This window comes from Nicotiana tomentosiformis, chromosome 6 (genome assembly GCF_000390325.3).
Source record: "Nicotiana tomentosiformis chromosome 6, ASM39032v3, whole genome shotgun sequence".
NCBI lineage: Eukaryota > Viridiplantae > Streptophyta > Magnoliopsida > Solanales > Solanaceae > Nicotiana > Nicotiana tomentosiformis.
In genome coordinates, this window is record NC_090817.1 from 130,222,163 (window position 1) to 130,349,211 (window position 127,049).

Sequence of the window (127,049 nt, forward strand, 5' to 3'; positions counted from 1 at the left end):
TAAACTTAACCGGTATGACTCCCTATTAATACTATAGTACAAATTTAATTTCACAAAGGGAGAATTTAAACTCATAAATTTTTCACCACAAGGACCTCGTCCTTATATAACTTCCACCGCCGCTTGTAGCCCAGTTTAAATATTTCACATCATATAAAAATGCGAGGATCTCGTTCTCAACTCTGAATCACAAGTATTTTGCACATTGTGCCAACTGAGATTTTTAATTTTTTTTCCAATCCCTTTCTTTCTTCTTTTTAATAAATTCCGTAAACAGTTTTCACAACACATAATGAACCCCCATACCAATAGGGCATATAATTCATAAAATTGAAATCAATTATTTTGAAATCACATCAAAACCCACTATAAAGAGTAATAGAAAGTCACTTTTGGACTTATAGTCCTCAAAAATGATAAACACGAGCTAGCATCATCGAATCTCCTAACAAGGATAAACATATAAGTGGGTCACAAAATTACGAAGCTCACCCATAAGCGGAGCATAATAGGAGGACTCGCCTCAATATTCAGAACCGAATCAAATTAAGGAAAAATATCCTTTTATAACAAATCAAGATCATACATGTAACGACACCATCTGGTGTAGTGGCCTCAGCGACACCATATCAAATATATCAATGGGCTGGGCCTCCCCCTCTAAGGCGGCTTCTACCCACCTGTCCTCCATCTCTAACTGACTGTGCATGTGGGGTAGTAATTGGAATAGAGCCTGCAGCCTGCATATTCTGATGAAATCCGCCTTTCCCAAGTCTAGGACAATATCTCATGATGTGCCTAATATCACCACACTGATAACAACCCCTCTACGGGTTCAGCTGCTCATAGTTGTAACGACCCGACCGGTCGTTTTGAGAATTTAAGTCTTGTCCGGCAGCATAAGGTCCTGAGTAGCTTCATATTATGTGTATTGAATTGCGTGCGTGGTTGAATTCAGTTACCGGATGATTCAGAGTGATTTGGGATACTTAGTCCCTAAAACAAAAGCTTAATTCTTAGGATTTTGACCGTAGTCGGAACTATATAAAGATGACTCAGGAATGGAGTTCTATCAATTCCATTAGGCTTGGAATGGCGAAAGTCAAATTTTTGGAGATTTGGACCGGAAGTGGACTTTTTGATATCGAGGTCGGAATGCAATTCCGAGAGTTGGAACAGCTCCGTTATGTTATTTGGGACTTTCCTGCAAAATTTGACGTCATTCCGGGTTGATTTGATAGGTTTCGGCACGAGTTTTAGAAGTTGAAAGATTTGAAATTTATAAGTTCGATTTATGGTGCGATTCGTGGTTTCGATGTTGTTTGATGTGACTTTAAGGCTCGACTAAGTTCGTATGGTGTATTAGGATTAGTTGGTATGTTTGGTTGAGGTCCCGGGGACTTCGGGTGAGTTTCGGGTGCTTAACAGATTAAAAGTTTGATTTGTGTTACTGCTAAGTCTTCAGGCTTCTGGTATTTTTGCACCTGCAAAGAAGATACCGCAGGTGAGATAGCGCACGTGCAGAGAGGAAAGCACATAAGCGGAAAAATAGAGGAGTGCCAGGGGTTGCAGGTGCGAGGAAAATTCCGCATTTGCGATGCCCGCAGATGCGAAGATTGAGGAGCAGGTGCGAGAAGAGCTGGACTCGACAATCTCCGCAAGTGCGGAGAAATTGTGCGCATCAGTGGCTCCGCAGAAGCAGATTTTTTGGCGCGCAGAAGCGAGAGAAAGTGCAGGTGGGGTTGGACATATGCACATGCGATCGCGCAGATGCGGCTAATTATGCGCAGGTGCGGTCACGCCTGGGCAGAAAAGAGAAATCCGAGGGTTTGGTTTCATTCTTCGTTTTTGGACTTCAGAGCTCGAAATTTGGCAATTTTTCAAGGGATTTTCAGAGGAACTTCGGGATAATGATTCCTAACTCGTTTTTGGTTGTATTGCATTAATCTATAATTGTTTTCTCCATTTAGTTTCGGATTTTTGGGGTTGAAATTGGGAAAAATTGGAAGAACTTCTTTGATAAAGATTTCGAGTTTTGAAAGGGAATTTGTGGTCGGATTTGAGTAATTCTTATATGGTTGGACTCGTGAGTGAATGGGTGTTCATATTTTGTGATTTTTACACGATTCCGAGACGTTGGCCCGGGTCGACTTTTTAGGGAGAATTTCGGAATTTTTATTAAATATTGATTTCATTGATTAGATAAGTCTATTATTGTTGTATTCATGTTATGCAATTGTGTTTGGCTAGATTTGGGCCATTCGGAGTCGGATAATTGAGGAAAGGGCATTCTTACGGAGTGTTTGAGCTTGGTTCGAGGTAAGTATCTTGCCTAACCTTATGTGGGGGATTTTCCCCTTAGGATTTGAGTCTTCTATGTTGATTGTAGCCCGTGTGCACGAGGTGACCAGGACTTATTTGTGGAAAGTTGGTCTTTTAGGATTCTTAGGTCCTTATATTCACTGAGTATGAAGTTGTTCTTTATATGATTAAGTTCCTATTTACTAGTTTCGCCTCTACATACTTTAATTAAAATTAATTGCTTTCAGGATTCACTCTTATTGCCTATTTGACTTTTGTTTGACTTAACTGAAGATTTTACCTCCTCTATTATCATGCTATCTTTTCATAACTGCTTATCTTTATTTGAAATTATTATTGTATCATCTTATAATTCGTTCAGTCTTAATTGAGGTTATGATTATCTTTCCGCTGCTTATCCTTAATTTAATTGTTGAAAATCCTTAGTAATTTCTCAACCTTAAAAGAAGTTTTAGATATCCTATATCTTAGTCGACTTGTTTTATTTGGAATTATTTGACTCGTGTTAGTTTCCCTGTTGTTGAAATGTATATTGTGGGATCGTTGATACACATTAGTTTCCCTTTGTTGAGTTGTTCTCTTTACGCCTAGCATTATTTATTGTGGTTATTCTTTGTGATTTGGTCCCACATTTTCCTGTGATTTTTAAAGTTCTTGAGTTGATTTACTTATCGTACTTTGTATTATTGCCATTGTTGTTGTTGTATTTGTAGTGGTGATGCACGAGGTTTCTGCCATGCGGTTGTTATTATTGTGATGCACGAGGTTTCTGTCGTGCGGTTATTGTTATGGGGTTGCACGAGGTTTCTGCCGTGCTATTATTACTATTGATATTTGCACATGCGGCATGACAAGGCGGGATATATATATGTGTGGGTTGCGCATGTGGCGAGACAAGGTGGGAACATTATTATGCAACGTGTGGCGAGACAAGGCGGGCATTTATGTTACTATTGCACACGTGGCGAGACAAGGTGGGCTGTGTCAGGGATTGATTTGTGATGATTTATGACCTGGGGGCATTCTTGTTGTTGATATTTGTGTAGTAGTATACGTACCTGTGTGAGCTTTATCTTGTGAAAGATGTGAGAAAATATTCTGCGTGTTGTCCGTTCTTCTTCTTCCTTATGCTTATTTGCTGGTATGGACTATGTTAGGACACTTGCACAAGCATACATGTAGTTAAGCACTCTTATCGAATAAGAGGTGTTCTTGATATTGTTGAGCATAGATGCTCACCCTTGTTTACTTGCCTTCTATGTGAGAATGCCTCTATTGGCACATGAGTCGTCGGTGTGGTTATGAGGTGTTATGAGGGCACATGATGCCAAGTGTTACGGTTCAGGTATTGAGACCCGTGAGTTGTAAATTGCCCGAGGTTCGGTACCTCATGGAGTTATTGACTAAAACCTGATGTAAAAGCGGTTGTAATTACTGAGTTATTACTTTTCCTTGTTGTATTCGTGATTCCGGATTTAGGTTGTGTTCCATTCACTTTGTCTGCGTCATTTTCATGATATTCCGCTGATACTTATTGTTTTCTTGCTTTAATGCTAGTACTATATTGTGAGCCATATTGCATAGTCTTTATGTAGACATCATACTTCTGTTATTCATGTACTTATATCTTTTTAGTTTATTAGACTAGGGGGTGTCTTGACTATTTCTCGTCACTACTCCACCGAGGTTAGTCTTGATACTTACTGGGCACCGCTGGGGTGTGCTCATGCTACTCTTCTGCACATTTTTGTGCAGATCCATGTACTTGTTCGTTAGCTAGCTCTGTGGACTGTTGCTGTGGAGACTCAAGTTAAACCATCTGCTGCGTTCGCAGACTTCAGAGTCACCTTCACCCTTTTCATTTTGCATAGTTTATTCTTATTTCTGGATAGTTGTATTTAGAAGTTTTTTAGCAAACACTCTGTAGAGCTGATGACTTGTACTACCGCTTTTGGGAATTTTAAGAGATTCTATTTAAATAATGTTGTTGTTTTAATTATTGTTAGGCTTACCTAGTCCCTAAGACTAGGTGCCATCACGATATCCAACGGAGGGAAAATTGGGTCGTGACAAGTTGGTATCAGAGCTCTAGGTTCATAGGTGCTACAAGTCATAAGCGAGTTCAGTAGAGTCTTGCGGATCGGTACAGAAACGTCTGTACTTATCTTCGAGGGGCTACGGAACTATTAGGAAAATTTCACTTCTTTCATTTCTATCGTGTGAGCTTATTGATCTCAGAGTTTGAACTTTTATCATTCCATTCTCTCACAGATGGTGAGGACACGAGCTGTAGTTATCGATGACGCTGCTCCCGGAGCAGGTATCGCTAGGGGCAGAGGCAGAGGTTGACGAGGACTACGTGCCGCAGCTAGAGCACCTACCAGAGCAGCAGTTGAGGAGCCGCCAGTAGTTCCAGTTAGGGAGCAGGTACCGGAGGCGCCTGTTGTTACCCCCGGACTTCAGGAGACCTTAGCACAGTTCTTGAGCATGATTGGTACATTGGCTCAAGCGGGGTTGATTTCGGTTGCACCAGCTATTTCACAGACCGGGGGAGGAACGAGTTCATGTTGGTCAGGTTCCAGGTGTCATGGCAACACACCCTGTAGTCCCAGTTCAGTATGTGGTCAGGGCAGCAGCATCTGAGAAAGAGCAGCTTAGACTTGCAAGGTTCAAGGAATATGACCCTCCTACATTTAGTGGTTTGGCTTCAGAGAGTGCACAGGGTTTTCTGGAGGAGTGTCACCGCGTTCTCTGTACTATGGGTATTGTGGAGACGAGCGGGATTGCTTTTACTACGTTCCAGCTTAGGGGAACGGCTTACCAGTGGTGGCAGGCATATGAGTTGGGTAGCCCAACCGAGTTAGCTTCACTTACATGGGTTCAGTTTTCAGAGATATTCCTAAGAGAGTTTGTACCTCAGTCCCTTCGAGATGCATGGCGCGCGGAGTTTGAGAAGTTGCGCCAGGGCACTATGTCAGTGTCAAAGTATGCCGTGAGATTCAGTGATTTGGCCAAGCATGCACCTGCTTTGATCGCCACAGTTAGAGAGTGTGTCCGTAGATTCATTGAGGGACTTAGACATGATATTCGGTTCAGCTTGGCTCGGGATTAGAGTCAGATGTTTCGTTTCAGCAGGTGGTAGGGATCGCTCGCCGAATAGAGGGCATGTGGGACCAGGAGAGAGGAGATGGGGGAGGCCCCGCAAGAGGGTACGTGCGAGATCAGGAAAGAGGGGACAGGGAGGTGAGGAGGCCTCGTAGACCGGAGAGATCGACTGGTCCTTATTTTGGAGGCAGGGTACGACATAGTAGAGGTTTTGTGGGTCAGTCAGTTCAGTTTGCAATTCAAGCTTCGCACAGAGCTTCACGTGCTTCTGGGTGTCAGAGTACCCGTACCGCACAGTTCCCACAGCCACATCAGCAGAGAGGTTTCTTCGAGTGTGGAGATACCAGCCATAGGGTGAGAGATTGTCCCAGACTCCGGACAGGCATGTCACAACGGAGTATTCAGGCGAGTAGAGGGCGCCCAAGAGGGGAAGGCCCGGCCCGTTGATGTGTTTCATATAGTAGGCTTGAGGTCATTGCTCCAGATGATGTCATACAGGTATGCTTTTGATTTGTTACAAAGAAACACTATTCGTATTTAATTAGGTTCTGCTTATCGGTGCGAGTTTCCCTATTTGTTGTTCCACCTATGTGTGAGTTCATGACTCAGTATTATGTATATGTGTTTGCCCTGTTGGGAGACTCTATGAGCGGTAGCCCGTGTCAATCGTTTGTTTCTATTCATTATTTAAAGTTACGAGACTATAAGTGAATTCACGTTGTCCATTATGGTAGGTTTGATGTGATTCCTGAGTAAATTTGGTTATAATTTGTGATTTGATACTCTACCGGGGTGAGAATTTAGCAAGTGTTGAGATTTTTATTGGCAGAATTGAGTTAGTAGAAGATTTCCATTAGTATGATGTGTATTCGACTTGTGATTCAAAGTTGAGGGCGAGACCCTCGCGATTTCCATGTGATTTGATATGTTTGAGCCGGGCTGCGTGCCGCGGTGGAGGGTGATACCAGGATGAGATCCTTATGATTTGTTCATGTACTTTGATTTTTCCTTTTGAATTGATTCGTAGTAGGGTATTGTTATAAAGTTGTGCCTGTCAGGCTTGTTTGATATTTATCTTATGTGTTTCCCTTTACATACTTAGTCCATTTCGTTATGTGCTTCATGAATTTTGGCTTGCGGGGTGTGTGCCCGATGGTGTTAGTTGTGATTTGTTGAATTAGGTGTATAGTTATGAGGTCTTCATGTTTCTTGCATCATTATCAGCGTTGTGGAGGTTTGAAATGGGTTGCTCACAGATATGGGTCTAATTGCCGGTGCTGGTTTTGATTTTGGGTAGCTATTGTGATCAGAAATGTTATTATGGGCCTATGTGTGGCGTTTTATTGTGTGTTCGTACCTTGTGGGTGTAGGCATGAGTTGTTACAGCTGGTTGAGACTGATATCGATTATGGATATAGAATCGAGTCTTTTGAACACAAATGGAAGGTGAGAATTTTGACTCAAAGGCTTATCGGTGTTGATAGAAAGGATATATTATAGTTGAGATGGTGTCGTTAGGCTTATGTGGATTGGGGTGACGTGGGGTCACCCACGGGTGCATGTTGAATATGTGCTTTCAGTGATTTCAATACTTCGAGGCGATGCTTAGCACGTTAGAGGACGAATGTTTGTTTAAGAGGGGAAGGATGTAACGACCCGGTCGGTCGTTTTGAGAATTTAAGTCTCGTCCAGCGGCATTAGGCCCTGAGCAGCTTCATATTATGTGTATTGACTTGCGTGCATGGTTGAATTTAGTTACCGGATGATTCAGAGTGATTTGGGACACTTAGTCCCTAAAACGGAAGCTTAAGTCTTAGGATTTTGACCGTAGTCGGAACTATGTGAAGACAACTCCGGAATGGAGTTCCGTCAATTTCATTAGCTTCGCTGGGTGATTTTGGACTTAGGAGCGTGTCCGGACTGTAAATCCGAGGCCGGTAGCTGATTTAGGCTTCGAATGGCGAAAGTCAAATTTTTGGAGATTTGGACCGGAAGTGGACTTTTTGATATCGGTGTCAGAATGCGATTCCGAGAGTTGGAACAACTCAGTTATGTTATTTGGGACTTGCCTGCAAAATTTGACGTCATTCCGGGTTTATTTGATAGGTTTCAGCACGAGTTTTAGAAGTTGAACGATTTGAAATTTATAAGTTCGATTCATGGTGTGATTCGTGGTTTCGACGTTGTTTGATGAGACTTTAAGGCACGACTAAGTTCGTATGGTGTATTAGGATTGGTTGGTATGTTTGGTTGAGGTCCCGGGGGCCTCGGGTGAGTTTCGGGTGCTTAACGGATTAAAAGTTTGATTTGTGTTACTGTTAAGTCTTCAGGCTTCTGGTATTTTCGCACCTGCGAAGAAGAGACCGCAGGTGCGATAGCACAAGTGCGGAGAGGCAAGCGCAGAAGAGGAAAACTGGAGGAGTGCCAGGGGTCGCAGGTGCGAGGAAAATTCCGCATCTGCGATGCCCGCAGATACGAAGATTGAGGCGCAGGTGCGAGAAGAGCTGGACTCGACAGTCTCCGCAGGTGCGGAGAAATTGTGAGCATCAGCGGCTCCGCAGAAGCGGATTTTTGGCGCGCAGAAGCGAGAGGAAGTGCAGGTGCGGTTGGACATGTGCACCTGCGGTCGCGCAGATGTGGCTAATTATGCGCAGGTGCGGTCACGCTTGGGCAGAAAAGAGAAATCCGAGGGTTTGGTTTCATTCTTCGTTTTTGGACTTGAGAGCTCGGAATTTTGCGATTTTTCAAGGGATTTTAAGAGGAAGCTTCGGGGTAATGATTCCTAACTCGTTTTTGGTTGTATTGCATTAATCTATAGTTTTTTTCTCCATTTAGTTTCGGGTTTTGGGGGTTGAAAAAGGGAAAAATTGGAAGAACTTCTTCGATAAAGATTTTGAGTTTTGAAAGGGAATTTGTGGTCGGATTTGAGTAATTCTTATATGGTTGAACTCGTGAGTGAATGGGTGTTCATATTTTGTGATTTTTACCCGATTTCAAGATGTGGGCCCGTGTCAACCTTTTAGGGCGAATTTCGAAATTTTTATTAAACATTGATTTCATTGATTAGATAAGTCTATTATTGTTGTATTCATGTTATGCAATTGTGTTTGGCTAGATTTGGGCCATTCGGAGCCGGATAGTTGAGGAAAGGGAATTCTTACGGAATGTTTGAGCTTGGTTCGAGGTAAGTATCTTGCCTAACCTTGTGTGGGGGATTTTCCCCTTAGGATTTGAGTCTTCTATGTTGATTGTAGCCCGTGTGCACGAGGTGACGAGTGCGCGCACGGACTTATTTGTGGAAAGTTGGCCTTTTAGGATTCTTAGGTCCTTATATTCACTGAGTATGAAGTTGTTCTTTATATAATTAAGTTCCTATTTACTAGTTTCGCCTCTACATACTTTAATTAAAATTAATTGCTTTCAGGATTCACTCTTATTGCCTATTTGACTTTTGTTTGACTTAACTGAAGATTTTACCTCCTCCATTGTCATGCTATCTTTTCATAACTGCTTATCTTTATTTAAAATTATTATTATATCATCTTATAATTCGTTCAGTCTTAATTGAGGTTATGATTATCTTTCCGCTGCTTATCCTTAATTTAATTGTTGAAAATCCTTAGTAATTTCTCAACCTTAAAAGATGTTTTAGATATCCTATATCTTAGTCGACTTATTTTATTTGGAATTATTTGACTCGTGTTAGTTTCCATGTTGTTGAAATGTATATTGTGGGATCGTTGATACACATTAGTTTCCCTTTGTTGAGTTGTTCTCTTTACGCCTAACATTATTTATTGTGGTTATTCTTTGTGATTTGGTCCCACATTTTTCTGTGATTTTTAAAGTTCTTGAGTTGATTTACTTGTCGTACTTTGTATTATTTTCATTGTTGTTGTTGTATTTGATGTGGTGATGCACGAGGTTTCTGCCGTGCGGTTGTTATTATTGTGATGCACGAGGTTTCTGTCCTGCGGTTGTTGTTATGGGGTTGCACGAGGTTTCTGCCGTGCTATTGTTACTATTGATATTTGCACATGCGGCGTGACAAGGTGGGATATATATATGTGTGGGTTGCGCATGTGGCGAGACAAGGTGGGAACATTATTATGCACGTGTGGCGAGACAAGGCGGGCATTTATGTTACTATTGCACACGTGGCGAGACAAGGTGGGCTGTGTCAGGGATTGATTTGTGATGATTTATGGCCTGGGGGCATTCTTGTTGTTAATATTTGTGTAGTGGCATGCGTACCTGTGTGAGCTTTATCTTGTGAAAGCTGTGAGAAAATATTCTACGTGTTGTCCGTTCTTCTTCTTCCTTATGCTTATTTGCTGGTATGGACTATGTTAGGACACTTGCACAAGCATACACGTAGTTAAGCACTCTTATCGGATAAGAGGTGTTCTTGATATTGTTGAGCATAGATGCTCACCCTTGTTTACTTGCCTTCTATGTGAGAATGCCTCTATTGGCACGTGAGTCATCATTGTGGTTATGAGGTGTTATGAGGGCACATGATGCCAAGTGTTAGGGTTCAGGTATTGAGACCCGTGAGTTGTAAATTGCCCGAGGTTCGGTACCTCGTGGAGTTGTTGACTAAAACCTGATTTAAAAGCGGTTGTCATTACTGAGTTATTACTTGTCCTTGTTGTATTCGTGATTCCGGATTTAGGTTGTGTTCCATTCACTTTGTCTGCGTCATTTTCATGATATTCCGCTGATACTTATTGTTTTCTTGCTTTAATGCTAGTACTGTATTGTGAGCCATATTGCATAGTCTTTATGTAGACATCATACTTCTGTTATTCATGTACTTATATCTGTTCAGTTTATTAGACCAGTAGGTGTCTTGACTGTTTCTCGTCACTACTCCACCGAGGTTAGTCTAGATACTTACTGGGCACCGCTGTGGTGTGCTCATGCTACTCTTCTGTACATTTTTGTGCAGATCCAGGTACTTGTTCGTTAGCTAGCTGTGTGGACTGTTGCTGTGAAGACTCAAGGTAAACCTGCTGCTGCGTTCGTAGGCTTCAGAGTCACCTTCACCCTTTTCGTTTTGCACTATTTATTCTTATTTCTGGACTATTGTATTTAGAAGTTTTCTAGCAAACACTCTGTAGAGCTGATGACTTGTACTACCGGTTTTAAGAATTTTAAGAGATTTTATTTAAATAATGTTGTTGTTTTAATTATTGTTAGGCTTACCTAGTCCCTAAGACTAGGTGCCATCACGATACCCAACGGAGGGAAAATTGTGTCGTGACAATACTGAGTTTGTGCCGAATAACTAGAGTAAGTTGGTTCATTAAAAGAACTTACTGGAGCACCCCGAATATTCTGAAATTGTTTTCATGACCCCGCTGATACTGAAATGTAGAATTAATAAGGACGCGGGAATACTGTAAGTCCTAACATCATCCCATACAAATCTCAACTCTTAATCATATAAAAGTTTTGGATAACCTTTCAATTCCACATATATACATCTCATGCCAAAATTGATATAACACATGACCCCACAATCTGATTGTTGATAGTGGACTCCCCTCACTTGGCGTGGAGCCATAGGACACAGTCAGATGATGCACAATACTAACCTTTACCGCTCGTACATCACAAGTCATAAGACACATTAGGCCATTTATTAGGCGCGTGTCATCCTCGTGACAAACAAAATTTGTTTCCTCGAGTGCCTTAACTACTAGTATGTACCTTTCACTAAATGGAAATCCCATACGAACTACATAGTCTCTAATACCACCAAATATCTTCAGATCTACATCCACCTCGTGACCCTACCACGATTGTGATGATTAGGCAATTAATTAAACCTTCTTAAGATCATACTTATCAACCAGATGTCAGAACCTGCTACACCCCCATGTGCACAACTGAATGATCTTTCAATACTTCCGCATCCTCGATCTGGACGACACGTTGTAGCAATGGTTGAGCAACTCTGGCTCCCTTATAACCCCTCTGTAGTATCACAAACCATTGACGCATAGTTGATACCGACTGCGCAATTTTATACACGAGTGGATGCAAAAGAACATAAGATATATGCTTCAAGCTGAATAAATACCGCACGATAAGACATGAAAGAAGTGAAAAAATTTCCTACTAGCTTTGTAGCCTCTCGAAGATAAGTACAGACGTCTCTGTACCGATCCGCAAGACTCTACTAAACTCGTTCGTGACTCGTAGAACCTAACAACCTAGGGCTCTGATACCAACGTGTCATGACTCACGTGATGGCACTTAGTCTCTAAGACTAGGTAAGCCAATTATAATTACATTTCGAGCCATTTTTTTGAATATAAATTAATACAAGTGTCGAAACCAAAAGCAGAAACAAATATAACAACATCCCAAGACTGGTAATACTGAGTCACGGACTGTAACCGAATATATCAAATGATCTTAGTGATCGAATATACAATACTGTTTGATTAAAAATTAACAGTACAATAAAATGAAAAGACTCCAAGGGACTACGACGACCAAGTAGCTCTACCTTGAATCCTTGCGATCACATTTTAACTCTGTCCGAGTCCGATATCTTCAATACCTGGCTCTGCACAAAAATATGCAAAAGTGTAGTATGAGTACACCACAGTCGGTACCCAGTAAGTATCAAGACTAACCTCAGTGGAGTAGTGACGAGGTACAGTCAAGACACTCACTAGTCAAATAACCTGTACAATATAGCAATATACAATAGTACTGGAAAATAACTAGCAGTGATAGCAACAAAAATCAACCAGTGATATAAACAACAAGGTAACAAAAACACCATAATTATTACTCAAACGAATAAGGAACACAAGTACAACCAATTAAACAAGTCCTTCAAATATAAATCTTTCACATATAATTCTTTCGAATAAATACCTTCTGAATATAGTTCTTTCAAATAAATATCTTTTGAATATAAAATTCTTTCGAATATTCTTCTTTCAAATAAATATCTTTCGAATATAATTCTTTCGAAAAAATACCTTTCGAATATATTTCTTTCAAATAAATATCTTTTGAATATAAAATTCTTTCGAATATACTTCTTTCAAATAAATATCTTTAGAATATAATTCTTTCAAATAAATATCACTTTGTGACACCTCATTTCATATTTTGTAACATGGGTCTCAGTCCACTTTCATATTTCCATGGCACCCCGTGCCCATATTTCAATCAAATCCGCACGAAAAACTCATGTGCCAATAATAAAAATCATCAAATTTTCCCCGGCACCTCGTGCCCGCATTTCATATTACATATGCACGGACAGTTCACGTGCCAATAACATAATCATTATATTTTCCTGGCACCTCGTGCTCACATTTCATATCACATCTGCACGGACAGTTCACGTGCCAATAACAAAATTATTATATTTTCCTGGCACCTCGTACCCACATTTCATATCACATCTGCACGGACAGTTCACGTGCCAATAATATAATCCGCTCGGCAATAGCCACAGGCTCACAATTTCAACATAGATCAGACTATTATCAAGTTTACCGAAACAACAAGACAAGTTGCACAAGGTGTAAAAATAAATACAAGAAAAATCACAACATCACATGAAAATTACTAACGTAATAACTCCACACCATTACATAAAACTTACCAACACAATAACCCTGCATCATCACATATCATCAATGATAATAGCCACCCTTATCTGTCCTATAACCACCCTTATCACTCCTATAATAGCCTCCCTTATCCCTCCGCCCTGACAATATCAATATCCACCCTTATCGCTCTTATAGCCACCCTTATCGTTCCTATAATAGCCTCCCTTATCACTCCACCCAGATAATACCAATAGCCACCCTTATCGCTCTTATAGCCACCCTTATTGTGATGACCAAAAATATTATCTTTAAATTTAATAAGTAATTCTATGTTCTAAGACTTTGAAAAACACCATTTATTATTCCTCGACGTGCGTGCACAGTCCGTAAAATTTTTCGAAAAGTTCTCATTTGAAAAATGAATTAAAATGTGAAATAGAGCTTTAAAACTCAAGTGAGTTGACTTTGGTCAACATTTTTAGCAAACGGAGCCGGATCAGTATTTTGACAGCTTCGATATCTACGTATCATGATTTGGAATGTGGACGTATGCCCGGAATTTAATTTGGAGGTCCCTAACTCAAGTTATGACCATTTAACAGAACTAGTAATTTAAAGGCTAAAGATTTTCAAGTTTGACCACGGGGTTGACTTTTTGATATCGGAGCTGAAATTCGATTCTGGAAATTTGAAAAGTTCTATTATGGCATTTATACCTTATGTGCCAAATTTGAAGTCATTCCGGATTCATTTAATATGTTTTGGCACGAGATTTGCAAATTGAAAGTTTAAAACTCAAAGTTTGAATAGGGGAGTGAATTGTAATTTCAGCATTGTTGGCATGATACGAGACCCCGAGTAAGTCCGTATTATGTTATTGGACTTGTTGGTATATTCGTACCGGGTCCCGAGTACCCCGAGAGTGATACGGATTGAAATCGGATCAAGAACTGGACTTAAGAAAAATTTATATTTTTCCTTCTGCTGTAATCGCACCTGCGGATTTTTCTCGGAGGTGCAAGCTCGCAGAAGCGAGCCTTCGATCGCAGATGCGCCCGGGCATGGCTGGGCAAAAGTCCGCAGGTGCGGAAACCTGCACGCACCCGCGCGTCCGCAGAAGCGGAGCAAATGATCGGAGAAGCGAAGGCAACGCAGGTGCGCATTTTTCCTCCGCAGGTGCGAGGCCTCGCCTGGCAGCCCCATTTCGCAGATGCAAGATTTTTCTCACAGATGCGAGCTCACATGTGCGAGCCCATGCACCGCAGGTGCGGAAATACTTGGGCAGTGTATATATCGAAGAGTCCGACATTTTTACTCATTTTGGTCATTTTGAGCTCGGTTAAGGCGAAGTTTTGTGCGAGTTTTACGGAAATAATTTGGGTAAGTGTTCCTTATAATATATTGATTATATTTCATGATGCCATACTCGTTTATATCATGAATCTGTGAATTTATGCAAGAAAAATCAGATTTTTCTAAAATCTTCCAAAAACTAAAAATTTAGATTTGAAGGTCCATTTGATATCGGAATTGGATAATTTTTGTATGGTTGAACTCGTATCGGAACGGGTGTTCGGATTTGGCAAGTTTTTTCGGAATTTGAGACGTGGGTCCCACTATCAATTATTTAAATAAATTTCAGATTTTTTGTCCGGAAAATTTGTAAATTCATATGGAATTAATTTTTATGATTAGTATTGAATATATCGAATTATTTGTGAATAGATTTGATACTTTCGGAGACAAATTTAAAAGGAAAAGCTGTGGTTGAATAATTGATTGGAATTTGCAAAGCGAGGTAAGTGTCGTGGTTAACCTTGACTTGAGGGAATAGAAACCTTAAATTATTTGTTATGTGAATTGCATGTGAACGACGTATAAGCGAGGTGACGAGTGTCTATACGTCGTCAAATTAATTATTTGCCTGCTTACTTGAAAAATCATAAATTATTTTAAATCATAAATTAATTATTATAATAATTGTTTCTATCATATTCTTTATCAAATATTAATTCTTGAATTCCTGCATTAATTGTTACATGCTATTTGAATTATGTGTTTTAATTATTATTTGACATTTAGCATATTAAATATTAAACTGCCTATTTTCTCCCTGATTTCTATAATCATTTGCTATTTGTCATTGTTTGTTTCATAATTAAATCATAATTGTTGTATGCTTGTTGTCTTATAATTTTATATTAATTGTTGCATTTATTGGGGAAATGTCTTCTATAAGAATTGATTGAAATGGATATATTGGAGGATCGGGTTGCACGCCGCAACAGACTTATTAAAAAGTCTATATTGGAGGATCGGGTTGCACGCCGCAATAGACTTATTAAAAGTCAATACTGGAGGATCGGGTTGCACGCCGCAACAGACTTATTAAAAAGTTCATATTGGAGGATCGGGTTGCACGCCGCAACAGACTTATTAAAAGTCAATATTGGAGGATCGGGTTGCACGCCGCAACAGACTTATTAAAAAGTCCATATTTGAGGATCGAATTGCACGCCGCAATAGATTTATTGAAAAGTCAATATTGGGGGATCGGATTGCACGCCGCAACAGACATATTTAAAAGTCTATATATATACTTGATTGAAATAAATATATGACAAACTTGATTAAAATGAAAATATTGGGAGAGCGGGTTGTGCGCTGCAACAGAATTGAATGTGAATATATTGTGAGAGCGGGTTGCACGCTGCAACAGAATTGGTTGAAATAATAATGGATTATGACTGCTGAGTTGGCTTCAATTATTATAAATGAGTTACCTGATTTATTTCTATTATTTGTTATTGTTATTAATATTGCGTACAAGTTAATGTAAGTGAACCGCCTTAGCCTCGTCACTAATTCGTCGAGGTTAGGCTCAGCATTTACCAGTACATGGGTTCGGTTGTACTGATACTATACTCTGGACTTCTTGTGCAGATTTTGGAGTTGGTCCCAGCGGCGTACCATAGACTTGCTCGGATTTCAGCTACCAGAGGAGGCTTGAGATATAACTGCATGGCGTCCGCAGTTCTGAAGTCCCCGTCTATTTTACTTTAGCTATGTGTTTATTTCCAGAAAGATTTATTTTATTCATATTTTTATTTGTATTTATTCTAGAAGCTCGTGCACTTGTGACACTAATTCTGGGATGGTATTTAAACACCGTTGTTTTTATGGATTATTTTACTATATTTCAAACTTTGCTTCCGATTTTGTTTCATTGATTATTAATAATTTAAAAATGGTTTAAAAATTTGTTAATATTATTCTAACGCTGTCTTGCCTAGCAAGTGAAATGTTAGGCGCCATCACGGTCCGCAGGAGGGAATTTTGGGTAGTGACAGTTGGTATCAGTTTTTGATGATCCTCACTTACTTGTCCTTGAGGACACGATGCGGCACGGTGATGCCAAACAGGTTGTTGTAGGGGAAGATGGGGTTCTGCGAATACAGGGTCGTATTTGTGTGCCTAATGTGGATGGGCTTCGTGAATTAATTCTTGAAGAAACACACAGTTCCAGGTAATCTATTCATCCAGGTACGACCAAAATGTATCAAGATTTGTGGCAACATTATTGGTGGAGGAGAATGAAAAAAGATATAGTTCCATATGTAGCTCAGTGTCTGAATTGTCAGCAAGTTAAGTACGAGCATCAGAGACCTGGTGGTTTGTTTCAGAAGCTAGATATTCCTGAGTGGAAGTGGGAGCGTATCACTATGGATTTTGTTGTTGGGCTCCCACGGACTCAGAGAAAGTTTGACGCAGTTTGGGTCATTGTGGACAGGTTGACCAAGTCAGTGCATTTCATTCCAGTGGCAGTTACCTATTCTTCAGAGACGTTAGCTGAAATTTACATTCGTGAGATTGTCCGCCTTCATGGTGTGCCGTGTCTATTATTTCAGATCAAGTTACGCAGTTTACCTCATATTTCTGGAGAGTTGTACAGTGTGAGTTAGGCACGCGGGTGGAGTTGACTATAGCATTCAATCCACAGACAGACGGACAGTCAGAGAGCACTATTATGATATAGGAAGATATGCTCCACGCTTGTGTTATAGACTTTGGAGGTTCTTGGGATCATTTCTTGCCACTTGCGGAGTTTGCTTATAATAATAGCTACCAGTCGAGCATTCAGATGGCTCCATATGAGGCATTATACGGAAGGCGATGCCGATCGCCAGTCGGTTGGTTTAAACCGGGAGAGGCTCGGTTGTTGGGTACCGATTTGGTACAGGATGCCTTGGATAAGGTCAAGATTATTCAGGATCGACTCCGCACAGCTCAGTCTAGGCAAAACAGTTATGCCGATCGTAAAGTTTGTGATATTGCATTCATGGTTGGAGAAAGAATATTGCTCTGGGTTTCACCTATGAAAGATGTAATGAGGTTCGGAAAGAAGGGCAAGTTGAGTCCTAGGTATATCGGACCCTTTGAAATTCTTGAAAGGGTGGGTGAAGTAGCCTACAGGCTTGCATTACCTCCTAGTTTATTAGCGGTTCATCCGGTGTTCCATGTGTCTATGTTCGGAAAATATCATGGTTATTCGTCTCATGTGTTAGATTTCAGCTCAGTCCAATTGGACAAAGATTTAACTTACGAGGAGGAGCCGGTGGCTATTCTAGCCCGGCAAGTCCGACAGTTGAGGTCTAAGAGTTATCCTTCAGTTCGGGTGAAATGGAGAGGTCAACCGGTAGAGGCATCTACCTGGGAGTCCGAGTCGAATATGCAGAGTAAATATCCACACCTTTTCTCCAGCTCATGTACTTTTTCTAACTCCGTTTGAGGACGAACATTTGTTTTAGAGGTGGAGAATGTGATGACCCAAAATGTCATCTTTAAATTTAATTAGTAATTCTATGTTCTAAGACTTTGAAAAACACCATTTATTATTTCTCGAATTGCGTGCGCAGTCCATAATATTTTTCGGAAAGTTCTCTTGTGAAATATGAATTAAAATGTGAAATAGAGCTTTAAAACTCGAGTTGACTTTAGTCAACATTTTTAGCAAACAAATCCGGATCAGTGTTTTGACAATTCCGGTAGCTTCGTATCATAATTTGGGACTTGGGCGTATGCTCGAAATTTAATTTGGAGGTCCCTAGCTCAAGTTATGACCATTTAAAGGAACTAGCAATTTAAAGGCTAAAGATTTTCAAGTTTGACCACGGGGTTGACTTTTTGTTATCGGAGCCGGAATCTGATTCTGGAAATTTGAACAGCTCAGTTATGTCATTTATGACTTATGTGCCAAATTTGAAGTCATTCCGGATTCATTTAATATGTTTTGGCACGAGATTTGCAAATTGAAAGTTTAAAACTCAAAGTTTGGGTCGGGGTGTGAATTGTAATTTCAGCATTGTTTGGCATGATACGAGACCCCGAGTAAGTCCGTATTATGTTATTGGACTTGTGTGTATATTCGTATGGGGTCCCGAGTACCTCGAGAGTGATACGGATTGAAATCGGATCAAGAACTGGACTTAAGCAAAATCTGTATTTTTCCTTCTGCTGTAATCACACTAGCGGATTTTTCTCGCAGATGCGCCCGGGTGTGGCTGGGCAAAAGTTCGCAGGTGCGGAAACGTGCACGCACCCACGCGTCCGCAGAAGCGGACCAAATGATCGCAGAAGCGAAGGCAGCGCAAGTGCGCATTTTTACTCCGCAGGTGCGAGGCCTCGCGTGGCAGCCCCATTTCGCAGATGCGAACTCGCATGTGCGAGCCCAGGCACCGCAGGTGCGGAAATGCCTGGGCAGTGTATATATCGAAGAGTCCGACATTTTTACTCATTTTGGTGATTTTGAGCTCGGTTAAGGCGAATGTTTGGGAGATTTTCACGAGAAACATTGGGGTGAGTATTCCTTATCCTATATTGATTATATTTCATGATTTCATACTCATTTATATCATGAATCCGTGAATTTATGGAAGAAAAATCAGATTTTTCTAAAATCTTCCAAAAACGAGAAATTTAGATTTGAAGGTCCATTTGATATCGGAATTGGACAATTTCTATATGGTTGAACTCGTATCGGAACGGGTGTTCGGATTTCGCAAGTTTTTCTGTAATTTGAGACGTGGGTCCCACTGTCGAATATTTAAATAAATTTCGGATTTTTTGTCCAGAAAAATTATAAATTCATATAGAATTAATTCCTATGATTAGTATTGAATATATCGAATTGTTTGTGAATAGATTTGAAGCTTTTGGAGATAAATTTAAAAGAAAAAGTTGTGGTTGAATAATTGATTGGAATTTGCAAAGCGAGGTAAGTGTCGTGGTTAACCTTGACTTGAGGGAATAGAACCCTTAAATTATTTGTTATGTGAATTGCATGTGAACGACGTATAGGCGAGGGGACGAGTGTCTATACGTCGTCAAATTAATTATTTGTCTGCTTACTTGAAAAATTATAAATTATTTTAAATTATAAATTAATTATTATAATAATTATTTCTCACCTATTCTTTGTCAAATATTAATTCTTGAATTCATGCATTAATTGTTACATGCTATTTGAATTATGTGTTTTAATTGTTATTTGACATTTAGTATATTAAATATTAAACTGCCTATTTTCTCCTTGATTTCTATAATCATTTGCTATTTGTCATTGTTTGTTTCATAATTAAATAATAATTGCTGTATGCTTGTTGTCTTATAATTTTATATTAATTGTTGCATTTATTGGGAAAATTTCTTCTATAAGAATTGATTGAAATGGATATATTGGAGGATTGGATTGCACGCCGCAACAGACTTATTAAAAGTCAATATTGGAAGATCGGGTTGCACGCCGCAACAGACTTACTAAAAAGTCTATATTGGAGGATCGGGTTGCAAGCCGCAACAGACTTATTAAAAGTCAATATTGGAGGATCGGGTTGCACGCCTTAACTGACTTATTAAAAAGTCCATATTGGAGGATCGGGTTGCACGCCGCAACAGACTTATTAAAAGTCAATATTGGAGGATCGGGTTGCACACCGCAACAAACTTATTAAAAAGTCCATATTGGAGGATCGGGTTGCACGCCGCAACAGACTTATTAAAAAGTCCATATTTGAGGATCGAATTGCACACCGCAATAGATTTATTGAAAAGCCAATATTGGGGGATCGGATTGCACGCCGCAACAGACTTATTTAAAAGTCTATATATATACTTGATTGAAATAAATATATGACAGACTTGATTAAAAGAAAAATATTGGGAGAGCGGGTTGCACGCTGCAACAGAATTGGTTGAAATAATAATGGATTATGACTGCTGAGTTGGCTTCAATTATTATAAATGAGTTACTTGATTTATTTCTATTATTTGTTGTTGTTATTAATATTGCGTACAGGTTAATGTAAGTGAACCGCCTTAGCCTCGTCACTACTTCGTCGAGGTTAGGCTCAGCACTTACCAGTACATGGGGTCGGTTGTACTGATACTACACTCTGCACTTCTTGTGCAGATTTTGGAGTTGGTCCTAGCGGCGTACCATAGACTTGCTCGGATTTCAGCTACCAGAGGAGGCTTGAGGTATAACTGCATGGCGTCCGCAGTTCTGAAGTCCCCGTCTATTTTACTTTAGCTGTGTGTTTATTTCTAGACAGCTTTATTTTATTCAGACCTTTATTTGTATTTATTCTAGATGCTTGTGCACTTGTGAGACCAATTTTGGGATGGTATTTAGACACTGTTGTTTTTGTGGATTATTTCACTATGTTTCAAACTTTGCTTCCGCTTTTGTTTCATTGATTATTAATAATTTAAAAATGGTTTAAAAATTTGTTAATATTATTCTAACGTTGGCTTGCCTAGCAAGTGAAATGTTAGGCGCCATCACGGTCCGAAGGAGGAAATTTCGGGTCGTGACAATTATCGCTCCTATAATAGCCTCCCTTATCACTCTGCCCAGATAATATCCCAACACACACACAACAACAGTGAAATGTCATCCTTATGCCCGTATAATGTTAATAATGAAGTGCCACCCATATACGCCGCTTAACAGTAACCCCAATCACATAACAATTCACACAGGATATTATAACAACAGCACAACATCATCAACTCGTACTTACAAATTTCCCGTAGGCCACAACATTTCCAAAGGTACAACAAAGACAATTAATTTCACAAAAGGTAGTCCACATCTCCACACAATGTATATAAAATCTCAAAAATAACAACAAGGATGAAAAAATAACTCAAGCATAGGTCAACACCTTCCTTAATCCAAATTTTAGATAAATATATAAACGCCTCAATTTAAACATATTTAATTAATTATTTGCAGATGAAAAATCTATAATGTGATTATTTCCAAGAAATGTCAAATTAACAAATACACCGAATTCTCATAAACATCCAAGTGGCAATCACACCAAATTTTCATATAAAATATAAACTCGACAAACAAGGAATGAGGCATGACAAATCAAGAATTTACTAAGTTCCAACAATTCTTTTCCAATTTAATACATAAGGGCGTCCACGAATTTTAACCGATATTTGCACATATAAATCAAGTACGTACTCGTCACCTTGCGTACATGATTTTCAATTATACAATTTTCACATAAGACTCGATACCTAAGGGGTAATTTCCCCACTCAAGGTTAGGCAAGATACTTACCTCGACGAAAATAAGTCAATGCTTTAAATGATCTTCGCGAGTGAAGCCACCTTCAGACAGTTCAAATCTGAAATTCGCCCTTTAATAATACTACGATGGTCCACCACACTAAACAAATTTCGATCTATAATAATGCAACACAATTGCACCAATATTAGTAAACGAATTTCCAGATTTTAAGTCATTTAGGCATTTTATCAAACACCTAGAGTACATAGCATTTTACTACCTCTAGTAATGGTGTTTTCTTCAACCAACAATCCCTCATTCCCACCAATAAGATATAATGCAACATCCTTTGTCCAATAACTACCTTCTTATCATCGTTATAATCATCAATGAACTCACATCCACTCAATTGTTACTAATTAATTCATTACAAAATCTTTATAACATCCAATAATCTAGTTGAAGTATTTATGGCTTCCAAGCACCATCCAATAAGTGCAAATACTTATTTCTTGCTCATATATTCACTAACAATCCATGATTATAGGTTTAAGAGTGAAAGATTATCTCTTGAAGACCAAATCTTGAAAGTCAACTTTTGGGGTGTTCTTAAGATTTTAAAGAAATCCTACAGAATCCAATACAAAACCTTGTTGTAACTAGTGATTGAGAAGTGAAATCATCATAAAAACACACTTAAAAACTCACCTTAGATGTGTATTGGAAGCCTTGGCCGGATGGGTGATGGAGAGAAAGCCCTAGTCTTGAAGAAATGACTTAGCCCCTCTCTCTACCCGTCCTTGGAATTATTTAATGGGCTCCTGGGCAAGTGGCCACGCATCTGGCGCACCTAAGGCAGAAACTCTCAAATATGCACGGCCGCGCATCTGGGCGCGCATATGACACAGGTCCAGTAAAATGGCCATAACTTTCTGTATACATATCCAAATGACAAACGATTTGATGCGTTGGAAACTAAACTCAAAGGGCTTTAATTTGATAGGTTATACAGCACATAAATCTTCTTATATTGAGATGTATGCTGGTTTGAAGTTAGGTCTTGTGCGAACTCACTTGAAACTTTATCCCATCATATAATTTTTAACTTGACTTAGCCTTAGGGCTCTTCTTAGACCATAAACCATTCTTAATGCACCTCATACATATATTATCATGATTAATTGATATCATTTAAATTATCAGTCTTGTTCATACCCGAATTAATATAATTAGCACCCGTTAATCTTCTTAATGGTCTTAAAGCACTTCGAAATTTTTTGGGGAGTTACAAATATAAGGCAAAATATTCTTGAGTTAATAAGATATTGAATTGATATCATGAGTTAGAATGTCTAACCATTTTGTTTACAGAATGCAATAATCTAAAGTTTAAACAACTTGTACAAAATCTATAAATTAGTCATTAAACTGATAATCATATATGAAAAATTGTAAACAAAAAACATAAAACTAACAACTCTTCAATTTTTATTGTCTGTCAAGAATACATGAACCATAATTATTACTTAACTTCCAAAACATACTAAATATTAAAAGGTTTACCTCAAATACAAACAATTTTTGCCTCCAGAGACGTTGTTACTGCCGTATCCAAATCCACGAAATTTTAAGAGCTTCTTCCAACGATCAATTTTAAGATACCTACAATAATTAAAACGAAAATAAAAGTTGTTAACGAAATAGAGCTACATACAATAATTTAAAAGAAAATCAAGTTGTTATAAAAGAAGGATCCTAAATCTAAAGTGAATCCTAAACCTAAACAAAGAATAGACATAACTAAGTAAATATCTATTAGTATAATAATTCTAAACTAAAAGTGAAACATAAACCTAAATAAATAAAAGCCGTATGCTACAAAAAAGGAAATAAACGGCAATTTTTAGTTTTATTCCATAGGGAAAATTTATTAGAGTTTATAATTACAATTTTATCCCAAATAGAATACATTTACAAAGGGTAAAAAAGGCGAATGATATTTTTTTAAGGGCCTTCATGCTTTTAATATAGTAGAGATAGACATAGATTAGATATCGATAGATAATACTGTAGACAATAAATTTACGTCAAGAAAATAAAATCAAGACCGAAAAATATTGCAACAATCGTAGTATTTGATTTCGAGTATTTGAGTGTTACAATCTCTATGATTCCTCTGATTCCACTTTTCCAATATAAATTCAAGAGCCTTTGAGCTTGACCTTGAACCAATATTTGTTTCCACGGATGATGATCTTGGATTCAACTAGCACGAACTTTGATTTGAACTCGTACTCCTTAAATCTTGATTTGTTCTTCGTTTTTAGCTTAAACTTGGTTTGTTCTTCGTTCTTGAGCTTGAACTTGATTTGTTCTTGAACTTGGTTTGTTCTTCGTTCTTGAGCTTGAACTTGATTTGTTGTTCGTCCTTGAGCTTGAACTTGATTGTTGAACTTGAACTTGATTGCTTGAAGCTTGAAACTTGTGGAGGAATTTGCAACGTTTGATCCACAAGCTCTTTCTTTCTTCTTGTTATAACTTCTGGTGTCTTTTCTGGGTTATGACCACCCCTATTTATAGTTGTGGGAGGAAAAAGTTATGGTAAGAATAAACTTTTTCCGACCAATTAGATTGAAGCGTGACAAAGCCACATTTGATTGGCCAAAATATGTCGCTTGCACGTGTGGCACAATTTCATTGGCCATTTAATTTGATTTGGCATACTTTGTCATTTTGACATGTGGCATGATCCTATTGGACCTTTCGTTCGACTTGGCGTGCCACGTCATTTGACACGTGGTACTAAACTGGGCCTCTAGGAAGATGACTTATTGGCCTAACGAACTGGGCTCATTATTTGTATCTCAACTAAATGGGCTAGCCCAGTCAATATTTATTGGACATAAATAATTAATCCAATTATATTAGTCCATAATATTTATTTGGACTAATATACTAAATATAGTCCACGCTATTTTATCGATTTAAATTCGATAAAATTTAAATGCTTACAAATACATATTTTATATACTTTTTGATTGGCGAATACCATTAATTTTAATCGACCGGTGAATTTTGTATTTTGCAAAAAAAAAAAAATTAATGATTAAGAAAGAATTTGGTGATACATATATGGAGGCACGACTATTGGGGTTTAGACTACTACGTACAAACAAATATTTGCATATTCATGTCATATATAAGATAATTACTGTCACACCTCCTTTTTACGGGGGAAAGGGCCAAAGGATTGGTTTCAATTAAAGTGAAATTATTTGAAAATGAATTATTTTATTTTATTTATAGAGTCTCCACTTGGAATAATTATTTACGGCGTCCTAAGTCGCCATTTATTTTAAATTTCAAATCAAGGAAAATTTGACTATGTATCAGTTTGCGAAACACAGAAGACCTGGGTAAGAAATTCTGTTAACCCGGAAAAAGGTGTGAGGCACTTCCGAATTTCGTAATTTTAGCACGGTCACTTTACAATTACACCTGGCTTATTTGTCAGATTATTACATGTTTTAGACCTATTGTGCGTTTTTACCCTTTTACCGCTTTTAACAAATATTTTGGCCATTTTATGTATTTATGGAATTATTTTGAAACGAATCACGTGTGTGTGTATTCGTTTTGTTTGGTATGTCAAAATTATGTCACGCGCACATGTACACAATTAATAACACTTTATTATTATTAAGATTGTTTCGTCCAAAGTTGCGCGAACGCATACCTTGATTTTAATTTTGAAAATTATAATTATGTCACGCGAATGTATATATAATTATGATGATTTGATTAAGAGCGAGCCTAAAAGCATACTAATGATATGTGAGTTATTCTGTAATGACCCAACCGGTCATTTTGAAATCGGAACACTTGGTTCCTTAAGTTGGCCTTAAAATGCTAAGTTTGACTTCGGTCAACATTTTGAAAAAACAACCCCAAAATAGAATTTTGACGATTCCAACAGCTCCGTATGGTGATTTTGGACTTAGGAGCGTGTTCGAAATTTTATTTGGAAGTCCGTAGTTAAATTAGGCTTGAAATGGCTAAAATAGAAATTTAAGTTTGGAAGTTTGACCCGAGAGTTGACTTTTTGATATCGGAGTCGGAATCCAGTTCTCAAAATTTGTATAGCTCCGTTATATCATTTATGACTTGTGTGCAAAATTTGAGGTCAATCGGACTTGATTTGATAGGTTTCGACATCGAATGTAGAAGTTGGAAATCTTAAGTTTCATTAAGCTTGAATTGGAGCATGATTCGTGATTTTAGCGTTGTTTTATGTGATTTGAGGTTTCAAATAAGTTCGTATGATGTTTTAGGACTTGCTGGTATATTGGGTTGAGGTCCCGAGGGTCTCGGGTGAGTTTCAGATGGTTAACGAATCAAAAGTTGGACTTAAAACAGCTGCTACAATTTTTCTTTTCTGCTGGAAATTCGGGACTGAAATCGAAGTCATGGTCGAGCCCAAGATCGAGACCATGATCGAGAGTCATGATCGAAGGCCCATGATTGAGGGTCATGATCGAAGGCCCATGATCGAGGGTCATGATCGAAGGTCCATGCTCGAGGGTCATGATCGAAGGCAGGGCTCGAGGGTCACGATCGAATGCCCAGGCTCGAGGGTGTCACGACCCAATTTTTTCCTCCGTTTGGTATCGTGATGGCACCTAGTCTTAGGAACTAGGTAAGCCTAACATTAATTGAAACAACATTATTTAATTAACATCTAACAAAATAAATAGAAATCTCTTACAATTCCCAAAACCGGTAATACAAGTCATGAGCTCTACAGAGTGTTTGCTAGAAAACTTCTAAATGCAACTGTCCAGAAATAAGAATAAACAGTGCAAAACAAAAACTTGAAGGTGACTCTGAAACCTGTGAACGCAGCAGCAGGTTTACCTTAAGTCTCCGCAGCGACAGTCCACACAGCTAGCTAACGAACAAATACCTGGGTCTGCACAAAAACAGAAATTGTGCAGAAGAGTAGTATGAGCATACCACATCGGTGCCCAGTAAGTATCAAGACTAACCTCGGTGAAGTAGTGACGAGGACTAGTCAAGACACCCACTGGTCTAATAAACTAAACAAGCATAAGTAAAGGGATGACAGAACATGACATCTATCTAAGGACCCCGCGATATGGCTAACGACATAGCAACTGCAATAAGGAAGGAAAAAAACAGGAAGTAACAGCGGAACACCAGAATAAGATACAGAAGAATGAACGAAAACACAACCCAAATTCAAAAAAAAATCACAATACAGTAAAGGCAAGTAGTAACTCAGCAGCTGCAATAGTTTTCACATCAAGTCTCAGTCAACAACCCCAATAAATTAGTCAAATCCTTTAAGTGTAAACTTTCACCCGTAAGTTTTTAAATTGAGGTCTTTAGAATATCATTTCCAATAAGAAATTATTTTTTAAATATACTTCCTTTCAAATAAATATCTTCAAACATAGTTCCTTGAAGATAAATACTTTTCAAGTAATATTCCTTCGAGTATAAGTCACCCTGTGACACCTAAGCATGGAAGATTAGCAGCTCCGAACACAGATATAACCACAGGGAAAATCTACCGGGATACTGTCCCGTAGTTCCGAATTAATTATGCAGTATGGGGGGGGGGGATCTCCCGGAATACGTCCGTAGTCCCAAAATAAATATGCAGTGCTGGGAAATCTCCCGGAATACGTTTGTAGTCCCAAAGTAAATATGCAAGATAGGGGGATCTCCCGAAATACGTCTGTATTCCCAATTTAAATATGCAGTGCTGGGGGATCTCCCAGAATACGTCCGTAGTCCCAAAATAAATATGCAGTGCTGGGGGATCTCTGGAATACGTCCATAGTCCCAATTTAAATATGCAGCGCAAACAACAGAGATAACAACTATAACACGACAGAAACCTCGTACATCACCACAATGAGTACAGAAGCAACAATGACAGAAATGCAAAGTACGATGAGCAAATCAACTCAAGAATTTAAATCACAAGAACGGTAGAACTCATTCACAAGGAATAACCACAGTAAAGAATGCTAGGCACAAGGAGAACAGCTTAACAAGGGAAAACAAAACAAAAATGTAGCAACGATTCCACATTATTCAAGTCAACAATAAGAAGCCAACACGAGTCAAATAGTTGTAAATAATGGCAAGTCAACTAAGATATAGGTTATCTAAACTCCTTTTGAGGTTGAGCAATTACGAGGAATATTCAACAATTCAAGTAAGGATAAGCAGTGGAAGATAATCATAACTCCAATTAAGACTAAACAATTATAGGATGAGAAAATAATGATTTCAATTAAAGATAAGCAGTTATGAAAGATATAGCACGGCGATAGAAGAGGTAAAATATTTGGTTAAGTCGAATAAGGGTCAAATAGACAATAAGAGTGAATCCTAAAGCAATTATCTATAATCAAAGCATGTAGAGGTGAAACTAGCGAATAAGAATTCAAACATATCAAAAACAACATCATACACGGTTAATATAAGGACATAAGAACCCTAAAAGGCCAACTTTCCACAAATAAATCCGAGCACGCACTCGTCACCTCGCGTACACAGACTACAATTAACATAGATGACTCAAATCCTAAGGGGTAGTTCCCCCACACAAGGTTAGAAAAAATACTTACCTCGGGTCAAGCTCAATCAATCTATAAGAATGCCTTTTCCATGAATATTCGGCTCTGAATGGCCCAAATCTATCCACAAGAAATTACATATCATAATTACAGCAATAATAGACTCATCTAATTAACGAAATCAACATTTTAACGAAAATTCCGAAATTAACTCAAAATCGCTTGTGGGGCCCACTTCTCGAAATCGGGTCAAAGTCATAAAATACGAAAGCTCATTCACTCACGAGTCTAACCATATCAAATTTACTAAAATCCGACACCAAAATCTCGATCAAAACCCCAAAATTTAGCCTAAGAACTTTTCTCACTTTTTCACCCCAAATCCGAATTTAAACGATAAATTCGAGCATAGATTAGTGGAATATAACCATAAGGGAGTTAAGAATCATTACCCAAAAACTTCCTCCAAAAATCTCTCCAAATTCCGCCTTCTACCGAGCTCTCAATCAAATTTGTGAAGTGAACTTCAAACCCTCGAATCTGCCCCTTTTCTGCCCAGTTATTCCGCATCTGCAGACCTTGGGTCGCACCTGCGATGCCGCACCGGCAGAATTTCCTTCGCAGGTGCAGAAACGACTTAAGAGGGTTGGGTCTGCTTCTGCGCAAAAAGGGATGCACCTTCAAGTGCGCGCCTGCGGACTATTGTCCGCTTCTACTATCTCCTTTGTGCCTGCGTGTCCTTTAGCGCATCTGCGGGCATCGCAGATGCGGCATTTCCCTTCGCACCTGCGACCCCTGACCACACATCCTAGATCCGCTTCTGCGCTTGCCTCTCCGCACGTGCGATCATGCACTTGCAGTCTCTCTACCGCATGTGCGAAAATGACAGATGCCTGAAGACTTCAGCAGCAACACAAATCCAACTTTTGATCCGTACCAAAACATACCAACCAATCCTAAAATATCATACAAACTTAGTCGAGCCCTCAAATCACATCAACTAACGCTAAAATCACGTATCACCTTCCAATTCAAACTTAAAGGACTTGAAACTTCAAATTCCTACAAACGATGCCGAAACCTATCAAACCACGTTCGAATGACCTCAAATTTTGCACACAGGTCACAAATGAGACTACAAACCTACAGCCACTTTCGAAAATCCATTCCGGGCTCGATATCAAAATTTTCACTATCGGTAGAAATCGCCGAAAATCTACTTTCGCCAATTCAAGCCGAAATCTACTACAGACCTCCAAAACACATTCCGGACGCGCTCGTAAGTTCAAAATCACTCAACGGAGCTAACGGAGTCGACAGAATTCTATTTCGGATCTGTCTTCCTATAGTTCCAACTACGGTCCAAATTCTAAGACTTAAGCTCTCATTTAGGGACTAAGTGTCCCAAATCACTTCGAATCACCCGATAATTGAATTCAACTACGCATGCAAGTCAAGGCATATAATACGATGCTTCTCGGGTCCTTATGCCACCGGACGGGATTTAAATTCTCAAAACGACCGGTCGGGTCGTTATAGAGGGTCACGATTGAAGGCCCAGGCTCGAGGGCCATGATCGAAGCCACGATCTAGGCCGAGGATCGAGGCCATGATCGAGGCAGGACCGAGGGCTGCCTGGGCAGAACTATAAAGGAGGGCACTTCGTCCCATTCTCCATTTTTGACAAATTGGAGCTTGAGCAGAGGCGATTTTTGATAGATATTCAAGAAAAGACATTAGGGTAAGTGATTCTAACTCGGATTTGGTCAATATACACGAATATATCATTGTTTTCACCATTTAATTAGTGTTTTGAGATTGAATTTTTGAAAAATTTTAGAAATCTCATAGAAACAAATTTTTGCGATTTCGGTGTCGATTCGGAGTCGGATTTGAGTGAAATTGGTATGGTTGGACTCGTAATTGAATGGGTTGTCAGATTTCGTAACTTTCACCGAATTCCTAAATGTGGGCCCCACGGATGAATGTTTAATTAATTTTGAATTTTTTTTAAAATGTAGTATTTTCTAATGAAATTGATTCTTTTTGGTAATTGTATCGAATTATTGTCTAATCTTGTGAGGGGAAAATTACTCCATAGGTGATTAAATTAATAATTGTTGCTAATTGTGGGGCTTACGTACGCACGAGGTGACGAGAGTCCGTACGTAGCTACTATTTATGCTAAGTCCGGTTAGTTTAGGACTCAAAGCATAAATTTTGTGTGTAAATTGTACTCTTTATTTAATTAAATTATTTGAAATATATTGTGAATTGTTAGGGAAAGATAGTAAAAGAAGGGAATCTCATATATACTTAATTTTCTGTTTAAATTAATTAATTGTTAAAAGGAATTGTTCATCCTCTCGAATTAATCTTATAATAAATACACTCTCATTCCGGAGGTACATAAGAAAATGTCCTCCTTTCTTGTGGAGCGGACCAAACGCCTCGGCAGTATAGATGCATCTATGGATCGCGTTGCACGTCCCTCGGCAGTGTACACGACACTCTGAAACGGGTCGTACGACCTCGACAGAAATCGTGCCTAATAATAATAATAATTACACGATACCTTGATGTTGTAATGGCAGCTTTTGAATTTAATTAATAGATTAGAATTTGTTGCATTTGAAGAAATTTAATTATTTCTGTTGGTTAAATGAGAATTTTCATAAATTATATGAATCATGTTGATTTAAATATTCTATTTTTATTTCAATTATTATTATTGACCCCTTAGTGAGTTTCAAAGTCGACCTCTCGTCTCTACCTCTTCGAGATTAGGTTTGATACTTACTGGGTACGCGTTGCTTACGTACTCATCCTACACTTGCTGCACTTTTTGTGCAGGATCTAAGACAGGCACTTTTGGAGGACCTATTATCGCACACCCACGTTATCTAGAGGCATAGTGGTGAGCTGTCTTTCTGTCACGACCCAAAATTTATTAAGGCCGTGATGGCACCGGTCACCGCTGCCAGGCAAGCCAACCATAATCAATTAACTTAATTGCCCATTTTACTATTTTGAAATCAAAATTTCCTCAATTAAATAATAAAAATAGAACTCATAGAGTAAGTGATAAATAATTTAGCAACTAAATTACTAAACAACCCATAATTTCTCCCAAAATCTGGTGTCACAAGTGCATGAGCTTTTACTAGGGAGTTAAAATAAAATACAGCATCTTTCCGGAATACAAATTAGACAGGAAAAATATAATAACTCTGAAGGAGACTCTGTAAGCTACGGATCGTAATACAGAATACAGCTCACCTAAGTCCCCACATTTTAATCACACATCTGTGCCCACAAGGCCGCTAAACATATATGTACCTGCACAATAAAATGTGCGGTAAGTGCAACATGAGTACATAAACATCGTGTACCCAGTAAGTATCAAGCCTAATCTCGAAGAGGTAGAGACGAGATGGTCGACTTTGACACTTATTAAGGGTCAATAATAATAATAATCAATAAAATAGAAATAAAAATATTTAATTCAACATGATTCACAGGATTAACGATAATTTTATTTAACCAACAGAAACAATCAAATTCCTTAAAATGCAACAATTATCAATCTATTAATTAAATTCACAAGCTGCAATTAAAATAGCAAAGTATCGTATAATTATTATTATTAGGCACGATTTCTCCCGAGGTCATGCGGCCCGATCTAGAGTGTCGTGTACACTGCTGAGTGACGTGCAGCACGATCCATAGATGCATCTATCCTGCCGAGGCGTTCGGCCCGCTCCACAAGAAAGGAGTACATTTTCTTATGTACCTCCGGAAGAAGAGTATATTTATTATAAGATCCATTCGAGAGGATGAACAATTTCTTTTAACAATTAATTAATTTAAACAGAAAATTTAGCATATAAGATTTCCCTCTTTTACTCTCTTTCCCTAACAATTCACAATATATTTCAAATAATTTAATTAAATAAAGGATACAATTTACACACATAATTCATGCTTTGAGTCCTAAACTACCCGGACTTTAGCATAGATAGTAGCTACGTACGGACTCTCGTTACCCCGTGCGTACGTAACCCCCACAATTAGCAACAATTATTATTTTAATCACCTATGGGGTAATTTCCCCCTCACAAGATTAGACAAGAGACTTACTTTGTCTCAAAGCCCATTTCCGATCACGATGTCGTGTAAAAACTTCAATTCGATGCAGAAAAATCCGAAACTATCCAAAAGTTATATAAAATAATTAATACATGTTCAATAATTCGAATTTATGCTATTAAATAAATTACCCTAACCAAAAACGGTAAATATTCCTAAAATTCACCCCGGGCCCACGTGCCCGGATTTCGAAAATTTTTGGGTGAAAACGTTACCCATAATCTCAAGAACTCAATTATATAATTTCTATCCAATTCCATAGCCATTTTCGGGGTTAAAATCCAAAAATACCAATTTCTAGATTTTTCTTCAAAATCCCAAATTTCTACAAATTTTCATGTCCAAATCCATGTATAAACCTTGTATTTGACTCACAACTAGTAGAAATCACTTACCATATGATTGACGAAGGAAATTGTGCTCAAATATCGTCCCCAAAATCGGCTCCCATGAAGAAATGGGGTGGAAATGAGTCCAACCCCCGTCTTTAACAGATCACTACTCAGACCCGTTCTTTTTCGCATTCGCGAAGGCCAAATGTTCCTGCCCCAGCATTTCCCCTTCGCGTTCGCATGACCAGTGTCACGTTCGCGAAGGCCTGTCCATGCAAGGCATCGCGTTCGCGTTCAAGCCATCGTATTCGTGTAGGCCAAATGGCCTTAGGCCCGTCTCCTCCTTTCTTCTACGCGTTCGCGTAGTTTCCTCAGTCAATCCCTATGCGTTCGCGAACTACACCTTGCGTTCGCGAAGGCCAAAACCCAGCGGCCTCAAAACTCCTATTCGCGTTCGTGAAGCACAAGATAGCAGCCACCATTTTCCCATCTTCGCGAATGCGGGACTCCCTTCGCGTTCGGGAAGAACAAAACTAGAACCAGCAAACCAGCAACAGCTTTTCATCCAAATTCGATCCAAAACCACCGCGAAACACACCCGAGGCCCCCGGGATCCCGTCCAATTATACCAACCTGTCCCAAAACACGACACGAACTTGCTCGAGGCCTCAAATTGCATCAAACAACATCGAAACCATGAATTGCGCATCGATTCAAGCCTAATAAACTTTTGAACTTCTAACTCCCACATACAATGTCGAAACCTATCAAATCAAGTCCAATTGACCTCAAATTTTGCACACAAGTCATATTTGACATTATGTACCTACTCCAACTTCCGGAATCGAAATTCGACCCCGATATCAAAAAGTCCACTCCCGGTCAAACTTCTCAAAAATCATCCAAATTTCCAACTTTTGCCAATTGATGCCGGAATGACCTACAGACCTCCAAATCCACTTCCGGACATGCTCCCAATATCAGTGTCACCATACGGAGATATTCTTAGACTCGGAATCCCAAACGGACATCGATAACATTGAAATACACCTCAACCCAAATTTATGAAATTCTTCCAAATTGCTAACTTCCACAATAGGTGCCGAAATACTCCCGGGTTATCCAAAACCCGATACGGACATACGCCCAAGTCCGAAATCATCATACGAACCTGTTGGAACCTTCAAATCCCGATTCCGAGATCTTTGCTCAAAAATCCAACTTTAGTCAATTCCTCCAACTTAAAGCTTCCGAAATGAGAATTTTCTTTCCAAATAAATTTTGAACCTCCGAAATTTCAATTCTGACCACACGTACAAGTCGTAATACCTGAAGTGAAGCTACTCATGGCCTCTAACTGCTGAACGACGCACTAGGGCTCAAAACGACCGGTCGGGTCGTTACATTCTTTCCCACTTAAACATACGTTCATCCTCGAACGTGCTAAGAACTGCTCTGGAGTTGTCCGAAATCATTGTTTAATACCTCGTGCACCTACTCGTGCTACCAAAACTCAGTTGAGCACATTAGCTTGATCAATTATGAAGATATTCTCTTTTATTTAGGCAAATAAGACTTAGAGCCAAATTCCAACATCTGAAATCCTCTACCAGGACTGCTTCCATCATACGAACACCGTTTCAATTACTGCACAATGTACCAATACATGATTGTATACTCTCACTGAATTCACACCATGCACCGCATCATTCACATGACCATAATAACATCCCCTGACAACAATAGCCGAAATCCCATGAATCTGATGCTCACAGCATACCTCATGACATATATATAAGTCTTGTTCCAATTCTCGAAATACTGCCACGACAAAAGAGATGCGTAGAAACTCATAAACACTTGCTGAGTTAACAAATCATGGAGTTTCTCCTCCTGACAAGGACCATTACCTCATTCTGAACTGAACAACGATATTTATTCTTTAATATACTTTATATAAATCTGATTGTACTTATTTCCGATCCAATAGTCTCGTCTCACCCAGTATAAGCTACACAGGGAATAAGCCATCTCAAACCCTGACCAAGATCTCGTATGATGCCAACAATGCGCCAACATGCCACAAACTCGAATGTGATACATAAGGAAAAGTGAACTCTGGAAAGAACTACTCAACCCGCGTAACTAATTTAACAACTGAAAAGATGTCATGAATCTCTCTCAGAAAATGCGAACAAAATACACACGAATAGATATAGGGAAATGTGCCCAACATCATGCTATTTCGGCGTGCAACCCAATTCACATATAATACCCGTGGTGACGTGCCACCCGATCCAATCATGTTACCCGTGGCGGCGTGTCACCCGATCAACACACAATAATCTAAGGAAAACACACCTTGAATCGTAACGCTTATACTTACGAATGCCTAAATATCAACCATAAGCATGCCAAGTGCATAATGTAAATCCTGGGGAGACGGATAGCGTCATACGCTATAAAACTAAAGCACATCTAAGGTGAGATATATGATCTGCATCTCGAGAGCCATCCTGTTCACATAATACCACCAATGTGCGGGACCTCAACATATTGTACAAATAATTAGGTCGTCTCACAGCCCACATGGCACAATAAAGTATCATCTGAAATAGCTGGCGACGAAATTAACATCCTGCGCCCGAATATTCTTCCATAAGGAATGCTATGCTGAATGAACACACCCAGGCTGGTGTAGAGTACACATCCACATTTGGACCCATCAACGAACCTCAAACCGTTTCTGATCATACCACGCTTTGGTAAATAATCTCTCAAGGATCCACAATGACCCTTTTCCTATGACACGCAAGAACAACCATCGAATTCGAAACAAACTTTCACCATTCTCAATCAACTGAATAAAGCGCCCTTCAGGCATAATTTCTCAAATTAGTGATAGTACTACAATCTCCATACTTGGTCTCTATCTCTGATCAACTAAGTGACTACAGGTCATACTTTACCATCTTCCCGTGGAATATGCTCCCACAACCTTCCGCACTAGACCACAAGTCTGCACTTCCATACCACCGGACATACAAATGTAGAAAAGTGAATCAAGGATCTGCATATCAATACACAAAGCCTCTTACACATGACACCGATCTCATATGACGCTGAAGACAATGCTAGCTTGCTTCAAACCTCTAAATCCTTTTCTGCTCGTCTGAGCTTGTGACATTCTTGTCAAAACCGAACCTCAACCTCGATCCTCAACTTCCAATTCCATACCTCTCACCGCACTTAGCATGCCAATGCGTGAGGGTACAAGAATTCCGTCACCACTCTTGAACCATTAATAGACCAAACATTTCATCATATATCACCTTTTGCTTAACTCAATTCAGGAGAACCATTGCAACACGCTACTGAATTCCCATAACCGCAGGAAATAAACTCCTCCAGTAGTGGTATAAACCACCATAACTCTTCTGGGATCCATCTACCCAACAAGGCCATTTGAATCAACTACCTCCCAAATCAATCAGTTATTGGTGGTTGTCAAGCCTACACGCATAACCACAAATCACATGTTATAACTTCACACACCGGATGAACCGATCATTGCCACAATCACACTGGTTTAACCATTGCAACCGACCCTACTTCTTTAAATTTACCCTTGACATGCCTTAGAAATAACGTTAGCTCCATTCACAACATATCGAACTCAATCCGCACTCATCCTGAGTGACCCGAATCGAGAGACTATATCATCTCAATACCCATGAATCACCTCATACCTTTCTCTAGCGCACGATAGTCTCTCCGACTGGTATACATATTATGCAAGAACCTCCCGCAAATCCTAAGACATTTCTTCCTTTCCTCCAACACCGCACCATTTACCAGATAATAACATAGAACACTCTAAGTCCCGTTCGTAATCTACTACAGAACTCGATCCTTAACCATACCACGGAATCGAAATATTCAAGTGTCGGACTTAAATTCTTGAACTCACTAAACCGTTGCTAAGAGTCATCCACTGTGACCTAGTCTCGAATATAACCAAACTCCATTGCCCCGTTAGTACATGAATACCCTCACAAAGAAACACCCGGCTAGATCACTTTCCCTATACATCACCTTCACATGAAGCATAAATTCTGAGTATTAGCAAAGCCTGAACATGAATCGATAAAACCAATTACAGTACACATTCCTCAAATCCCTTGCTCAAATTGCCATTGATGTCCTTTTTCCTTAGTTGAAATGACCCACCAATAAATCGATAACCAGAAACCTCACAAATAGACAACCATACAATCCAATTATAGACTGTGGGGCTCTCCCACTTAGCTTGAAGCTACAATTACATAATTTTGAAACCCACCAAGACTTCTTACCCCCCATTGACACAATCTCGCATAATCAACCCACCAAATTCCTCGAAATCCTTATGATACATATTTCATGAACATTCTGAATCACTACCCACATTCACATACTTGACCTCTTAGTGGATAGTCAGTAAAATTCTTCGTAGAAGCTCCATCAACACTATGCAACTGCTAATCTGCTCACAAGAGATATCCCACCTGTGGAAATTCCATGTTGACGTCCTCCAACAACGTTGCACCGAATACTATTACCACGAAACCAACAACCCATCCTGAGCCCATGCTCGTTCACCAGCTGTACAAGTCAGTTCACTCCCCGTTGACATCAACTAAAGGTGCAACGATACATCCCAATCCAAAGTCATGTTGCATCCCACTACATATTAAGCAACTCCCTCCTGTCACGCTCAATCTTCCTTGATATAGCAGCCAATATTACAACATAAGTCCGTAGACCTAGTCACTGTCCATCATGAACCCCAATTCACTCCAAACTTTCCTCAATACGTGTAATTATCCTACCACATAACCCATATGCTACCTTGCCACTCTCTCACTTTGGTCAAACCCTCTCCTTAAAGAAACTACTCGATGTCTGTTTCTCACACTTGGCCTTCTAGAATTTTAACCATTGCAAGACACTTCCCACATGTCCTTCCTCACCCTTCGTTACCCAAATATTGTATCAAATCGAAATCCATCTCTGTGATACCTGAACTAACAAATTTCTACCAGCCTTAATCCTCCTGGAAAATCATCTTCCTTGAGAAATGACATTAGAAATACCAATTAAATCCTGAAGTGTTACACACCGCTATTTTCAACAATTGTTTCCCCGATGCCAATTCCTAACACCCCGCCGTGAAGGCAAGTTAAAGAGAACCGTAACACTGAAGAACCTTAATGCATTTAACAAGGCGATGACACCACATCACTATTGAAAACTCTACCATGCTCAAAAATATCAAACCTCATTACTCCATCAACCCCAAACCTGAACATTCATAGTACGATTATCTTTCCTTTGCTGGGATTAAACGTCGAACATTTACATCATGTACTGAGAATAACCTTCTTTGAGGTCGTTCACTGCGTCGGTACATAAACGAGCAACCCGCCATTACATCAATTCTGCGAGATAATAACTCATGAACATCGTAGCAACTTGTGCATAGCCTCAAAAACCATCCGAAATATAGCTACTGAGCTGAAATGACATAACATAGTTCTACAAGGCGACGACAATAGCCCAGTCAATTATGCAGGGAGAAACATCCTGCACCACATCTATAGTACCATTACAATTCCTCGATTCTCGATTTATAACAAGCGATTCACGTCGCATAAGATCGAGTAGGAAAGAAACAAAGGCATAAGCCTCAAAGGAATTGAATCGCACGATGAGGAATCAAGAAGGAAAATGATCCTAACAGCCCTGTAACCTCTCGAAGATAAGTACAGACGTCTCTGTACCGATCCGCAAGACTCTAGTAGACTTGCTCATATCTCGTGAGACCTAAGTGAACCTAGTGCTCTGATACCATGTTGTCACGACCCAAAATCCATTAGGGCCTTGATGGCGCCGTATATCGCTGTCAGGCAAGCCAACCATAATCAATTAACTTAATTGCCCATTTTAGTATTTTTTGAAATCAAAATTTTCTCAATTAAATAATAAAGATAGAACTCATAGAGTAAGTGATAAATAATTTAGCAACTAAATTACTAAACAACCCATAATTTTTTCCAAAACCCGGTGTCATAAGTGCATGAGCATTTACTAGGGAGTTAAAATAAAATATAACATCTTTCCGGAATACAAATTAGACAGAAAAAATATAATAACTCTGAAGGAGACTTTGTAGGCTGCGGATCATAATACAGAATGCAGCTCACCTAAGTCCCCACATTTTAATCACACCTCTGCGCCCACAAGGCCGCTAAACATATATGTACCTGCACAATAAAATGTGCAGCATGAGTACGTAAACAACGTATACCCAGTAAGTATCAAGCCTAATCTCGAAGAGGTAGAGACGGGATGGTCGACTTTGACACTCACTAAGGGTCAATAATAATAATCAATAAAAAAAATAGAAATATTTAATTCAACATGATTCACAGGATTAACGATAATTTTATTTAACCAACAAAAAAAATTCAAATTTCTTCAAATGCAATAATTCTCAATCTATTAATTAAATTCACAAGTTGCAATTAAAATAGCAAAGTATCGTGTAATTATTATTATTAGGTACGATTTCTGCCGAGGTCGTACGGCCCGATCTAGAGTGTCGTGTACGCTGCCGAGGGACGTGCAGCACGATCCATAGATGCATCTATCCTGCCGAGGCGTTCGGCCCGCTCCACAAGAAAGGAGGACATTTTCTTACGTACCTCCGGAAGGAGAGTATATTTATTACATGATCAATTCGAGAGGATGAATAATTTCTTTTAAAAATTAATTAATTTAAACAGAAAATTTAGCATATAAGATTTTCATCTTTTACAATCTTTCCCTAGCAATTCACAATATATTTTAAATAATTTAATTAAATAAAGGATACAATTTACACACATAATTCATGCTTTGAGTCCTAAACTACTCGGACTTTAGCATAGATAGTAGCTACGTACGGACTCTCGTCACCTCGTGCGTACATAGCCCCCACAATTAGCGACAATTATTATTTTAATCACCTATGGGTAATTTTTCCCTCACAAGATTAGACAAGAGACTTACCTTGTCTCAAAGTCCACTTCGGATCACGATGTCGTGTAAAAATTTCAATTCGATACCGAAAAAAATCCGAAACTATTCAAAAATTATATAAAATAATTAATACATGTTCAATAATTCGAATTTAGGCTATTAAATAAATTACCCTAAACAAAAACAGTAAAAATTCCTAAAATTCACCTCAGGCCCACGTGCCCGAATTTCGGAAATTTTTGGGTGAAAACGTTACCCATAATCTCAAGAACTCAATTATTTAATTTCTATCCAATTTCATAGCAATTTTCGGGGTTAAAATCTAAAAATACCAATTTTTAGGTTTTTCTTCAAAATCTCAAATTTCTACAAATTTTCATGTCTAAATCCATGTATAAACCTTGCATTTGACTCACAACTAGTAGAAATCACTTACCTTGTGATCGACGATGGAAATAGTGCTCAAATATCGTCCCCAAAATCGGCTCCCATGAAGAAATGGGGTGGAAATGAGTCCAACCCCCGTCTTTAACAGAACAGTGCTCAGACCCGTTCTTTTTCGCGTTCGCGAAGGCCAAATATTCCTGCCCCAGCATTTCCCCTTCGCGTTCGCGTGACCAGTGTCGCATTCACGAAGGCATGTCCATGCAAGGCATCGCGTTCGCGTTCAAGACATCGCGTTCGTGTAGGCCAAATGGCCTTAGGCCCGTCTCCTCCTTTCTTCTACGCGTTCGCGATTGACACTTCGCGTTCGCGTAGTTTCCTCAGTCAATCCCTCCTCGTTCGCGAACTATACCTCGCATTCGCGAAAGCCAAAACCCAGCGGCCTCAAAACTCCTCTTCGTGTTTGTGACCCACTGATCGCGTTCGCGAAGCACAAGATAGCAGCCACCATTTTCCCTTCTTCGCGAACGCGGGACTCCCTTCGCGTTCGCGAAGAACAAAACCAGAACCAGCAAACCAACAATAGTTTTTCATCCAAATTCGATCCGAAACCATCCCGAAACATACCCGAGGCCCCCGGGACCCCGTCCAATTATACCAACTTGTCCCAAAACACGACACGAATTTGCTCGAGCTCTCAAATCGCATCAAACAACATCGAAACCATAAATTGCGCATCGATTCAAGCCTAATAAATTATTGAACTTCTAACTCTCATATCCGATGCCGAAACTTCTCAAATAAAGTCTGATTGACCTCAAATTTTGCACACAAGTCATAATTGACATTACGGACCTACTCCAACTTCTAGAATCGGAATCCGACCCCGATATCAAAAAGTTCACTCCCGGTCAAACTTCTCAAAAATAATCCAAATTTTCAACTTTCACCAATTGACGCCGAAATGACCTACGGATCTCCAAATCCACTTCCGGATGCGCTCCCAATACCAGTATCAACATATGGAGCTATTCCCTGACTCAGAATCTCAAACAAATAACGATAACATTGAAATACACCTCAACCCAAATGTATGAAATTCTTCCAAATTGTTAACTTCCACAATAGGTGCCGAAACACTTCCGGGTCCTCCAAAATCCGATACGGACATACGCCTAAGTCCAAAATTATCATACCAACCTGTTGGAACCTTCAAATCCCGATTCCGAGATCGTTTGCTCAAAAATCCAACCTTAGTCAATTCTTCCAACTTAAAGCTTCTGAAATGAGAATTTTCTTTCCAGATAAATTCTGAACCTCCGAAATTTCAATTCTGACCACGCGTACAAGTCGTAATACCTGAAATGAAGCTACTCATAGCTTCTAACTACTGAACGACGCACTAGGGCTCAAAACGACCGGTCGGGTCGTTACACTTTCTGAGTCGTTCTGCAGCTACCAGTGCCTCTTCTTGTATTTGCACTCTGTCTATTTTATTTTAGACAGTATTTGGAGTTTTGTATAACTTACTAGATGCCCATACACTTGTGACACTAGGTCTTGGCATACATATTGGTAGAATTTAGATTTGTATTATTTTCCTTGGATTTAAATTAATCAGTACCTTTTCTACTTTCATTAATATTGCTAGGAAAAAGAATAAATTATCTAGAAAATTATTAAAGAATGATTGATATATACTTAATTTATTAGTTTGGCTTGCCTAGCTGTAGTGTTGGGCGCCATCACGACCTTTAGGTGAAATTGGGTTGTGGCATATTCTTTGCTACGTTTGAGATAATTGTGAAGGCCATAATTTATGGATACCATTTTGGGGGAAATAATGTAATCTAGTTATTAGGCTAATGGGCCAGCGACTTTCTTATATTTAGTGACGACTTTAGTTGCTGCAAGTAAAGCCGTAACTATATATTATTTGTGACGACTCCTTGGGATTGCCACAGAAAATGCACATGTGTGGCGACTTTATTTGCCCTAGGAAGTAAGGAAAAGTTCGCAAAAAGATTGTTAGGTCTCTAGTGATGAAGACGTTTAGTGGCGCCTTATAGTCGCCACTAAAAACTATAATGCTTCCAATGGCAACTCTTAATCGCCACAATTTCTTGGGTTTAGTGACGACCATAGTCGCCACAAATTGTATTTGTCTTTTTTTTTTAAAAAAAATAGCTGCAATAATATTACTACTAATATTGCACAAAGGTAATACGGCAACTCATTAATATTAGAAGAGACAACACTAAAGACATTTATCAAACAAAATAACCTAGGAAATGTTTAACAAAAATTCATAACATGTAGTAATTGTGCATACACATGAAAACAACAACAAAAAATAAAGCAAAATAAGATGTCTTCAAGTTCTGGCTTCGCTAGCATCATTTTCTCTTGAAGTCTAAAGACTCTTCATACAATCCCAAGCCGTGAACTCAGAATCCCGAGCCTCGAAAATATCTCTGCAGTCACCATGATAATGTTTGGAAGCACAGTGCATAATTACTTTACCAAAAGTTTCTATGAAGGAAAAAAAAGTTCAATTCAAGTTAGATATATGCCAAATGAAAATCCCAAGGTCGTTCAAGTCAGGTATATTACTATCTAAAATCCACATACCTGAAAAAATCAAATTGAATAGCTTGTCATTATAAATATCTATCACAAAAAACTAAATGCCTTTTCTGCCAATTTCCTTTCATAATGACCACAGTAAAGCTCCTTCATGAATAAATTGTCAACAATGAAGCTAATAAAAACAATTAATTGCCAATGAAATAAATTTTATTAGAAACACAACAGAAGAAAATTTATCTTTTACATTAAAATTATTATAGCATTTTTCTGTAAGTGTTAATAAAGCAACTACATTTTGCAGTGCATAGCTATATGTTCAAGCCTTCAAGGACTATAGGACTCCTAGTACCACATTCTCCTAAAACAACCTAGCTAATAAAGAATGTTTTCGATAATATGAATGAATTGATAAAAAAAATTCATAACGCCTAGGTAACTGAAGATTGGTTAGGAGTAGATCCATACCTTTTATTCTTCCTTACTCTTCATTTTAAGTTTCAATTTAGATTTTACAAGCATTAGGAACAATTTTCCTTTGAGATTCAACAAGAGACTTCAAATATGTAGGCTTAATAAGTTTGTCAAACTATCTGGACAAGACCAAATTTATTAAGTATGATTGTTGTGGCATGTAGGGGTCCGACTAATCAAGACACTTCAAATATGTGGAAATTAGCCAACTACTGTTTGAAAGCCACACTTTCTAACAAAGTATTACAAAAATATATATGTGCACTCAAGCATAACAATTATCTTCAAAAATAGGTCAAATTAGAAAAATAAGAATACGCTCAATAACATAAATAGAAAACTAAGAAATGAAACAAACCTCTTGAGTTCCATAATAATGGAGGTGTTATATGTTCTAAAATGGTTCATACTTGTCAAGCAGCCAATAATATCTCGCAACAAAGTTCGGTTATCTTCTCCATGCGCATAGTAACATGAATTTGTTCTTCATTACCAACCTATACTAAGAAACATAATGAAATTCATCTTCAAGAAATAATTGCAAACTTCACCTCAAGATCTTGAAAACTACGGATAGCATTAACTAGAAGAGAACACATCCTTCTTATGAGTAGAAAAGAGAAAAGAAAGAAAAACAAGGCAGAGAGAAGAAAATCGAAACAACAAATGTATATCCATGCTTAAGAATCAGCATAACAGCATAATTATCCATTAATCACACAACATCGTTGAAGGGATAAATATATGAATTCACCTTATGAAACCACAAAACCAATATAGCGCAATTATCAGTGTTATTATCTCAAGGTTCAAAGACAAAGCTTATTCTTTACACTTTCTTCTCCAAAGAGAAAAGGAAAAGAGAAAGATTTCATGAATCCGATTAGACTGGGTAAATAACAACCAAAATCTGACCTACTGACAGTGAAAATATCACTAGCAATGGAAAGAAATCCAATCAGAGACCAAAAGAAAAAAGGGAATAAGAAACCCAAACGCTCCTAATCTCCATTCCAGATGCTAAAAACTATGTAATAGAGTTCATTCTTTCTATGCATTTTACTTTCTCTGAACGGAGAAGATTTGGGGTGAAGAGGAAAATTATACAAAAGTATGGCAAGTTTATCTAGGTTAAGCAGAAAACTATCCGAGTGCAGGGGAAAGAAGAACATTCTGGAGTATAATATACCACCCATAATAGAGAACATGGAGGCACAATTTTGACTCAATTACTTGAATTTAAACACTTCTATGCTTGCCAAAACATTAAAAAAAAAAAGACATTTAAAGACCTTAAACCACAAGAATAGTTTAAGAAAATGGACTGTGACTAAGTAGAGAAATCAACAAGGATACCCAGGGTTCATCCATACTATATACAGTTCTAACTAATCAACTAAGCATGTGCACTTGAATTTAACAAAAAATGAAGCATTTGACCTTAATGAAAATTATAATAAATTATCAAAACAAACAAAAACAAGCTAAGGCTATCACAGTAATCTGAACAAATCCCAAAATAAAGAAAGAACATCTGAAGACTTCATGGAAAATTCAAGACTATTTCAAACCACAAAACGGACACTTACAGAGCAATTTTTCTTAACAAGAAAAGCAATGGGAACTAAAATAGAAAGTGAAAATACCCAAAAAAGAAAAACCACTGCAACTTACGAATCTCAGAGGAAAGGAGAGGAAACAACACAAGGCCGCTTTGCGATGCTCAGACACCAAATTGATTTTTCTTAAGCCAAATCGTTTGCTTCCATTTCTTATTTCACCGGTTCGCGTCCCACAATGAGAATTTCAGGAGAAAGGAGTTGCTTGCTTTCGTTTCTACTTTCACATGGGCAAGTTTCACGGCTCAATTTGGGTTTCGAGGGAAAGAGGAGAATGGATTTGGTAAAAAAGCAAAAGGAAGACTACGAAGGGTGTTTAATTTTTATTTAGTTTTCAATTTTAAAGTAAAGAACTAAGAGGCGATTTGGTCGCTGCAACATAATTTTAGCGACAACTTCAAAAAACGTTGCCACTGATGTGGTCCAAGCGGGAAATAAATTTTTTTGGTTTAAGCAGTAAAGGAAAAAGTTGTGCTTATTTGTAGCGTCGTCATTATAGTCGCAAATAAAATATTACTTTCTGCGGCGACTAAAAGGGTCGCCCCTGAAACTACCACTTTTGTAGCAATTAAGCTAGTCGACAAAAGACTTGATTTCTGATTTGTGCTTTCAATATTTATATACGTAATTCTAGTGAACTGCACATATGAAAAATTTAGAAATCGAATAAGGATAGCAACATTAAAAGCAAAAGAATCTCGACACATCACCAAGACTTTATTAACTCATCCTTGTTCAACAAAACAAGATCTGAAAGACTCGAACTTCTGCTCACGTTCCAATTTAAGAACTACAGCAGTAATCCACAAGCCAAACTAGCAAGATAAGCAAGTGACAAAAATCAATATCACAATGAACAACCTTCACAAGTTTCATGCTTCAAACGATATATTCACATATATAGCAATCAAAATTTAAACGAGTAGAAGGATGAACCTCAAGGGAGAAAATTTTCTTTCATGTTAATAGTGAATCTTCAACATCGGATTATGTAGGAAATTTTGGGTCCACCCATAAGGCGTTCTTTAAGGCCCAACAGGGTTATTAGTAAACTCTGGTATTCCCTATATAAGTACACATAAAGTGTACAACTAAAAATATAGAATACACAGTATTTTCCTACGCCTAGTCGTCTCCTAAAATCAGATTAGGGTTTAGACTGCGATATAGGGGTTGATTCGTCACAACGTGACAATCACCATCGACCAGTGATTCCAGCCGCGGTTCGTTTCAGGCTTTCGCTTCCGCTGTAAGTTATTTTTCCTACGTGTATGTGGCCCAATAGGTTTAAGGCTCATAATTAATATTTAATTAATGATCCAATCTCATCTGTCTGATCGATTACTTGATGGATGTACCGGATTAAGTGAGAATCTCTATAAATTGGTCCTCTCCCTACCCATTAAAGTTACCGTATTTTTTTATTCTCTCTTCCATCACTAAAGACGGCGGTAACGAAAGCTAGGGCAATGGGAGAGAAACTAATTTGAATTAACGCTTCCGCTTCACAATGATGGCTTACGATTCAGGTATATTTTCTGTACGATTTTGTGTAAGATTATCATGTTCAAGATCCTGGTATACAATTAAGTTTATGCTCACATGTGGTATCCGAGCCTGGATTGATTGAACGTATAATCTTCACTAATGAAAACGAAAGGAATCATTCTTTATCCGTGAATATCCTAAAAGGAATGGGAGAAAATTCTTTTTCTCATATTCTCGTTGTATGTTCTGAGAATTAAGAATGCTTTTGAATGTGTCAATAGCTTTAAGTAATAAGAATAGTATAACCTTGTACATTCAATTACTAATCATGAATCACGTTCTTTTGTCTGCAAATTATAAGGATTGGTATTGTTAGTATGAAAAAAGTTTTATGCAACTTTGGGCTTCAAAATCTGAAAGGTCCTATATTATTGTTAATAATAAAATAAGGATGAATGGAGAAGCCTTAGCCTTGAAGGCGGCGCCGATGATAATTCTAGCATATTTAAAGGAATTAGGTTATGAAATATCTTCCACAAAATTATTATTTATTAAAAAAAATTGATTACTTTATTATGTATATGTTGTGGAGATATTTAATTTAGGTTCTCATCTCTTATAATATTTTGGATTATTAAGTCGGTGAAGTCATTTATTATTTATTTTTATGTATGTGATTAATGTTTATATAGTTTGTTAGTCACCAAAGTGATCAAACTAGACCGTTTAAAGTATTCACATGCATAAAATCTTATGATCTCTATTTTGTGTGTGCACTTATGTTATATAGTTTGTTAGTCACCAAAGTGGCCAAACTAGTTTGTTTATGAAAATATGCATACATAAAATTATAGTTTATCCATGAAATTAATAAGATGCCTATAATTAAAAATTAGTGGATAAATTAATTTTCACTATTGCTAGAACTTAAGGATTTACCCAAAGGTGAATCAATTATTCTATGAATAGTGAATATGATGAGGTAAAATTAATATTCTTTAGTCAAATATATATTATTTGTCCAAAGATGGCATATATATTTGGTTAAAAATATTAAATTACCTATTAAAGACTAAATGGCATTTAAATTATGATAGTGTGTCGTAGTATTCACCCAAAAGAGAATTGCGTTATGCTTTAACTATTTTGTTGAATCCATATTGATTTGTGAGCATGTATTATCTATTTTGCAGCTATTCCTTTTCATTCGCATGCTTCGTCTGTTACTGTGTTCAACGGATTGAACTTTTCTGAATAGAGTGAACAAGTCCAGTTCCACTTAGGTGTGATGGATCTTGACTTGGCTTTGCTGAATGATAAGCCCGCTGCCATTACTGATTCGAGCAGTACGGATAAGAAGTCTTTCCATAAAGCATGGAAACGCTCTAACAGGCTAAGTCTTATATTTATGCGAATGAATATTGCCAACAATATTAAGAGTACTATTCCACAAACAGAAAGTGCCAGGGAATACCTGAAGTTTGTGGAAGAATATTTTCGTTCTGCAGATAAGTCTCTCGCTGGTACACTAATGGCTGAACTCACGACTATGAAGTTTGATGGGTCGCGTAGTATGCAAAACCATATCATCGAGATGACTAACATTGCAGCAAGACTTCAGACCTTGGAGATGAAAGTGGATGATCCTTCTTGGTTCAGTTTATTCTGAACTCGTTGCCTCCTGAGTATGGACCATTTCAAATTAACTATAACACTATTAAGAATAAGTGGAATGTTAGTAAATTATCCAGTATACTTACTCAGGAGGAGTCAAAACTTAAGAAACAAGGGAGTCATTCAATTAACCTCATGGGTCAAGGAACTGGTAAAGGACTTAAAGTGAAGCCCAACAAGTTCAAGAAGAAGAAAGAACCTGCTAAATCTCCACAGAATGCTAAGAAGGAACATAAGACAGATACGTGTCGTTTCTGTAATAAGGAAGGACACTATCAGAAAGATTGCCTGAAACGTAAAGCTTGATTCGAAAAGAAAGGTACAATTAGTGCTTTTGTATGTTTCGAATCAAATTTAATAGAAGTTTCTAATAATACTTGGTGGCTTGATTCTGGTGCAACTGCTCATGTATCTACTACGTTGCAGGGATTCCTTACAATCCAAACTACAAATCCAAATAAGGATTTCTTGTTCATGGAAAATCATATGAAGGCTCCAATTGAAGGCATAGGGACTTATCGTTTGATCATGGAGACTGGACATCACCTTGATCTATTACAGACTCTTTATGTACCTTCAGTTTCTAGGAATTTGATTTCTCTTTCAAGACTTGATGTTTCTGGATTTGATTTAAAGTTTGGAAATGGATGTTTTAATTTATATAAGAATGTTATTTTTTATGGTTCTGATTTTCTTAGTGATGGTTTATATAAATTGAAACTCGATATTGGTTTTTCTGAATCCCTTCTTAATGTTCAACATAATGTTGGAATTAAACGTAGTTCACTAGATGAAAGTTCTGCTTACTTGTGGCATAGACGTTTGGGTCATATATACAAAGAAAGGTTAGAAAGATTAGTAAAGAATGAGATTCTTCCGAATCTAAATTTTACTGCTCTTACTATATGTTTGGATTGCATTAAGGGAAAGCAAACCAAGCATAGTAAGAAAGGCGCCACAAGAAGCACCCAGCTTCTTGAAATTATACACACCGATATTTGTGGACCCTTTGATGTTCCATCTTTTGGTGGAGAGAAATATTTTATCACTTTTATCGATGATTTTTCACGTTATAGATACATCTATTTGCTGAAAGAAAAATCTCAAGCAACAGATGCTCTCAAGGTGTTTGTTAATAGGGTTGAAAGGCAAATAGATAAAAAGGTGAAAATTATTAGGTCAGATAGAGGTGGTGAATATTATGAAAAATATAATGAATCGGGACAATGTCCAGTCCATTTGCAAAGTTCCTCGAGGAACATGGCATATGTGCACAGTATACTATGCCAGGAATACCTCAACAAAATGGTGTTACAGAAAGGCGTAATCGAACACTTATGGATATGGTTAGGAGCATGATGAGTAATTCCTCATTACCCAAATCATTGTGGATGTATGCTCTTAAAATCGTTATATATTTATTAAACATGTTTCCTAGTAAGGCAGTTCCAAAGACCCATTTTGAACTGTAGATAGGAAGGAAACCTAGTTTAAGGCACCTTCATGTTTGGGGTTGCCCAGCGGAAGCTAGAGTTTATAATTCACAAGAAAAGAAATTAGATTCTCGAACATTAAGTGGTTACTTTATTGGTTACCCAGAGAAATCTAAAGGGTATGTGTTTTACTGTCCAAATCATAGTTCGAGAATTGTTGAAACCGGTAATACAAGATTCATTAAGAATGGTGAATTTAGTGGGAGTGTTGAAAAGCGAAGTGTGAAAATAAAAGAGGTGAGGGTCAATATTCTATTACCCGTGAATGTGCCTACTTCCACACAAATACCAAATATTGTTCCAGTTGTTGAAGAACACTTTGACAACACTGAGCAACATTTGGATGAAACACTTCATGAAGAAACTGACTCACAAATATTTGACACAAATGAACCACAAGAAATGCCGTTAAGAAAATCTCAAAGAGTTAGAAAATCGGCTATTTTGGATGATTACGTGGTTTATTTGCAAGAGTCAGATTTTGACATTGGTCTTAATAAGGATCCGGTTTCATTTTCACAAGCCATTGAAAGTAATGCCAGACTTGTTGAATTGCGAGAAAGTTCTAAAAGAATAGGGTGTAGATGGGTCTTTAAGACCAAACGTGATTCAAATGGCAATATTGAACGATACAAAGCCAGACTTGTTGCCAAGGGTTATACTCAAAAAGGAGGCATTGATTATAAAGAAACCCTTTCACCGGTCTCAAAGAAAGACTCCTTAAGAATTATTATAGCGTTGGTGGCTCATTATGATTTAAAGTTACACCAAATGGATGTGAAAACTACCTTTCTTAATGGAGACCTCGAGGAGGAAGTTTATATGGACCAACCAGAGGGTTTTGAAATTAAAAAAAAAGGTTAAATAGTGTGTAAACTAAAGAAGTCAATATATGGACTTAAACAAGCCTTACGACAATGGTATATAAAGTTTAATGATACCATAATATCTTTTGGATTTGTGGAAAATACCGTTGATCGGTGTATATACCAAAAGATCAGTGGGAGCAAGTTTATATTTCTAGTCCTATATGTTGATGATATTCTACTTGCTACTAATGATTTAGGCATATTACGTGAGACTAAAGATTTTCTCTCTAAGAATTATGAAAAAAAAGATATGGGTTAGGCATCCTATGTGATAGGAATAGAAATATTCCGTGATAGATCACAAGGATTATTGGTATTGTCTCAGAAAGGCTATATCGAAAGAATTCTAGAGAGATTTAACATGAACAATTGTTCAGCTGGGACAAATTTAGTCGCATGTAATGCCCTAAGAATGATGTAGAACGAAAGGAAATGGAATCAATTCCTTACTCTTCAATTATTGGTAGTCTGATGTATGCTCAGACTTGCACAAGACCGGATATTAGTTTTGCGGTCGGAATGCTAGGAAGATATCAGAGTAACCCAGGAATTGATCACTGGAAAGCTGCAAAGAAATTTTTGAGATACTTGAAAGGAACGAAGGATTACATGCTCATGTATAGGAGATCCAAGCATTTGGAAGTTGTTGGATACTCGAATTCAGATTTCGCTGGATGTATTGACACTAGAAAATCCATGTTTGGCTATTTATTCCAATTAGCTGAAGGAGCAATATTGTGGAAGAGTGCCAAACAGTCTGTCATTGCTACATCCACAATGGAAGCAGAATTTGTGGCATGTTTTGAAGCCACAATTCATGCATTATGGCTGCGAAACTTTATTTCAGGACTTGGGGTTGTCGACACCATTACCAAGCCGCTGAAAATTTACTGTGATAATTTTGCAGCACTATTCTTCTCCAAGAATGATAAGTACTCCAAAGGTGCCAAGCATATGGAATTAAAGTACTTTACCGTCAAGGAGGAAGTTCAAAAACAAAGATTGTCACTTGAGCATATTAGAATTGATCTCATGATTGCAGATCCATTAACGAAAGGTTTATAGCCAAAGACATTTAAAGAACATGTACATAGAATGGGTCTTGGCTGTATTTAGGATTGATGTATTTATGATGTTTTGACACTCTGAGCTCATTTATGTATTTCTGATATATATTAATGATTTCCTGTTTCTCATAATGGTGTACACATTATTATTTTAAGATGTTACAGGATAAGTCTCAATGAGACATTATTGTGGAACATAATATTTTATAGCTTATGAACCCGATACGATAAATTACTAATGTTGTAGTATATGGAAGGGAGTATGTAGACAAATGATATATAACCGCCATAACTCACATTTAGTAGTTTATCGTATTATGGTATTTATGATGGACGTTATTGTAATGACCCGACTTGTCATTTTAAAAATTAATGTCTCGTTCAGTGACTTAAGATCTCGAGCAGTTTCGCAATATGTATTATGACCCACGGGTGTGGTCGAGTTTGATTTACTGAAGATTCAAAATTAAATTAAAAGAACAATCCTTATTTAGAAACATAAATGGAAAGAGTTGACTTTTGAGTAAACGACCTCGGATTCAAATTCTGATGGTTCCAATAGCTCTGTATGGTATTTTGGACATAGGAGCATGTCCGAAAAATTATTTAAAAGTCCGTAGTGAAATTTGTTTTCAAATGGCGAAAATAGAATTTTTGGGAAGTTTGTCCGGGGAGTTGACTTTTTGATATCGGGGTCAGAATCCAGTTCTGAAAATTTGTATAGGTCTGTTATGTCATTTATGACTTGTGTGCAAAATTTGAATTCAATCGGACGTGATTTGATAGATTTCGGCATTAAAACACTTTTCATTTATGGCAATTGCGAAAACACTGTTCATTTATGGCAATTGCGAATCATTTATGGTAATTGCGAAAACACTGTTCATTCGTAATTGCGAACCATTTCTTCATTTTCGATTGGGATTATTGGAGCTCGGTTTTTGGGCGATTTTGAATATTTCTTCATGACTTCGACTAGGGTAAGTGTTCTATAATCCAAAAATGAAAATTTAAGATTTGGAGGTCGAGTTGTTATTGGAATTCGATAAAATTGATATGGTTGAACTCGTATCGGAATGGGTGTTCGGATTTTATGAAAATTATGTTGGGTTCCGAGAGGCGGGCCCCGCGTTGGCTTTTTGGAATAAATTTTTAAGTCGACGTATTATTATCCGGAATTGCATGAATTTTAATAAAGTTATACAATTAATTTGGATAGATTTGAGCGGTCCGGAGGTCAATTCAAGCAAGAAGGCGATTTTGGAATATCGGCATAACTTCAAAAAGGTAAGTGTCTTGCTTAACCTCGAGTGGGGAAATTACCCCTTAGGCATTGAGTCTTATGTGCCATTTGTGAAATGTGAAAAGCCGTGTATGCGAGGTGACGAGTACGTACTCGGGCTTATATGTGCAAAATATATTGGGTTAAAGTCTTAGGCATATTGTGTAGTAAATTGGATATTGGTCGGCATTTATTTAATCATTTGTTTGCCATTCTTCAATTCGCATTTATTGAATTTATTTTTGTATGACAATTTGAGGTGATTATTACTTGTATAATTATGTGGATTCCGTGAATTTGATGATTTGATATTTCTTCGGATTTAATTTCATTATGGATTTTTCCTCTGCAAATAATAAATTAAATGAGCTTAAGAAGAGGTGTTTATATAATTATTGAGAATTTGGATTAATTAAGGCATTGCCCTGTGCTGAGTAATTTCTATCTCTGTTGATTATTTTTGAGGTCATATACACATTGTGTGAAGCCTTCGGCTATTTGTTGTGAAAATAATTGAATTGTTATATCTTTGGAATTGGTGGTGGCCATTGGGCAAATTGTGTTATGAATTGATTTTTGTTATGTTGTCGTGATAATATTCTGTGTAAATTGTTGAGTTATTATTTTGAGGATATAAGGGTGGCATTTCACTGTTGATATTATATGGGTATAAGGGTGGCATTTCACTATTGTTATGTGTGTCGGGATATTGTTTGGGCAGAGCGATAAGGGTGGATATAGGAGAGATAAGGTTGGCTATAAGAGCGATATGGGTGGCTATAGGAGCGATAAGGGTGGCTATAGGAGCGATAGGGGTGGCTATTGATATTGTCAGGGCGGAGGGATAAGGGAGGCTATTATAGGAGTGATAAGGGTAGCTATAGGAGAGATAAGGGTGGCTATTGTGACGGATGATATGTGATGATGTGAATTGGTTGCATTGGTGATTTTCATGTGATGTTGTGATTTTTCTTGTGTTTATTTTTATACCTTGTGCAATTTATCTTGTTGTTGGTAAATTGATAATAGTCTGATTTATGTTGAAATTGGGAGCCAGTGGCTATTGCCAGACGGATTATAAAATAAAATGTGGGCACGAGGTGCCGTGAGTAAATAATGATGATACTGGCACCTGAATTGTCCGTGCAGTTATGATATGAAATGAGGGCACGAGGTGCCGGAAAAAAATATGATGGTTTATTTATTGGCACTTGAACTATCCGTGCAGTTGTAATATAAAAAGTGGGCACAAGGTGCCAGGGTAATATGATGTGGATATATGAAAGAGGACTGAGACCCGTGTTTATGAAAAATATGAAAATGGACTGAGACCCGTAGTTGTATGACTATGAAATAAAGTGTCACATGGTGACTTTTTAATTGAAAGAATTATATTCAAAATATTTCTTTAGAAGGATTTTTACTCAAAAAGATTTATTTGAAAGAATTATATGTGAAAGATATTTAATTGAAGGACTTGATTTAATTGGGTGTACTTATATTTATTAATCGTTGAACGATATTAATGGTGTTTTTGTTGCCCTGCTATGCATTTCACTGGTTGATTTGTGTTGTCCTTATTGTTATTTATTTTTTATTATTTGTATATCATATTGCATAGGTTTTTAGACTAGTGAATATCTTGATTGTACCTCGTCTCTACTCCACTGAGATTAGTCTTGATACTTACTGGGTACCGACCGTGGTGTACTCATACTACACTTCTGCACATTTTTATGTAGAGCCAAGTATTGGAGATATCGGACTTGGACAGAGCTAAAGCGGGGTCGTATGGATTCAAGGTAGAGCTGCTTGGTCGTCACAGTTCCTTTGAGTCTTTCCATTTTATTGTACTGCTATTTATTATTCAAATAGTATTGAGTATTCGATCCTTGTGATCATTTCATGTATTCAGTTAGAGTTCATGACTCAGTACTACCAGTCTTGGGAGGTTGTTATATTCATATTTGTTCCGCTGTTAGTTTTTATTTTTTTTAAAATGGCTTTGAAATGTAATGGAAATCGGCGTCTGTGACGGGAATGTGGGTCGTGACAAGTTGGTATCAAAGCTCTAGGTTCATAGGTTCTACGAGTCATGAATGAGTTTAGTAGAGTCTTGCAGATCGGTACGGAGACGTCTGTACTTATCTTCGAGAGGCTACAGAGCTAGTAGAAAAAAATTTCACTTCTTTCATTCCTTATCGTGCGACATTTATTCAGTTTGAAGCATATATCTTATGTTCTTTTTCATCCACTCGTATATGAAATTGCGCACTCGGTATCAACTATGCGCCAACGGTTCGTGATACTACATATGGGTTATAAGGAAGCCAGGGTTGCTCAACCATTATTACAATGTGTTGTCCAGATCGAGGATGCGAAATTATTGAGAGATCATTCAGTTGTGCACATTGGGGTGCAGCAGGTTCTGACATCTGGTTGATAAGTATGATATTAAGAAGGTTTAATTAATTGCCTAATCATCACAATTGTGGTAGGGTCATGAGGTGGATGTAGATCTGAAATAGTTTGTGGTATTAGAGACTATGTAGTTCATATGGAATTTCCATTTAGCGAAGGGTACATACGCAACCAACCTACTGGAGGAAGTGAGTTTAACTATCACGAGGATGACATGTGCCAAATAAATGGCTTGAGGTGTCTTATGACCGGTGTCCTACGAGTGATGAAGGTTATTATTATGGATCATCAGAATGTGTCCTATGGCTTCGCGCCAAGTGAGGGAGTCCACTATCAACGATCAGATTGCGGGGTCATATGTTATATGAGTTTTGGCCTGAGATGTATTTATGTGGTATTGAAAGGTTCTCCGCAACTTGTATATGATTAAGAGCTGAGATTTGTATGGGATAATGCTGGGACTTGCAATATTCCCGCGTCCTTAATAATTCTACATTTCAGTATCAACGGGGTCATGGAAACAATTTCAGAATACTCGGGGTGTTCCAGGAAGTTCTTTAATGTACCACCAGCACGGGGTCCCTATAATGGTTATTCCAGTTATCCGGCACAGACTCAGTATGAGAATCCGAACCCGCAGAGGGGTTGTTATGAGTGTGGTGATACTAGACACATCAAGAGAAATTATCCCAGACTTGGGAGGGGTGAATTTCATCAGAACACTCAGGCTACAAGCTTTATTCCAGGTAATACTCCACGTGCATAGCCGTTTAGGGGTGGAGGATAGGCAGGTAGAGGGAGCCTAAGAGGTGGAGGCCCAGCCCGTTGATATGATTGCTATAGTGTGGATGAGGCCACTACACTAGATGGTGTCATTACAGGTACGATCCTGATTTGTTATAAAAGAATATCTTTCCTTAATTTGATTCGGTTTTGAAAATTAAGGCGGGTCCTCCTATTATGCTCCGCTTATGGGTGAGCTTCGTAATTTTGTGACCCACTTATATGTTTATCCCTATTGGGAGATTTGAAGATGTGAGCCCGTGTCTGTCATTTTTATTTTTGTGCACCATTGAGGGCTATAAGTCCAAAAGTAATTTTTATTATTCATTACAGTGGGTTTAATGTGTTTCGGAATAATTGATTCCAATTTTATGAATTATATGCCCTACTGGTATGAGGGTTCATTATGTGTTATGAAAAATTATTTACGGAATTTATTGAAAAGAAGAAAGAAAGGAAATTGAAATTTCAGTTGGCACAATGTGCAAAATACTTTTTTTTTATGATCTGAAATATTTAAACTGGGCTACAAGTCGCGGTGGAAGTGATATAAGGACGAGGTCCTTGTGGTGAAAATTTTATGATTTTAAATTCTCCCTTTTTGAAATTAAATTGTACTATAGTATTAATATGGAGACATGCCTATTAGGCTTATTTGACAATTCTTGTATATTTTATGTGCATATTTAGCCATATTCGTGCTATAAACACTGAGTCTTAGCCTATAAGGTGGGTGCCCAGGTGGCGTTAAATGTGACTCGTTGAGTCGGGTAAAAGGTTATGAGGTCTTCATGCCTCACATTTTGCTGTCAATATTGTGAAAATTCGAAACGAGTTTTGGTTAATATGAGGTTAGTTGACGATGTTATAATCGATTATGAACAACTATTAAGACCAGAGATGTGGTGATAGGCATACATATGATGTGCTCCATGTCTTGATATCATTATGATAATGCAGTACTTGTAATGATGAGATTAGTGTTATTGATGTATACATTGTGGTGCCTTGTTAGGTTGTGGATGTGTTATTAGGAGTTGTTTTGGTGTTATTCTGGCAGGTGGATAGGCCCATTTACGGGGAAGACTCTACTGAAATTTCTGAAAAATTTCGGAGTTAGAAAAATTTGGGAGATTGATATGTGCGAAAGAAGAGAAAAGTTATGTTATGTGTTTGAAGGCGGACGCTACTTCTCATTCAAGGGCGAATGATCCTAAGCGGGGGAGAATGTAACACCCCGGAAAAAAAAACATTCGAAGTACTTCAATACTATCAAGAAAGTTGATGTGTGCGTAGGCAAAAGTTGTTATATCCAGTTGAGACTAATATCGTACGTTGTTATAAAAATCGGGCCTTTTAGAAAATGTTTGGAGTGTAAGAAATTGGTCTTAAAGTTTACAAATATGGATAAAAGAAATAATCTCAATTGAGACGTTGTTGTCGGAGTTATCTCAAATGCGGTAACGTGGGATCAACCGTGAGTATATGTTTAAAAGTAAAATCATCAATTTGGTAACCTTAGAATAATTCTTAGCACGTTCGAGGACGAACATTTGTTTAGGAGGTGGAGAATGTAACGACTCGACTTGTCATTTTAAGAACTAATGCCCCGTTCAGTGACTTAAGGTCTCGAGCAGCTTCGCAATATGTATTATGACCCACGGGTGTGGTCGAGTTTGATTTACTGAAGATTAGGAATTAAATTAAAAGAACAATCCTTATTTAGAAGCATAAATAGAAAGAGTTGACCGGAGAGTTGACTTTTGAGTAAACGACCTCGGATTCAAATTCTGATGGTTCCAATAGCTCTGTATGATGATTTTGGACGTAGGAGCGTGTCCGGAAAATTATTTGGAAGTCCGTAGTGAATTTTGCTTCAAATGGCGAAAATAGAATTTTTGGGAAGTTTGACCGGGGAGTTAACTTTTTAATATCGGGGTCATAATCCAGTTCTGAAAATTTGTATAGGTCTGTTATGTCATTTATGACCTGTGTGCAAAATTTGAGGTCAATCGGACGTGATTTGATAGGTTTCGGCATTAAATGTAGAAGTTGGAATTTCTTAGTTTCATTAAGCATGAATTGGCGTATGATTCGTGGTTCTAGCATTGTTCGATGTAATTTGAAGTTTCGACTAAGTTCGTATGATGTTTTAGGACTTGTTGGTTTGATTTAATGGGTCCCGAGGGGCTTAGGTGTATTTTTGGATCATTGGTTGAGAGACTAGTAAAGTTAAGAAATTTGGGAGTTTAACCATGGTCAATATCGGGTCAATACGACCTCCTTTCAGTATTTTGAGTGCGCAAGCAGGCCCGTAGTATGTTTTATGATTGAAATTCATATATGGTTTGTGTCCAAGAGGTTCCGGATGAGTTTTAGGGTGGTTTCGGACCATTTCGGAGAAGTTTGAGTTTGTTGGTTTCTAGTGGGCACTGTTTATTCGCAATTGCGAACCAGTTATGGCAATTGCAAAAACACTATTCATTTATGGCAATTGCAAACCATTTATGGCAATTGCGAAAATACTGTTCATTTATGGAAATTGCGAACCATTTATTGCAATTGCGAAAACACTGTTCATTTATGGCAATTGCGAACCATTTATGGCAATTGCGAAAACACTGTTCATTTATGGCAATTGCGAAAACACTGTTCATTTATGGCAATTGCAAAAACACTGTTCATTCGCAATTGCGAACCATTTATCGCAATTGTGAAAACACTGTTCATTCGCAAATGCGAAGATTTTGTCCGCAAATGCGAACCTGGGCAGAAACTTAAGAATTGAAAACCTGTCATTTCTTCATTTTTGATTGGGATTATTGGAACTCGGGTTTTGGGCGATTTTGAATATTTCTTCACGACTTCGACTGGGGTAAGTGTTCTATATCCTAAAGTGATTATATTTCATGAATCTATGATTATAATTATCGTTTAACTCGGATTTAAATGGAGAAAATCAAGATTTTTGTAAAATCTTCCAAAAATAAAAATTTAAGATTTGTAGGTCGAGTTGTTATTGGAATTTGGGTATAAGGGTGGCATTTCACTGTTGTTGTGTGTGTTGGGATATTATTTGGGAAGAGCAATAAGGGTGGCTATAGGAGCGGCTATAAGAGCGATAAGGGTGGCTATTGATATTATTAGGGCGGAGGGATAAGGGAGGCTATTATAGGAGTGATAAGGGTGGCTATATGAGAGATAATGGTGGCTATTGTGATGGATGATATGTGATGATGTGGAGTGGTTGCATTGGTAATTTTCATGTGATGGTGTGATTTTTCTTGTGTTTATTTTTATACCTTATGCAATTTATCTTGTTGTTGGTAAATTGATAATAGTCTGATTTATGTTGAAATTGGGAGCCAGTGGCTATTGTCAGACAGATTATAAAATGAAATGTGGGCACGAGGTACCGTGAGTAAATAATGATGATACTGGCACATGAATTGTCCGTGCAATTATGATATGAAATGAGGGCACGAGGTGCCGAAAAAAAATATGATGGTTTATTTATTGGCATGTGAACTATCCGTGCAGTAGTAATATAAAAAGTGGGCACGAGGTGCCAGGATAATATGATGATTTAATTATGGGCACGAAGTGCCGTGGAGATATAAAAGAGGGCTGAGACCCGTAGTTGTATGACTATGAAATGAAGTCTCACATGGTGACTTTTTAATTGAAAAAATTAAATTCAAAATATTTATTTGGAAGGATTTTTACTCAAAAAGATTTATTTGAAAGAATTATATGTGAAAGATATTTAATTAAAGGACTTGATTTAATTGGGTGTACTTATATTTATTAATCGTTGAACGATATTAATGGTGTTTTTGTTGTCCTGCTATACATTTCACTGGTTAATTTGTGATGTCCTTATTGTTATTTGTTTCCTATTATTTGTATATCATATTGCAGAGGTTTTTAGACTAGTGAGTGTCTTGACTGTACCTCGTCTCTACTCCACTGAGGTTAGTCTTGATACTTACTGGGTACCGACCGTGGTGTACTCATACTACACTTCTGCACATTTTTGTGCAGAGCCAGGTATTGGAGATATCGGATTTGGACAGAGTTAAAGCGGGATCGTAAGGATTCAAGGTAGAGCTGCTTGGTCGTCGCAGTTCCTTGGAGTCTTTCCATTTTATTGTACTGTTATTTATTATTCAAACGGTATTGGGTATTCGATCCTTGAGATCATTTCATGTATTCAGCTAGAGTTCGTGACTCAGTACTACCAGTCTTGGGAGATTGTTATATTCATATTTGTTCCGCTGTTAGTTTCTATTTTAACAAAAAATGGCTTCGAAATGTAATGGAAATCGGCTTACCTAGTCTCTACTTCGAAATGTAATGGAAATCGGCTTACCTAGTCTTAGAGACTAGGTGCCATCACGACGTTTGTGGCGGGATTTTGGTTGTGACAGTTATAGAAGGGATTTGTTTATGCGCAACTAATGTTTATATTATTAAATATTAATATTATGTGATTATTGGGCCAAGTGGGAGAATGTAAGTTATTTTTCCTACGTGTATGTGGTCCAATAGGTTTAAGGCCCATAATTAATATTTAATTAATGATCAAATCTCATCCGTCCGATCGGTTACTTGCTGGACGTATCGGATTAAGTGAGAACCTCTATAAATTGGTCCTCTACCCACCCATTAGGGTTATCGTATTTTTTTTATTCTTTCTTTCATCACTAAAGACGGCGGTAACGAAAGTTATGGCAAGGTGCGAGAAACCAATTTGAATTAACGCTTCCGCTTCACGATGATGGTTTACGATTCAGGTATATTTTCTGTACAATTTTGTGTAAGATTATCATGTTCAAGATCCTGGTATGCAATTAAGTTTATGCTCACATCCGCTTCACGAAGAACAAGTAAGTTCTTGTTTTACGATTTACACGATATCTAATGTGTTTAGATTAACACGTTCCAACAGATTACAATGAAAAATGCATGTAAGCTTGAAAGCGAGCAGCAGGACATTGACTGGAGCTCTACCACACGACCACGCTAACTCGACCGCGAAACTACACCTACGACCTCGACGGAACTCGAACTCGAATATGCTGTTGTTACGGGTCAGTTTTGTGGTGTTGTGCGAAGCTGATTTTGGGGGTGTTTTTGCTGGATTTTCATTGCTTTTTAGCTTCTGTTTTTGTAACGACCCGGCCGGTCGTTTTGAGAATTACAACCTCGTTTCCCCAATTAATGCTCATATTATACTTTACAGTTGTTGTGTGAATTGCCGGGGTAATTGGTTCGGGTCCGGTGAGGTTTTGGAATGAATTAGAGCACTTAGTTCCAAGGTTTAAAGCTTAAATTAAAATAGTGACCGGATGTCAGACTTATGTGCAAATTACCCCTAAATGGAGTTTCGATGATTCCAATAGCTCTGTATGGTAATTTTGGACTTAGGAACATGTCCGGAAAAAATTATTTGGAGGTTCGTAGTGGAATTTAGTTTGAATTGCCGAAAGTTAAATTTTTGGGAAGTTTGACCGGGGGTTTGACTTTCTGATATCGAGGTCAGAATCATATGTTGGAAATTGAAATAGCTTTATTATGTCATTTATGACTTGTACGCAAAATTTGAGTTCATTCCAGATTTATTTGCTATGTTTCGGCATCGAACCTAGAATGTTTGATGCCGATTCTTCAAGAATATGTGGTATCACATTATGCAAATGAGCTCCAAATTCAGTTTTGATTGAAGCATTAGATCCGTATTGAAATTATCGAGCCATAGCAAAAAGAATCATTGAACTCGGACATCGTATGAGAGAGTTATGCCTATTTCCGTGTAAGGAACAATTTTCCGTCACCGCGAGCGCCCAGGGTAGCGTGGGGCGCTAGCCCTGGCACTGAGAATTTTGGGATACTAGGAACTGCGCCACAGGCAGCGTCCCACGCTACTCGTGGTGCCCAAAACAGCTGAGGGTCTATAAAACGGGGTTCTTGCTATTTTTACTCATTTTTAAGTTTATGGAGCTCGGTTTAGGAAATATTTGGGCGATTTTTACGGATAAACATTGGGGTAAGTGTTCCTTATCCTATATTGATTATATTTCATGATTCCATATTGATTTACATCATGAATCCGTGAATTTATGAAAGAAAAATTAGATTTTTATAAAATCATCCAAAAATGTAAAATGAAGATTTGAAGGTCAATACGATGTCGGAATTTGATAATTTTCATATGGTTGGACTCGTATCGGAACGGGTATTCAGATTTTATGCGTTTCATTAGATTCTGAGACGTCGGCCCCACGATTGATCTTTTGAAATAATTTTAGATTTTTATTATGAAATTTAGCATTTTCATATGGAATTTAATCCTATACCTCTTGTTGATTGTATCGAATTATTTTGACTAAGATTCGAGGCGTTCGGAGAACGAATCACGAGAAAAAGGTTTATTGGAATAAAGAATTTTCTCGGATTGAGGTAAGTAACTCTTCTAATCTTGGAGTTGAGGGTATAAACCCTGAATTATATATGTTATGTGTTTGGTATTGAGGTGACGCACATGCTAGGTGACGAGCGTGTGGGCGTGCACCATGTGAACTGTGATTTCGTTATTCCTATGGTACTGTGTAGTTACCTGAACTTACCTGAAATCATGGAAATCTCTACGTACTAGAGCTATTGAGATGAGAATCATGTTAAAATCATGTTGAGGCTATATGCCAGTATTATTGAGACCCACAGAGGTCATATTGTTGTTGAATTTGTTTAAATTGAAATTTCAAAACTCAGTCATGTGCATTCATTTCATATCATCTCTCAGTCTCTGTTGCTATTTATTGATTCATCATATCATCATTTTGGGCTGATTTTCATGACATTGTGAGCTCGAGGGACTGGAGAGATTGATGACTGAGTGAGGCCGAGAGCCTGATTGTGAGGATAATTATGGGATCGGGTTGCATGCCGCAGCAAGCCATATTGGCTTTATATACTTTATTATTATGTGGATCGGGACTGCCCGCCTGCAGCAGGCCTTATAGGCTTTGTTATAGCACGTGAGTTGTCCGTGCGGATCCAGATATTATTATAGTACGTGAGTTATCCGTGCAACACGTGAGCTGTCCGTGCGGATCCAGATATTATTATAGCACGTGAGTTGTCCGTGCGGATCCGGATATTATTATAGCACGTGAGTTGTCCGTGCAGCACGTGAGTTGTCCGTGCAGATTATAGCGCTTGGGCTGAAGGAGCCCTTCCGGAGTCTGTACACACCCCCAGTGAGCGCAAGTATCTACTGAGTGCGAGTGTTGAGTGACTGGGAGGCATGAGAGATGGTGAGGTATGCTCGAAGGGCTGTTTACGAGCGATTATAAGGTAAGCCCGAGGGGCTGTATACGAGTGATTGTTAGGTCTGCCCGAGGGGCTATTTATGATTTTATCACTAAGTTTCTTCACATTGGCATGCACACATGACATGCAGGCATAGAGATGTAATTTTTTTATGCTGTACAAGATCACATTATTCATGGTTTCTCACACATGTCGACAGATGGGCATAGTGATGCATTTGTTTTACACTGGTTATCTGGAAAGGAAATGAAACATCTTACTTATTTTGGAAAAGATTTTTGGAAAAATTATTGTTTTCAAACTTATTCATATTTTTGACAACTTCGGTATATAATTTGGGTTTTCACTGATGTACTTGAAAAGAAGAAGTATTTTTAGAAATCGTGATTTAGCTGAGCATTTTATCTCTGAGTTACTTCTGGTATTAATTGTTTTACGTGGTTATGGATTATTGTGGACTACTGGTTTTGGACCCGACCTTGGTAGAAGCTCGTCACTACTTTCAACCTAAGTCTAGGTTTGTTACTTACTCAGTACATGGGGTCGGTTGTACTAATACTACACTTCTGCACATTGCGTGCAGATATTAGATGTTGTTGTTGCCATGCTCGATGGTTGCGGATTTGAAGATGCACATGCGTTCCTGTTGTAGCTGCCTCTTGTTCATGGTAGCCTTAGATTTATAAAAGCTCTATTTATGTACTATTCAAACAGACTATGTATTTATTTCATTTTCGCTTTGTAAACTCTATTCTTAGAAGCTCATGATTTGTACTACCAGTCCTTGGGGAGCTAATAGAGTTAGTTAAATATTATTTGGATCAGATATTTGTAAATTGGCTTACCTAACGGGTTGGGTTAGGTGCCATCACAGCTAGATGGATTTTGGGTCGTGACAAGTTGGTATCAGAGCTTTAGGTTCATAGGTTTTACAATTCATGAGCAAGTGTCTAGTAGAGTCTTGTGGATCAGTATGATGACGTCCATACTTATCTTCGAGAGGCTACAAGGCATTTAGGATAATTTCCCATCTTTCTTTGCTTATCGTGCGAAATTGATTCGGCTTGAGACATAACTCTTTGAATTCCTTCCACGCATTCATGTGCGCGTGTGAGCGCTCAATATCAGCTGTGCATCACGGGCTTGTTATTCCATGAACGAGGTTCGAAATGTGTATTCTGTATTTTGCTGATGGGCAAGTCTAGAGGACTTGAGGCCAGGATTAGATCGCAGCTTAGGCTCGGTAGTTTCAGTTGTGTGAACTTGTACAATGGGACTCATATGTCCGGTAGTGTCCCTATGAGTGGAATTTGTGGCTCGATGAATGGCTGGATAACCATATGATAAGTATGATGTAACTGCAGGATATGTTAAGACGGTGTGAATGTGGCGAGAAGTGTTTCCTTGAAGTGTAAAGGAAGGCCATTGGGTGCTTGACTTTCGTTTTGATATGACGTACAGTCTCGAGTGTGAATGTTTTGAAAGATCATTCACGTTGTTAAATTTTTGGGAAAAATTAAATTCTCATGTCTAGTTAATGAGTTTGGACTCAGAAAGATTAAGTGATTGCGTAGTAATTGTTGATGCGAAAGGGTATAACAAGATGCCAATTTGAGACTAAGCATGTAGGTTATCTCCTGCGGAGTAATCTACGTTAGTGTGTTCCTTATAATGTTGTGTGGGGAGTTTCTTTTGTAACAGCGGGGTATATGTGTTGAGATTCAATTTTGGATTGGTTGAGAAAGTTGACTTGACCGTCACGAGGATGAAGGTGAGCTTAGTAGATAATTTAAGGTATTTTATGATTTGCGTTACCTGACCTTGTGAAGATTTTTTGTTGAAATGACTGCGGGAGTATGACAATAGTAGAGTATGGGTATGATGGGTTATTAGGTGTTTTTTATATGGCTTTGAGCCAAGTGGGGGAATTTGCTATCTGCGATTTGATTGCACGATTATATGTTGTATTGGTTTTGGTCTGAGGTATAATTGTGAATCAGATATGACTTGCAGAGGTTCAGATCGAGGATGACTCGAGTAAATGAATTCTTGGATACGGGTTATATTGTACTTTATGAGTATGTGAAAATCATGGGATGAGTGAGTTGTTATTTGCGAAGTATTTAATACGCACGGGGTATGAATTTGATCGGTGGAATTAAAGTAGAGTTACTTCTTTGAGTGTTGTTGTGCTAATGGGGCACGTGTCTTTTGGTCCATTTGGGCGGAGCAATTTAGATTTGATCAAAGTGGGTGACTCTCGAGAAAGTTCTAATGGATTCAAGATTAATACGTAGCAACTGAGAATTTTTGGCGGATTTGTATATGGATAAAATCTGAAATTTTTGTTTGATGGTGCCTGGACTTGTGGGAATTCTGTATGACTATGGATTATATACTTTTGTATAAGAAGGGTAAGAAGAAAAATTTTAAATTCACATAAGGTATTTTTAGAGTGAGTGTTACAGTTGTGGCAAGTATGGAGGTGCTTAAGAAGAATACATTGACTTATGGGTCTTAGGGCGGTGTAGTTTTATGTTAGGGTGTCTTATAGTGAGTTGTGGTTAAAGATCGTGGTGTTTTAGCAAGAAGAAGTATCAATCCGAAGACAAATTCGGAAGGGGCTCAGAGAAATAGGACAATTGGTAGTAGACTGGACCAGTATGGTAATGGTAGGATCGGTTCTTTTTTTGGGTAATTACGATGTGGTAAGACTTTACAAATATTTTAGTAGCAATACTCTTGGTTTGGTGACCTGCGTGTCTTGGTTGAGTTGGAGAGATTCGGTCTTGATGGCTTGGTTGTGTAAATAGATTCCAAAGTATTCTTGATGGTTTCTATCGGTGTAGAGAACGTGTTATGTATTGTGATTTCCTCCTGGAAAGAAGCAAGAGAAAGGTTTCTAACTAAAAGGGTATGTAAATTATTGGTGACTCAAAGTTGATAATGGGATTCTTGTGCTTGTCACATGATGGCATAATAGATGTGGTGTGTTATGCGGGATTAGGATTTACATGTACAAGGTGACAGTTCAGTCTTGAAGAGAAGGTAACGAATGTTGGACAACATGGGCGGTTCCAAATAACTAGATGAACACTATTACTACTTGGTGTTGTATGAGAAGGGGGCGAATTTCAGAAGGCACATTGTATTTTGACTTACGAATGTATAATTAGTATTGCGGTACTCACATGATTGATAGACTGCTGATATTCAAATTTTTGCTATGTGGCACGAAAGAATTTTGGGAGTATTTCTTGTGGAATGATCGTGCATAAAAGATGTGTTAGTCATTCGAAGGCTAGAATTGAGATCAGTGATGATAATTCACGTGTCCTATAAATTTGAAATTTGGGAGTTTCAGGAGCATATTGTTCATGGTTGCGGACCGTGAAGTCATGGCCGAAGCAAGTCAGATGATAGGATGTATTATGAATCAGTCGCATTGAATTTTCGGAGGGCTATTTTCCTAATTGTGGGTGACCAGAATTGATTTGGAGGTCCATTGGTAGGCCCAATTAAGACGTGTATTCTACACTAAGCCAGAATGGTTGTCTCCATACTGCTATTGTTGAGGGATGTGTTATTCGGTTGATGTTGAACTTATTTGTGTTCTGAAATGATCGGTGAGTTATTCCTTATGCTACGAGGAGTTATGATTCATTGGTTATGTGCACACATGGTGCGGTTCTATTGGGGGCCTTATGGCAGAATTTGAATGCGATGAGCATTTGGGTATTGCATGATTGATTGCGTAATGGTATATTTGGGAGGATGATATCGAAAGTCGACTTAAAAAGTGATTATGGTTCTGGTTGGGGGCGAGAGAGCTCCATGACTTGTTGATCTGATAAGGGTTATGAGATTCCACGTGTTTCTTTTATTATTGGCAGTGTATGAAGGTTTCGGAATGATGTTCTATTGAATGCGGGATTTAATACTAGTACTTGGTTGGTTTTGGAGTAGTTACTGTGATCAGGAATGGTACTACGAGCATGCGAGTTGTCTAATATGTTAGGTAATTATATCTGTGGTTATATTTATGGCTCGATGCAGCTTGTTCAGACTCATACGGTGTGTAAATGTAAGATTCGTGTCTTGAAAAGAAATCCTGAAGGTTGGGAATTGAATTCCAAGGTTTATGGGCTAAAGTTAAATCAATAATTTCAGTTGTATTGTGTTATCAATCCTATATGGAATAGGGTGACGTGTGTTCACCCCGGGTATGTGTGTGGTAAGATGGAATAGTGAATTGATGGGTTGGAAAAAACTCTTGGCATGTTCGAGGACGAACATATGTTTAAGTGGGGGAGAATGTAATGATCCGGCCGGTCGTTTTGAGAATTACAACCTTGTTTTCCCATTTACTGCTCAAATTGTACTTTACAGTTGTGTGAATTGCCGGGGTAATTGGTCCAGGTCCGGTGAGGTTTTGGAATGAATTGGAGCACTTAGTTCCAAGGTTTAAAGCTTAAGTTAAAATAGTGATCGGATGTCGACTTATGTGCAAACGACCCCTGAATGGAGTTTCGATGATTCCAATAGCTCCGTATGGTGATTTTAGACTTAGGAGCATGTCCAGAAAAAATTATTTGGAGGTTCGTAGTGGAATTTAGTTTCAATTGCCGAAAGTTAAATTTTTGGGAAGTTTGACCGGGGGTTTGACTTTCTGGTATCGAGGTCGGAATCATATTTTGAAAATTGGAATAGTTTTGTTATGTCATTTATGAATTGTACGCAAAATTTGAGTTCATTCCGAATTTATTTGCTATGTTTCGGCATCGAACCTAGAATGTTAGATGTCGATTCTTCAAGAATACGTGGTATCACATTACTCAAATGAGCTCCAAATTCAGTTTTGATTGAAGCATTAGATCCGTATTGAATTACCGAGCCATAGCAAAAAGAATCGTTGAATTCGGATATCGTATGAGAGAGTTATGCCTATTTCAGTATCGGGAACGATTTTCCGTCGCCGCGAGCGCCCAAGGTAGCGTGGGGCGCTAGCCCTGGCGCTGGAAATTTTGGGATACTGGAAACTGCACCACAGACAGCGCCCCATGCTACCTGTGGCACCCGAAATAGCTGAGGGTCTATAAAACGGGGTTCTTGCCATTTTTACTCATTTTTAAATTTATGGAGCTTGGTTTAGGCGATGTTTGGGCGATTTTTATGGATAAACATTGGGGTAAGTGTTCCTTATCCTATATTGATTATATTTCATGATTCCATATTCATTTACATCATGAATCCGTGAATTTATGGAAGAAAAATCAGATTTTTATAAAATCTTTCAAAAATATAAAATGAAGATTTGAAGGTCAATCCGATGTCGGAATTTGATAATTTTGTATGATTGGACTCGTATCGGAACGGGTGTTCAGATTTTGTGCGTTTTGTCGAATTCCGAGACATCGGCCCCATGATTGATCTTTTGAATTAATTTCGAATTTTTATTGTGAAATTTAGCATTTTCATATGAAATTTAATCCTATACCTCTTGTTGATTGTATCGAATTATTTTGACTAAGATTCGAGGCGTTCGGAGACCGAATCATGAGAAAAAGATTTATTGGAATAAAGAATTTGCTCGGATTGAGGTAAGTAACTCTTCTAATCTTGGAGCTCAGGGTATAAACCCTGAATTATACATGTTATGTGTTTGGTGTTGAGGTGACGCACATGCTAGGTGACGGGCGTGTAGGCGTGCACCGTGTGAACATTGATTCCGTTATTTCTGTGGTACTGTGTAGTTACCTGAACTTACCTGAAATCATGGAAATCTCTACGTACTAGAGCTATTGAGATGAGAATCATGTTAAAATCATGTTGAGGCTATATGCCAGTATTATTGTGACCCACGGAGGTCATATTGTTGTTGAATTTGTTTAAATTGAAATTTCAAAACTCAGTCATGTGCATTCATTTCATATCATCTCTCAACCTCTGCTGCTATTTATTGATTCATCATATCATCATTTTGGGCTGATTTTCATGACATTGTGAGCTCGATGGACTGGAGAGATTGATGACTGAGTGAGGCCGAGGGCCTGATTGTGAGGATAATTATGGGATCGGGTTGCATGCCGCAGCAGGCCATATTGGCTTTATATACTTTATTATTATGTGGATCGGGACTGCCCGCCTGCAGCAGGCCTTATAGGCTTTGTTATAGCACGTGAGTTATCTGTGCGGATTCAGATATTATTATAGTACGTGAGTTATCCGTGCAACACGTGAGTTGTCTGTGCGGATCCAGATATTATTATAGCACATGAGTTGTCCGTGCGGATCCAGATATTATTATAGCACGTGAGTTGTCTGTGCAGCACGTGAGTTGTCCGTGCAGATTATAGCGCTTGGGCTGAAGGAGCCCTCCGGAGTCTGTACACACCCCCAGTGAGCGCAGGTACCTACTGAGTGCGAGTGCCGAGTATTGAGTGACTGGGAGGCATGAGAGATGGTGAGGTATGCCCGAGGGGCTGTTTACGAGTGATTGTGAGGTAAGTCCGAGGGGCTGTATACGAGTGATTGTGAGGTCTGCCCGAGGGGATGTTTATGATTTTATCACTGAGTTGTATCGTATTGGCATGCACACATGACATGCAGGCATAAAGATATATTTTTCTTATGTTGTACAGCATCACATCATTCATGATTTCTCACACATGTCGACAGATGGGCATAGTGATGCATTTGTTTTACACTGGTTATCTGGAAAGGAAATAAAATATCTTACTTATTTTGGAAAAGATTTTTGGAAAAATTATTAATTTTTGGCAGCTTCGGTATACAATTTGGGTTTTCCTTGATGTACTTGAAAGGAAGAACTATTTTTAGAAATCGTGATTTAGCTGAGCATTTTATCTCTGGGTTACTTCTGGCATTATTTGTTTTTTGTGGTTATGGATTATTGTGGACTATTGGTTTTGGACCCGACCTTGGTAGAAGCTCGTCACTACTTTCAATCTAAGGCTAGGTTTGTTACTTACTCAGTACATGGGGTCGGTTGTACTGATACTACACTTCTGCACATTGCAAGCAGATATTGGCTGTTGTTGTTGCCGTGCTCGATGGTTGCGGGATTTGAAGATGTACATATTTTCCTGTTGTAGCTGCCTCTTGTTCATGGTAGCATTAGATTTATAAAAACTCCATTTATGTACTATTCAAACAGACTATGTATTTATTTTATTTTCGCTTTGTAAACTCTATTCTTAGAAGCTCGTGATTTAAACTACCAGTCCTTGGGGAGTTAATAGAGTTAGTTAAATATTATTTGGATCAGATATTTGTAAATTGACTTACCTAACGGGTTAGGTTAGGTGTCATCACGGCTAGATAGATTTTTGGTCATGACAGTTTTGGACTGATGTTCGCTGGAGTTTTGGTGTGGAAATAGGGCTGGTTTATGGACTGTTTTGGGATGATTTTCGTGGTTCTTTCATGGCTTAAAAAATGGTGAGAAGCTGATGTCTTTTTTAGGAGGAATGAGCAGCTGCGTTTTTGTTACCAGAGGATAAAGCTGATGCGCAGCTTTTGGGTCCTATTGCTCGGATTTTCTTCTTTTTCCTTTTCGTTCTTTCTCCTCCTCTTGTGTGTGAAGTGTGTTAATTATATATACTCTCTCCGTTTCAATTTATGTTAACCTATTTTCTTTTTAGTTCGTGTCAAAAAGAATGACCAATTTTCCTATTTGAAAATAATTTACCTTTATGCAATGATTTATAACCACACAAAATATATGTGCTTCATTTTACACCACAAGTTTAAAAGTTTTCTCTCTTTTCTTAAACTCCGTGCTCAGTCAAATGAGTTCACATTAATTGAAAGGGAGGGAGTAGATGTGTGTGTATAATTGATGTGAGGAAGTAGTGAGATGAGTGGGAAAGTGGAGAAAGGGACGTGAGGGAATTGGAAAAAGTTGGGGGAACGTGGGTGTTCAACTTTGTTAAGGTAAAGATTTAGATAAATTTTAATAACAAACTTTTATTATTTTTGACGCAAGCTGACTTTAATTTATTTTTTTTTTTGTATTAAATTATGAAGATAAGAAGATTAAACAATATTTTTTACAATATAGAAAAACTAAATATTTACATGTACTTTAAATAATAATAAGAAAAAATACCATAACTTACTTATTAAAATTCTAATTAAAAGAAACCAAAAATTTATTTTATTTTTTGTAAATTTTCTTTTTCTCTTTACAAATAGAAATAAAATTTGTACTATAAGTATGTGAATATTTTTTGTAGTTTTTTTTAAAATTAAATTCTTTTTAAAATTAAATATTTTAAATAAAACCTATTAAGAGTAAGATAAAATTTTAAAATATTAAAATTAAACCTAAAAGAAATATTTTTACACTAAAATAATATAGAACTTGGATATGGTCAAAAATTAGTTATTAACAATTACAAGAAATTAATTCATTATATTAGTCGATATTTTTGTAGTATCAGTATATATAACTTAATTGAGAGTTTAATCAATAACGAGAAATGGCAGACTCGCCGATGGATAGATAATGAATCATTAGAGATCTTGCTCCAGTCATGCTTGGTGGTTGCCTGCATTTATAAATCATTTTCCTTACAAGATCGATCTGTATTGCAAACTACTGCTTCATTTATTTCTTTACATTTCTCTTCCTTCATAGAATATTTATAGAATATCATTTTCTTTACAAGTCTGAAAAATCATTTCTTAATTTTTCTATCCAAAGTAACAGAAAAGAGAAACAGTAGGAACTTTATTTTACGTTACCTTGGAATAGCCTCTACTTTCTCATGATAAGGTAAGGGTGTGTACACTTTATCCTCCTTAAACTTCATTTGTGAGAAATCACTTATTGTTGTTGGTGGTGGATTAATCAATATGTTTAAACTTAAAACTCAAAAATTAACATGCTTCGTGTCATTTGCTGTGAAGGTTGAAGAATTAATATTTAATGATACTAACTAAACAACGACTATATTATAAAGTTAAAATTTATTACAATAAAGAGTTCATAGTTAGCTTTAGGCAAAATACATAACTTATCCCTCAACTATAGATCAAATTTATGTTATACTTTTTACGGACTAAAATTACCTTGCACATCCAATCTTTACAGAGTGTGCAAGACACACCACCTTTTTTTTCTTATCAATTTTTTCAAAACATATGCAGTGTCACGCAGCAATAAAGTCATGACACATGTTATTATTTTTATTAAAAAATAAACCACATAAAATTACAATTACACCCATAACCTTCTTTTTCATTTCATCCTTTCTCTTCTCTACAAATTACCCCCTTTCATATCATCTCGTCGAACATCCCATAATAAGGGTGGCTAAGTGGGCCGATCCGGGACCGCGGGCTAAATGGGTCGGGACCGATAAGATCGCTAGAGGTGAGCTTGGGCCGGTCTCGTGGGCCGGTTCTTGCTTAGGAACCGTTAGGACCTGGCCCTTTAAGGGACCGGGACCTTGCCGGGCCAAACGAATAGTTGTTTTAAAAAAAACTAGCTGTTTGGCTATTTAAAAAAAGAGTTGTTGGGCTTTAAAAATAGTCATTGGCTAGTTTTAACCCCAAACTTTTTATAATTATACTTTTTCCCTATTTTCAACTATAAATACCCCCCTCATTCTTTCATTTTCTTACACAATCAATATCAATCTATCACAATCTCTCTCTAATTTTCTTGTATACTTGCTACTATTGCTTACTTTATTTCAAAAAATAGTCAAAAAATATTGAGGTTGTTACAATTTGTAAAAAAAATTGTAAAGTTGGTGAATGAAGTCTTCAACGATAATCAATTTTCAACAAGTTGTTCGTCAATTCGATAAACTCGTTCCAACTCTTAAGTCTTAATATTATAGTTTTATTTGTTTTATTTATTTGCTATTACTTGATTAATTAAGATGCCTTCCTTAAGAAAATTTTTTCGCAAAAATAAGAATAAGGAAAAATTCAAGACTGGCGAATCTAGTAGTATTGTTGTTCCTCCTCCCCTGTCCCGGCTCCCCGAACCAAACTCCATATCCATCCAACACCTGCTATTCTTGATATCGATAATAGTTTATTACAATTTACCGAGACTGAATTTTGCCATAATATTGCATCCGGTGAACATTTAGACCATGAATTAATGAATGCTCTCTATTCTAATAATTATAATACTATTGTTGTGCTCATTCCATAGGGGGAGGAAGACTAAGAAAGATATTGCCATATTTTTTATTGCTATAATAAAATTATAAGGCATTGCTTTGAATATCTTTTTACAATATTTTTGTCTTTAAATTTGAATTTAAAAATTAGGTCACAATTCTATAATAAATTTACAAGGCATTGCCTTAGATATTTTTTTATTTAATTTTTGTTAAAAAAATTACAACTTAGTCATTGGGCCCACTTAGCACACGGGCCCGACCCGTTTAGCCCGGGACCATGAGTTCGTGGGCCCGGTCCTGGGCTGGTTCCTACAAAAAGACCGTTTAGCCTAGGACCTCTAAGCCCGTTTATTTAAGGATCGGAATCGGCCCGGGACCACGACCCACGAGACCGGCCCACTTGCCATCCCTACCCATAACCATGAAATTAAATATCTTCACTGCCACCCTTCTCCATATTTATCTATCTTCCATATCCGATAAAAAAATTATAGTTACACCCTTCTTTCCATTTCTTTCTGTTCTCCCTCGCTTTCCATTGCCGCCGATAATACATGAACTGTCACTTTCCGATTTCAAACCAAAACTTAGTAGCCCAAATAGATTTAGTTTTAAATTTTTTATTTTAATTTCAGATCTAACACAAGAAAGTCAGGACCCAAAACTCCAAATTAGAAAAGATATTATGGCTGCCTAATTCGCCGTCAACTTCTCCGACCAACAAACCACCAAATTCAAGATACATTACATGTTTAAACTCTATTGTAGATTACTTCCAAGAGCAGCAATTAATTTATTATTGAAGTAAAACTCAAATCTTAGTTAAAGTTAAAAAATATAGGTGTTATGTCAGTCAAATATGAAACTTAATCTGATGTTGAAATAGAGATGAGATACTAAGAGGTTATTCTGTGATGTCCCAGCGGGATCATATTTGGTGGCAAGCCGGTGGAGTAATTGTGGGAAGTGTGAGTAAAATTTATGTGTAAAAAAAATTGAAAAGGGGGACATCGTATGAGGAAGAAGAAGAGAAGCGAGGGGGTGGGGTTTTGGGGGCCAAATAATTTAAGAAATAAAAAAACTAATTAAAATTTTGACACGTGGCACTTAAACAAGGATTGAATTTTTTGTTTTTAAGTGTTCACGCTCTTTATTTCTTTGGTTATGCACGAGTCTACCACGTAGTAAAAGTGGTGTGTTTTAGGCACACTCTGAAAATGTTGGGTGTGTAAGATGATTTTCGTCCATAAAAAATGTGTAACAAGAATTTGATCCATAATTCAGGGGTAAGTTATGTATTGTGCCTTAGCTTTATGATAATTTGTTAGAGTTCTAAAGTTTCGGATAAATGATTCAAATAATCTTTATGATATTCGAAAGTTAAATGTCATAAAGTATTGAAGTACACATACATATAAGTGAGCAGCATACACTCTCACACATAAAATAGATATGCTTCAAACTTAGTTTATCTTCTTATGATAATGAGAAAGGCATTAGACTACACATACTTCTTTTAGTGAGAGGCAATTTCTCTTTCTCTTTTTACGGGCTCTAAAACCACGGGAGCTGAAATAGGAAAAATGACATTGTATAGCCGCTGTAAAAATAATAGTCGAAAAAGTATATAAAATATACATTATATATATATAAACACACACATTATGTATGTTATATATAAAAATTATACATATTTTATACACTTTTTCAGCTATCAAATATAAATAATTTTTGGCGGGGACTAAAAATAATAATACCCCGCTAAAATATCAGGATTTGGCCCAAAAGAGCATGCCCCAAGATTTAAGAGGCTGGGCTACAATGGGAATGACAAGTGGGACAAAAGGGAGTGATCAAGAGATTTTTACATGGTTGCTTCCTTTTTAAAAACTATTCTCATAAATGATAGTAGACTTTGTTTATTCTAAAGACGCACATTTTTTTTTATTTTTTTAGCACTTTCACGTTGATAACTCCATTAACTAAGGGATCCCTCTACATTAATACACTTTTTACTACATTTCCTTTACCCTCACTCTTCCATAATTTTTATTCTCTTCCATAAATAACACTTGCCCAAATATATCAAAGATTCCGAAAGAAGAATATCTCAAAATAATTCCTTCTGTACAATGAGAATTTTAGTTTTTTTTTTTTTTTTTGAGTTTTAAACTTTTTTCTGTACAATTTTATTTTAACTCAAATATATCTTTAATATAAATCAAGTATATTATATTGTGATAATTTACAATGTAAATATTCCATCAGTATGTCATATATATTTTTTATATGTATTTATACCACATATATAACTTTTATATATATATATATATATATATATATATATATATATATATATATATATATATCATAATACATAATTATATTGATATTATTTAAAGTATATTACTAGCAAATACTTTGCATAAAATTTAATCTAAAATATTAACATGCCACTAATATGTATATAGAAAAACAATATGTCACATATATTATTTATATACGGATAATTTACACAAATATGCACGTTATATTAATGCAAAATATAAATGGTATGTTAATAATAGCTATCTAAATATAAATAAGTGTATAAATAACATATGCATATATACATGATTTTTCCTATAAAAAAAAATAATACATGATTTATAATATACCACAAAAATACATTATATTTTTTTCACAAAATATATGTATTTTATTTCATTAGAATATACAGATATATAATTTTGCTAGGATTAAGTTGAATAAAAAGGTCCATGTATGAAAAGGAAAAAAATTGTTATGGAATGGATCGATGATATATTATTAAATATAAAGACGTATATAAACAACATATGCATATATACATGAAATTTCCTAAAATAATACATGATTTATAATGTATATATACCACAAACATACATTATATTTTTTCATGAAATATATGTATTTTTTTTCATCAGAATATAAAGATGTATAATTTCGCTACATTACATTGTATATAAAGGTCCATGTATGGAAAGGAAAAAAATCTGTTATGGAATGGATTGATTTCCAACGAAAACATAAAACATGTTATGGAATGGAGAGAAGAAATAGAGAAAGATATTAAATTTTAGGATTGCCTTTTTAAGCAGCTTGATTCTTGCTGATTTGAATTGAATGGAATCTGCTATATAGATAAATATTTTAGTGTCATATTTGTTAATCATTAATTGATGCCAATCTTTTGTTTTATGTTTTTAATAGTATGAGAAAGTAGCCATACGCTTGTTGGAAGCCTAGTAATACGTGTTTTGAGCTTAAGCAATTGAAGTGAATCTACGATGGAAATTTGCACAAAGCGGCCGCGCTTTGCTTATAATATTTTTTGGTTATAACAGGATAGTATTAGTATTATATAAAATTAAGAGAAAACTAATCAAAGTGTCACTACATAAACAATTTTAATCAAAATTAGCCCAAAACAAAATATCTATCAAAAATAGTAGTCTATTTTGTTAAAACATAAAGGTAGTTCAAACTTTGGGAGACACTGGACTTGAGCAATATTGCAATGTTTTAATTCATTTAAGTTGAAATTCAGAGAATGAGGCACCTTAATTCGATTTAGAAATCACTATTAAAAGTTAGTTTCTTTGATTGGGTCTAAAGATTAAACTGAAAACTCCATGGACGGCCATTGAAGCTTGCTTAAGCTTGAATTCACAAATTTGAATTTTTGAATAAAATTTATTTTGAGTGCGTATTGTTGAAATAGATTGAATATATCTTAAGGAGTTTGAATCTCGGTTTTGGGATAATTTGGTGGAGTTTTGAGGTGGTTTGAATTTAAAATTCGAAGTAAAAAAAGAACATGGAAAAAAATGATACGTGTATCACACTGTGTATCATACATGTATCACATATGTATCATATGTGTATCAAATATGTATCACATGTATATCAATGTATACATATGTGTGAGATACATATACACGTTTGATACATGTGTCGCAGAAAAAAAAAATTAACTCGATTTTAACTATGAATTTTGATACCAAACCAGTCCAAATAATCTCCAATCTTACTCAAATTTTATATATTGCGAATGCCAACTATACCCATTAAAAAAATCCTTTTTTCCTAATTTTTTTAATATTGTATATCATTGATAATAAATTTTGACTCCAAACTAATCTAACTCACTTGCAAACTTCGTCAAAATTTATATATTGCCGTACTATGTGTTTTCAATGAATCACAACATTATCTATTGAAAAAAAAATTGCCTATATTTTTTCAATGTTATATATTATTGGTAACTTTTTTGACTATTTTTGATAACATGACTAAAATGGCTAGTTGTTGGTAAATGGTGTTTTTACTATCCCGTAAGATTCCCTAAAATTAACCGTCATTACAAAACATCAAAGGTGCCACTTAGGGACAAAGGTTTCCAAGAGTAGCCAACTTGTTACATACAGTAGCCCTAATATTTTTAACAGGGTACGTTCCTATCTTATCGAATAAAACATGTAACTTAACAAATAATGGCGGAACTGCATAGAGGTGTGCAACTTTATTTCCGTCACTAAAATTATACTTGATTAACGTGATCCCCAACTTCTACATCACTAACCTACAATAATAGACAATAGAGTGATACATATGTTGAGGTCTATTGTCACGATTCCAATTTTTCTCCTTAGGATGTCGTGATGACACCTAGTATCTAAAATTAGGTAAATCTAACATACATGCAAAATATAACTCAAATAATGATAAACCTCTCAAATAACTCAATAACTATCATAAAAGAAACTCCGCAACTCAACATAAACAAACTCCCGAAAATTCGGTGATATCAAATCACAAGCTCTATAAGGAAGTGATGAACATCCCTATACACAGTATCTATAAAAAAAAAAAGTGAAGTAGAACTAGATAGAGAGTGACTTCGAGAAGCGGGCTTGAGGTTGACTTAACTTTTTGAGTTGACTTTTTATTTCTCTTTAAAGATCATAACTTTATTGTTCGGAATAGTTCCCTATAGTTTATATTTATGGTATGAAATTGTTTCAGCTAGATTTGAGTCGTTCAGAGTTGGATAATCTAGGGAAAAGCTTACTAATGGATTGAGTAGCGTATTTTGAGGTAAGTGTCTTGCCTAACTTTGTGTGGGGGAATTACCCCTTAGGATTGGTGTTGTTTTGTGTTAATTGTGATATGTGAAAGTCGTGTACGCAAGGTGATGAGTGTGTACACGGGCTAAATATGGTAATTGACGGGTTTTAGCTATGTAGATTCCTTTCATGCCTTTAATTGAGTTGCCATAATATGTTATATTCATCATCGTTAGTCTATATTCACATGTTTTACTTATCTTAACCCTTACTTGTTAATTGTCTTTACTTGTTCAGTTGAAGTTGTTGTTTTATCTATTTCGTATTCATTATCTAACCGTTGAGTTCCTTACTTGAAATTGTTATTCTTGGAATATCTTATTGTTGAAATTGGTATCGAGTTATGAAGGTCGTGATTCACATTGAGGCAGAGTTGTATAAAGTTCTGAAATACCATTCTTGTTGAGTTATTCACTTTCGAATGTTATTGTTGAGACTTTTGTGCATATCATGGTTGAGCTATGGGCTATTTATTATTTATTGTTGATTTATTTGGCAAGTTGTGATATTGGGCACTTGAGGTGCGATTTGTGATACGTTATGATATTGATACGTATGCGGTAGTATAAGGTCTGGGTGTTGAAACGCATGCGGTGAGATAAGGTAGGCTTGATACGCGTGGCTAGTAGGAGAACTACTAGAAGCCATACGGTGTGATAAGGTGGGCTAAAACGCGGGATGCTATTTCGAAAAAAAATAATTTTCAAAACTAAATGTAAAGGCTCTCACAGTGATATAAGGAAAGATTGTGATATATTTTTTTGTGATTCAGACTACGAGGCGGTACCTTGGTAATGACTCTTGTTGACATTTTCTCATTCTTTGTACTTGTCTTTGATTGTTGTTTCCTTAGCATATTATTATTTGTCTTTCTCCATGTTGTACTATTTTCTTAGCTCTGTGTATTAATTCTTGTTACGCTATTCGTTGTTTCAATTTCATTATTGTTTTTATCACATTGTCTACAATTGTTCAGTCTTTTATTTATTTTCAGTAGGGCCCTGACCTGACCTCGTCACTACTATACCGAGGTTAGGCTTGGCACTTATTGGATACTGTTATAGTGCACTCATGCTACTCTTCTGCACATCTTTTTATGCAGACCCATATACTTCTTACCAGCCCAGGCACTAGTTGGGATTCTATTGTGGAGACTTTAAGGTATACCTGCCGGCGTCTACAGGTTTTAGCGTCCCCTTCTCTCTAGATCTCTTATTTCATTATCCTTTATATATATAGACACGGTATATAGGATTATCCAATATTCATACTTAGAACTTGTGACTTGTATTTTCACCAGCTCTCGGAATTTGTATATGTTAAGTTGAAGCATTATTTTATATATAGGTGTTGAGTTTGAGGATTATATTTATTATTATTTCAATTATTCTGCATATTGTTAGGCTTACCTAGTCTTAGAGACTAGGTGTCATCTCTACGGAGAGAAATTGGGGTCGTGACAAGTTGGTATCTAAGCTCTAGGTTCATAGGTATTACGAGTCACAAGCAGGTTTAGTAGAGTCTCGCGGATCAGGACAGAGACGTCTGTACTTATCTTCGAGGGGATATGGAAATGTTAGGAAAAGCTTCACTTCTTTGATTCCTTATTGTGCAAATTTGGTGACTTCGAATTCTAAATCTCTGTCTTTCTATTCTTTCACATATGGTGAGGACATGCACAGCTGGATCTGACAATCAGACACCCGAGCCCCCTGCTAGAGCCGCGAGAGGCCGGGGCTGGCGTAGAGGCCGAGGACGGGCACGTGGTGTAGCCAGAGCACCTGCCAGAGCTGCTACAGAGGAGCCACCGGTAGCTCAATTGAGGGGCAGGCACCTGATGTGCCTGTTGCTACCCCCGCACTTCAGGAGACTCTTGCCTAAATCTTGAGCATGTTTGGTGCTCTAGCTCAAGAAAGGATGATCCCACTTGCACTAGCCACATCCCAGGCAGAGGGAAGAGCACATACTCCCGCACCCCAGAGCAGTCGGTCCATGTTGACCAGGTCCTAGATATCATACTAGTGCAGCCAGTAGTCCCAGCTCAGCCTGAGGTTAGGGCAACAACATCTGAGGAGGATCAGCTCAGGCTTGAGAGGTACAAGAATTTCCATCCTCCTACTTTCAGTAGCCTAGCTATAGAGGACGCACAAGGCTTTCTAGAGAAGTGCCACTGTATTCTCCGTACCATGGGTATAGTGGAGATTAGTGGGGTGACTTTCACTACTTTCCAGCTATCGGGACGAGCATACCAGTGGTGGCGGGCTTATGAGGAGGGTAGCCCTGCCGAGGCAGCTTCACTCACCTGGGCTCAGTTTTTAGAGATGTTCCTGAGAGAGTTTGTTCCCAGAGCCACTTTTGTGTTAGCCTTACCAATGATGGATCAGAGTTCAACTGAGTTTAGGAAAATCCCGGTTAGGCGGGGAAGACCTCAGTGCTGAGTCTAGGCAAATCCCATGCGGTGGGGAAAACCTCAACGAGAGCGCTGAGTCCATAAGAGGGAGTGCATGTAACACCCCCAGACTTTAGACAGAGTCCCACATCGGCAAAATACAAGAGGGATGCTGGGTATATAAGTTAACAAGTCTTAGACTCTAGTGACACATTTTAAACTCGTGAGTGCCTAAGCCTAGATCGGGCAATATCACTAGCGAGTTGGGCTGTTACAAATGGTATCAGAGCAGCTGGCTCAGTTCTATATTCACGAGATTTTCAGGCATCATGGCGTGCTGGTATCTATTATCTCTAACCAGGGTACGCAACTCACATCGCGGTTCTGGAGGGCCGTACAACATGATTTGGGTACGCGGGTGGAGTTGAGTACATCATTTCACCCTCAGACGGACGGACAGTCTGAGCGCACTATTCAGATATTAGAGGATATGCTTCATGCGTGTGTGATAGAGTTCGGGGGTTCTTGGGATTAGTTTTTGCCGCTCGCGGAGTTTGCCTCTAACAACAGTTACCACTCGTGCATTCAGATGGCTCCGTATGAGGCTTTGTATGGGAGACGATATCAGTCTCATGTGGGTTGGTTTGAGCCGAGTGAGCCCTGACTATTGGGTACATACTTGGTTCTGGAAGCTTTGGAAATGGTTAAATTGATTCAAGATCGGCTTCGCACAGCCTAATCCAGACAGAAGAGTTATGCAGATTGGAAGGTTCGTGACGTTGAATTCATGGTTAGGGAGCGGGTCTTGCTCCGAATTTTGCCCATGAAAGGTGTTATGAGGTTCGGGAAGAAGGGCAAGTTGAGCCCTGGGTATATCGACCCTTTGAGATTCTTGAGAGGATTGGAGAGGTGGCTTACAGACATGCACTACTACCCAGTCAAGCTGCAGTTCATCCAGTATTTCATGTTTCTATGCTCCGAAAGTATCACGGCGATCAGTCTCATGTATTGAATTTCAGCTAAGTCCAGTTGGACAAGGATTTGTCTTATGTTGAGGAGCCGGTGGCCATTTTGAACAGGCAGGTTCGAAAGTTGAGGTCGAAGAACATTGCTTCAGTGAATGTTCAGTGGAGGGGTCAACCAGTCGATGAGGCGACTTGGGAGACCAAGAATAATATGCGTAGCCATTATCCTCATATTTTTACCACTTCAGGTATGTCTCTATAATCGTTCGAGGACGAACGTTTGTTTTAACAGTAGGAGGATGTAACAACCCGGCCGGTAATTTCGAGTATTTTAGCCCTGATCCCCTAATTTATGCTCCCTATATGTTATGTTGTGGTTATGTAATTTGCTAGGATGTTTGATTTTGAGTTCGGGTGAGTTTCAGAGTGAAATGGAACACATAGTTCCTAAGTTGGAGGCTTAAGTTGAAAGAGTTGACCGTAGTTTGACTTTTATGTAGATGACTCTGGAATGGAATTTTGACAGTTCCAATAGGTCCTTATGGCGATTTTGGACTTAGGAGCGTGTCCGGATGTTGATTTGGAGGTCCGTAGGTCGTTTTGGCTTGAATTGGCGAAAGTTAGAAAGTTGAAGGTTTGGAAGGTTGAGAAGTTTGATCGGGAGTTGACTTTATTGATTTCGGGTCGGATTCTGATTCCGGAAGTTGGAATAGGTCTTTCATGTCATTTATGACTTGTTTACTAAATTTGAGGTCAATTGGAGTTGTTTTGGTGTGATTCGGCTTTAGTTTTGTAAGTCGGATGTTCATAGTTTCAATAGGCTTGAATTGGGTTGCGATTCGTAGAATCGATGTTGTTTGATGTGATTTTTGGCCTCGAGTAGGTCCGTTATGTGTTTTGGAACTTGTTGGTATATTCGGACGGGGTCCTCGGGACCTCGGGTGTGATTCAGATTAAATCCAGAATAATTTTGGACTTGATGGATTGCTAAACCTGCTGCTATTCTGGTGTCATCGCACCTGTGGAGGGTTTGGACACAGGTGCGTGAGGATGATCGCAGAAGCGGCCTTGAGTGAGCGTTGCTGGGATCGCAGGTGCGAGGTGATTTCCGCACCTATGAGTCCGCATGTACGGAGGAGCTGGTTGTAGATGTGGACTAGGCCAGCTTGGTCTATTATCACATAAGCAGAAATCATCCGCAAGAGCGGGTGCGCAGAAGCGCCCATATGTCCGCAGGAGCGGAAGTCTAGATGCGTGTTTTGTCCGCAGAAGCAGAGAGTGCTGGACCTTAGTGAGGACCGCATTTGTGATAGAAATTCAGAAGGTGCGGAGCCGCAGATGCGGCTGTGGGTTTGCAGATGCGAAATCGCTGGGTAGAAAAGGGCTTAGATCGAGGGTTTCATCTCATTTTTATTTTTGGACCTAGAGAGCTCGATTTGTGGTGATTTTTCGAGGGTTTTCAAGAAAATCATCGGGGTAAGTGATTCTAACCCTGTTTTGGCTATATTACATGAATCCATTATTATTTTCATCATTTAATTAGTGATTTGAGTTGGAAATTTGGGGGGAAATTGTGAAAACTTCATAGACGAAATTTTGGGAATTTGAAAGGCGATTTCAAGTCGGATTTGAGTAATTCTCATGTGGTTAGACTCATTATCGAATAGGTGTTCAGATTTTATAATTTTTGTCGGGTTTCGAGACGCGAGACCGAGGTTAACTGTTTGAGTTGACTTTTTATTTCTCTTTAAATATCGTAACTTTATTATTCGGAATAGTTTCATATAGTTTATATTTATGGTATGAAGTTGTTTTAGCTAGATTCGAGCCGTTCGGAGTTAGATAATCGAGGGAAAGGCTTACTAGTGGATTGAGTAGCGTGTTTTGAGGTAAATATCTTGCTTAACTTTATGTGGGGGAATTACCCCTTAGGATTGGTGTTGTTTTGTGTTAATTGTGATATGTGGAAGCCATGTACGCAAGGTGACGAGTGTGTACACGGGCTAAATATGGTAATTGACCGGTTTTAGCTATGTAGATTCCTTTCATGCCTTTAGTTGAGTTACCATAATATGTTATATTCATCATCGTTAGTCTATCTTCACATGCTTTACTTATCTTATCCCTTACTTGTTAATTGTCTTTACATGTTTAGTTAAAGTTATTGGTTTATCTATTCCGTATTTATTATTTAACCGTTGAGTTCCTTACTTGAAGTTGTTATTCTTCCTTACTTGAAGTTGTTATTCTTCGAATTATCTTATTGTTGAAATTGGTATCAAGTTATGAAGGTCGTGATTCACATTGAGGCAAAGTTGTAAAGTTGTGAAATGCCATTCTGGTTGAGTTGTTCACTTTCGGTCTTTATTGTTGAGACTTTTGTGCATATCGTGGATGAGTCAGGGCTATTTATTGTGAAAACACTATTATTATTGATTTCTTTGGCAAGTTGTGTTATTGGGCACTTGAGGTGCAATTTGTGATACGTTATGATATTGATGCGCATGCGGTGAGATAAGGTGGACGTGATACGCGTGGCTAGTAGAGCAACTACTAGAAGTCATGTGGTGTGATAAGGTGGGATAAAACGTGGGATGCTATTTCGGAAAAAAAAAATTTCAAAACTAAATGCAAAGGCTCTCGCGGTGATATAAGGAAAGATTGTGATTTATTTTTTTGTGATTGAGACTACGAGGCGGTACTTCGGTAGTGACTCTTGTTGACATTTCCTCATTCTTTGTACTTGTCTTTGATTGGTATTTCCTTAGCATATTATTATTTGTCTTTCTCTGTGTTATACTATTTGCTTATCTCTGTGTATTAAATCTTGTTACGCTATTCGTTGTTTCAATTTTATTATTGTTTTTATCACATTGTCTACAATTGTTGAGTCTTTTATTTATTTTCAATAGGGCCCTGGCCTGACTTACCGAGGTTAGGGTTGGTACTTACTGGGTATCGTTGTGGTGTACTCATACTAATCTTCTGCATATTTTTTTGTACAAATCCAGGTACTTCTTACTAGCCCAGGCACTAGTCGGGATTCTACTGCGGAGACTTCAAAGTATACTTGCCGGCGTCTGCAGGCCTCAGAGCCCCCTTCTTTCTAGATCTCTTATTTCATTATCCTTTATATATATAGACACGATATATAGGATTACCCAGTATTTATACTTAGAACTTGTGACTTGTCACTACTAAAAAAAGTCTTTTAGCGGCAATTAATATGCTCTTTAGCGGCAATAAGATTTGCCGCTAAAAATATTTACCGGCAATTAATTTTTGGCCAATGTAGCCAGTGTCACTAAAGACTTTAGCGGCCATTGGACGAAATGCTGATAAAGATCCCTTTTATTGCCGCTAAAAGTACTTAGTTTTAGCGGTAATTATTTACCGACAATTAAAATGGCCACTAAAAATCCCCTAAGATATCCAATATTATACATTTTATGACTTTTGTTATTGCCGATAAAGACCCATTCATTTGACGGTAAAAAGAGCCCTTTTAGCGGCAAATGTTAGGGGCACTAAAACTATATATGAGCTAGCTTTTGTTCATATATTTAAAGGCTTTTGTTATGGCCGGTAAGAATCCATCAAATTGCCAGTAAAAGAGGACTTCTTAATGAACTTTCTTATTGCTAGTAAGCATTAAGAAAGGTTCTTTTCATAACATGTAATGCACATTATCCATATTGAAATTTAATTATAATAAGAATAAGATTCAATCTCATAAAACTTATTACACTTAATTAAATACACAACAAAATCTACTATTTCATAATTTTAAAGTGTCTACAACATAACCAAAAAGGTAACATATTTGAATTAAATAACTAGCGTAATTTGGCACCTAATAACTGGCATTATCAAATAGCTATAATACTATATATAAATGGTGCCATGAAAGTTTCTCCAACTCTAGATCATGATGCAATTTTCCACATGCCAGATATCTGAACAACTACTTAATCTCTAGCAAACGTTCAAAGAATAGTTGTTTGCCTTCTCATGCCATATACTACCTCACCACTAGTCTACTGGGCTATATGCCTTGTATACTGCACTACCTTTATAGGAAATAAATCAAAGCACAAAATTAGTATTTGTTTTGTTGTAGTGGTAAGCTATGACTAGTGTGATAATTGCACAATTATTTTAAAACTGATAATCATAAAATAGACTTAAGCACTCCCAGGGAAACTTCTGAAATTTAGCAACAAAGCATGCACTGACGAATTTGGTAAGTGCTAACTGTCAAAGCATTGTGTTCCTCATTCAGTTATATGTTTTGCGTGCAGACTTTGAAACCAACACAACACACACAAATAAAGAACCTCAAAACAAATTTTAATTAACAACAGAAGGTCCATCTTTGAGGATCTCAACAATCTATACTATGTGACAACTAGCAATTTTAAGTTAATTTTTCACAAAACTGCTTACTTTTGTGCTCTAAACTAACAAGACCACATGCTCAGGCTGCCACTCATTCGCAACTATGTGAAATGGTAAGAATTTAATCTGAATCGGGACCAAGCTAAAAATATAATAAATTTTTATTTTTAGTTGTCCGGTCAATACAATAGGTGGCATTACTTGATTCTTTTTATATTTTATAAATTTACTTATATTCGGTCACTAGAATGAAATGGTTGATGTCTGTTTGGTATATAAATGTTTGATGCCTGTTGATAAACAAATACTGATAATTTTTTTTTATGAAGTAATATAAACAAATATTGATAATTTCTGTATAACTTTTTCTTATTTGACTTTCTAAAATCTTTTATTTCAGAAGACATTACCATATTAGATCAGTACAAATACAAACAAGTTTTGTTTTTTCTTTTTGGACAGTTAAAGAGTAATCCTAGCAATTCCTACTTAAAAGTTAATAAGGGAGTGCTGAGATGATACTTATTGTATACAACTTGTTCAAGAATGCATAGAAATGACCTCCTACCATTTTAATATAAATTAATCTGAATTTCAAGGCTTAGTAAGATGTCATTAGAACCATAAACACTAAACAAATATATAAAAAAAATTAGAAGCAGAGTAAAGCCCTCAAATACCTTGATGGTTTTTTCCTTTACCACTTGAATGAGGTTCAGAGGTATCCATGCCTCCAACTTTGAGTTTCTCACAGTCCTCTATCATATATATGTCCATTCCCTTTCTACTTCCCGCTTTGGTACTTGATAACTAGAATCAGAAGATAGATTCCAATAATGAGTGACTCTGAAGAATATACATGTACGAATATATTGGACAAAAATAGCTATTTATAATTAATTACCCAAATGTTTGTTCACATCACTGGGGGAATATTGGACAAACTCAATTCTGCATATGCTATTGATCGATCTCGAGAAGGATGAAAAAGATGAACAAAAAAATAAAAACAAGGCAGAAATAAAATGTGAATGAAAGTGGATCAAGAAAAGAAAAGGAAAAATAAGCAACTCATATTGTATTCACCAACATATTACATCATAGCTCCAATCATATTAAAGAATTTAGAAGTTTTAGAATTGGTTAACATCGCTATCCTAACAGACGAGCAACATGACTAAAACCAAGGAGTTAACTACTACATGTTTCTCTTATTATACCATGGATATTATAGCGATAGCAAGTTGAAGAACATAAATAAGCAATATAAATTTAAATAGAAAAAAAGAAAAGGAATCTTTACTTTGAAATTGCATTTATGCCGTTTATGTAGCTTGTTCATGGTAGCGATTTGCATCGAGAATGTCACGACCCAAATTCCATTAGAGGTCGTGATGGCGCCTAACACCACTTTCAGGCCAACCAACAATAATTGATTAACTTAATTACTCATTTCACTATTTTTGAAATCATAATTTTCTTCAATTAAATAGTAAGAGATAGACTTTACAAAGTAAATGATAGTATTTTCACAACTACAATACTGAACAGCCCATAATCACCCCCAAAACCCGGTGTCACAAGTACATGAGCATCAACCAGGAAATATATTAGAAATACAACATCTGTTTGAAAGTATAATTAGACAGGAGAGGGTAGATAACTCTGATGGAGACTCTGTGTGCTGCGAATTCGCAACATGGGATGCAGCTCACCTAAGTCCCCAAAATAGCCGCGCCTCTGCGCCCACAAGTCTGCTAGACATATACGCGTCTGCACAAAAATGTGCAGCAAGTGTAGTATGAGTACGTAAATCAATACGTACCCAGTAAGTATCTTGTCTAACCTCGAAGAAGTAGTGACGAGGGGTCGACTCCGATACTTACTATGGTCTAACAATAAATAACGATATTATACTTAAGCATGGATTATATGAAATAGTTGTAAACTCAATAACAAGAAGTGAGTGGACAATTCTTTTATTAATAGGAATTTTTTTCAAATTTATTATCGTCATTTAACAATTTATATCTCAATCCAAAGAAGTAATATCAATTATAATTGGTTCCAAAGATTTATCATGCACAAATTATGCCGAGGTCGTACGACCTGATCCAACATAATATTTAAACTGGGCACTGCCGAGGGTCGAACGACACGAACCATAGATGCATCTGCTACCGAGGCATTCGGCCCGCTCCACAAATAGAAAATATTTTAAGGAAAACACAAATTCTCAATAACAGTCAAGTGTTTCATTCACAATTTCAAGTAAGTGAAATTTAATTCTTTTATCAGGTTTCAAGAGAATTAAGCAATTAAGTTAACAAGTAGGGTACAAACATTGTAAGTATAGCATGATATGAGTCCTAGACTACCCGGACAATAGCATAATTAGTAGCTACGTACGGACTCTCGTCACCTCGTGCGTACGTAGCCCCCACAAATAGAATCACCTTTTAATTCAATTCACCTATGGTTAATTCCCTCTTACAAGGTTAGAAAAGAGACTTATGTAGCCTCAAAGCCTACTTTCCGGTCCAAGATTATGCTCAAACCCTCAATTTGGTGCCGAACAATCCAAAACTAATCAAATAGTATATAAACTAATCAATACATGTTCAAAAGTTCATATTCCAACTATTAAAGTGATTACCCAACCCTAAAAAGGAAATAGGTTCACATAAATTGAAACGGATGGAGTATATGATTCTTTTTACTACATTCCATAACCAATTTCGTGGCCAAATCCCATTTTTATCCAAAACCTAGGTTTTCATCTAAACCCCTTGATTTTACATAATTTTTACATGTTAATCTACCAATAATCTATGTATTTAACTCATGTTGTATAGAAATTACTTACCTCAAAGTGCTAGGTGAAAACCCCCCTTCCAAGAGCTCCAAAATCGCCCAAAAGATGAAAGAAAATGAGCTAAATGGCCTAAGTCCCGCATTTAATAGAGCTGTGCACAGATCTCACATGTCGCATTTGCAACACCTGGTTCACAAATGCGAAGGTCGCAAATGCGACAAACTCATCGCAAATGCGAACCTGGGCTCCCACTGCCAAGGTCGCAAATGCGACCAAGGGGTCGCAAATGAGAACACTACCAAGGTCGCAAATGCGACGAAAGTGTCGCAAATGCGACCAAAGTGTCGCAAATGCGAACATTGCCCAGCACAGGCTTCTTCGAAATTGCGAAGCCTTCCTCGCAAATGCGAGGTTCTCAAATGCGAACACATTCTCGCATTTGCGAGACCCGCAACAGCTGCCAAGAAACATCAGAAAAACTGAAGTTTTTCTCATCCTCCCGAATGTCTGAAACTTACCCGAGCCCTCGGGGCTCCACACCAAACACCCACACAAGTCTAATAACACCATACAAACTCGCTCGAGCGATCGAAACACTGAAATAACATCAAAACCACGAATCGGACGCCAAAACACATGGATTAACTCATGAACTCAAAAACTTCTAAAAATACTTACGCGCGTCCGATTCCTATCAAATCAATTCGAAATGATGCCAATTTTGCGTGCAAGTCTTAAATGATATTACAGACCTACTCCAACTTCCGGAACCAGAATCCGAACCCGACATCAAAAAGTCCACCCTCGGTCAACCTCTCCAAAAACTTCAAATTTTTATTTTTCGCCAAATGACCCCGAAACGACCTACGGGCTTCCAAATACACTTCCGGACGCGCCCCTAAGTCCAGAATCATTATACGGAGCTATTTCCAGGATCGAAATCCCAAATGGATATCGATAACATTGAAATGCACTTCAACCCAAATTTATGAAATCCTTTCAAAATGCCAACTTTCCACAATAGGCGCCAAAACGCACCTGGGTCATCCAAAACCCGATCCGGATATACGCCCAAGTCCAAAATCATCATACGAACCTGTTGGAACCTTCAAATCCAGATTCCGAGGTCGTTTACTCGAAATCACACCTTAGTAAATTCTTCCAACTTAAAGCTTCCGAAATGAAAATTTTCTTTCTAAATCAACTCTGAACTTCCCGAAATTCAATTCCGACCACACGTACAAGTCATAATACTTGAAATGAAGATACTCATGGACTCAAACTGCCGAACGACGCGCTAGGGTTCAAAACGACCGGTCGGGTCGTTACATTCTCTCCCACTTAAACATACGTTCGTCCTCGAACGTGCTAAGAACTGTTCTGGAGTTGTCTGAAATCACCGTTTAACACCTCGTACACCTACCTCTGCTACCACAACTCAGTTGAGCACATTAGCTCGATCCAATCTGAAGAGCTTCCCCTTTATTTAGTCAAGTCTTAGAGTCAAATTCCAACATCCAAAATTCTCCACCAGGCCTGTTTCCAACATACGAACACCGTATCAATCACTACACACTGCACCAAACATGATTGTATACCCTTACTGAATTCTTACCATGCACCGCGTAACTTATTTTCCCGAGGCAATCTTTCTAAATAAAAACAACTAAAATTTCCATGAACCCGAAGCCCGTAGTGTACCTCATGACCAATTAAGCCTTGCTTTAACTCTCGCAATACAGCCACGACAGAGAAGATGTGTAGAACTCATAATCACCTGTCGAATCACAATTTATGGAGTCTCTCCTCCCGACAAGAATCATTACCTTATTCTAGACTGAATAACAATATTTACTCTTTAATATGACTTATATAAATCTGATCGCACTGATCTCAGGTCCAATAATCGCGTTTCACCCAGTACAAACTGCTCAGGCAATAAGCCACCTCAGATACTGCAAAAGCCTCATATGATGCCACATTGTGCTAACAAGCTACAAACTCGAATGTGATACATAAGAAAAACGAACTCTGGAATGAACTACTCAACCCACATAACTAATTTAATAACCGAAAAGATGTTATGAACCTTCCTCAGAAATGAGACACAAAACATACAAGAATAGCTATAGAAAACTGTACTCAACGTCACACTGTTGCGGCGTGCAACCCGATCCACACATGATACCGTTGCGACGTGCAACCTGATCCAACCATGATACCTGTGGCGGCGTGCCACCCAATCCAAACAACATACCTGTGGCAGCGTGCCACCCGATCTACACATAATAATCTAAAGAAAACACACATCGATCCATAACTGTTATACTCACGAAATGCCTGAGTATCAACCATAGACACGCCAAGTGCATAATACAAATCCTGGGGTATAAAACTCAAGCACAACTAAGGTACGATATATGATCTGCATCTCGAGAGCCATCCTGCTCACATAACACCACCGCTACGCGGGACCTCAACACATTGTACAAATAATCAAGTCGTCTCTCAACCCACATGGCACAATAGAGTATTACATGAAATAGCTGGCGATGAAATTAACATCCCAAGCCTGAATACTCTTCCATAAGGAATGTTATGCTGAATGAACACACCCAGGCTGGTGTAGAGTACACATCCACATTTGGACCCATCAACGGACCTCGAACCGATTCTGATCATACCATGCTTGGGCAAATAACCTCTCAAGGAAGCACAATGACCCTTTTCCCATGACACGCAAGAACAACCGTCGAATCCGCAACAAACTTCCACAATTCACAACCAACTGAATAGAGCGCCTTTTTCAGGCCTAAACCCTCACATTAGCGATAGTACGAAAATCTCATGTACTTGGTTTCAATCTTTAATCAATCAAGTGACTACATGTCACACTTATACAATCTTCATGTGGGATACGCTTCCACGACCCTCCACGCCAGGTAACAAGTCTGCACCTCCATACCGCCGGCCACATTAATGTTGTAAAGCAAATCAAGAATCCGCAAATTAGTACACAAAACCTCTTACACAGGACACCGATCTCAGGTGACGCTAAAGACAATACCAACTGATTCTAACCATATGAATTCTTTCCTGCTCGTCCGAGCTCGTGACATTCTTGTCAACACCGAACCGCAACCTTGATCCTCAGCTTCCGATTTTCATGCCGCTCACTGCATCTAACATGACAATACGTGAGAGTATAAGAAGTCCATAATAACCCCTGATCCACTAATAGAATAAACACTCTGTCATATAGCAACCTTTCACTTAACTAATTTCAGGAGAACCATTGCAACACGTGACCGAATTCTCATAACCGCAGAAAATACAACCCCAAGTAGTGGTCTAAACCACCATGACCCTTCCGGGATCTATCTATACATAACAGGCCATAATTATTCGAGTGCCTCCAAGTAAAATCAGTTACGGTGGCTATCAAGCTTCGCACATACCTCCATAACCACCTGTAAAGCTTAACACGTTGAAGGAACTGATCATTGCAACATCATGTCGATTCAACCATTGCTAACTGATCCGACTTCTTCTAATTTACTCCGGACTTGCCTTAGGAATAATAATAGCTTCATTCAAAACACGATGAACCCAATTCGCACTCATCCAGAAGGACCCTATTTCACGAGACCACGTTGTCTCAAAACCCACAAACCATCTCATACCCTCCATGTGCGCACATTCGTATCTTCAACTGGTACACCCATTTTGATATTTTCTTTATGAATCCGAAGTTATTTTCTCCCATTCCTCCAGTGCTACACCGCAGACCGATGATAACATAGAACACTCCAAGCCCCTTTTCGTAATCCGCTGCAATGCTCGATACTTAACCATACTACGGACTCGAAATCCTTAGGCACCGCACTTTAAATTTTTTGAATCCATTAGGACCGTTGTTGAAAGTCACCCACTCTGACTTGTTTCCAAATATGATCAAACTCCAAGGCTCTGCTAGCACATGAACGCCCTCTCAAAGAAGCACCCGATTGAATCACCTTTCTCGTACATCACATTTACACGAAGCATAAATCTTGGGTCTTCTCAAAGCCTGCACATAAATCGATAAGGCCAATTATAGCACACATTCCTCAAATCCTTTGCTCAAATCACCACTGATGTTCTCTTTCCTTAGTCGTAATAAACCACCAATATGCCGATAACCAGAAACCTCACAAGTAGACAACCATGCAACCCAATCGTAGGTTGTGAGGCTCTCCTACTTAGCTTGAAGCTACCATTACATAACCCTGGAATCTACCAAGATTCCTTCTTCCTCACTGACATGACCTCGAGCAATCGACCCGCCAAATTCCTCGAAATCTTCCTGTTAACCATTTCATGAACGCTCTGAATCCCTAGCCATATTCACGTGTTCGACCTCTTACCGGGTAGCCAATAGAATTCTTCGTAGAAGCTTCGTCAACACCATGCAACCGTTAACCTGCTAACCGAAAATAACCCACTTATGGAAATTCCATGCCGGCATCTTCCAACAACGCTGCACCGAGTACAATTACCATGAAACCAATAAACCATCCTGAGCCCGTGCTCATTCACCAGTTGTACAAGTCCGTTCACTCCTCATGGACATCAACTAAAGGTGCGACAATACATTCCAATCCAAAGTCATGTTGTATCCTTCTTCATATCAAGTAACTCCGTTCCGTCGTATCCAACCTTTCTGCGTATAGCAGCCAATATTCTAAATTAAGTTCGTAGACTTAGTCACTGTCCACCATGAGTTCCAAATCACTCTAAACTCTCATCAACGCATGTAGCTATACTACCACAGAACCCATATGCTACCGGACCACTCTCCCACTTTGGTCAGACCCTCTTCTTTAAGAAACTACTCGACTTTTGTTTTCTTACACTTGGCCTTCTAGAAGTTTAACCACCGCAAGACACCTCCCACATGTCCTTCCTCATCCTTCGCTGCCCAGTTGTTGCCTTAAATCAAAATACATCTCTGTAGCACTTGAATTAATAGATCGCTACTAACTTTAAACCTCACCTTTCTCGAGCCATCAACACTAGGAACGTCGATTCAATTCTGAACCACAGCACACCGCGATCTCTGACAGCCACTTCCCCGGCACCATTTCACCATACCCTGCCCCGAAGGCGAATTGAAGAAAACCATAACACCAACGAACTTAACACATTCAACAAGGATAACGTCACCACATTACTGATGAAAATTTTGTCATGCTCGAAAATACCACGTCTCGTTACTCCATCAACCCAACCCTGAACATTCATAGTCCGATTGTCTTTCCTCTGCCGGAAATAAAACGTTGAACCTATGAATCATGCACTGAGAAAAACCTCCTTTCAAGTCATTCACTGCCCCGACACATAGACAAGCATTTTACCATTACATCAATACTATGCGATAACAACTCATGAATCATCATAACAACCAGTGCCCAACTTCAAAACCATAGGAATTACTGATACTGAGCTAAAACGACAAGACAACCTTCCGCAAGGCGACGACCATAGCCCAAGCAATTACGCAGGGAGAAACATCTTGCATCACATATGTAGTACCATTAAAATTACTCGATTCCCAATTGATAACAAGCGCTTCACGTCGCATAAGATTGAGTAGGAAAAAAATAAAGGGACAAGTCTCAAAGGAATCAAATCGCATTATGAGGAATCAAGAAGGGAAGTGCTCCTATCAGCCATGTAGCCTCTCGAAAATAAGTACAGACGTCTCTGTACCGATCCGCAAGACTCTACTAGACTCGTTCATGACCCGGGAGACCTAAGTGAACCTAGTGCTCTGATACCAAGTTGTCACGACCCAAATTTCATTAAAGGTCGTGATGGCGCCTAACACCGCTGTCAGGCCAGCCAACAATAATTGATTAATTTACTTACTCATTTCAGTATTTTTGAAATCATAATTTCCTTCAATTAAATAGTAAGAGATAGACTTTACAAAGTAAATGATAGTATTTTCACAAGTCTGCTAGACATATATGCACCTGCACAAATATGTGCAGCAAATGTGGTATAAGTACGTAAATCAACGCGTACCCAGTAAGTATCTTGTCTAACCTCGAAGAAGTAGTGACGAGGGGTCGACTTCGACACTTACTATAGGCTAACAATAAATACCGATATTATACTTAAGTATGGATTGTATGAAAAAGCTGTAAACTCAATAACAAGAAGTGAGTGGACAATTCTTTTATTAATAGAAAAGTTTTCCAAATTTATTCTCGACATTAAACAATTTATATCTCAAGCCAAAGAAGCAATATCAATTATAATGCGCAAATTATGTCGAGGTCGTACGGCCCGATCCAACATAATATTTAAACTGTGCACTGCCGAGGGTCGAACGGTACGAACCGTAGATGCATCTATCTGCTACCGAGGCATTCGGCCCGCTCCACAAATAGAAAATATTTTAAGGAAAACACAAATTCTCAATAACAGTCAAGTGTTGCATTCACAACTTCAAGTGAAATTTAATTCTTTTATCAGGTTTCAAAAGACTTAAGCAATTAAGTTAACAAGTAGGATACAAACATTGTAAGTATAGCATGATATGGGTCCTAGACTACCCGGACAATAGCATAATTAGTAGCTACGTACGGACTCTCGTCACCTCGTGCGTACGTAGCCCCCACAAATAGAAGCACATTTTAATTCAATTCACCTATGAGGTTAATTCTCTCTTATAATGTTAGAAAAGAGACTTATCTCGCCTCAAAGCCTACTTTCCGGTCCAAGATTATGCTCAAACCCTCAATTTGGTGCCGAACAATCCAAAACTAATCAAATAGTATATAAACTAATCAATACATGTTCAGAAGTTCATATTCTAACTATTAAAGTGATTACCCAACCCTAAATGTAAGATTCCTAAAATTCACCCTCGAGCCCACCTCCCCCGGGACCACGTGCCCGGATTTCGAAAAGTTTTGAAAAAATTGTTATTCATAACCTCACGAACTAAAATACTCCCTCTGTTTCAATTTATGTGAACCCATTTGACTGGGCATGGAGTTTAAGAAAAGAGAGAAGACTTTTGAACTTGTGGTGTAAAATGAGGCACATATATTTTGTGTGGCTATAAATCGTTGCATAAAGGTAAATTGTTTCCAAATAAGGAGAGAGGTCATTCTTTTTGTCATGGACTAAAAAGGAAATAGGTTCACATAAATTAAAACGGATGGAGTATATGATTCTTTTTACTAAATTCCATAACCAATTTCGTGGCCAAATCCCATTTTTATCTAAAACCTAGGTTTTCATCTAAACCCCTTGATTTTACATAATTTTTACATGTTAATCTACCAATAATCTATTTATTTAACTCATGTTGTATAGAAATTACTTACCTCAAAGTGCTAGGTGAAAACCCCCCTTCCAAGTCTTAAATGACATTACAGATCTACTCCAACTTCCGAATCCAGAATCCGAACCCGATATCAAAAAGTCCACCCTTGGTCAACCTCTCCAAAAACTTCAAATTTTTATTTTTCGCCAAATGACCCCGAAACGACTTACGAACCTCCAAATTCACTTCCGGATGCGCCCCTAAGTCCAGAATTACCATACAGAGCTATTTCCAGGCTCGAAAATCCCAAACGAACATCGATAACATTGAAATGCACTTCAACCCAAATTTATGAAATCCTTCCAAAATGCCAACTTTCCACAATAGGCGTTGAAACCCTCCCGAGTCATCCAAAACCTGATCCGGACATACGCCCGAGTCCAAAATTATCATACGAACCTGTTGGAACCTTCAAATCCCGATTCCGAGGTCCTTTACTCGAAATCACACCTTAGTAAATTATTCCAACTAAAAGCTCCCGAAATGAGAATTTTCTTTCTCAATCAACTCTGAACTTCCCGAAACACTACTAGAAATCCGGTAAAAACCGACCAAAAATACCGACCAATGTTGGTCGGTAATGGCCAAAAACCGACCAAAACGCAACCATTTACGTGTGGACGGTATTTTTGTGGTCGGAAAGGAATACCGACCAAAGTTGGTCGGAAATTACCGACCAACTTTGGTCGGTCAATTAAATTCAAAAAAAAAAAATTGCAAAAAAAACCGACCAAAGTTGGTCGGTTTTTTCCGACCAAAGTTGGTCGGTATTTTAATTATGTAATAAAAAAATTCACCATCTGGTAATCGAACCGGGGTCTGTACTGTGGCAGGATACTATTCTACCACTAGACCATTGGTACATTTTATTTTAAGATTATCTTTTATTTGATTTATACTCTTTAATTGTATTTTCGCACGAAAATAATCGACCAAAGTTGGTCGGTTTTATTAAAAAGTAAAATTACCGACCAAAGTTGGTCGGTTTTTTTAAATGACCCGCCGAATTAACCGACCAATTTTGGTCGGTTTTTTTAATATTAATTTTTATTTATTTTAATTGAAAAACCGACCAAAGTTGGTCGGTTTCTTGAAACATAAATTTTGCGGGACTCAAAAATAGTTTCCCGCATTTTTGCGCCAAAGAAAACCGACCAAAGTTGGTCGGTTTCGAAAAAAAAATTAAAAAAAAAATATTTTGAAAAACCGACCAACTTTGGTCGGTTTTTTGACCAACCTTTTGACCGACCAAAGTTGGTCGGTCGACCTTGGTCGGTTTTTGCCGAATTTTTTGTAGTGAAATTCAATTCCGACCACACGAACAAGTCATAATACCTAAAGTGAAGCTACTCATGGCCTCAAACTGCCGAACGACACGCTAGGGTTCAAAACGACCGGTCGGGTCGTTACAGAGAACCTATTATAAATATCAACACATTAGGAGACAAGCGGACCAGATAAGTATCTTAAGTATTTTAATGTTTAAACCTACCTCCAATGCAAGCTTAAGAAAATCTCCACCAAACTCTGTGCCGATCATCATGTTACAAACTAATTTTTCTCTATCGAACATCATCTTGATGATATAGACATAAGAATCTTGAGGAGAATAAGAAGACCAATTAACAATAAAACTAATCCCATTAAAGACGAACTAAGTAATTCTCAGCAGCATAAACCTATCCAACAATTGCAGCAACAACAACATCATGGATAGAAAACAATCTTTTAAGCTTTCAAGTTTCATGAAAATTTAGTACAAGAAGATTAGTATTTAGCTTTTGCAATACACTATAAATAGCTTCCCTAGTATCGTGTGATAGTTTCTGATCTATCTATGCAAGAAGGAAAATAAAACAGTATATCACCAATCACAACAATAAAATTCTTACTATTCTTACTATCTTCCGCCGTTAACTCTCATGAGAGCTACATTATTCTAGAAAACCAATTAGAACAAAGTACGTTTGTGCATACATAACTTCTAGAATATTGAGATATTGTAGAGGGGTAATAATACATCTAACAAATAACCTCTTGATAAGATATAGGTTAAAACATGATATCTTTTTAATTTTTATCTCTTTTAACTCCTAATATGAAGAATTCATATGAACCTACCCAATAATCCCTTGTTTGAGGATAGCAATTTTAATAAATAATACATCAAAAGAACAAATTGATACTCCCGATTTACATGGCTAGAGTAAATATTGCTTAAGATTTCAACCTTGGCTTTCCAATTTGCATATTTGATTTGTTTGGTAATTATTAAATAAAATACTTTATTTTTCTTTCTCCTTTTGTTTTATCTGCATATTTAGTTAGCAACAATCAAACTTTTCAGACTATTTAGAGAAACTACATATCCAAAGTTCTTTGTATTCACTAACATTTTGAAGCTTTCTTTCTTACTACTCCTTTTAGCTAAAGTTTCTTAATATTTTCTTCTTCTTCAGATCTACAATATTCCGAGAGAAAATTTAAATCTCACGAGACAATGAATTCAACAGCCAAAAGAACATGACTATAAAATCAAAGAAAAATAAATTCTCTAGAAAATCAATAATAATTCACAAAGCACCTGATGCAAAAAATTATTTTAAAAAATCTCTAATAGACATTTTCCATTTATCATAATACATAAAACAAAAGAGATTAGAAGGGACCTTAAGCTCAGAGGTGCAACTTTTGGCTCCTTCAATTTCAGAAAAATAGCATGGATTCCTCGAGTGACGATGCAGAAGAAGAAGCGCAACAACTATGCAACAACAGAGCCTCAAACTCTTTTGATGTTCTTCATTAATTTATTAAAAAAATAATGAATCTTTCTCAAGTAGTAGTCAAAAAATAAAGAAGATGAAGTTAATGATAAGTACCAGAGTAATCGATCCTGCAGTAAATAGAGATGAATTTTGAGTGCTAGGGTTTCAGTTGATTTTCATTTGTCATTCCTCTAGGATATTGATGAATAAAATATAAAAAAATAGTTAATTAATATTAAGGAGGAAAATGAAAAATAATTTGGAGGGATTGTGAAAAAAGGTTCCGCTCTTGAAATTGTTAGAGTTATAGTTAAAGACTAAAAAGTAGAAGTTTTAGTGGCAAGTTTTTTTAATTGCCGGTAAAAAGTATTTATTCTCGGCAAATATTCAATTGCCACTAATATTGGTCTATACAAAATAAATTAGCGGCAATTAAGTTATGGCCACTAAATAATTGCCACTAAATGCCTTTTTTGTTGTAGTGTGTATTTTTACCGGATCTCAAGATTTGTATATGCTGAGTTGAATCATTGTTTTATATATAGGTGTTGAGTTTGAGGATTTCATTTATTATTATTTCAATTATTTTATGTATTGTTAGGCTTATCTAGTCTTAGAGACTAGGCGTCGTCCCTACGGAGAGAAATTGTGGTCGTGACAAGTTGCTATCAGAGCTCTAGGTTCATAGGTATTACGAGTCACAAGCAGGTTTAGTAGAGTCTCGCGGATCGGGACGTAGACGCCTGTACTTATCTTCAAAAGGTTATGGAAATATTAGGAAAAGCTTCACTTCTTTGATCCTTATCGTGCAAATTTGTTGACTTCGAATTCTAAATCTTTGTCTTTCTATTCTCTCACAAATGGTGAGGACACGCACAGCTGGATCTGACGATCAGACACCCGCGCCCCCTGCTAGAGCTGCGAGAGGCCAGGATCGGGGCTGTCACGACCCAAAATCCACTAAAGGTCATGATGGCGCCTAACACCGCCGTCAGGCAAGCCAACAGTGGATGATTAACTCAATTACTCATTCTAGTATTTTTGAAATCAAAATTTCATCAATTAAGTAGTAAGAAATAGAATTTTACATGGTAACTGATAATATGTTCACGACTACAACAATAAACCACTCATAAGCACCCCCAAAACCCATTGTTACAAGTACATAAGCATCAACTAGGAAATATAATACAATTCAACCTCTGTCTGAAATGCAAATTAGATAGGAGAGTATAAATAACTCTGATGAAGACTCTGCAGGCTGCGGATCGTAACATAAAATGCAGCTCACGGTAAGTCCCCTCAACATTCGCGCCTCTGCGCCCAAAAGACCGCCAGACATATATGTACCTGCACAAAAATATGCAGCAAGTGTAGCATGAGTACGTAAATTAATGCGTACTCAGTAAGTATCTAGCCTAACCCCAGAGAAGTAGTGACGAGGGGTCGACATTGACGCTTACTAGTGAGCCAATAAGGCAAATACAGTAAGAAGTAAAACAGATATGGGGCAGAATAAATATGCAAATTAAACAAATATAAATATGTGGTACATTCTTCCTCTCAACAATAAACTCAACTCGCGATTAGCAGTCACCTCCTCCCCCGGAGTACATATATATATATATATATATATATATATATATATATATATATATATATATATATATATATATATATATATAATGGACCTCACTAGATGGGTCTCCATAATTCAAATCAGGAAAACTCCCAGATACACTAGCCCTTTGTACAATTAATACACACGATTCCATAGAAGGATTTTTATAGAAATGTCGAGGCGTACGGCCCGATCCCATCATAATCTGGTATATAACCATAGATACATATATTATATACATTGCCGAGGCAAACGGCCCTCTCCCATGAGAGTGTGGTACATAATCCTACCGAGGCGAACGACCTGATCCCATAAAGTGTGCACACTGTCGAGGGTCGAACGACATGAACCATAGATGTATCTATCCTGCCGAGGCGAATGGCCCGATCCCATCAGAATAAAAAAGTTTTGATGGGTCCTTGACCCCACTCACGAAGGGACATGAGAGTTTTAGGAAAGCTTTGGGGAAAGCCCTTCGATAAGAATGCGTAACGCGGGGAAAATTCATCGGAGGAGTACAATTATTCTGTGGCAATTCATAAAGTTTGTCTGATCTCTACAATAACGAGTCTATCACTCCACACAAATCTAGTCTCAAGTCGTAACAAAAAAAATAAAGGAATTAAATAGGCAAGAGACTGTTCAAATAGTACAACTATAGCATGGTGTGAGCCTATGTCTACCTAAACAATAACATGAATCTAGCTACGTACGGACTCTCGTCACCCTCGTGCGTACGTAGCACCCACAACTAGTAGCACATAATAATTACATCACCTAGGGGTGGTTTCCCCCTTACAGGGTTAGACAGGAGACTTACATCGCTCTGAAGTTCCATAACCGGCTCCAACACCACTCAAACACCTCAAATCGATGCCCGTCGCTCCAAAACTAGTCAAACAATGTGCAAACCAATAAAAATATACTCTAATACTCATAATAAATCAATTTATAACAATCCCCTACTCCGCTCGAAAAGTCAATAAAGTCGACCCTCAGGCCCACGTGCCCGAATTTTGATTTTTTTCAAAAATAAATATTATCCATAACTCATATGGTATATATCCATAAAATTATCCAATTTCATCCATGAATCGACCTCAAATCAAGGATTTACCATTTCTCAACTTTGGGGCTCAAAATCCCAATTTCTACAATTCAAATACGGATAAAAATAATAACCAACGGAAATAATCATGGAGAAACATCAAAATAAAGGTCATATATTTATCCTCTTGTTGAGACGAGAACAACACCGCAAAAATCACATCAAACGGACCTCTAGAACTCAAGATATGCCCAAAATACCAAAATAACGCGGTCTGATTTTTATATACTCAAGGATTTTCGCTTTTGCGACAAAATATCCGCACCTGCACATTTTCAGCTATAATTTCCGCTTTTGCGGACCAATATTCGCACCTACGGGGTAGCAGATGCGGACCCAACTTCGCATCAGCGAAGCAACATCACTAGCTCTCTTCTCCGACACTAAAATGAGCATAACTTCCTCATACGATGTCCAAATTCAACGATTCTTTTTGCTATGGCTCCGTAATTATGATACATATCTAATATTTCTTAAAAATAGAAATTGGAGCTTATTAGCTTAATGTGATACCATTTATGCTTGAAGAAACGAAGTCGAAACATCAAAAACAAGCATAACACAACCCAAACCTATTCAAAACTCACCCGAACCCCTTGGGACCTTGTCCGAACATACCAATAAGTCCCAAAACATAACGCGGACCTACTCAAGGCCTCAAATAAGATCAAACAATATCAAAACTATGAATCGCACCTCAAATCGAACTTAATGAGCTTATGAACTTTCAACTTTTACAACTTGCGCCGAAACATATCAAATCAATCCGGAACAACTTCAAATTTTGCACACAAGTCCCAAATGACATCACAGACCTATTCTGTCATGACCCAAAATTCGTTAAAGGTCGTGATGGCTCCAGACTCCACTGTCAGGCAAGCCAACACTAAATAGTTAATTAAATCCTCATTTTAATATTTTTGAAATCGTAAATTTACTTCAATTTAACTAGCAAAAGATGAATTTTACAGAATAATTAACAATGTTTTCCAAATTTCAATGCTGAACACCCCATACTCATCCCAGAACCCGGTGTCACAAGTGCATGAGCATTTTCTAGGAATTTAAAATAAAATACAATAATTGTCCGGAATACAACTTTGGACAGGAAGACAATACAATACTCTGAAAGAGACTCTGCTGGTTGCGGGTCGTACATAAGCTGCAGCTCACCTAAGTCCCCGTAAGACTGCGCCTCTGCGCCCACAAGGCCACTAGTCATATATGTACCTGCACAAAATGTGCAGCAAGTGTAGTATGAGTACGTAAATCAACGCGTACCCAATAAGTATCCCTTCTAACCTCGAAGAAGTTGTGACAAGGGGCCGACTCGGACACTTACTATGGGCTATAATCAATATACCAATGATATGATAAATTATGGATTTTTATAAAGCATCGGTGAACACAATAACATGAGACAGGTAAATAGTTCTCTTGTTAATAAGGGATTTCCAAATTTATTTTCATCTTTTAACAATTTATATCTCCGGCCAATGAGGTCATATCAATTTATCAATTTATCTCAGACCAGGGAGGCAACATCGTTATTTATAAATTTCAAGGCAAGCAATACAAGCATGCGCAAATCATGACGAGGTCGTACGACCCGATCTAACAAATATTTAAACTGTGCACTGCCAGAGGGTCGAATGGCGCGAACCATAGATGCATCTATTTATTACCGAGGCGCTCGGCCCGATCCACAAATAACATTTATTTTCAAGAAAACACAAGTTTCTCATTTACAGTCAAGTATCTTATACAAACATTCAAGTAAGTGAATTTAACTTTATACAATTCTTTTATCAGTTTCTATCATGACTAAGTGATTATATTAGCAAGTAAGGGCACAAACATTCCAAGTATAGCATGATACGGGTCCTAAACTACCCGGACATTAGCATAATAATAGTTACGTACGGACTCTCGTCACCTCGTATGTACGTAGCCCCCACAATTAGATACAAACCTTTGTTTAATTCACCTATGAGATTAATTCCCTCTTACAAGGTTAGAAGGGAGACTTACCTCGCTCCGAAGTTCATAACCGGCTCCCAAGCCATTCAATCAACTCAAATCGATGTCCAACGCTCCAAAACTAGTCAAAAATGAGCAAATCTATAAATATTTACTCTAATACTCATTATAATTCAATTTATAATAATTCTCAACTTCGTTCGAAAAGTCGATAAAAAACACCCTCGGGGCCACGTGCCCGAATTCCAAAAATATTCGAAGATAAACTTTACCCATAACCCCACGATCTCAAATATATAATTTATTCTCCATTTTATGCCAAATTTCGTGATCAAAATCCAAGAATACCAATTTCTAGGTTTCCTACCAAAACCCCACAATTTTTGCACACAAGTCAAATTTGACATTACGGACCTACTCCAACTTCCGGAATCGGATTCTGACCCCGATATCAAAAAGTCCACTTCCGGTCAAACTTCTCAAAAACCATCAAATTTCTAGCTTTAGCCAAATGACTCCAAAATGACCTTCGGAGCTCCGAATCCACTTCCGGACGCGCTCCCAATACCTCAATAACCATACGGAGCTATTCCTAGCTCGGAATCCCAAACGGACATCGATAACATTGAATTTCACCTCAATCCAAATTTATGAAATTCTTCCAAAATGCCAACTTCCACAATAGGCACCGAAATGGTCCCGGGTCATCCAAAACTCGATACGTACATATGCCCAAGTCCAAAATCATTATACGAACCTGTTGGAACCTTCTAATCCCGATTCCGAGATCGTTAACTCAAAAATCCAACCTTAGTTAATTCTTCAAACTTAAAGCTTCCGAAATGAAAATTTTCTTTTCAAATCAACTCTGAACTTTCGAAACTTCACTTCCGACCACGCGTACCAGTCATAATACCCGAAGTGAAGTTGCTCATGGCCTCAAACTGCTGAACGGCGCGCTAGAGCTCGGGTCGTTATATATTCCAACTTTCGGAATCGAGATCCGACTCCGATATCAAAAAGTCCACTCCCCGTCAAACTTTCCAAAAACCTTCAAATTTTCAACTTTCGCCAAATGACCCCGAAATGACCTACGGACCTCCAAATCCATATATGGGCGCGCTCCAAAGAACAGAATCACCATACTGAGCTATTCTTAGGCTCAGAATCTCAAACGGACATTGATAACATTAAAATACACTTCAACCTAAATTTATAAAAAAATTTTACAAAATGCCAACTTTCCACAATAAGCGTTGTAACGCTTCTGGGTCATTCAAAACCTGATCCGGACATACGCTCAAGTCCACAATCATCATATGAACCTATTGGAACCTTCAAATCCCGATTCCGAGGTCGTTTACTCAAAAGTCCAATCTTAGTCAATTCTTCCAACTTAAAGCTTCCGAAATGAGGATTTTCTTTCCAAATCAACTTCGAACTTTTTGAAATTAAATTCCGACCACACGTGCAAGTCACAATACCTAAAGTGAAGCTTATCAAGGCCCCAAACCGCTGAATGACGTGCTAGGTCTCAAAATGACCGGTCGGATCATTACATTCTCTCCCACGTAAACATACGTTCATCCTCGAACGTGCTAAGAACTGCTCCGGAGTTGTCCAAAATCACTGTTTAACACCTCGTGCACCTACCCTTTCCACCACAACTCAGTTGAGCACATTATCTCGAGCCAGACTGAAAATCCTTCATGCTACCTTAGCTAACAAGCTTTAGAACCAAATTCCAATATTCGAAATTCTCCACGATACCAGATTCTAACACACGAACACCATATCAATCACCAGACACTGAACCCACGTGACCATGCTCCTCCGCTGAAACCACATCATGTACCACATAACTCATTTGCCCAAGGCAATCTCCCCCAAGCACAACAACTGAAAATTCTATTGACCCGAAGCCCGTAGTGTACCTCATAACATATATAAGCCCCGTTCCAACTCTCGCAATACTGCCACGACGGAAGAGATCCATGGTCCATCAGTTCCTTCTTCGCGATCGCGTACAACTACCCGCAATCGCGATGCACAACACCAGACGCCCCAAACAACTCTACACGATCGCAGATGTCCTATCTCGATCGCGTATAAGGAAACCATCAACAACCATGACAGCAACTTCAACAGATCCCATGAGTCGAATTTCAATCTGTTAACCATCCAAAATCCACCCGAGGCCTTCGGGACCCCAACCAATCATACCAACCAGTCCCATAACACATTACGAACTTGCTCAAGCCTTCAAATCACATCAAACAATATCAAAATTATGAATTACGCCCCAATTCAAACTTAATGAACTGTGAAAATTCAAACTTCTACAATCGATGCCGAAACCTGCCAAATCACGTCTGATTGACCTAAAATTTTGCACACAATTCACATTTTACATTACGGACCTACTCCAACTTCCGGAATAGGATTCCGACCCCGATATCAAAAAGTCCACTTCCGATCAAACTTCTCAAAAACCTTCAAATTTCTAGCTTTAGCCAAATGACTCCAAAATGACCTTCAGACCTCTGAATCTACTTCCGGACGCGCTCCCAATACAAGAATCACCATACAGAGCTATTCCCAGGATCGGAATCCCAAACGGACATCGATAACATTGAATTGCACCTCAACCCAAATTTATGAAATTCTTCCAAAATGCCAACTTCCACAATATGTGTCGAAACGCTCACGGGTCATCCAAAACTCGATCCGGACATACGCCCAAGTCCAAAATCATCATACGAACCTGTTGGAACCTTCAAATCCCGATTCCGAAATCGTTTACTCAAAAATCCAACCTTAGATAATTCTTCTAACTTAAAACTTCCGAAATGAAAATTTTCTTTTCAAATCAACTCTGAACTTCTGAAATTTCACTTCCGACCACGCGTACCAGTCATAATACCTGAAGTTAAGTTGCCCATTACCTCAAACTGCTGAACGACATGCTAGAACTCAAAACGTCCGGTCGGGTCGTTACATTCTCTCCCACTTAAACATACGTCGTCCTCGAACGTCCTAAGAACTGCTCTGGGTTGTCTGAAATCACTGTTCAATACCGCGTGCACCTACTTGTGCTACCATACCTCAGTTGAGCACATTGGCTCGATCAAATTTGAAAATATTCTCTTTTATTAAGGCAAATAAGCCTTAGAGCCCAGTTCCAACATCCAAAATTCTCTGCCAGGCCGACTTCCCACTTACGAACACTGTATCAATCACCACACGATGTACCAAAATATGACTGCATACCTTTGCTGAATTCACACTATGCACCGCAATATTCACATGACCATAATAACATTCTCTGATCATAATAGCCGAAATCTCACGAATCTGATGCTTACAATACACCTCATGACATATATAAGTCTTGTTTCAACTCTGGCAATACCGCCATGACGGAAGAGATGTGTATAAATTCATAACCAATTACCGAGTCAACAAACCATTGAACCTCTCCTCTTAACTAGAATCATCACCTCATTATGAACCAAATAATGGTATTTGCTCTTTAATATACTTCATATAATCCGATCGCACTGATCCCAGATCCAAAAATCTTGTCTCACCCAGTATAAGTTGTTCAGGCAACAAACCACCTCAGACACGATCAAAAGTCTCATATAATGCCACAATGGGCCAACAAGCTACCCACTCGAACGTGATACATTAGGAAAATGAACTCTGGAAGGGATTACTCAACGCACGCAACTAATTAGACAACCGCAAATGTGTTATGAACCTTCCCCAGAAAATGGAAAACCAAACGCACGAAAATAGATATAGGGGACTGTAATCAACATCCCACTGTTGCGGCGCATAACCCAATCCAAACAACATACCTGTGGTGGCGTGCCACCCGATCCGCACAAAAAGAATCTATTGGGAAATACTTACCGAGCTAGAATTCTCATTACTACAAAATATCCGAATATCGGACACAAGCATGCTAAGTGCATCATACCATCCCTGAGAGGATCGACAGCGCCATACGCTACAAAACTCAAGCACAACTAAGGTGCGATATATGATCTGAATCTCGAGAGCCATCCTACTAACATAACATCATCGCTACGCGGAACCTCAACACATAGGAAATTTATCAAGTCGTTTCACAACTCTCACAGCATAATATAGTATTACATGAAATAGCCGACGACGAAATAACATCCAATGTCCGAATACTCCTCCATAAGGAGCGCTAAGCTGAAATGAACACATCCGTCCCGATATAGAGCCCACATTCATATCTAGATCCATCCATAGACCTCAAGCCGATTCGGATCGCACCGTACTAGTCTAATAATCTTTCAAGGGTTCATAATAACCCTTTTTCCCCATAACACACAAGAATAACTATCATATCCGGAACAAACCTCCACAGTCCACAATCAAATGAACCGAGCGCCCTCCAAGCTTAAATTCTCACATGAACAATAGTACCGCAATCTCCATACTTGGTTCCAATCTTCGATCAATCATGTGACTACATGTCACACTTATACAATCTTCCCGTGGAACGTGCTCCCATGACCTTCCGCACTAGATAACAAGTTTGCACATTCATACCACAGGCCGCACAAATGCTGTAAAGCAAATCAAAAATCCGAAATCACTACTCAAAGCCTCTTACACAGGACACCAATCTCAGGTGATGCTAAAGACAATACCAGCTTACTCTAACCATCTGAATCCTTTCCTGCTCATCCGAGCTCTTGACATTCTTGTCGACACCAAACTGCAACCTTGATCCTCAACTTCCGAATCCCATGCCGATCACTTCACTTAATCATGCCAATGCGCAAGAGTGCAAGAATTTCATCTTAACTTCCGAATTATTAATAGGGTAAACACTCCATCACATAGAAACCTTTTACTTAACTCATTCCAAGAGAACCATCGCAACACGCGACTGAATCCTCATATTCGCAGAAAATACCAACCTCAGGTAGTGGTCTAAACCACCATAACCCCTCCGGGATCCATCTGCACATAACAAGCCATAATACTCGAAAGCCTCCAAATAAGATAGGTTACGGCAACCGTCAAACCTCGCACGTACTGTCAAAAATCACATGAATAACCCAACACACTGAAGGTGCTGATCATTGCCATCATCATGCCAATTCATCCATTGCTAACCAAACCCGACTTCTCCTAATTTACTCTAGATTTTCCTTAGAATTAACGACAACTCCTTTATCAATATAACAAACTCAATCTGCACTCATCCCGAGTGACCCCATTTCACGAGACCACATTGTCCCCAAAACCCACGAACCATCTCATACCCTCATTGTGCGTATGTTTGCATCTTCAACTAGTACACCTATTTTGGAAAATCCCCCTATGAATCCGAAGTTATTTCCTTCCATTCCTCCAATGCTACACCGCAACCCGAAGATAACGTAGAATACTCCAAGCTTATTTATCATAATCCACCGCAGAAGCTCGATATTCAACCATACTACAAGCTTAAAATCCTTAGGCACCCCACCTTAACTTTTGAATCCGCTAGGACCATTATTGAGAGTCACCCGTTCTGACTTGGTCCCGAATATAATCAACTCCAAGGCTCCGCTAGCACATGAGTACCCTCTTAAGGAAGCACCTAGCTGAATCATCTTCCTTGTAACTCACCTTTACACGAAGCATAATTCCTGAATCTTCCCAAAGCCTGAGCATGAATCGATAAGGCCAACTATAGCACACATTCCTCAAATCGCTTGCTCAGATTACCACTGATGCTCTCTTTCCTTAGTCGTAATAACCCATCAATATGCCGATAACCAGAAATCTTACAAATAGACGACCATGAAATCCAACTATAGGCAGTGAGACTCTCTCACTTAGCTTGAAGCTACCATTGCATAACTCTAGAACCCGCCAAGATTCTTTCTTCATTGTTGAACTGATCTTGCACAACCAACTCGTCAAATTCCTCGAAATCCTTCCATTTGACCTTTCATGAACACTCTGAATCACTAACCACATTCACATATTTGACCTCTATCGGATAACCAGTAGAATTCTTTTGTGACATCCCCATCAACACTACGCAACCGCTAACCTGCTCACAGGAGATAAATTCTATGCCGACATCATCCAATGTCGCTGCACTGGGTACAATAACTACAAAATCAGTAACACATCCTGAGCTCGTGCTCATTCACCAGTTGTACATGTCCGTTCACTCCTCATGGACATCAACTAAAGGTGCGACAAGACATTCCAATCCAAAGTCATGTTGTATCCTTCTTCATATCAAGAAACTCCCTCTTGTCACACCCAATCTTCCTCAATATAGCAGCCAATATTCCAAATTAAGTCCGTAGACCTAGTCCACCATGAATCCCAAATCACTCTAAACTTTCTCAAGGTGTGTAGTCATCCTACCACAAAACCCACATGCTACTCTGCCACTCTCCTACTTTGGTCAAACCCTCTCCTTTAAGCAACTACTCGACTTCTGTTTCTCACACTTGGTCTTCTAGGAACTTAACCACCACAATACACCTTCCACATGTCCTTCATCATCCTTCGCTGCCCAGTTGTTGCCTTAAATCAAAATCTACCTCTGTAGCACTTGAACCGATAGACCGCTACCAACTTCAAACCCTTCCGAAAATTATCTTTCTCGAACCATCAATATCGGGAATGTCGATTCGATCCTGAACCATTGCACACTGCGACCTCTGACAACCACTTTCTCGGTACCATTTATAATACTCTACCCCAAGGCGAATTGAAGGAAACCATAACACCGGCAAACTTAACACATCATAACCAATCGAGGACGATGACACCACATCACAGGCGAAGATTCCACCACGCTCAAAAATATCGAGTCCCGCTACTCCATCAACCCAAGTCTGAGCATTCTTAGTTCGATTGTCTTTCCTTCGCCGGAAATAAAATACTGGATCTCTGAATCATGCACCGAGTAAACCTCCTTTCAAGTCATTCACTGCTTCGACTCATAGACATGCATTTTTTCATTACACAAACACGGTGTGATAGCAATGCACGAATCGCCATACCAATTGACTCATAGCCCCAAAACCATTAGAAATACCGCTACTGAGCTGAGATGACAGAAAATCCTTCCACAAGGCGATGACGTTAGCCCCCAATCAAATATACAGGGAGAAACATCATGTTCTACATCATTAGTGCCATTAAAATTCCTTGATTCCAATTTATAATAAGCGCTTCGCGTTGCGTAAGATTGAATAGGATGGAAATGAGGGCATAAGCCTCAAAGGAATCGAATCGCACGATGAGGAATCAAGAAGGGAAGTGCTCCTAACAGCCCTGTAACCCCTCGAAGATAAGTACAGACGTCTCCGTGCCGATCCGCAAGACTCTACTAAACTCGCTCATGACTCGTGAGACCTAAGTGAACCTAGTACTCTGATACCATGTTGTCACGACCCAAAATCCGTTAAAAATCGTGATGGCGCCGGACTCCACTGTCAGGCAAGCCAACACTAAATAGTTAATTAAATCCTCATTTTAATATTTTTAAAATCGTAAATTTACTTCAATTTAACTAGCAAAAGATGAATTTTACAGAATAATTAACAATGTTTTCCAAATTTCAATGCTGAACACCCCATACTCATCCCAGAACCCGGTGTCACAAGTGCATGAGCATTTTCTAGGAATTTAAAATAAAATACAATAACTGTCCGGAATATAACTTTAGACAAGAAGACAATACAATACTCTGCAGGAGACTCTGCTGGCTGCGGGTCGTACATAAGCTGCAACTCACCTAAGTCCCCGTAACGACCGCGCCTCTGCGCCTACAAGGCCATTATTCATATATGTACCTGCACAAAACGTGCAGCAAGTGTAGTATGAGTACGTAAATCAATGCGTACCCAGTAAGTATCCCGCCTAACCTAGAAGAAGTTGTGACGAGGGGTCGACTCGGACACTTACTATGGGCTATAATCAATATACCAATGATATGATAAATTATGGATTTTTATGAAGCAGCGGTAAACACAATAACATGAGACAGGTAAATAGTTCTCTTGTTAATAAGGGATTTCCAAATTTATTTTCATCTTTTAACAATTTATATCTCCGGCCAATGAGGCCATATCAATTTATCAATTTATCTCATACCAGGGAGGCAACATCATTATTTATAAATTTTAAGGCAAGCAATACAAGCATGCGCAAATCATACCGAGGTCGTACGGCCCGATCCAATAAATATTTAAACTGTGCTCTGCCAGAGGGTCGAATGGCGCGAACCATAGATGCATCTATTTACTACCGAGGCGCTCGGCCCGATCCACAAATAACATTTATTTTCAAGAAAATACAAGTTTCTCATTTACAGTCAAGTATCTTATACAAACCTTCAAGTAAGTGGATTTAACTTTATACAATTCTTTTATCAGTTTCTATCATGACTAAGTGATTATATTAGCAAGTAAGGGCACAAACATTCCAAGTATAACATGATACGGGTCCTAAACTACCCGAACAATAGCATAATAGTAGCTACGTACGGACTGTCGTCACCTCGTACGTACGTAGCCCCCACAATTAGATACAAACCTTTGTTTAATTCACCAATGGGGTTAATTCCCTCTTACAAGGTTAGAAAGGAGACTTACCTCGCTCCGAAGTTCATAACCGGCTCCCAAGCCATTCAATTAACTCAAATCGATGCCCAACGCTCCAAAACTAGTCAATAAATGAGCAAATCCACAAATATATACTCTAATACTCATTATAATCCAATTTATAACAATTCTCAACTTCGTTCGAAAAGTCGATAAAAACTACCCTTGGGTCCACGTGCCCGGATTCCGAAAATTTTCAAAGATAAACTTTACCCATAACCCCACGATCTCAAATATATAATTTATTCTCCATTTTATGCCCAATTTCTTAATCAAAATCCAAGAATACTAATTTCTAGATTTCCTACCAAAACCCCACAATCTCTACAAATTTTCATGTCTAAATCCATATATAAACCATGTATTTAACTCACAATGTGTGGGAATTACTTACCTCATAATAGATGATGAAATCTCCTCTTCAAAAACTCCAAAAATCGCCCAACCAAAATGAAATATGGAGGAAAATGGCCAAATCCCGTATATAAAACTTCACTGCCCAGGTCCGCCCTTCTTCGTGATCGCGGAAAGACCATCGCGATCGCGAAAGCCAAAGACACACTGTGCCCAAATTTCCTCTACGCGTTCGCATTCGCGAAGCTTTCCGCCCTCACTGCTTCGCGTTCGCATACCCAGCCTCGCGTTTGCGTAGTCCAAACATTCTCAGGTCCAGTCCAAATTTCTTCTACGCGTTCGCGACTCCCCACTCGCGTTCGCGTAGGTTCCTCAAGTTCTTCACCGCGTTCGCGTCCTCAAGAATGCATTCACATAAGGCAAAAATCCATGGTCCATCAGTTCCTTCTTCGCGATCGCGATGCAAAACACCAGACTCTTCAAATAACTCTACGCGATCGCGGACGTCCTATCGCGATCGCGTATAAGGAAACCAGCAACAACCATGACAGCAACTTCAGCAGATCCCCCGAGTCGAATTTCAACATCAAAATTATGAATCGCGCCCCAATTCAAACTTAATGAACTGTGAAAATTCAAACTTCTACAATCGATACCGAAACCTACCAAATCACGTCCCATTGACCTCAAATTTTGCACACAAGTCACATTTGACATTACGTACCTACTCCAACTTTCAGAATAGGATTCCGACCCCGATATCAAAAAGTCCACTTCCGATCAAACTTCTCAAAAACCTTCAAATTTCTAGCTTTAGCCAAATGACTCCAAAATGACCTTCAGACCTCTGAATCTACTTCCGGACGCGCTCCCAATACCAGAATCACCATACAGAGCTATTCCTAGGATCGGAATCCCAAATGGACATCGATAACATTGAATTTCACCTCAACCCAAATTTATGAAATTCTTCCAAAATGCCAACTTTCACAATAGGCGCCGAAACGCTCCCGGGTCATCCAAAACTCAATCCGGACATATGCCCAAGTCCAAAATCATCATACGAGCCTGTTAGAACCTTCAAATCCCTATTCCGAGATCGTTTACTAAAAAATCCAACCTTAGTCAATTCTTCCAATTTAAAGCTTCCGAAATAAAAAATTTCTTTTCAAATCAACTCTAAACTTCCGAAATTTCACTTCCGACCACGCGTACCAGTCATAATACCTGAAGTGAAATTGCTCATGGCGTCAAACTGCTGAATGACGCGCTAGAGCTCGGATCATTATATATTCCAACTTTCGAAATCGAGATCAGACTCTGATATCAAAAAGTCCACTCCCGGTCAAGCTTTCCAAAAACCTTCAAATTTTCAACTTTCACCAAATGACCCCGAAATGACCTACAGACCTCCAAATCCACATCCGGGCGCGCTTCAAAGAACAGAATCACCATACAGAGCTATTCCCAGGATTAGAATCCCAAACGGACATTGATAACATTAAAATACACTTCAACCCAAATTTATAAAAATTCTTCCAAAATGCCAACTTTCCCGTTGTAACGCTCCCGGGTCGTCCAAAACCTGATCCTCATATACGCCCAAGTCCACAATCATCATACGAACCTATTGGAACCTTCAAATCTCAATTCTAAGGTCATTTACTCAAAAGTCCAACCTTAGTCAATTCTTCCAACTTAAAACTTCCAAAATGGGGATTTTCTTTCCAAATCAACTTCGAACTTTTTGAAATTAAATTCCGACCACACGTGCAAGTCACAATACCTGAAGTGAAGCTTATCAAGGCCTCAAACCGCTGAATGACGCGCTAAGTCTCAAAACGACCAGTCGAGTCGTTACATTCTCTCCCACTTAAACATACGTTCGTCCTCGAACGTACTAAGAACTGCTCCGGAGTTGTCCAAAATCACTGTTTAACACCTCGTGCACCTACCCTTTTCACCACAACTCAGTTGAGCACATTATCTCGAGCCAGACTGAAGATCCTCCATGCTACCTTAGCTAACAAGCTTTAGAACCAAATTCCAATATTCAGAATTCTCCACGATACCAGATTCTAACATACGAACACCGTATTAATCACCAGACATTGAACCCACGTGACCATGCTCCTCCGCTGAAACCACATCATGTACCACATAACTCATTTGCCCAAGGCAATCTCCCCCAAGCACAACAACTGAAATTTCAACTGACCCCAAGCCCGAAGTGTACCTCATAACATATATAAGCCCCGTTCCAACTCTCGCAATACTGCCACGATAGAAGATATATGTAGAAACTCATAATCACCTGCCGAATCAATAAATAATGGAGCTCTTCTCCTGTTAAGGACCGTTAACTCATTCTGAACTGAATAATGATATTTGCTCTTAATATACCTTATATAAATTGGATCGCCCTGATTTCAGGTCCAAAAATCTCGTCTCACCCAGTACAAGCTGCTCGGCAATAAGCCACCTCAACATGGACCAAGATCTCATATGATGCCATAATGTGCCAACAAGCTACAAACTCGATTGTGATACATAAGGGAAAAAACTCTGGAAAAAACTACTCAACCCACGTAACTAATTAAACAACCGAGAAGATGTTATGAACCTTTCTCAGAATGTGAGAAAATAGACACACAAGAATGGACATGGGGAAATGTACTCAACATTACACCGTTGCGGCATGCAACCCGATCCACACATGATACCGTTGCAGCGTGCAACCCAATCCAAACAACATACTTGTGGTGGTGTGCCAGCCGATCCACACATAATAATCTATAAAGAAATACTCACCGAGCTAGAATGCCCATGCCTACGAAATATCTGAATGTCGGCCACAAGCACGCCAAGTGCATAATACTATCCCTGGGGAGACAGATAGTGTCATACGCTACAAAACGCAAGCACGACTAAGGTACAATAAATGACCTGCATCTCGAGAGCCATCCTGCTCATATAACACAGCAAGCTACACGGGGCCACAACACAAGTGCAAATAATCAAGCCGCCTCATAACCCACATGGCATAATAAAGTATTACATGGAATAGCTAACGATAGAAATAACATCCAAAGCCCGAAGACTCCTCTGTAAGCAACGCTGTGCTGAAACGAACATATCTGGCCTGATATAGAGCACATATTCACATTTAGATCCATCCATGGACCTCAAGACGATTTTGATCGTACCGCACTGGGCTAATAACCTATCAAGGACCCACAATAACCCTTTTTTTCCATGACACCCAAGAACAGCTGTCAAATCCGAAACAAACTTGCGTGGTCCACAATCCAAGGAATGGAATGCCCCTCAGGTATAAACTCTCTCACATTAGCGATAGTACCATAATCCATACTGCTTTCAATCTTTAACAATGAAGTGACTACATGTCACACTTATACAAATCTTCCCCTGGGTCACGCTCCTACGACCTTTCGCTCATGTAGCAAAGTCCGTACATCCATACCACTAACCGTTCCAATTCTATAAGGCAAATCAAAAATCTGTGAGTCAGTACACAAAGTCTCTTTCACCAAACATCATTATCAGATGACATTAAAGAGAAGTGCCAGCTTGCTCTTAGCATCTGAATACACCCCCTGCTCATCCGAGCTCGTGACAATCTATCAACACCGAACCACAACCTTGACCTACAACTCCCAGTCCCCATGCTGCTCACTGTACCTATCATGTCGCTATGCGATGATATACGCATTCACCATAACCATTGAACTACTAACGGGGCTAAAACACTTCATTGGCTATAGACCTTTCACTTAACTCATTTCAGAAGAACCATTGCAACACGCAACTGAATTCCGATAACCGCCGAAAATACAATCCTCAAGACGTGATTTAAACCATCATAACTCTTCCGGAAATCCATTTAAACAACAAGGCTATTAGAATCAAATACTTCCCAAACCAATCAAATTAGGGTGGCTGTCAAGCCTCGTATGTACCACCACAAATCACATTCATAACTTAACACGCTGAAGGAACTGATTATTGCCACCATCATGCCGATTCAACGATTGCTAACCGATTCGACTTCTTCTAATTTATTCTTAACCTTCCTTAGAAATATTAATAGTTCCATTCAAAAATATAACAAACTCAACCTGCATTCATCCTGAGTGGCCCCATTTCACGAGATCACGTTGCCTCAAAAACCATGAACTATCTCATGCCTTCCTCATGCTCACAATGGCATCTCCAACTGGTACACCCATTCTGTAAGACATTCAGTGAATCCAAAGCTATTTCTTCCTTTCCTCCAATACTACACCGCATACCCGATGATAACATAGAACACTCTAAGTTCTTAGGCACTGCACTTAAGTTCTTGAACCCATTAGGACCACTATTGAGAGCCACCCACTCTGACTTGGCCCCGAATATAAGCCAAACTCTAGTACGGTACTAGCACATGAACACCCTATCAAAGAAGCACCCGACTAAATTCTTTTCCTTGTTCTTCACATCCACACAAAGCATGAAACCTGAGTCTTCCCAAAACCTGAATATGAACCGATAAGGCCAAATATAGCACGCATTCCTCAAATCTTTTGCTCAATTTATCACTGATGCTTTCTTTTCTTTAGTCGTAATAACCCACTAATACGCCGATAACCAGAAACCGCACAAGTAGACAACCACGCAATCCAATCATATACGGTGCGGCTCTCCCACTTAGCTTGAAGCTACCATTACATAACTCTGGAACCCACCAAGATTCCTCCTTCCCCATGGACATCAACTAAAAGCCCAACAATGTATTCCAAGTTCGAAGTCATGTTGCATCCAGATAAATTCCGTGGACCTAGTCACTGTCCGCCATGATTTCCAAATTGCTCTAGATTTTCCTCAAACGTGTGGCTATCCTACCACAGAACCCTTATGCTACTCTGCCACTCTCCCACTTTGGTTAAACTCTCTCCTTTAAGCAACTTCACGACTTTCGCTTTTTTATACTCGACCTTCTAGTAATTCAACCACCGCGAGACACTTACCGCCATGCTCTTCCTCATACTTTGTTGCCCGAATTTTGCCCCAAATCAAATCCATACCTATATCATCTGAAAAAATGAGTCGCTACCAATTCTAATCCTCCTAGAAGATCATCTTTCTCGAGTCATGAATTATAGAAACACCAATTCAATTCTGAACTGCGACACACTACTATCTCTGACAACCACTCCTCAGGCACTATTTCACAATACCCTACCCAGAAGGCAAATTGAAGAAGACCATAATATCGGCAAACATAACACATTCAACAAGGACAATGACACCACATCACAGATGAGAATTCCACCATGCTCGAAAATACCAAGTCTCGTTACTCCATTATCCCAAACTTGAATATCCATAGTCTGATTGCCTTCCCTCCGTTGGAAATAGAATGCCGAACCTCTAAATCATACACTGAGGATAACCTCCTTTCGAGTTATTCAATGCCCCATCACATAGACAAGCACCCTACCATTACACCACATTGTGCGATAGCAACGCACGAATCATCATAACAACTAGTTCCTAACTTCAAAACCATAATCAATACTAATACTGAGCTAAAATAACAGAACATCCTTCCGCAAGGCGACGATAATAGCCTATCAAATACGCAGGGAGTAACATCCCGCACCACATCTGCAGTACCATTATAATTACTCGATTCCCAATTGATAACAAGCGCTTCACATCGCATAAGATTGAGAAGGAATGAAATAAAGGCATAAGCCTCAAAGGTAATCATACCGCACAAAGAGGAATCAAGAAGGGAAGTGCTCCTAATGGCCCTGTAGCCTCTCGAAGATAAGTACAGACGTCTCCGTACCGATCCTCAAGACTCTACTAAACTTGCTCATGACTCATGAGACCTAAGTGAACCTAACACTCTGATACCAAGCTGTCACGACCCAAAATTCACTAAAGGTCGTGATGGCGCCTAACACCGCTGTCAAACAAGCCAACAGTGGATGATTAATTCAATTACTCATTTTAGTATTTTTGAAATCAGAATTTCATCAATTAAGTAGTAAGAAATAGAATTTTACATGGTAACTGATAAAATGTTCACGACTACAACAATGAACCACCCATAAGCACCCCCAAAACCCGGTGTCACAAGTACATGAGCATCAACTAGGAAATATAATACAATTCAACCTCTGTCTGGAATACAAATTAGATAGGAGAGTATAAATAACTCTGATGAAGACTCTGCAGGCTGCGGATAGTAATATAAAATGTAGCTCACGGTAAGTCCCCTCAACATTCGCGCCTCTGCGCCCAGAAGACCGCCAAACATATATGTACCTGCACAAAAATATGCAGCAAGTATAGCATGAGTACGTAAATCAATGCGTACTCAGTAAGTATCTAGCCTAACCCCAGAGAAGTAGTGACGAGGGGTCGACATCGACGCTTACTAGTGATCCAATAAGGCAAATACAGTAAGAAGTAAAACAGATATGGGGCATAATAAATATGCAAATTAAACAAATATAAATATGTGGTACAGTCTTCCTCTCAACAATAAACTCAACTCGCGATTAGCAGTTACCTCCTCCTATATATATATAGGGTTTATATATATATATATATATATATATATATATATATATATATAATGGACCTCACTAGATAGGTCTCCATAATTCAAATCAGGAAAACTCCCAGATACACTGGCCCTTTTGTACAATTAATATGCACGATTCCATAGAAGGATTTTTACAGAAATGCCGAGGCGTACGGCCCGATCCCATCATAATCTGGTATATAACCATAGATACATCTATTATATATATATATTGCCGAGGCAAATGGCCCGCTCCCATGATAGTATGGTATATAATCCTACCGAGGCGAACGGCCTGATCCCATAAAGTGTGTGCACTACCAAGGGTCGAACGTCACGAACCATAGATGTATCTATTCTGCCGAGGCGAACGGCCCGATCCCTTTAGAATAAGAAAGTTTTGATGGGTCCTTGACCCCACTCACAAAGGGACATGTGAGTTTTAGGAAAGATTTGGGGAAAGCCCTTCGAAGAGAACGCGTAACGCGAGGGAAATTCGTAGGAGAAGTACAATTATTCCCTGGAAATTCATAAAGTTTGTCCGATCTCTACAATAACGAGTCTATCACTCTACACAAGTCTAGCCTCAAGTCGTAACAAAAAAAAATAAAGAAATTTAATAGGCAAGAGACTGTTTAAATAGTACAACTATAGCATGGTGTGAGCCTAAGTCTACCCGAACAATAACATGAATCTAGCTACGCACGGAATCTCGTCACCTCATGCGTACGTAGCATCCAGAACTAGTAGCATATAACAATTACATCACCTAGGGGTGGTTTCCCCCTCACAGGGTTAGACAGGAGACTTACCCCACTCTGAAGTTACATAACCGGCTCCAACGCCACTCTAACACCTCAAATCGATGTCCGTCTCTCCAAAACTAGTCAAACAATGTGCAAACCAATAACAATATACTCTAATACTCATAATAAATCAATTTATAAAAATTTCCAACTCCGCTCGAAAAGTCAATAAAGTCGACCATCGGGCCCACGTGCCCGATTTCTGAAATTTTTTGAAAATAAATATTATCCATAACTCATATGGTCTATATCCAGAAAATCATCCAATTTCATCCATGAATCGACTCTCAAATCAGGGATTTACCATTTCTCAACTTTGGGGCTCAAAATCCCAATTTCTACAATCCAAATACGGATAAAAATAATAACCAACGAACATAATTATGAAAAAACATCAAAATAAAGGTTAGATATTTACCCCCTTGTTGAGACGAGAACAACGCCACGAAAATCACCTCAAACGGAGCTCTAGAACACAAGATATGCCCAAAATACCAAAATAACGTGATCTGATTTTTATATACTTAGGAATTTTCGCTTTTGCGACAAAAAATCCGCACCTGTGCATTTTCAGCTGTAATATCTGCTTTTGCGGACCAATTTTCGCACATGCGGGGTTGCACATGCGGACCCAACTTTGCATCTGCGAAGCAACAACACCAACTCTCTTCCCCGACACTAAAATGAGCATAACTTCCTCATACAATTTCCAAATTTAACGATTCTTTTTGTTATGACTCCGTAATTACGATATTGATCTAATGCTTCAATAAAAACAGGAATTGGATCTCATTTACTTAATGAGGTACCATTTATTCTTGAAGAAACGAAGTCGAAACATAAAAAACAAGCACAACACAACCCAAACCTATTCGAAACTCACCTGAGCCCCTCGGGACCACGTCCGAACATACCAATAAGTTCCAAAACATAACACGGATCTACTCGAGGCCTCAAATAACATCAAACAATATCAAAACTATGAATCACACCTCAAATCGAACTTATGAACTTTCACTTTTACAACTCGTGCCGAAACATATCAAATCAATTCGGAATAACTTTAAATTTTGCACACAAGTCCCAAATAATATCACGGACTTATTCCAACTTTCGGAATCGAGATCCGACTCCGATATCAAAAAGTCCACTCCCGGTCAAACTTTCCAAAAACCTTCAAATTTCTAACTTTCGCCAAATGACCCCGAAATGACCTACGGACCTTCAAATCCATATCTGGGCGCGCTCCAAAGAACAGAATCACCATACTGAGCTATTCTTAGGCTAAAAATCTCAAACGGACATTGATAACATTAAAATACACTTCAACCCAAATTTTTATAAAAATTCTTCCAAAATGCCAACTTTTCACAATAAGCGTTGTAACGCATCTGGGTCATCCAAAACCTGATTCGGACATATGCTCAAGTCCACAATCATCATACGAACCTATTGGAATCTTCAAATCCCGATTCCGAGGTCGTTTACTCAAAAGTCCAACCTTAGTCAATTCTTCCAACTTAAATCTTCCGAAATGAGGATTTTCTTTCCAAATCAACTCGGAACTTTTTAAAATTAAATTCCGACCACACGTGCAAGTCACAATACCTGAATTGAAGCTTCTCAAGGCCTCAATCCACTGAATGATACACTAGGGCTCAAAATAACCGGTCGGGTCGTTACAGGAGCAGAGGACGAGGAAGGGCACGTGGTGCAGCCATAGCACTTGCCAGAGCTGCTATAGATGAGCCACCAGTAGCTCCAGTTGGGGGGCAGACACCATGCGCTTGTTGCTACCCCCGCACTTCAGGAGACTTTTGCCTAGTTCTTGAGCATGTTTGGTAGGGGTGTTCATGGTTCGGTTTGGATCGGTTTTTCCCTAAAAAGAAACCAAACCAAGTAAGTCAGTTCTTCAAATATTGAAATCAAACCAAAACAATTAAGTCGGTTTTTTATCGATTCGGTTTTTATCGGTTTTTATTGGTTTTTCGATTTTTTCGATTATTTATCGGGGTTTTTTCTAAATATGAGACATACACTACCAAACATATATTTCGGAGACTAAATTTTCAACGTAACACTATCAAACCAATTGCTATTTGAAAAATCTATCATTTACCAAGATATATTGATGATAATTGAATCAACTAGTGATAAATAATTTAAGTACTCAATTAAAAATTAATTATTTTTAACATGAAATAAATTCTTGTACTTAGCAAAAAAAAAAAACTACCAATCAAACTAGAATGTAAAGGCAAAGAATTAGATTATTATAATAGCAAAAAACTAGAATAAAAATATAAACGACTAATATGTACCATAAAATTTTAGAAACTTTATATAAAAATATACATATATATAATTGTAATAATAAATTTAAATAGCTACTTCTATAGTCAGTTTGGTTCGGTTTTTTCGGTTATTTTTTTATTAAAACTAAAACCAAACCAAATTTGATCGGTTTTTAAAATTCAAAACTAAAACCAAACCAAGCCTAAAAAGTATCGATTTTTTTGGTCGGTTTGGTTTAGTTTTTCGGATTTTTATGAACGCCCCTAATGTTTGGTACTCTAGCACAGGCATGGTTGATCCCACTTGCACCGGCCAATCTTGATAAGCACATTAGCCTTGGAAGCTCTCTTCTTCTTGAAATGAGAAATAACCTCCACAACAACAACAATAACAATCCAGTGGAATCCCACAAGTGGGGTCTGGGGAGGGTAGTATATACGTAGACTTTACACCTACCTATGGAGGTAGAGAGACTGTTTCTGAAAGACAAATGGGAAATAACCTCTTGAATAATAATGGCATTGGCCGAGGAACATCTATTACTAAAAAAAACTAGTTTGATAGGGGGCCAATAATGTCATTAAGGATCGGCTTAATCCTATAAATGATGATTTTGGAAATTACTTTGTAGATGGTATTGCATAAACCAATAGAGCAATTTTTTTTAAGATTACTGGCAGTAGAAAATTTTGGAATGAGACAAAGGTATGTTTTGTTGATCTCTGAAGAAACCTTGAGTATTAAAAGTATTACGGCAAAAGTTGATAACAGATAACTTATTTTTAATACTTTTGAAAGAAGAAATGATATAGTCCTTCATATTCCCACTACTTTTATGATGTGATTGACCTACAGATGAGGTACCACTGAAATCACCTGAAACACAGGGCCTTTTCCCTCCTGCTCCTCGTGCTTGAGTGTGCGAACTGCCTCCGAGCGCCTAGCAATCTCGACCACCAAGTCAAACCTAATATTTGTCTCAGCCTCTTGAGTCAAACTGAAGCGTAGGCCATAACTGAGGCCATTAATGGACCTCCTGATCCTCTCTCTCTCAGCAGGAACCAAACACATTGTATAACGAGCCAGATCTGCGAACCTCATCTAATACTGAGTCACTGTCATACCTTCATGGCGTAGTGGCTCAAATTGCCTACGCAACTCCTCTCTGTGAGTCTGGGGAATAAACTTCTCTAAGAAGAGAATTGAGAACTCATGCCACGTGAGTGGTGCTGCGCCGGATGGCTTGCCCAACAAGTAGGCCTGCCACTATCTGTAGGCTGCCCCTGTCAGCTGAAATGTAGTGAATGCAACCCCATTGGTCTCCAAGATACCAGTTGTGCGTCCGCTGACACCTGTCTATAAAATTCTAAGCATCCTCTGATTCTGCTCCACTGAACTCTAGAGGATTAAACCTTCCAAACCGCTCCAATCTCTTCTGCTACTCGTCAGTCATAGGTGGACCAACCTCGGTCCTAACAGCATCAACTGGCAGAATTGGTAGTACTCCCGGTGTCTGAAGTCCCTGAGCTAGCTGCTCTGGAGTACGGACGACAGGAATATAAGCACCTCCCCAGCCTGTGAGATGGCTGATGCAACTGGAACCGAAATCGCCTGAGCTAGGCTCGTGCATACAGTCAAAATTTGGATTTGAATCTCGTAGACATGGCTAATAGTGATTATGAAATCACTCGAGCAATTTTCTTTTTCAAGCTTCTAATTAGTTCTAAGACAATTTCATTCATTCTGTTTTTGCAAGTAACTGTAAAATAACTGTATTTGTTGGTCAATTAAACTTTTGTCTACCTTCTCAAAAATTAAACTAGCAAACAAATACTATTTTGCTGCTTTATCCAAAACATAAAGTTAAGCAGATAGTATAATTTTGGAAATTTGGTACTCGGAAAACCGTACAAGGACGACTCAATAAAATTAGTAGCTCAAAGCCAAATTTAATAAGACGCCTTAAATTTTAATTGAATACAAATATACAAAAAGTTAGTGTTATCTTTCTTCTTCTTTTTTTAACTTTTTATTTATAGGATAGTGGTCTTAAAAGAATACAATTGCAAACAATATATTATGAAATGATAGAAACGACAAACAGAGTGTAAAGATTTGATCGGTAGAATGACCATTTTTTTTTTTGGAAAAAGGTCAAATATACCCCTATATTTTAGTATATTATTCACATCTACCCTCCGTTATACTATCAGGCCATATTTACCCTTACCGTTAGCCAAACTTTTTAAAAGAGATTTTTATACGATTGAGCATTTCCTCAAAATTATTTAAAAACATAGCATCAATCTTTGTTTATTCCATAAATAATAATTCTTTTTACAGATTAAGCACATAATTAATGAGTAAACATAATACACAAATCATGGGATTGGTTCTTATTCTTATTTATTTTCACTCTTTCTCCTCTTATCCAAATTTCATATAGCATTCAAATCTCTCTCTCCTCTTATTAGAGGTGAAATTGGACGAATTGATCCTAGTAGTCTTTTGATAAATTATTACCACTGTGCATACAATATATACAAAATATAATTGTATTAATTTATAAGAAATGCATATACAATATACATGAGATGTATATTTTTCAAATATATAATAAATATATATAGGATAAGTGATGATTTGTATCCCCCCCCCCCCCCATATATACTACTTATATATGTATAATACTTTTTGTATATATTTAAAAATATACATATAATATATATTTTAGATATATAAAATATATGATTTATATACATATAATACCAAAAGCAGGACAGTTTACTAGTTTACAAATTTTTTTTTGACAAACCAAAAAAAAAAAAGAATTTTTCAACTCATTGCACAATTTTTAATTCTTCTATTCATAATATATATGGTATATTTTGAATTATTATATTAATACTCCAAATATACATTGTGTATATTTATTTTGAAAATAGAATTGTGTACTATCTTTATCAAAATAATATAATATTATACCAATAAAAATATTTTGATATACACTTCATAATATATTTAATAAATAATTATATAAAATTTATATAATATTTATAATGTTACAAACAACAGTTATTTATCTAAATATGCATCGTCATACAAGCATTCACATATACCAATAAAAAATTATTCATTCCACCAAATAATTATTGTGAGAGAGATAAAGTTATACCAATAAAATCATAGTTAATACAAAATCATTCATAGAAGGGAAAGGAAAGATAAAAATTATATATTGAGCATTAAATTAGCAACTAAAGGCTTAGGTTTCCATAAAGGAAACGTGATTTTTACTTGGAGGGGGAGGGGCGTTAGGGCGATGGAAACTAGCTGGATTATGATATGACTGCAAATAAAAATAGTTTCTACAAATGTTAATCAAGTAATGCTGCTAAAACTTTGTAGAATATTTTAAAATATTGGACAGTTATGTTTTTTCCTCTTTTTAAAAATACCCTCCACCCAACGAAAAACCAACAAATTAATAAAATAATCATTTTAAGAAAAATTATAACCGGTTAACCCATCATATAAAAATACGTAACCTAGTTTTCTGAGACGTCTCAATACATTTATTCATTTAGAGAAACTGAGAATGATGGCAGTAGAATTAGTAAGAACTTATATTTTTGGTTCTTAGTTGTTCATGGTGGCATTAGGATGTCATGTTATCACTTTCGGTTATATTTTTTTTGTCGTTATAATATGGCATTCCTTTGTCTAATGTAATGCACATTCGACAGTTAGTTTGTGTGTTGGTCACAACTGCTATATACTTTAACAATACTTGTGTTTGGTTAATACATGAAATTAGTATACTTAGGTTACTTTTTCAACTTGTTAGTGTACTTTCTTTCATTCTTGATGAATTTCTTAGATTGCAACTTGATATAAAATTGAATCTCCTCTAATTTTTTTCTAATTTTTTTCATTATAAGTTTTGTTGTTACTAAGAATTATGAGTATCTTATCCTATAGCTTGGAATCTAACTTTAGATCTTAAGGCGTGATTTGGTAATAATTACTCGTCGCCCAAATGCTTAAAGTAGAATGAGAAAATCATGGTGCGTGAATACTCATCAACAAAGGCTCACCGTTGGAGGAAGAAATACCTTGGTAGCTTCCTTAAGACACTCCTAACCTAATAAGATGCTTTAAACATTCAAGTCATGGTGAAAAGAAAATCATGATGAATACTCGGTACATTTAGACATGGTGAAAAAAAATAAAGAGAGAAGTTAGAAGAAAAAAAAAAATTGAAAAAGGTAGAATATAATAAACATGCAATAAGGATATTAAAAGAATTGGGGCTCAATATATAAACGAATATATGATTGTCGATAATTTTATATCTTTCACT

At 38.0% G+C, this 127,049-nt stretch overlaps 1 protein-coding gene and 2 long non-coding RNA genes across 6 annotated transcripts; 1 reads left to right on the forward strand and 2 right to left on the reverse strand.

Moving 5' to 3' along the window:
• Positions 1-42,348: 42,348 nt before the first annotated feature.
• Positions 42,349-45,282, reverse strand: LOC104105337 (uncharacterized). Its single transcript, XR_688332.4, has 2 exons — positions 44,873-45,282; positions 42,349-43,695 (listed from the first exon to the last, which is right to left on the reverse strand). It is a non-coding gene; the product is annotated as an uncharacterized lncRNA (long non-coding RNA).
• A 5,491-nt stretch (positions 45,283-50,773) lies between these two features.
• On the forward strand, positions 50,774-51,406 carry LOC138894772 (secreted RxLR effector protein 161-like). The gene has a single exon (XM_070179498.1). It carries the CDS (start codon positions 50,774-50,776, stop codon positions 51,404-51,406), a length of 633 nt encoding a protein of 210 aa, XP_070035599.1.
• Positions 51,407-85,589: 34,183 nt separating this feature from the next.
• LOC104105338 (uncharacterized) lies at positions 85,590-99,569 on the reverse strand. Of its 4 annotated transcripts, XR_001971045.3 has the most exons (6): positions 99,370-99,569; positions 99,160-99,287; positions 88,010-88,067; positions 87,199-87,266; positions 86,975-87,104; positions 85,590-85,966 (listed from the first exon to the last, which is right to left on the reverse strand). It is a non-coding gene; the product is annotated as an uncharacterized lncRNA (long non-coding RNA). The 4 variants fall into 4 exon arrangements; XR_688334.4 differs by lacking the exon at positions 88,010-88,067 and having other exon boundaries at positions 99,370-99,563; XR_688335.4 differs by lacking the exons at positions 87,199-87,266; positions 88,010-88,067 and having other exon boundaries at positions 99,160-99,251; positions 99,370-99,544.
• Between the last annotated feature and the right edge of the window lie 27,480 nt (positions 99,570-127,049).

What these genes read in the sequence shown, in the direction of transcription:
- LOC138894772 (XM_070179498.1), top strand. Translation starts at nt 50,774, where the DNA reads ATGGAATCAATTCCTTACTCTTCAATTATTGGTAGTCTGATGTATGCT.